Raw genomic sequence first — 131,109 nt, forward strand, 5'->3', positions numbered from 1 at the left:
GGCTGTATATGGTACAATAAACAAATTGTATGGCCCTGAACATTGTGCTTTCCATTTGTTTTCAGTACTGACTGCTCAATAGATTTCGACTGGTTACAGGTTCATGTCATCAAAGAACAAGAATTACAGTATCACAGAGATAAAGTTTTTGAGATGCAGGGTACAGCACTGTAAAAATAAGGGTACAAGAAGGAGGAAGAACAAAAAAAATGCAAAGAGCAAAACACAGTAATTTCTGATCAGTTTTGAGCTTTTTGTATAATGACAGAAACATATGAAATTTGTTTTGAGATTAAAAATGTACTTCTCCCTGAGAACTATATGTTTTGAACAATGTGTTTTCTATTTTTTGGTGTATTGTTTACTGACTGCTTGATAGTGTATGTAATTTTGAGCAATTTGTTTATTACTTGAGAGCAGTGTTTGATTTTGAGCACAGGTAAAACTGTTTTGAGGCGAAAGTTTGATTTTGCAAGAGGAGTCAGAGGTTTTGTAAATCATGCTTGAAGCTGAGGTTTTGTGTTTAAGGTTTTGAAAAAATGGAGCAAGGTTTCAGAAATTGTGTTTTAGCAATTGAGAAAAACTGTAATATCATTGGGTGCTAGCCTAGCGCCCACTGGTGGTATGTAGCTGTATAGCTACGGAGGCACAGACAAATCTCCACACGCATTTGCAAATCGCTGCGCGCATTTGCGGATCTGCCGCGGCAGAAGTGTAGCAAAAGTCACGTGTAAGAACACATCCAATGGAGAGGCCAGATATTTACAGATCACACATTTACAGGTTTATCTACGCATACAGATCGATGTACGCATTCGCAGATTTTTTTTACACTTTTGCAAATCTAGTTATAGACACAGATGTTTTTTACACATTTGCAAATCCAGTTACACACACACGGATTTTTTTCACACATTTGCAAATCCAGTTACACACACGGATTGAAATACACATTTGTAGATAGTTTTGCTACAATAATGGCCCCATACATGTTCCCCGTGTACCCCGCGTCCGCTACGACCATGGCCAGTGCATTCCAGAGGACAAAACTCATAACTAAGCAGTTGTGAAGACAAAAGCAGGTAACCGTCGAGTGTGTTTCACCTATGGAGCTCAGAAAAGAGCTCTTAGCTATTACTACGACAGACCATTTTCAAGTTTTAACTTCTACAATTGGAGGAATGGTGCAAACTTTTGCAAAGCAGTGCCTCCACCAGGCAGAGATTTGGTGAAACCAGCTACCAATATTTTTTTGGTCCCAACAGAACTGCTACGCTTGAGCACTACAAGGCAGCCATGGTCCTGAGTGGTGTTGGTGATGCTCTGGGCTACAGGTACGGCGTGTGGGAGTTTAATACATCTGGACCAGCTATTCACCAGGTCAGTGTTGGACCAACATCAAAAGAAAGAGTTCCTAAGAGATAAAAAGTAGCCTACTCACAATGAGTGTGTATCCACAACATTTCTGTCTTTGCAGGAGCTGCAGGCACTTGGAGGGCTGAAGAACATCAAGGTTGAACTCCCTGATTGGCCCGTGAGTGACGACACAGTTCTGCATCTGGCGACGGCTGAAGGGCTGGCCACAGGTGAACTCCAAACAACACTGAAGCCTTTTTTTGTTTCCCCTTTCCTCATTTTGTTTCTAAGGAGGAGTTGATTGGATTAATGTGATAGTTGGTGGTGTTCTGATGCAGCAGCGTCAGGACACACGTCACCCTCTCCTCCTCAAGAGCTGCAACTAAAGGTTAAATCTAATTTCCAGGCTGGCCTTGATTTGTTGCTCTATCACAGCTCTGCACAAGTGCAAGAAAAATGGCAGAAATTCAACTTGACCTTTGCTGTGATAAGGAAAACAACCAGCCTTGCTAATATACCGGGTACATCTTTAAAGTCTGCTGCTTGAACAAGTTGTTGTTTCCCCTGCAGGGAAGGGTGGGGAGGAGCTGCTGCATGAGGTGGCTGCTCGATATGTGGAGGGGATGAAAGACATGAATTGGAGGTCACCAGGAGGTGCCACTATTCGGGGTGATACAACGTTTTCATTTTAAAATCATATTACATCTGTTTGGTAGTAAAGGCTATGATATGACCCTCATTTGTTCTTGTAGGAGTTTCCCAACTGAAGCCTGGAGAGAAAGGGGGCTACAGAGTGCCCTATAACCCACGCGGTACAGGCTGTGGAGCGGCTATGCGGTCCATGTGCATTGGCCTTAGGTGAGTGAATATGTTTATCCATAATAACTCAATACCATATGTGTACTTTATTTTGCCTTAGCCCTTGAATGAAATGAATTATCAGTAATGCTGAACATTTAGTTTCAGGGAGGTCACACATTGATTTGTGGTGCCCTAAAGTTTCAGACACACCAAACACTTGGTGTGTCTTGACTTGGTGTGTCTTGACTGTAAGTCCTTAAGTATGGCATTTTGCTGTTGCCATCTTAACTTTTCCTGGAACTAGAAGTACCACATTTGAATGAGAAGGAGGATGTTGGGGCGGAGCGAGGGGTGGATATGACTGAGAATCAGTGGAGGTCTTCTCAGTCTCTCCCCAGGCACATGCCCAGACATGCCTCTCTCTGAGGCTTAATATATTTCAAAAGGAGCACCCTGAGCAGAATAGTGAAAGAAAGGAAAAATATATACTGACTGTTTTCCAGATGATTTTCCATTTTTTTCCCTCAGGTTTTGTTTTTGACACGATGGATTTCTGCAGTAAATTGAAAGACATTCATTCATTCATTTTCTGTAACCGCTTGTCCTCTGGAGGGTCGCGAGAGGACTGGAGCCTATCCCAGCTGTCATTGATTGAGAGGTGGGGTACCCTCTGGACAGGTCACCAGTCTATTGCAGGGCTAACGCAGAGAGACAGACAAAATTGAAAGACAAATCTACTTTATTTAAGTAAACTAAGTGTGCTAACCATTAGACTCCCAACCACCCAAAGAGGAAGGAATGAATGAAGACACACGTTTACAGAGATCGTTACAGTAGTCATTTTCATGACCTTTAATGATCATTAAAGCAACAGAGAGTTGCCCTTTATAAGTTACCAACATGACTTTGAAAGTTAAGGTTCCCTGTGGAGTTTTTGTCCTCTGTGGAGGTTTTTTCCCATGAGTGGTTCCTTGTTTTGTTTATTTTGAGCACAAACAAGAGGACACACAGGTGATATCGTACTATTCTACTGATCTACAGGTGTCATTAATACATCAGAACATCTACTACTAATACTTAACAAATACGTATTTAATCAGGTCAGCTCGATATATCTTTTTTTTTTTCTTTTTACCTGTCACCGTCATCTTCACTTAGTGATAAGGCACATCAAATAAAAACAATGTCTGGACAAGGTGGTCTGTCAGCCAGTGGGAAAACATGATTGTACATCTCACATTTAAATTTAGGGTTTAGAGATGCAGCTGCTGACACTGAAGAATCAAGAACAACTAACAGTTCCAGGGTTAAAACTTTAGCCAGTAAGAACATTATGTGAAGTCAATTAAAACTTGAAGTCATTACTGGATCTCATTAGGTTTGTGTAGAAAACATCAGATATTCCATAATAAAAGCTGACAAGGATGTCATATTTTGTCCAAACCAGGTATCCCAAGCCTGACCAGCTCTCATTATTAGTGGCAGTTGCTGTGGAGACAGGCAGGATGACCCACCCTCACCCTACTGGCTTCCTGGGAGGTGTAGCGACGGCCCTTTTCACCTCCTATGCCGTCCAGCGCAGGCCAATCATGAGTTGGGGTCTAGGCCTGATCAACGAGGCCTGTCCTGTAGCAAAGAAATTTGTTCAGGATCAAGGCTTCGCCGTGGAGGAGACGGAGAAAGACTGGGGCTTCTTCTGTGAGAATTGGAAGCGGTATGAACTGCTGAGATCAGGTTTCATGTTCATGTTGGATTCAGATTCAGCCACTTTTGACATTTTTTGTGTCAAGGTTAACAAATGATGACATAAAATTGGGTTCAGAGATTTTATCAATAGACTAACTGATTACTCATGTTTTTAATCTAATGTCACAAAGAATCACTTGTTCTAGTGGCATCTTAAAACATCAGCTTAATGAAGCGTGTTGTGAAAAATAAATATGTAATTGTTATTGGCTTAGTACTGCTGTCATGTCTGTATGGTAAAAATTAAGATGCTTAGCTTAGCTTAGCTTAGCTTAGCTTAGCTTAGCACATACACTGGAAACAGTGACATGTTGAATATCATCTCGCACTTTCCGAAGGTAAAAAATATAGAAACAATCCATATGTTGTTTGTTCCATCTGTGTAAAAAACAAAACAAAAAAAAACATTATGATCTTGGTGCCCTTGGATAGAACCTGGTTAAGCTAATTGGCTAATGCTTTCTCTTTAGCATTCACGTGAGAGTGGTATTGCTCCAATCATCTAACTTCCCTACACCATTTCTTTAAACCTTTTTCTTCCTCTTACATGTATGTCGATAAAATTTATATCAGGATGTTTTTCTTTCTGTTCTGTAGGATAGATTGGACGTCAGCTGAGTCACTTTATCTTTGTCCACAGGTACCTGGATCTGAGGGGCCTCTCAAATGGTGAGGGCCCTGTGATCTGGCCGTCCAACTTCGGCCCAGCTGAGAGGGACGAATTCTACAACATCTTCAGTCTGTCGGGCTGGGCTGGGGACAGCGGCCATGACGCTCCTATCATAGCACTGGACGCTTTGCTGGGGGCGGGTTCAGACTGGGAGGAGCTGATGAACAGAGCTGCCTTTCATGGAGGTCAGAGGTCTAATCCAGAAAATATCTCATTTTTATTTATGAGCTATGAGGGAGGGAAGTCTGAACCTAACTACAGCATAATACCACCGGACACTTACCTAAAACATAATAGGATATAGGATTTTATATATCATCATATATCTCCATCCCCAGCCTTCTGGTTTGGTCATTAATCGCAGCAGCTGATGAGCCTAATAATGCACGTCTTGTAGCATTTTTACAAATATATCTACTGTTTTGACATTTAAACTGATACCCAAATTAGATCAACTGCAGTGAGTGAGTCATACTTACCCCTTAGCTGGTGCTCGTCTGTCATCGTCTTGCAGACTGAAGCAGCTTTGTGGATGTAGCATAAATGAAGTGTAACAGAATAAACTGGACAGATACAAACTGACCTCCCTTTAGGCATTATATTAAACTAGGTGTGACTCAGTTGAGAGTCCTCATTTCATGTTGAAATAAATAATAATAATAAATAATGCATTAAGGTGGGTGTTTACTTGGAGAACAATGGTAGAAATCTTTTCTGTTAAATGATACTCTGGACAAGTTTGTTCTTAGGAAACACGGCCAGAGATGACTGGATCCAACAGAAAGAAAGCCTTTAATATTACATGGCTGACACCAACAAGTGTCTGGTGTGTTTTAGTTCAAGACCTTGATGAAGGTTTTGTTAAATATTAAAGGCTTTTTATCACTTTCACCCAAAGACTTTTAGGCAAAATTATGAAATAAAAACTTAATGACTTTCTTTTGTTCAAATATCGTCAAGTTTGTGAGATCCTAATCACCTGAGCCCGTGGTCATCTGCTCGTCTTTTCAGATTATACTTTTTTAATCTATAGTCATTATAATACAAAAAAACAAAAACATTAATTTAAAAGTGACACAAATCTGAATAGTTTCATCACACATGTATTGCTCATGCTGTTCTATTTCTTCTGTCCTGTCCAGGTGACAGTGACAGCAGCGGAGTGACAGCCGGCTGCCTTTGGGGCCTCCTCTACGGCACTCAGGGGGTCCCTGAAGGCAACTACTCCAACCTGGAGTACCGGGATCGACTGGAGCGCTGCGCTGAGAAGCTCTATGCCCTGTCACACTGAGACTGCTGACATGTTGCAGTGAGAGGAGACGAGGTCACAACGTCCCCTGGGAGATAATTACTTAGTTTTGTCAACCTGACATAATAGCAAACACTCATTGAGCCTCAAATTAAATGTGATCTTGCTTTGTCTCTCTAACTCTAACTTTAGGACTGTTCAGTTTTGGCCAGGGATATTTTCTTTCTTTTTCTACTGTTTGGAATTGAAATGCAATTAAATGCATTTTTTACAGACATTAAAAGAGCTTGACTGTACAATATTAATGCCTGAATAGCCATGTCTGTGTCTATTATATATTGTTATGCGATTAAAATGTGATTAATCGAGATTAAGTAATTACAAAGCCTCTAATTAATTAGATAAACTTTTTTAATCGTGTCCCACCACTAATATAGATAGATAAAATTGGACTTTTCCAAAATGGCTGCCTTAATGAATGTAAAGTGACTGTCTGCTTTGAGTCCGGGACACATATGTGCACTTTGTATTTGCACATTCCAATAGCACTTTCCAATATTAATATATTTACTTGTAATTACCAGGAACCTGTAGTTACTTCCCATTGTTGATCTTCTGTTGTCACCGTTTTGTATTTCATGATCAAATATATGTTACGCCTTCCACAATCCAACTTTTTTGCCTATTGTCTTGTCGTCCCCAGTTTTGAATAAAACAAATGACTCTCACAAACTCTGTGTTCAGAATAAACCAGGATAACATCATCATTAAAGGATGGTATGACTGACTTTCATTGTAATCGTATTGTAATATTGAAGCAGTTGGAAATATGAAAATCAAAAACACACATGTTGGTTCCCAGACCAGCCATTGTTGAAACATAGAAGTTCATGGGAGGTGAAGAGGCTAGGAGAAACCGTGGCCCCAGAGGAAACCCATGTCCTTGAGAAGATTTAAAGCTTATGCTGGCAGACCACTGTTCTTTAAAGAAATGGACGCACACTCACCGTAAAAAGGCCAAACTCCAGTGACCTTTTGGATGTGAGAAAGGATGACCATTTCCCAACATAGGGGAACCCAACATGGGAAACCCGACAACAGACGCAATCATTGCACTAGGAATCACTTACTGTAAGTCGAAGCATACAAGAAGAGAACAGAACTATATCTATCAAAAAATAGATTTATGTGGACATTTTATTCTGTTTTCCTAATCAGAAACCAACAAAGCCACTTGGATGTATCCAATCAAACTGAGAAGTACCGGAGAAGAAGAACATATAGCCTATATAATGTTGCACTTTTCCATCACACTCCTCCCATTTGTCATTTACAACAATCTAAAACTATGTACAGCTAGAGAAACACCAGTCCATGATGATATTAAGATACTGACTAATTCTCTATAAGAAAGGCATGTGATGTTTTTGCAGACATAGACATCTGGGTTACAGCAAGCAGAGAGATACTAAAAGCCTATTTACACCTGTGTGTCATTTTCATAATATGACAGACTGAGAGGTGAGGACAGTTCAGCTTTACTTCTGTACCAACCAAATCAGAGGAAATACAAACATTACAACTGCTAAAAGTAAAATCCCTAATACCTAGTCACCTGTTATCTCCAGAATCATCTTGCAGTGGCTGGCTGTGGCCCTTGGGTTCACACCAGCCACCACAAGACTTCACTGCCATGATGGTAGCTGGGAGGATTCAGAAAGAGACCACGTAGTGGCTCTGCTTCCTGAGTTCCTAAAGGCTTTGATGAGCATCCAGTCACCAGGTTTGAGACTGTACTGACAGTAGTCAACTTGGAAACACTGAAACTCTCAATTTATTAGACCTGAGTTTGAAGGTGATCACAATCTGAAACAGACTCAAACCATGTTTACTTCTTATGTGTGTGCACATGTGGAGGAGAACCAGGGTGACTGCTTTCAACAACATCAAGCCTGTTTCTTCACAGCCCCTGTATAAGACAGTTGGGACTTTTTCAGACTCCTTAACTTCAGCATTTTTTAGGACTGCTAAGAAATGCCTACCACTTCAACCTTCGATTAACACTAGTTGGGTTTTTTTAAGTTTTTGGTTAGGTACTTAAACCTTAAACCAGCAGAACATTGTATTGTCACAGGATGGTCAGTGTTATTTACTTCTCCTCTCTGTGGTCATAATGTTATGCCTGATCGGTGAATACCAACATCAAACAATATTTCTTTCCTTCACGTGGCTTCCTGGAATTGTGAGGCTGTGGAGAGGAAAACAAGATGTGAATCAGTTCCCTGGCTGCAGCTTCTGCTGCTGCATCTGCAGTGGTGTTTCCAACAAAAACAGGATCAGAACTGATAGTGTGAGCATCACATTTCATCACTGAAACATTAACAGATAACAGGATAGCTTTCAGGAGAGATGGAAGAATCTGTGATAGCTATATAGTTCACCAGAGCAGGTGCAGGTGTCTCCAGATGATACCAAGGGCAACGATCCACAGCAAATGCTAACTGAGAGTCTACGTAGATAATTAGCTACTGTTTTGAACTCAGCATATTTACAGGCTTCTGTGAGGGCCACAAACCCAGCAGCTTGTGCTGAAAAATGCCATGTCAATTCGCCAGATGTCACAATTGTGTGTGGAGTGACAGCAACAAATCTGTTTGTTGACTACCTTTCAGTCTCTAGATGGAGAACCATCCACAGACAGCTCTAAATCTGCATTTGGGAGAGGTACAGTATATCTGACAGATCAACCATTCAAACCCCAAATTATGCAAACAGTCAAGTGATTCTAAAAAGTGGCTTGTGCAGGTTTGGTAAATCAAGTGTAGGAAAATTAATAAGTACACTTTTCAGATCTATAAAAGCTTCCTTTGCTTCAGGAGTCCAGTTAATTAAGCTGATATGAGCTGTTAAAGTGATAGCTGAGGTAATGCCTACTACTCTGTGTAGGAGGATTGTATAGATTTAAGTAGCCGCTACAACACGTTGCACAAAGCTAAATGCGAGAAGTATACTGAAGCTGCAAGGGCTGCTATCGTAGCAGACCTCAAATCAAAAGTACGCAAACAACAGCGGCTTTTTACCAGTGCCCACTGCTGATAGTGGTGAGGTAGAAACTCTTTCTTAGTTTAGAAATGCACAAATTAATTAAATAATAATAATAATAAAAAAAAAAGGAAGCCACAGTAAGTGGTTATTTTTTGTTTGCCTCACTAAACATGTATATACACAAACATATTTGTGCCTGGTCTGGTCTAGGTGGGTGCTACATGTCTAAGTAACATCCACATGAATGCCAGGTCCAAATGTTTCCCAGCAGAACATGGAATTGTCTGGCTGTTAATACACAGGATTAGATGTTACAATCCCTTGTGCCAAAACTCAAAAGCTGTTTCATGCACAGATGGGACATTCCTTCATTCTAGCCCCTTCAGTTAAAAAAGCAAAAAGTCTGAAGCTGATTCCAAGCATCGTGTTTGCATTTGAACACTGTTGCTGTAAACCCACAACACGCTTTCAAGTAAGTTCTCAGTGCATGTGAAACAAACCATCCTTAGGCTTCAAAAAAACAAAACAAATCCAATTAAGAGAGATAGTGGGGATGTTAGGAGTGGCCAAAACAACAGTTTGATTCATTCATTCATCAACATCCTGATGAGCTCTGCAACATAAAAAGGCCGGGACGTCCAAAGCAGACATCTGCGTGAATGATCAAAGGCTCTGCCCAAGGTAAAGAAAAATCTTTCACAACATCCAGACAGGTGAAGGACACACTCCAAGAGGTAGGCATATTAGTATTCAAGCCTACCACTAAGACTTTACACATATAAAAAGCAAGTGAAAAAAACCTTTATGAGCAAAGCAGGGTTCCTCTATTCTCTGGTTGAGAACAAATTCCAGCTAGGCAATTGCTACAGCGTCAACCTGATCAGCTGGTGGCCTGCAAGAAGAATTAAGACAATTATGTTATCATTAACAGTCACATAATTAAACCGTAAATCTACATTATATGGCTTTTGGAAAGACTGGACATCAAAGAAGTCTTTGATCTCCTGTCTTCCATTTTTAAATAAAACTGCCAATCACTTAAACTGTCAAACCAATAATCACATTAATAAGAGTGCGACACTAGACATAAATTTGTCTCTGAAGATGTTTCCTAGCAAAGTGGAAGTGACGTAGCTCCTGTTCTGCCCAGATGCAGCCGCGCTGCTGATGATACAACTATACAACTTTTAACCAAAAATTATGATCGGTGTCCAAAGGACTTCCAACTTCCTTGGGTCCCTAGAGCCCTTGGGGACCAGACTGTCACTGTAAGAAAGCATTCTGAATACCTTTCCTGGTAGAATGAAGGTTATATAAATATGTGTGCAAGCTGGCAGTTTCATGCATGGATTGTATTTAAACGTGGACAAACCCTCAGAGAGGTCTTCCATAGGATTTCTGAGGAGCCGTTTTAAAGCTCAAGTGTGGTGGCTCCGGTTGCCAGCACCTTAGCATTTCCTGACTTCACCTAACTCCCGCCTAATGCACAAATGTCAAAGAGGTTGACCGTGTGTGGAGCTTAGACGGGTGGCTGACATCTAAGCTGACAGCTAGCAACCTGTGATGGCACCCACCTGCCATTCAAAGTGTTCGTGCCCTTAATAATGCTTAATGCAATTTGGTTTGTGCTGTTGGGAAATCATCAAATTATATTTAGATTTGTTTATCACTTCAATGTAATTGATATGATGATGATATTCTATGATATTCCATCATCTCAACACTGATGGGCCACTTATATTGGGGTTTTACACATCTTTTGCACAACTACAGTATTTTGATACATGTATGCAGTTTAGTACAAATTTGTTGCTCAATTTGAGTTTAATAAGCGATTATATACTAGCTTGTAATTAGTTTATAATGACCCTATGATGAGTGTGCTTGATCACACAAAGTAAAGATTCCAAATAAGAGAATTAAACTAGAAACTGAAAAAATCATCTAAAATATCCCTAGTGACCCAACACACAAAACATACAGTACATACCGTGGGGAAAATAAGTATTTGATACACTGCCAATTTTGCATGTTATATATTATAAAGAATGGAGAGGTCTGTAATTTTCATCATAGGTACACTTCAACTGTGAGCGACAGAATCTAAAACAGAAACCCATAAAATAACATTGTATGATTTTTAAATAATTAATTTGTATTTTATTGCATGAAATAAGTATTTGATCACCTACCAACCAGCAAGGATTCTGGCTCTCACAGACCTGTTAGTTTGTCTTTAAGAAGCCCTCCTATCCTCCACTCATTACCTGTATTAATTGCACCAGTTTGAACTCGTTATCTGTATAAAAGACACCTGTCCACACACACCATCAATCAGACTCCAACCTCTCCACCATGGACAAGACCAAAGAGCTGGTTAAGGACACCAGAGACAAAATTGTAGACCTGCACAAGGCTGGGATAGGCTACAGGACAATAGGCAAGCAGCTTGGTGAGAAGGCAAGAACTGATGGCGCAATTATTAGAAAATGGAAGAGACCCAATATGACTCCCTCGGACTTGGGCTCCATGCAAGATCTCGCCTCGTGGAGAGTCAAGGGATCTGCCCAGAACTACACGGGAGGACCTGGTCAATGACCTGAAGAGAGCTGGGACCACAGTCTCAAAGGTTACCATTAGCATGGGCGTGGTAGTGGGGAGAAAAGGGGACCTGACTACCCAGGGCCCGAGTAGGGAGAGGGCCCATGAAAATCCTGATTTTTTTATTATTTATTTTTTATTTTTTATTGAATGAATGAATGAATGAATGAATTGGGCCTCCAATTAATTGGTGTCATAATCTATTTCAAATATATTGATAACATCAACTGAAAGAATGAACTTTGTGTAACAGCCCTCCCGACATATTGGACATTCTGGGGCCCCCCTCTTGGAGACGCAAAATGATTTAGTCCGCCCATAGACAGCAACCAGCGACAAGTAAACCCAGGTTGAATGACCTGGAGGCTAGCTGTCATCATGCCGCCCAAAAAACACAAATCGGGGTACCAGAAAAAAAAAGAGCAGAAAGAAAAATAAATAGGGCAGAATGAGGGGAAGCAACTGTTAACTGCTTTCTGTCCGAAAGGTGAACCGAGATTACTTGTTGTGTAACTGCATCCAATTAACGTAAACGTTGTCGTACTCCAGAGTCAGTGGGCATTTACTGAGATGTAAATTACATCTTGCATCTCGTGTAAGCTTTAGCAAGGCTTTATTTCTTTTTCTGCAAGCTGAAGAACAATTTTATTGAAAAATTAGATAGTTTATTTGATTTGAATCTCTGTGTACAGTTGTTGGCTCCTGTTCAAGAATAAATGTTTTTAAATCAAAATGTGTCATGGATCAAAACGTTAGTACACAAACTAGATGTAGCTTAATGTTTATAGATGTTTGAGCACAAGCAGGCCAAATGCATCAATTCAGGTGGTGAATGAAAGAACCAGTCATCAATATAATCTGATCTGATTTTAGCTTAAAACCCGATTTATGCTTGTTTATTTATAAATAAATACTCGCGCGCTTCGTGCACTGGCAGGGATAGAGGCCCACTGTCATTAAGAGTGTACAGGGCCCAGAATTTGGTGCTACGCCCCTGACCATTAGTAACACACTACGCCGTCATGGATTAAAATCCATGAAATGGGGGTAGAAGCATAATGCTTTGAGGTTACTTTTCTGCAAAGGGGACAGGACGACTGCACCATATTGAGGAGAGGATGGATGGGGCCATGTATTGCGAGATTTTGGGCAACAACCTCCTTCCCTCAGTAAGAGCATTGAAGATGGGTCGTGGCTGGGTCTTCCAGCATGACAATGACCCAAAACACACAGCCAGAGCAACTAAGGAATGGCTCCGTAAGAAGCATTTCAAGGTCCTGGAGTGGCCTAGGCAGTCTCTAGACTTAAACCCAATAGAAAATCTTTTAAGGGAGCTGAAACTCCGTGTTGCCCAACTACAGCGACGAAACCTGAAAGATCTGGAGGAGATCTGTATGGAGGAGTGGGTCAAAATCCCTGCTGCAGTGTGTGCAAACCTGGAAACTATAGGAAACGTTTGATCTCTGTAACTGGTTTCTGTACTAAATATTAAGTTCTGTTTTTCTAGTGTATCAAATACTTATTTCATGCAATATAATGCAAATTTATTATTTAAAAATCATACAATGTGATTTTCTGTAGTTTTGTTTTAGATTCTGTCTCTCACAGTTGAAGTGTACCTATGATGAAAATTACAGACCTCTCCATTCTTTGTAAGGGGGGAACTTGCAAAATTGGTGGTGTATCAAATACTTATTTCCCCCACTGTAATGAACATAATTTGCTATTTCCTAGAGAAGAGAACTATCCCAAGTTTTAGGTTTTATTGAATAAATTGCCCGGCACAGGGAACTGTGGTTAGCACTGATGCCTCACAGCAAGAAGGTTCTGGGGTCAAGCCCGCCGGCAAGCTTGGTCATTTCTGGACAGAGTGTGTTCTCCCTGTGCCTTTGTGGAGGTTTCTCCAGGTGCTCCGGCTTCCTCCTACAGTCCAAAGACATGGGTTAATTTGTGATCCTAAATTGGTCCTATGTTTGCATATAACCCAGTTCTTGTCTGATGACAGCAGGGATGGCTCCAGCCCCCACACAACTCTAATGAATTAAAATGAATACACAACAACAGAACTACAGGGAGCTGCACTGTCCAGACGGGCAGGAGAAGCAATCGTTTGGGGTCCTGTGTATTTACCGGAAGGGTGTACGTCAGGATTTGACGTAGGACCGGGAACTACCGGTCACAGTTTACCACTGCGTCTACTTTCAGTCCGCGGACTCTCGGAGGATCTCCGGGTTTTGGTTTTGGTTTGATAAGCCGCATCGCGAAGTAACTTCGGTCAACAGACGCTGGTGTTTGGTGTCCTGTTTGTGAGCTGACTGCCCGGAACGACGCTCTGCAATGAATCGGTGAGGTGGTAGCTGCACAGAAAGGAGGATTTCCTGCAACAGTTTGCCTGAATCACGCTCAGATAAACCAGGAAGTGAATTTATTTTAGTTTTGAATCAATGATACTGACACACCAGAATACTAAGATAGATCTCAAATAAAACACCACAAGCACACCTCAAAAGTAATCACATCCCCTATGAAATATTTATTCTAATGATTGTAGTTGTCAGAGAGCACAGAGATACGTGATCCTCGTTGCTGTTGCCCTCAATCTCATCCACGTGTTTAATCTACTGACAGTACTGACCAAAAATGCCACACTTTACAGAGACGTGTGTTCAGGGGATCACATGTGGGGCGCTCATCGTGAAAATTAACAATGGTTAAAATAAAATAAATTGTAATATTTGACCATTAGGCTTTGTTATAAATGTAGTTTCTGCATTATTCCAATCATTTCGATCATTTCTATTTCATGTTCAAATACGGGAAAATCCCCAGATTGCGCAATCTCCCACAAGGTGGGTCAGGTTTCTATCACTCGAAAAAGTAGGCTACAAGATGAGGGAGCCACGGAAGAGGGCGCTAGAGGCACAGGCTCATGCTTGTGCTGCCGGTGCTCTTCTTCTACGCTGAGTCAAGTTTGAATGACTGAATGCCAAAAGTGGAAGATTGTACGGCTAAATTTTAAAGACATTCTCAAAACTGGACTTTCAGTCAAAACAGGAAGTAATGGAAAAAAATATTTGAACAGTCTGTATTAAAAATTTACCATATCATCAGAATAAAATCTTTGAGAACTGAATGTTTTGAGGAAGGTCAAGATTGGATTTTAAGTTTAGATATTATTTTTTATTTAGTCTCATTCCATTTCTGTCAAAACTGAATTACTACTACTTTTTTTGCACGCTGGGTACTCTAATTGCGTTGAATGAGTATGAAATGTGGAATTGCCATGGCAAATGCACGCTATTAATATCTACTTTACACCAACTGCACTGCTATTTTTATCCTTGCTTGAGAAACCTTTAAACCCTTAGCACTTGTGCAGTACTACATATCCCTTTCATAGTTGGAGACCAGCCTTCTGTGCGGTCCTTGCTAATTTATAAGGTTGGATCATACATTACGCATAAATAACAACAATGGCTGAACACATATTCTTAAGATAACTTGTCTGCCAGTGCATTCCAGAGGACAGAACTCATAACTAAGCAGTTGTGAAGACAAAAGCAGGTAACCGTCTCAGAAAAGAGCTTTAGCTAATACTGCGACAGACCATTTTCAAGTTTTAACGTCTACAATTGGAGGAATACTTTAGAAACGAATGTTGGTAAACTTTTGCAAAGCAGTGCCTTCACCGGGCAGAGATTTGGTGAAACCAGCTACCAATATTTTTTTGGTCCCAACAGAATTGCTACGCTTGAGCACTACAAGGCAGCCATGGTGCTGAGTGGTGTTGGTGATGCTCTGGGCTTCAGGAGCGGCTTGTGGGAGTTTAATACGTCTGGACCAGCTATTCACCAGGTCAGTGTTGGACCAACATGAAAAGGAAGAGTTCCTACGAGATAAAAAGTACTACTATGTGCTACTCTGGGTTGATTAGGGGTTTCTTTTATTGTCTATGTCTTTTTTATGTCTAAGCTGACTCACAATGAGTGTGTATCCACAACATTTCTGTCTTTGCAGGAGCTGCAGGAGCTTGGAGGGCTGAAGAACATCAAGGTTGAACTCCCTGATTGGCCCGTGAGTGACGACACAGTTCTGCATCTGGCGACGGCTGAAGGGCTGGCCACAGGTGAACTCCAAACAACACTGAAGCCTTTTTTTTGTTTCCCCTTTTCTCGTTTTGTTTCTAAGGAGGAGTTGATTGGATTAATGTGATAGTTGGTGTTGTTCTGATGCAGCAGCGTCAGGACACACGTCACCCTCTCCTCCTCAAGAGCTGCAACTAAAGGTTAAATCTAATTTCCAGGCTGGCCTTGATTTGCTGCTCTATCACAGCTCTGGAAAATGGCAGAAATTCAACTTTGCTGTGATAAGGAAAACAACCAGCCTTGCTAATAAACCGGGTACATCTTTAAAGTCTGCTGCTTGAACAAGTTGTTGTTTCCCCTGCAGGGAAGGGTGGGGAGGAGCTGCTGCATGAGGTGGCTGCTCAATATGTAAAGGGGATGGATGACATGGATAGGAGGTCACCAGGAGGTGCCACCATTCGGGGTGATACAACGTTTTCATTTTAAAATCATATTACATCTGTTGGTAGTAAAGACTATGATATGACACTCATTTGTTCTTGTAGGAGTTTCCCAACTGAAGCCTGGAGAGAAAGGGGGCTACAGAGTGCCCTATTACCCACGCACAACAGGCTGTGGAGCGGCTATGCGGTCCATGTGCATTGGCCTTAGGTGAGTGAGTGTGCTTATCCATAATAACTCAAAACCATATGCATACTTTATTTTGCCTTAGCCCTTGAATGAAATGAATTACCAGTAATGCTGAACATTTAGTTTCAGGGAGGTCACACATTGATTTGTGGTGCCCTAAAGTTTCAGACACACCGAACCAATGTCACTTGCAGTAGCCTACTTAGTAGTTTTGTTAACTTCCGTCATTTCAGTTTCTCTTCTCATGCATTCGTTCACTAAGCTGATTAGCCAATCAGATTGATCCCTCTGACAGTCTCATGCTCCACCTATTTAGCATGTTACTACTGCCAGTAGTAACATGCTAAATAGATGTTTCTATTAGAAGGCACGACATAAACTTCCATTGCTATGCAGATGGCACCCAGCTATATTTATCTATGAAACCAGATGAAACTAATCAGCTGGTTAAGCTCCAAGCATGCCTTAAAGACGTAGGGGCTTGGATGACCCGAAATTTTCTACCCTTAAACTCAGACAAAACAGAAGTCATTGTACTTGGCCCTAAACATCTCAGAGATTCATTATCTAATCATCTGGTTTCTTTGGATGGCATTACCTTGGCCTCCAGTACTACTGTGATAAACCTTGGTGTTATATTTATCGAGGATATGTCCTTTAATTCGCACATACAGCAAGCAACCAGGACTGCCTTCTTTCACCTGCGTAACATCGTCAAAAAGTCTCAGAGTGATGCTGAAAAACTAGTTCATGCATTTGTGTCTTCCAGGCTGGATTACTGTAATTCATTAGTGTCTGGCTGTCCAAATAGCTCTTTAAAAGCCTCCAAATGATTCAAAATGCCGCAGCAAGAGCATTGACAGGAATTAGCAAGAGAGATCATATCACTCCGGTTTTAGCTTCTCGTCACTGGCTCCCTTTAAAATCTAGAATAGAATTTAAAAGCCTCCTCCTTACATACAAGGCACGTTTCGATCTCAAAGTGCAGGCCTACTTGTGGTTCCTAGAATTTCAAAAAGTAAAATGGGAGGTGGAGCCTTCAGCTATGGGGTTTAGGAGGCAGACACCGTCTTTACATTTAAGGTCAGACTTAAGACTTTCCTTTTTGATCAAGCTCATAGTTAGGGCTGGACTGAACCATCGCTTAGTTATGCTAATAGGCCTAGGATGCTGGGGGACGATGCACTGACCACATGTCTTCTACTCTCTTCTCTCTCGCAACGAGCTCCTCCACTTTCTTTTCTCACTGAGCTCCTGTCCTCTAATTTCTTATCTAATTTCTTCTCTGTTGCTAGTTATGCAATTCTGTGCTACTACTGCTGTGTATTGTAAAGCATCTTGAGACAATTTGTATTGTTATTGACGCTATATAAATAAAATTGATTTGAATTGAATTGAGAAGTGTGGGACACACCTCAATTCAAGAAGTTTACTGACTGTTTGACACTGGCCGTTCTCCAGTGTCACCTTGGTGTGTCTTGACTGTAAGTCCTTAAGTATGGCATTTTGCTGTTGCCGTCTTAGCTTTTCCTGGAAATAGAAGTACATATTTGAATTTGACTGAGAATCAGCGGAGGCCTTGTCAGTCAACCCAGGCACATGCCCAGACATACCTCTCTCTGAGGCTTAATATATTTCAAAAGGAGCATACTGAGCAGAATAGTGAAATGAAGGAAAAATATATACTGACTGTTTTCCAGACGATTTTCCATTTTTTTCCCTCAGGTTTTGTTTTTGACACGATGGATTTCTGCAGTAAATTGAAAGACATTCATTCATTCATTTTCTGTAACCGCTTGTCCTCTGGAGGGTCGCGAGAGGACTGGAGCCTATCCCAGCTGTCATTGGTTGAGAGGTGGGGTACTCTCTGGACAGGTCACCAGTCTATTGCAGGACTAACGCAGAGAGACAGACAAAATTGAAAGACAAATCTAGTTTATTTAAGTAAACTGAGTGTGCTAACCATTAGACTCCCAACCACCCAAAGAGGAAGGAATGAACCCAGATCCTTATGAACACACAAGTTTACAGAGATCGTTACAGTAGTCCACACGGGCTGAGATTAATACATTTTTATGAACTTTAAAGATTCTTAAAGCAACAGAGAGTTGCCCTTGACTTTGTTACCAACATGACTTTGAAAGTTAAGGTTCCCTGTGGAGTTTTTGTCCTCTGTGGAGGTGCTTTCCCATGAGTGGTTCCTTGTTTTGTTTATTTTGAGCACAAACAAGAGGACACACAGGTGATATCGTACTATTCTACTGATCTACAGGTGTCATTAACACATCAGAACATAGACTACTAACACATAACAAATACGTATTTAATCAGGTCAGCTCGATATATCTTTCTTTTTTTCTTTTTACCTGTCTCCGTCATCTTCACTTAGTGATAAGGCACATAAAATAAAAACAATGTCTGGACAAGGTGGTCTGTCAGCCAGTGGGAAAACATGATTGAACATTTCACATTTAAATTTAGAGTTTAGAGACGCAGCTGCTGACACTGAAGAATCAAGAACAACTAACAGTTCCAGGGTTAAAACTTACTAGCCAGTAAGAACATTATGTGAAGTCAATTAAAACTTGAAGAAGAAGTCATTACTGGAACTCATTAGGTTGTGCAGAAAACATCAGTTTGGAGTATACTCCATAATAAAAGCTGACAAGGATGTCATATTTTGTCCAAACCAGGTATCCCAAGCCTGACCAGCTCTCATTATTGGTGGCAGTTGCTGTGGAGACGGGCAGGATGACCCACCCTCATCCTACTGGCTTCCTGGGAGGTGTAGCGACGGCCCTTTTCACCTCCTATGCCGTGCAGCACAGGCCAATCATGAGTTGGGGTCTAGGCCTGATCAACGAGGCCTGTCCTGTAGCAAAGAAATTTGTTCAGGATCAAGGCTTCGCCGTGGAGAAGACGGAGAAAGACTGGGGCTTCTTCTGTGAGAATTGGAAGCGGTATGAACTGCAGAGATCAAGTTTCATGTTCATGTTGGATTCAGATTCATCCACTTTTTCACATTTGTGTCAAGGTAAACAAATGATGACATAAAATTGGGTTCAGAGATTGAGTAACTGATTACTCATTTTTTTTAATCTAATGTCACAAAGAATCACTTGTTCTGTGATGTGATTGTTATTGGCTTAGTACTGCTGTCATGTCTGTATGGTAAAAATGAAGCTGCAGTCTGTTAGCTTAGCTTAGCTTAGCTTAGCTTAGCTTAGCTTAGCACATACACTGGAAACAGTGATATGTTGAATATCTCCTGGCACTTTCCGAAGGTAAAAAAATATAGAAACAATCCATATGTTGTTTGTTTCATCTGTGTAAAAAAAAAACATTATGACCTTGGTGCCCTTGGATAGAACCTGGTTAAGCTAATTGGCTAATGCTTTCTCTTTAGCATTCACGTGAGAGTGGTATTGCTCCAATCATCTAACTTCCCTACACCATTTCTTTAAACCTTTTTCTTCCTCTTACATGTATGTCGATAAAATTTATATCAGGATGTTTTTTTTCTTTCTGTTCTGTAGGATAGATTGGACGTCAGCTGAGCCACTTTGTCTTTGTTCACAGGTACCTGGATCTGAGGGGCCTCTCAAATGGTGAGGGCCCTGTGATCTGGCCGTCCAACTTCGGCCCAGCTGAGAGGGATGAATTCTACAACATCTTCAGTCTGTCGGGCTGGGCAGGGGACAGCGGCCACGACGCTCCTATCATAGCACTGGACGCTTTGCTGGGGGCGGGTTCAGACTGGGAGGAGCTGATGAACAGAGCTGCCTTTCATGGAGGTCAGAGGTCAAATCTAGAAAATATCTCATTTTTATTCATGAGCTATGAGGGAGGGAAGTCTGAACCTAACTACAGCATAATACCACCGGACACTTACCTAAAACATCATAGGATATAGGATTTTATATATCATCATATATCTCCATCCCCAGCCTTCTGGTTTGGTCGTTAATAGCGGCAGCTTATGAGCCTAATAATACACGTCTTTTAGCGTTTTTACAAATATACTTACTGTTTTAACATTTAAACCCAAATTAGATCAACTGCAGTGAGTGAGTCAGGCTTACCCCTTAGCTGGTGCTCGTCTGTCATCGTCTTGTAGACAGAAGGATGTAGCATAAATGAAGTGTAACAATGAAGTGGACAGATACAAACTGACCTCCCTTTAGGCATTGTATTAAACTAGGTATGACTCAGTTGAGAGTCCTCATTTCATGTTGAAATAAATAATAATAAATAATGCATTAAGGTGTGTGTTTACTTGGAGAACAATGGTAGAAATCTTTTCTGTTAAATGATACTCTGGACAAGTTTGTTCTTAGGAAACATGGCCAGAGATGACTGGATCCAACAGAAAGAAAGCCTTTAATATTACATGGCTGACACCAACAAGTGTGTGGTGTGTTTTAGTTCAAGACCTTGATGAAGGTTTCGTTAAATATTAAAGGCTTTTTATCACTTTCACCCGAAGACTTTTAGGCAAAATGATGAAATAAAAACTTAATGACTTTCTTTTGTTCAAATATCATCAGGTTTGTGAGTTCCTAATCACCTGAGCCCGTGGTCATCTGCTCGTCTTTTCAGATTATACTTTTTTAATCTACAGTCATTATAATAAAAAAAAACATTAATTTAAGAGTGCCACAAATCTGAATAGTTTCATCACACATGTATTGCTCATGCTGTTCTATTTCTTCTGTCCTGTCCAGGTGACAGTGACAGCAGCGGAGTGATAGCCGGCTGCCTTTGGGGCCTCCTCTACGGCACTCAGGGGGTCCCTGAAGGCAACTACTCCAACCTGGAGTACCGGGGTCGACTGGAGCGCTGCGCCGAGCAGCTCTACGCCCTGTCACACTGAGACTGCTGACATGTTGCAGTGAGAGGAGACGAGGTCACAACGTCCCCTAGGAGATAATTACTTAGTTTTGTCAACCTGACATAATAGCAAACGCTCATCGAGCCTCAAATTAAATGTGATCTTGCTTTGTCTAATGAACAATACATTTCTGTGGCTCATTATGTTTGTTAACCCTATAACACCAAATGTATCCTATTTACTGTATGGGTTTTTGAGACCTCTGCACCACCCATATCTCTCTCTCTCTAACTCTAACTTTAGGACTGTTCAGTTTTGGCCAGGGATATTTTCTTTTTCTACTGTTTGGAATTGAAATGCAATTAAATGCATTTTTTCCAGACGTTAAAAGAGCTTGACTTTACAATATTCATGTCTGAATAGCCATGTCTGTGTCTATTATATATTGTTATGCGATTAAAATGTGATTAATCGAGATTAAGTAATTACAAAGCCTCTAATTAATTATACAGTCCCTGACAAAAGTCTTGTCACTTATCCATTTTGTAGAAACAACAGTTTATAACCTGACTTTTAATTAATCCATTGGTTTTAGAAATGGCTCATATGAAAGCTAAAACCCTCCCAAATTATGTTTGATATACTAAAATAAATTTGCTTCACTGAAGAAAGATTGATCATTTAATGAACACAGAAAGGTCAGATTTTGGCAAGACAAAAGTTTTGTCGCCTACAGAAAGTAATGTGAAAATTGAACAAATCATTTACTTCAAATACAAAAATATAATGCATAACATCAGTGAATTAAGTACTGGTGCTGTGAGATCCATATTTAGTATCTTGTATGACTTCCATGAGCTTGAAGGACTGCATCCATGCGGTTCGACAATGATTCATACAATTTATTGATGAAGTCATCAGGAATAGCAAAAAAAGCAGTCTTACAAGAATAAGAAAAAGATTTGAAGAGACTGGAGATGTTTTTGACAAGCCCAGGTCCGGCAGACCCCGCAAGACAACTGCTCGGGAGGACCGTTTGTTGGCTCGAAAATCCAAGGCCAGCCCCTTTTCCACTGCAGCAGAGCTCCACCAGGCCTGGTCACCTCAAGTCCCCGTGTCAACCAGAACAGTTTGTAGAATCCTGTCTCGAAATGGCCTCCATGGTAGAATCAGTGCCCAGAAACCAGCACTAAACAAAAGGCAATTAAAAAAACGTGTGGCATTTGCCAAGGCCCACAGCCTGCTAAAAGGATGGACGCTGGAAAAGTGGCAGAAGGTGGATTTCTCAGATGAATCTTCGGTTGAATTACATCACAGCCGCCGCAAATATTGCAGGAGACCTACTGGAGCTCGCATGGATCCGAGATTCACCCAGAAAACAGTTAAATTTGGTGGCGGAAAAATCATGGTCTGGGGTTACATCCAGTATGGGGGTGTGCGAGAGATTTGCAGGGTGGAAGGCAATATCAATAGCGTAAAATATCAAGAAGTATTAGCTACCTCTTACATTCCCAACCATAAAAGGGGTCAAATTTTGCAGCAGGATGGTGCTCCATCGCATACTTCCATCTCTAAATCAAAGTTCCTCAAGGCGAAGAAGATCAAGGTGCTCCAGGACTGGCCAGCCCAGTCACCAGACATGAACATCATTGAGCATGTCTGGGGAAGAATGAAAGAGGAAGCATGGAAGATGAAACCAAAGCATCTTGATGAACTCTGGGAGGCATGTAAGACTGCTTTCTTTGCTATTCCTGATGACTTCATCAATAAATTGTATGAATCATTGTCGAACCGCATGGATGCAGTCCTTCAAGCTCATGGAAGTCATACAAGATATTAAATATGGATCTCACAGCACCAGTACTTCATTCACTGATGTTATGCATCATATTTTTGTATTTGAAGTAAATGATTTGTTCAATTTTCACATTACTTTCTGTAGGCGACAAAACTTTTGTCTTGCCAAAATCTGACCTTTCTGTGTTCATTAAATGATCAATCTTTCTTCAGTGAAGCAAATTTATTTTAGTATATCAATCATAATTTGGGAGGGTTTTAGCTTTCATATGAGCCATTTCTAAAACCAATGGATTAATTAAAAGTCAGGTTATAAACTGTTGTTTCTACAAAATGGATAAGTGACAAGACTTTTGTCAGGGACTGTATAAACTTTTTTAATCGTGTCCCAACACTAATATAGATAGATAAAATTGGACTTTTCCAAAATGGCTGCCTTAATGAATGTAAAGTGACTGTCTGCTTTGAGTCCGGGACACATATGTGCACTTTGTATTTGCACATTCCAATAGCACTTTCCAATATTAATATATTTGCTTGTAATTACCAGGAACCTGTAGTTACTTCCCATTGTTGATCTTCTGTTGTCACCGTTTCGTATTTCATGATCAAATATATGTTAAGCCTTCCACAATCCAACTTTTTTGCCTATTGTCTTGTCATCCCCAGTTTTGAATAAAACAAATGACTCTCACAAACTCTGTGTTCAGAATAAACCAGGATAACATAATCATTAAAGGATGGTATGACTGACTTTCATTGTAATCCTATTGTAATATTGAAGCAGTTGGAAATCAAAAACACACATGTTGGTTCCCAGACCAGCCATTGTTGAAACATAGAAGTTCATGGGAGGTGAAGAGGCTAGAAGAAACCGTGGCCCCAGAGGAAACCCATGTCCTTGAGAAGATTTCAAGTTTATGCTGGGAGACCACTGTTCTTTAAAGAAATGGACGCACACTCACCGTAAAAAGGCCAAACTCCAGTGTCCTTTTAGATATGAGAAAGGATGACATTGACCATTTCATAACATGGGGAACCCAACATGGGAAACCCAACAACAGATGCAATCACTGCACTAGGAATCACTTACTGTATTAAGTCGAAGCATGCAAGAATAGAACAGAACTATGTGTATCAAAAAAACAGATTTATGTGGACATTTTATTCTGTTTTCCTAATCAGAAACCAAGAAAGCCACTTGGATGCAACCAAACTAACTGAGAAGTAACAGAGAAAAAGAACAGAAGGAGCCTATAATGTTGCCCTGTTCCATCACACTCCTCCCATTTGTCATTCACAACAATCTAAAACCATGTACAGCTAGAGAAACACCAGTCCATGAGGATATTAAGATACCCTGTCACTAATTCTCTATGAGGAAGGCATGTGATGTTTTTGCAGAGTTAGTTTTTACAACTACAAAAAGTAAAATCCCTAATACCTAGTCACCTGTTATCTCCAGAATCACCTTGCAGTGGCTGGCTGTAGCCCTTGGGTTCACACCAGCCACCACAAGACTTCACTGCCATGATGGTAGCTGGAAGGATTCAGAAAGAGACCAAGTATTGGTTCTGCTTCCTGTGTTTCCTCCTAAAGTCTTTGATGAGCGGGCGGCACAGTGGAGAGGTGATTAGCACTGATGCCTCACAGCAAGAAGGTCCCAGGTTCGAATCCATGAGCTACGGGTACTCCAGCTTCCTCCCACCATCCAAAGACATGCTCATTAGGTTAACTGGTGATTCTAAATTGGCCGTAGGTGTGAATGTGAGTGTGAATGGTTGTCTGTCTCTCTGTGTTAGCCCTGCGATAGACTGGAGACCTGTCCAGGGTGTACCCCGACTCTCGCCCGATGACAGCTGGGATAGGCTCCAGCAGACCCCGCGACCCTTAACAGGAACAAGTGGTTACAGAAGATGAATGAATGAATGAAGTCTTTGATGATCATCCAGTCACCAGGTTTGAGACTGTACTGACAGCAGTCAACTTGGAAACACTGAAGCTCTCAGTTTATTAGAATATTTTAACATCTTTATATAAACTAAAGTTGAGCGTAGCAGTTCCTGGACTAAGACCTGCGTTTGAAGGTGATCATAATCTGAAACAGACATAGACCATGTTTACTTCTTATGTGTGTGCACATGTGGAGGAAAACCAGGGTGACTGCTTTCACCCATGTCAAGCATGGTTCTTCACAGCCCCTGTATAAGACAGTTGGGACATTTTCAGTCATAATGTTATGCCTGATCGGTGTATACCAACATCAAACAATATTTCTTTCCTTCACGTGGGTTCCTGGAATTGTGAGGCTGTGGAGAGGAAAACAAGATGTGAATCAGTTCCCTGGCTGCAGCTTCTGCTGCTGCATCTGATCAGAACTGATAGTGTGAGCATCACATTTCATCACTGAAACATTAACAGATAACAGGATAGCTTTCAGGAGAGATGGAAGAATCTGTGATAGCTTTATAGTTCACCAGAGCAGGTGCAGGTGTCTCCAGATGATACCAAAAGCAACGATCCACAGCAAATGCTAACTGAGAGTCTACGTAGATAATTAGCTACTGTTTTGCCCTCAGCATATTTACAGGCTTCTGTGAGGGCCACATGTGATTCTAAAAAGTGGTTTGTGCGGGTTTGGTAAATCAAGTGTAGGAAAATTAATAAGTACACTTTTCAGATTTATAGAAGCTTCTTCTGCTTCAGGAGTCCAGTTGATTAAGCTGATATGAACTGTTAAAGTGGTAGCTGAGGTAATGCCTACTACTCTGTGTAGTTTGGGATCCACTGCCTATAGTATGACTTGCAATGGATTGTATAGATTAAAGAAGAGAAATAAAAATAGTCTCACTTTTTTCCTGAACCAATAAAACAAAATAAATAATATTGATCCAACACGCAAAATCAACATAATATGTAAGTTCCCAGAGAAGATGTTGACCTGAAGTTCCTTGTTCCTGTTCAGATGAAAAACAGCCATTGTCATTGACTAAAATGTATTTAAATGTGTTCAACCAGCTGGGATAGGCTCCAGTCCCCCTGTGAGCCTCCAGAGGACACAGAAAATGAGTGAATGAATGTTATCATTAACAGTCATAGAATTAAACCATAAATCTACATTATATGGCTTTTGGAAAGACTGTTCATCGAAGAAGTCTTTGTGAAACTATGAAAAATATACTTAGAATCAATCAGTAAAACTATCAAACCCATAACTGCATTAATAATAGTGCCACACTAGACATACATTTGTCTTTGGAATATGTTTTCCAGTAACGGAAGTGACTTAGTTCCTGTTCTGCCCAGATGCTGCCAGCGCAAGGCTGAGGATACAGCTCAGTGTGGTGGCTCCGGTTGCCAGCCCCTTAGCATTTCCTAACTTCACCTGACTCCTGCCTAATGCACAAATGTCAAAGAGGTTGACCATGTGTGGAGCTTAGACGGGTGGCTGACATCTAAGCTGACAGCTAGCAACCTGTGATGGCACCCACCTGTCATTCAAAGTGTTCGTGCCCTTAATAATGCATAACTGGAAGCCTTAATGCAATTTGGTTTGAAGGCTGCGCCTTTTTCCTGTGAATATGACCAAGCGGTGTAGTTTTTCCGGCTAGTCATATCCAGTAGGTGCTGAACTACTTGTCAGGTCACCATATGTGCTGTTGGGAAATCATGAAGTTATATTTAGAATTGTTTATCACTTGAGTGTAATTGATATGATGATGCTGCGATGGACTGGCGACCTGTCCAGGGTGTACCCCCGCCTCTCGCCCAATGACTGCTGGGATAGGCTCCAGCAGACCCCCGCGACCCTTAACAGGACTAAGCGGGTATAGAAGATGAATGAATGAATGAATGAATGACATGATGATGATATTCTATGATATTCTATCATCTCAACACTGATGGGCCACTTATATTGGGGTTTTACACAGTATTTTATTTAATATTTACAGGATTTTGACACACATATGCAGTTCAGAACAAATTTGATGCTTACACTGGGTTCAATAATAATGTAATGACCCTATGATGGATGGTTTCTGCAAAGATAAAGATTCCAAATGACAGAATTTAACTTGAATCTGAATCATTAAAATAAAATAGACCTAGTGACACAACACACTATCTATCTATCTATCTATCTATCTATCTATCTACCTATCTATCTATCTATCGATCTATCGATCTATCTATCTATCTATCTACCGTCCATGGTTTGGACCGAAATGCATTTTGGACCACAGTTGTTGCCGTGTTCGGGGTATGTCAGGCTGCTGTTACGTACAACGTAGGAACTATGGTCAGATTGACGGGATTGACATAATGGATAGAAAATGTACAAACAAACATCTAAGGAAAGTATTACAGAGTCTTAATAAAATTTCACCCAGAGGAAAGTTTATTTGGGGCTCGCAGTTGGCTGGTATAAACTGGCGCAAGACCTGGTTGTGTCCCTTTCAGTTCTGTCTTTCAAATAAGATAAGAGAGGTTCATTTTAAAATTTTGCATAATATTTACCCTTGTAACAAATCAATTTCTAGGTTTGCAGATGTGGACGAAATGTGTACTTTCTGTGGAGAAGAGCCAGAAACAATTTTGCATTTATTCTGTATTTGCCCATCATCATCTGTATTTTGGAAGGACATGGAGAAAATTATCTACGATAAAATTAAACAATACATAACGATAAGACCCAAAGACATTATTTCAAAATTTGTGTGTAATGATGAATCTGTTTGTTTCATAGTAAATCTCATGATTCTGATCAGTAAATTTCACATCCACAAGATGAAGTTCTCTAAATCCCTCCCTAACTTTAATGTCTTTATGAAAGAATTTAATGTTTATATAGACACCTTGAAATTAATGACAAACAAGAAAAGTGAGCACACATTGCTTTGCTTAGAAAATTCATTTTCACTTACCCCAAGATAAGTGCCTGATTTAGTTATTTAGTTATTTTATTTATATTTCTGATTACATGTATTATTTATTTTATTTTGTTTTATTATTTTTGTATCGTCCCACTTGTCTGCTTCTATGTATGTTCTGATTTTCTGCACTTTTTAAAATTCTCAATAAAGGTTTTCATTCATAAAAAAAAAAAAAAAAAAAAAAAGGAACTTTGTGGTCGGCATAGAGAGCTGAAGTCCCGCCCCCTCTACTTCCGGGTTATGGGACCTATCTTTCGAAAAAATATGAACGGCAGTCTATGGCGAAAGATAAATTATTTTCTGGTCCCGATCGATTTGTGCCTTGGATTATACATATGTTGTTTTTCAGAATAAAAAATGATTTTAAATGTCAAGAATGTCACAGTTTGTCGCAAGATAGTTAAGTAAAACGCTATGGAAAATACGTAATTAAACGAACTACAAGTCCCGCATGCTGGCGCGTACAGAACCGACCAAAACTCCCTTCACTACAGCTCTCGACATGACCCGATTTATAATGATTTTCACCTCGTTTGATGCTTCTGCCTTCGTCCTGGAAGAAGACGGTAAAGCTCAACAAGGAGAGCTTTACCGTCTCTATAGAGAGCCGAAGTCCCGCCCCTCTACTTCCGGGTTATGGGACCTATCTTTCGACAAAAAATATGAACGGCAGTCTATGGCGAGATCATAATTATTTTCTGGTCCCGTTCGAATTGTGGCATGAATTTCACATATGATGTGTGTGAATTTAAAAGATAATTTTTCACGTCAAGAGATAAATTATTTGACGTAAATAAGCTGAACAACATTAGGTTTTGTATGAGATCGCTTAGTGAACTACATCTCTCGTCTGGAACAATGTCCGTAACTAGAGAACTATGGCTGTCTCCTTGTTGAGCTTTACCGTCTTCTTCCAGGACGAAGGCAGAAGCATCAAACGAGGTGAAAATCATTATAAATCGGGTCATGTCGAGAGCTGTAGTTACACCAAGGGAGTTTTGGTCGGTTTTGTACGCGCCAGCATGCGGGACTTGTAGTTCGTTTAATTACGTATTTTCCATAGCGTTTTACTTAACTATCTTGCGACAAACTGTGACATTCTTGACATATAAAAAAAAATTTTATTCTGAAAAACAACATATGTATAATCCAAGGCACAAGTCGATCGGGACCAGAAAATAATTTATCTTTCGCCATAGACTGCCGTTCATATTTTTTCGAAAGATAGGTCCCATAACCCGGAAGTAGAGGGGGCGGGACTTCGGCTCTCTATACATAGACGCCGCATCGACTGTGGAGGGACCAGTACAGTCAATGGGAGGGACGTGCCTAAAGGGCCGCCATCTTGGTACAGGGCTAGCAGAGGCAGCGGTGCATGAACCTACGAAGGAAAGAGGTAGCCTACTCCTCAATCTCAAAGTAGAATTATTCGCTGAATTTTGGACCGATTTCCAAACGTATTGATCTGTTAAAAACGTCACACATGTAGCTATGATAAAAATATGGTTTTACTACCCAAATACAAATTTTACTTAATGTTATCAGCAGACTAGCTTCTGACAGAAGATTGTAAAGAAAAGATGCCGGACTTCAACTGAGCGATTTATGATCACTTTTATTGTGTAGAAACCCCATTCCTCAATAGATGTAATGCACTGGCGCGAGTGGCCCTGTTCCAAGATGGCCGCCCTGTAGGCACGCCGCTCCAGTAGGCGGCAGTATAGACATACAATATATATATATGTATATATATATACAACGTATATGTCTATGGGCGGCAGCGCTCAATGAGGCGTCTATGTATACATGTCTATGGGTCGAAGCAGTCAATGGGTCGAAGTTCACCACAGCTACTTCCGCAAAAAATTCCGGAAGTTTCTCTGCATTATGGATTGCCACATTGTATTGTAACTTCGTGTAGCAACGCTGGTTTTTAGTGGTCTGTTTGTGAGCTGACCGAACGGAACGACACTCTGCAATGGATCGGTGAGGTGGTAGCAGTGAAGCAATAAAAGTGACGTACCAACATACTAAGTAAAATATTAAAGCACATCAGCATCTTACATATGGAGCTAGCCATATGGCTAGTGACGATAAAAGTGAAAAAATATAGTTTCGTTTAGTTCCATACAGTTTGTGCACTTATTAATACTCCAATTTGTACATTTTCACTTACAAGGAGTGGCTATGTATGTGTGCAACAGTCGTGCTGATCTGGCATCAGAATAAAAATGATTATGAGTATTATGAGGAAGGTCAAGATTTGATTTTAAATTCAGATATTATTAGCCTCGTTCCATTTTTGTCAAAACTGAATTACTACTACGCAAATGTACTCGAAGCAGTGCCTCCACCAGGCAGAGATTTGGTGAAACCAGCTCCCAATATTTTTATGGTCCCAACAGAACTGCTACGCTTGAGCACTACAAGGCAGCCATGGTGCTGAGTGGTGTTGGTGATGCTCTGGGCTTCAAGAAGGGCTTTTGGGAGTTTAATAAGTCTGGACCAGCTATTCACCAGGTCAGTGTTGGACCAACATCAAAAGAGTTCCTTAGAGATAAAGTACTACTGTGTACTACTCTGGGCTGATTAGGGGTTTCATTTATAATGTCTAAATGGTCTAATAATGGAACGTTTCTGTCTTTGCAGGAGCTGCAGGCGCTTGGAGGGCTGAAGAACATCAAGGTTGAACTCCCTGATTGGCCCGTGAGTGACGACACAGTTCTGCATCTGGCGACGGCTGAAGGGCTGGCCACAGGTGAACTCCAAACAACACTGAAGCCTTTTTTTGTTTCTCCTTTCCTCATTTTGTTTCTAAGGAGGAGTTGATTGGATTAATGTGATAGTTGGTGTTGTTCTGATGCAGCAGCGTCAGGACACACGTCACCCTCTCCTCCTCAAGAGCTGCAACTAAAGGTTAAATCTAATTTCCAGGCTGGCCTTGATTTGTTGCTCTATCACAGCTCTGCACAAGTGCAAGAAAAATGGCAGAATTTCAACTTGACCTTTGCTGTGATAAGGAAAACAACCAGCCTTGCTAATATACCGGGTACATCTTTAAAGTCTGCTGCTTGAACAAGTTGTTGTTTCCATTGCAGGGAAGGGTGGGGAGAAGCTGCTGCATAAGGTGGCTGCTCGATATGTGGAGGGGATGAAAGACATGGATGGGAGGTCACCAGGACGTTCCACCATTGGGGGTGCTAGAAAGTTTTCATTTTAAAATCATATTACATCTGTTGGTAGTAAAGACTATGATGTAACACTCTTTTATTCTTATAGGCGTTTCTCGACTGAAGCCTAAAAAGAAAGGGGGCTACAGAGTGCCCTATAACCCATGTTCAACAGGCTGCGGAGCGGCTATGCGGTCCATGTGCATTGGCCTGAGGTGAGTGAGTATGTGTATCCAAAAGAACTCGAAACCATATGCAATCTGTCTTATGCCTGAACCCTTGGTGGGGTTGGTTTTAATTTTTATGAATTATCAGTAACACTGAACATTTAGTTTTCTCAGCAGAAAATTATCTTGTGGTAAATTCTCTTCTAAAGAAGACTTTCTTTTTGTGAAAAATGGCACTAGCTGAGAAATGGAGCATGTTCTACGAGCTCAGGGTTGTCACACATTGATTTGTGGTGCCCTAAAGTTTCGGACCCGCCAAACCAATATCAAAGTACTTTGCTGTTTTGTTTACTTCCATCGCTTCCGATACTCTTCTCATGCGCTCATTTGCTAAGCTGATTAGCCAATCAGATTGATCCTTCTCACAGTCTCGTGCTTCACCTATTCAACATGTTACTATCGCCAATAGTGTGGGACACACCTCCAAAACTAGGGCCACAGAAGTTTACTGACTGTGTGACACTGGCCGTTCTCCAGTGTCACCTTGGTGTGTCTTGGTGTGTCTTGTCCTTAAGTATGGCATTGTTACCATCTTAGCTTTTCCTGGAACTAGAAGTACCACATTTGAATGAGAAGGAGGATGTTGGGGGGGAGCGAGGGGTGAATATGAATCAGCGGAGGCCTTGTCAGTCTCTCCAGACATGTCAATCAACCCAGGCACACGCCCAGACATACCTCTCTCTGAGACTTAATTTATTTCAAAAGGGAAATATATTACTAAGCAGAATAGTGAAACAAAGGAAAAATATATACTGACTGTTTTCCAGACATTTTTCCTTTTTTTTTTTTTCCTCAGGTTTTGTTTCTGACACGATGGATTTCTGCAGTAAATTGAAAGACATTCATTCATTCATTTTCCGTAACTGCTTGTCCTCTGGAGGATTGGATAGATCTTTTTTTTTTCTTTTTACCTGTCTCCGTCATCTTCACTTAGGGATAAGACACATAAAATAAAAACAATGTCTGGATAAGGTGGTCTGTCAGCCAGTGGGAAAACATGATTGAACATCTCACACTAAATTTAGAGTTTAGAGACGCAGCTGCTGACACAGAAGAATCAAGAACAACTAACAGTTCCAGGGTTAAAACTTACTAGCCAGTAAGAACATTATGTGAAGTCAGTTAAAACGTGAAGAAGAAGTCATTACTGGACCTCATTAGGGTGTGCAGAAAACATCAGTTTGGAGTATACTCCATAATAAAAGCTGACAAGGATGTCATATTTTGTCCAAACCAGGTATCCCAAGCCTGACCAGCTCTCATTATTGGTGGCAGTTGCTGTGGAGACGGGCAGGATGACCCACCCTCACCCTACTGGCTTCCTGGGAGGTGTAGCGACGGCCCTTTTCACCTCCTATGCCGTGCAGCGCAGGCCAATCATGACTTGGGGTCTAGGCCTGATCAACGAGGCCTGTCCTGTAGCAAAGAAATTTGTTCAGGATCAAGGCTTCGCAGTGGAGGAGACGGAGAAAGACTGGGGGGGCTTCTGTGACAATTGGAAGCGGTATGAACTACAACGACTACAAAACGATTGCAGATAGTCAGGGAGCAGTTTGACAGTTTAGGAAATGACCTTATTGGCTTCCTTGCCAACAGGATTAGTACTGCTGTCATGTCTGTATGGTAAAAATGAAGCTGCAGTCTGTCAGCTTAGCTTAGCTTAGCTTAGCTTACCTTAGCTTAGCACATACACTGGAAACAGTGACATGTTGAATATCTCCTGGCACTTTCCAAAGGTAAAAAAATATAGAAACAATCCATATGTTGTTTGTTTCATCTGTGTAAAAAACAAACAAAAAAAAAAAAACGTTATTAACTTGGTGCCCTTGGATAGAACCTGGTTAAGCTAATTGGCTAATGCTTTCTCTGTAGCGTTCACATGAGAGTGGTATTGCTTCAATCATCTAACTTCCCTACACCATTTCTTTAAACCTTTTTCTTCCTCTTACATGTATGTCGATAAAATTTACATCAGGATGTTTTTCTTTCTGTTCTGTAGGATAGATTGGACGTCAGCTGAGTCACTTTGTCTTTGTTCACAGGTACCTGGTTCTGAGGGGCCTCTCTAATGGTGAGGGCCCTGTGATCTGGCCGCCCAACTTCGGCCCAGCTGAGAGGGACGAATTCTACAAGACCTTCAGTCTGTCGGGCTGGGCGGGGGACAGCGGCCACGACGCTCCTATCATAGCACTGGACGCCTTGCTGGGGGCGGGTTCAGACTGGGAGGAGCTGATGAACAGAGCTGCCTTTCATGGAGGTCAGAGGTCTAATCCAGAAAATATCTCATTTTTATTTATGACACTTACCTAAAATATCATAGGATGATAATCATCTCTTTTATATATCATCATATATCTCCGTCCCCAGCCTTCTGGTTTGGTCGTTAATAGCGGCAGCTGATGAGCCTATTAATACATGTGTTTTAGCATTTTTACAAATATATCTATTGTTTTAACATTTAAACCAATTTAAACCCAAATTAGATCAACTGCAGTGAGTGAGTCAGGCTTACCCCTTAACTGGTGCTCGTCTGTCATTGTCTTGTAGACAGAAGGATGTAGCATACATGAGGTATAACGGAATAAACTGGACAGATGCAAACTGACCTTCCTTTAGGCATTATATTAAACTAGGTGTGACTCAGTTGAGAGTCCTCACGTCATTTCAAAATAAATAAAACAAGTTAATTGGATCTGAATCATAGATTTCCTGTTTGGCTCAGTAAGTGATAATCATGCATAAAGGTGTGTGTTTACTTGGAGAACAATGGTAGAAATCTTTTCTGATGATACTCTGGACAAGTTTGTTCTTAGGAAACATGGCCAGAGATGACTGGATCCAACAGAAAGAAAGCCTTTAATATTACGTGGCTGACACCAACAAGTGTGTGGTGTGTTTTAGTTCAAGACCTTGATGAAGGTTTCGTTTAAAAATTAAAGGCTTTTTATCACTTTCACCCGAAGACTTTTAGGCAAAATGATGAAATAAAAACTTAATGACTTTCTTTTGTTCAAATATCATCAGGTTTGTGAGTTCCTAATCACCTGAGCCCGTGGTCATCTGCTCGTCTTTTCAGATTATACTTTTTTAATCTATAGTCATTATAATAAAAAAAAAACAAAAACATTAATTTAAGAGTGCCACAAATCTGAATAGTTTCATCACACATGTATTGCTCATGCTGTTCTATTTCTTCTGTCCTGTCCAGGTGACAGTGACAGCAGCGGAGTGATAGCCGGCTGCCTTTGGGGCCTCCTCTACGGCACTCAGGGGGTCCCTGAAGGCAACTACTCCAACCTGGAGTACCGGGATCGACTGGAGCGCTGCGCTGAGAAGCTCTATGCCCTGTCACACTGAGACTGCTGACATGTTGCAGTGAGAGGAGACGAGGTCACACACTCTGACACGCTGACATAGAACTAGTTGGTGTGCTCAGTAGTACATTGATCTAGAGTGCTGCTGTCACATTTGCCTGAAGGGGAAGCCGAGCGCCCCACTAACCCAAAGAGTCATTCCTGCCACTACAAGGGCAGTGTGCTTCATAATGTTGCCACATGAAAAGAGGTCCCCCTACTGACCATTTTAAATTAACATGCAGTTGTTACTGTGAGCAGAACGAATCCAACCTAATGAGAATGTGAAGCGAATACAGAACGTCCCCTAGGAGATAATTACTTAGTTTTGTCAACCTGGTATAATAGCAAATGCTCATTGAGCTTCAAATTAAATGTGATCTTGCTTTGTCTAATGAACAGTACATTTCTGTGGCTCATTATGTTTGTTAACCCTATAACGCCACATGTATCCTATTTACTATATGGGTTTTTGAGACCTATGCACCACCCATATACACTATATTGCCAAAAGTATTCGTTCATCTGCCTTTATACGCATATGAGTTTAGGTGACACCCCATTCTTAATCCATAGGGTTTAGTATGACGTTGGCCCACCCTTTGCAGCTATAACAGCTTCAACTCTTCTGGGAAGGCTCCACAAGGTTTAGGAGTGTGTTTATGGGAATTCTTCACATAAACACACTTCTCGTTTGTGGGACGAGAAGGCTTGGCTTGCAGTCTTCACTCTAATTCATCCCAAAGGTGTTCGATCGGGTTAAGGTCAGGACTCTGTGCAGGCCAGTCACGTTCTTCCACACCAAACTCGCTCATCCATGTCTTTATGGACCTTGCTTTGTGCACTAGTGTGCAGTCATGTTGGAACAGGAAGGGGCCATCCTTAAACTGTTCCCACAAAGTTGGGAGCATGGAATTGTCCAAAATCTCTTGGTATACTGAAGCATTCAGAGTTCCTTTCACTGGAACTAAGGGGCCAAGCCCAGCTCCTGAAAAGCAACCCCACACCATAATCCCCCCTCCACCAAACTTCACACCTGGCACAATGCAGTCAGACAAGTACCATTCTCCTGGCAACTGCCAAACCCAGACTCATCCATCAGAGTCCAGTGGTGGAGTGCTTTACACCACTGCATCCGACGCTTTGCATTGTACCTGGTGATGTATGGCTTGGATGAAGCTGCTCGGTCATGGAAACCCATTCCATGAAGCTCTCTACGCACTGTTCTTGAGCTAATCTGAAGGCCACATGAAGTTTGGAGGTGTGGAGCGACTGACTCTGCAGAAAGTTTTACAAATGTTTGTAGAAGCAGTCTGCATGCCTAGGTGCTTGATTTTATACACCTGTGGCCATGGAAGTGATTGGAACACTTGAATTCAATTATTCGGATGGGTGAGTGAATACTTTTGCAATATAGTGTAAAGTGTATATCTATATATATATTTTTCGCTAAGAGCGGATGAGAGAGAAAACTTGATCGAGAAAATCGTGTCTTTCAGGTGAAAGAAGGTTATCTGTTCACAGAATGTAAAGGCAAACCTATGTGCTTAGTTTGCTTATAGTGGAGCGGCTAAGTGCTTATATTTGGCAGAATCGTTCAGTTGGTGATACAAGCATGAAAATTGCCATGAGCTGTCTCAAAGGGTCATTTGACAAGAAACCGCCCAAAGCCACTTGAAATTTCAAGATGGCGGCCTTTTTTTTCAAGATTACCACCACCTAAATGGAGCAGTTAAGCGATATAATTGTTTAGTTAGTGACATAAGCATGCAAATTGGTATGAGCAGTCTCTAAGGGTTGCTTGACAAGAAAACACTCTCAGACACTTGAAATTTCTATTTTCAAGATGGCCGACCCCTGCATCCTCAAAACATCAATTTTCCGATAGAAATGTATTGTTTTTTGTCATTAAGGACGATTTGGTGTCATTTTATTTTATATGTTTTAGATTATTCTAAAGAACAACTTTTAACGCATCAAAATACAGTTGTGTTGATTTGTTGATTATAGATAGATTAGACAAGAGTGAATATCTGCACTACCAGGGCACACTGGTGATATATCACTGCTGTTAAACTCAGAGTGGGGTTCAATGTCAGCTAATTGTAAAGTTAGTATCCCAAATGCTGTCTAATCTACCCCAAAACAGTTAGATAGCCGCACCTGAATTGACAGGTTGTGCCAGCGCGGGAGAGCCGAGCCAAGGTTAATGGGGTTTTAGTTAACCGGATGGTGTACAGATCGCACGGGATATAAATGGCATTGGATGAACGATCGGACTAAGTGTAGGGTTAAGGCATGAACTTAGTTGTATCCCATACATTAAAGTGCTTGGTAAAAGGTGGTAAAAGGATAAACCCTCGGCCTCTGCCTATACATTTGCTGCAGACATGGCAGAAGCCATCATAACAGTTGAGAAAACTAACTGGGACAGATGTTTCATTTGTCAGCAGGACACCAAGGAAAAACTCATTCATCCGAGTTTATTCAACAGAGCGCACGATCATACTGGTTATGATACCATTGTAAGAAATGTTCCATTATTTCATAAGATCAATGCTCTGCCTATCTTACTTAGTCCAACCCGACTAGATGAAGGTGATGGCATAGAAAACACATTGACAAGAAACAGAGCAAAATATCATTAAAGCTGTAAACTTATGTTCAATAACACAAAGCTGGAAAGGACCCAAAAGAGAGCATCTACTGCTGCGAAAGACACTGAAGATACCAAAGATATCCATGTCAAGAGGCCAAGAGGATCCCAGCCCTCGAAAGCTTTGTGCTTTATATTTGAAGATGAGAGTGCAATGTCCCCCTTACGAGAAGCAATGACGATGAAACTTAATGAAAGAGTCAATGAATGTGCCAGGAATCTAAGCGACATGAAGCTCCTTGCAAAGCTTATTGTTGGTGATGTTGTTGCACAGGAATTTAAATACCACCCTGCCTGTCTCGTTGGACTGTACAAGAGAGAGCGAGACCATCTCAATGCCATCAAGCAAGAGCAGAGCCTCAAAAGCTCAGCTTTTGACTGGTATCCTTTTATTTGTTCAGGCATTGAAGCGACATCCACAAATGCCGAGCCCATCCGACTGGGGATGGGTTAAGGTCAGGACTTATATTGCTTTTTGTTGATTAGTATACTAAGTTTTCTACTAACTCTGCTTATGTGTGTCAAAATATGTCCTTATTTTTATTATGTTTATTATTCTTTTAACACTTAACCTGCCTACATTGGACTACAGATGGAAATTAGCCCTTGGGCTATAATCTGGCACATTTACATGTACCTTGTATATGTTCATTAATGTGCATTGTCCTGAAATAATAAAATAAAATAAATAAATAAAATAAAAAGGACGAAGAGTGGAAAGTCTTCTGGACTCCACTTCCACCTATTGCAGAGAGTTGTTGGGAGTTGACCAAATGTGGGTGCAACAAGGCACGTACTGGAAGGTGTAAGTGCTTCAGATATGGACTCAGTTGCACATGCCTATGTAGTTGCCCCTGCTAGAACCTATTTGCATGTTTCTTTTGCCAGTGTTAGTCCTCTATGTTTTCCGGTGTAGGCCTATGGCTTGGCTTCCCCTCGCCACATCGGTGCATCATGTTTTATTTTGTCACCAGACTATCACTGTGACATTTTCAGTTTAGTTCCTTAGTATTGTTTGAGATACTTTCTGTTTGTCATGGTTCCATGGCTGTGTCAGCCAGAGCCGCTGTTGCCTCTGGATCTGTTCTTATTGACATTCAGTATTAGTCATTGCTCAGTTTTTTGTTTGGTGCACTGTCCGTTCAGCACCACAACTGTGCTAATTTTTAATCTTATTTTTGTTTCCCCACCTCTCAGCATTTATTTGACATGTTTAATAACTGTTAAACTACCTCTCTTGACAGAGTCTTTTGAGGAACCCAATACATTTCTATGAGAAAATGTATCATTTAAAGATCCACATGGCGGGTGGCAGTAATCCTGAAAAATTGCCGCCATCTTGAAATTTTATGTTGCTGTGGGCGGTTTCTTGTCAAATGACCCTTTGAGACAGCTCATGGCAATTTTCATGCTTGTATCACCAACTAAATGATTTCTTAAGCCTAATTGCTCCACTAAGGTGGTGGCCATCTTGAAAAATGGCCGCCATCTTGAAATTTCAAGTAGCTGTGGGTGGCTTATTGTCTAGTGACCATCAGAGACTGCTCATGCCAATTTTCATGCTTGTATCACCAAATAAACCTCTATATCACTTAACTGCTCCACTAAGGTGTCAGCCATCTTGAAAAATGGCCGCCATCTTGAAATTTCAAGTGGCTCGGACAATTTTCTTGTCAAGTGACCCATGGAGACTGCTCATGCCAATTTTCACGCTTGTATCATAAACTGAACGATTATATCACTTAGCCGCTCCACTATTAGAGACCTTATCTGCCATGAAACATTTCAATTTAAGTCGCTGCTACAACACTGACTTTATACTTCTTGTCAGGGACACATATGTGCACTTTGTTTTCCTCTGCTGGACTGAGGGCTTCACAAACTGTGTAGATCTGACTGAATATCCAGGACTGATCAGCATGTAAACACTCCAGTGTGGAGCCCTGTCAGTTAGATCCTGTATATTTGCGGTTGTAAAGATTCTCATGATAGATGATGTTGATGATGATGATGATGATGATGATGATGCTGAAATGAGGAAAGTTAAGCTTAGTATTAATACTTTTCCAATATGAATATATTTACTTTGAGGGAACCTATAATTACTTCACATTTTGTACATTTTATCCATTGTTGATCTGTTGTCACCATTTTGTATATCATAATCAAATCTATGTTACACCCTCCACAATGCAACTTTTCTGCCAATTGTCTTGTCGTCCCCAGTTCTGACTAAAACAAACAGACACATAGGAAATTTGGAGTACACTAGTATTCCATATGTGTTTTCAGATGTTAAAAGTGGTACTGCTGAAGATGTCATCTTGAAATTGGAGCAGAAAAGTAGGGATGTTGAAGACTTGCAAGATGTCAGTGTAGGCCAGGCCTTCTCAAATGAGGAGTGCCCATTGCTGCCTGATGAAAGAGTAAACCAGATGACCTCAGATGTAGAGGGCACAACAACACAGGACAAAATAACCAAAAAGACAGCAAGAGGCAAAGTGAAAGGGGAACAATATAGGTGAAGAAAAGCAGAATTTGAACCTCCCGTTGTTGAATTCAGTGAATGTATTGAGGAAGCCTCAGGAGACTGGTGAAAAGGCACAAAAGAAACCGTAGCCCCAGAGGAAACCCATGTCCTTGAGAAGATTTCAAGCTTATGCTGGCAGACCACTGTTCTTTAAAGAAATGGACGCACACTCAACGTCAAAAGGTCAAGCTCCAGTGTCCTTTTTGATGTGAGAAAGGATGACTTTGATCATTTCCCAACTTGGGAAACCTGACATGGACGCAATCACTGCACTTGGAATCACTTGTCTGCTGTGGGAAATTTAAAACAGATATATGTGGAGCTGTTATTCGGTTAATCCACTAATAAGAAACCCTACACCCTGGACAGGTCTCCAGTCTATCACAGAGAGACAGACAGTCACACATTCACCATTCACACTCGCATGCACACCTACAGCCAATTTAGAATCACCACTGAACCTAATGAGCATGTCTTTGGACGGTGGGAGGAAGCTGGAGTACCCGGAGAGCGAAGAAGAACAGAAGGAGCCTATGACAATCTAAAACTATGTACAGCTAGAGAAATACCAGTCCACGAGGATATTAAGATACCCTGTCACTAATTCTCTATGAGAAAGGCATGTGATGTTTTTGCAGACATAGACATCTGGGTTACAGCAAGCAGAGAGATACTAAAAGCCTATTTACACCTGTGTGTCATTTTCATAATATGACAGATTGAGAGGTGAGGACAGTTCAGCTTTGGTTCTGTACCGACCAAATCAGAGGAAACACAAACATAACAACTACTAAAAGTAAAACCCCTAATACCTTGTCGCCTGTTATCTCCAGAATCATCTTGCAGTGGCTGGTGTGAACCCAGGACCTTTGGGTCCAGTGGGTCCTGTGGGTTGAGGGGAGGGGCCTCTGTGGATGTTCCAGTGCATCCCACAGATACTTGATCAGTTTGGGATCAAGTAACATCCACATGAATGCCAGGTCCAAAGGTTTCCCAGCAGAACACTGTATTGTCACAGGATGGTCAGTGTTATTTACTTCTCCTCTCTGTGGTCATAATGTTATGCCTGATCGGTGTATACCAACATCAAACAACATTTCTTTCCTTCACATGGGTTCCTGGAATTGTGAGGCTGTGGAGAAGAAAACAAAATGTGAATCGGTTAACTGGCTGCTGCATCTGCTGCTGTATCTGCAGAGGCGTTGCCAACAAAAACAGGATCAGAATTGTTAGTGTGAGCATCACATTTCATCACTGAAACGTTAACAGATAACAGGATAGCTTTCAGGAGAGATGGAAGAATCTGTGATAGCTTTATAGTTCACCAGAGCAGGTGCAGGTGTCTCCAGATGATACCAAGGGCAACGATCCACAGCAAATGCTAACTGAGAGTCTACATAGATAATTAGCTACTGTTTTGAACTCAGCATATTTACAGGCTTCTGTGACGGCCACAAACCCAGCAGCTTGTGCTGAAAAATGCCATGTAAAATCGCCAGATGTCACAATTGTGTGTGGAGTGACAGCAACAAATCTGTTTGTTGACTCCCTTTCAGTCTCTAGATGGAGAACCATCCACAGACAGCACTAAATCTGCATTTGGGAGAGGTACAGCATGTCTGACAGATCAACCATTGATGAGCACTCAGACCCCAAATCCTGCCAACAGTCATGTGATTCTAAAAAGTGGTTTGTGCGGGTTTGGTAAATCAAGTGTAGGAAAATTAATAAGTGCACTTTTCAGATCTATAAAAGCTTCTTCTGCTTCAGGAGTCCAGTTATTGTTAAAGTGGTAGCTGAGGTAATGCCTCTCACTCACTGTATGACTTCATTGCAATGGATTGTATCGATTAAAGAAGCGAAAAAACAGAACAGAAACCGTCTCACTTTTTTTCCTGAACCAACGAAAGAAAATAAACAATATTGATCCGACACGCAAAATCAACATGATATTTAAGTTCCCAGAGAAGACGTTGACCCCAAGTTCCTTGTTCCTGTAGAGATGAAAAACTGCCATTTTCATTGACTAAAATGTATTTAAATGTGTACAACCAGAAAAATGTACGATGCAGTGGTACAAATGATGAGAGCCTCTGAACTAGTCAATTATTATCCCGGAGTTAACAGAAAACTTGTTGCCTTTAGTTATGTCCCCATCGTGCCAGCTGGGGAACCGGAGGTCTAAACATAGTTTGCCGCTGCGTCTGTTTTTAGCCTTAGCATTTTCGGAGGACTCCGGTCTGTTCTTCTGGCTCTGCTTTGGGAAAGAGCCCCGTGCCTTGACTTCGGGGAATGGACGCTGGTGTTTGCAGGTTTGACTGAGTAGCTCCACAGCAGCAGTGAGCTGTTTTCGTTCCTTCAGTTTGCAGCCCCGGTGTCAACTGGTTCGTGTGGCCGCCTCGTGAAGCGTGACTTCCGGGAACGACGCTCTGCAATGGACCGGTGAGATTAGGCTGCACGGAGGAAGGGTCTCCTGCAACATATTACACGAATCACTCTCGAATAAATCAGGAAATTACTTTATTTATCGTTGATTCCTTCACATGTTTAATCCGTTTTGAATGAATGACACTGACATACCGGAATACTAAGTAATATAGTGTGTTGTACAAGAATTTTGGGCAGGTGTGGAAAAAAATATAAAAACTAAGAATGCTTTCAAAAAGATAAAAAAGAACTATCAATTTTCAAAATGCAAAGTGAGCGAACAAAAACAGAAAAGTCTAACTAAAGTCAATATTGTTGTGTTCACCCTTTTCCTTCAAACTAGCATCAGTTCTTATGGCTTATTGCACAAAGTCTGGGATTCTGTGGGATTGTCTACACAGTGGTTGGCTAAGGAAATTTAGTGCAAGCTTACTTCCCTTTGAAAACGAAGACGTCCACCAGTGCCATCAGCTCAGAACTGGCTGAAACTTGTGGGACCCAGATACACCCATTCCACAATCCGAGGAGTCTGGCCAGAAGTGGTCTTCGTACCTCTGACATAGAAACAAGGCCAATTGATGACTCAACCATGCACAAAAACATAGGGTGCAGAAAAATGTCAGCAGGTGCTCTGCACTGACGGGTCAAAATTTAAAATATTTGGCTGTAGCAGAAGGGAGTTTGTTCACCAAAGGGCTGCAGAGCGGTACAATAATGAGTCTCTGCAGCCAACAATGAAGTATGGTGGGGGTTCCTTGCAAGATAATTACTGGATTAATGGTGCCTCAGTGCTGAGAAATACAGGTGGATACTTAACCTCTGCACGGTGCACATTCGTTTCAAAATATTCCTCAGACTGTAGAGGTTAAAACTTGAAATTGCTCCGGTGTGGTAGTAGCTAATAGTTATTTTCTGAAGTTATAGGTAAAATATATTGTTGCGCGTCACTTTCAGGTTGTTTGAAACATCTTGGAGAACTAACCACAGATTTTCTGCAGATGTAGGCTACCTCAAATCCTTCTGTCTCCTGTCTCTTCATGTAATCCCAGACAGATTTGCCACACCATCCTCAATACAATTAAGACATTGGCTGTATGTTGGGGGTCATTATCCTGCTGCAGAGTGAATGTGGTGCCAATCATACGCCTCCCTGATGGTATTTCATGATGGATTGGTGAAGCCAGCTACCAGTATTTTTTTGGTCCCAACAGAACTGCTACAGTTGAGCACTACAAGGCAGCCATGGTTCTGAGTGGTGCTGGTGATGCTCTGGGCTACAGGAACCAGCTATGGGAGTACAATGAGTCTGGACCAGCTATTCACCAGGTCAGTGTTGGGCTAAGTGATGAAGAGTACTACTATGCACTACTCTTGACTGATTAGAGGTTTCATTTACAATGTTGCATGTACTTTATCTAAACTGACTCATAATGGAACATTTCTGTCTTTGCAGGAGCTGCAGGCGCTTGGAGGGCTGAAGAACATCAAGGTTGAGCTCCCTGATTGGCCCGTGAGCGACGACACAGTTCTGCATCTGGCGACGGCTGAAGGGCTGGCCACAGGTGAACTCCAAACAACACTGAAGCCTTTTCTTGTTTCCCCTTTCCTCATTTTGTTTCTAAGGAGGAGTTGATTGGATTAATGTGATAGTTGGTGTTGTTCTGATGCAGCAGCGTCAGGACACATGTCACCCTCTCCTCCTCAAGAGCTGCAACTAAAGGTTAAATCTAATTTCCAGGCTGGCCTTGATTTGTTGCTCTATCACAGCTCTACAGAAGTACAAGAAAAATGGCAGAAATTCATCTTGACCTTTGCTGTGATAAGGAAAACAACCAGCCTTGTTAATATAGCGGGTAGATCTTTAGTCTGCTGCTTGAACAAGTTGTTGTTTCCCCTGCAGGGAAGCGTGGGGAGGAGCTGCTGCATGAGGTGGCCGCTCGATATGTGGAGGGGATGAAAGACATGGATGGGAGGAAGCCGGGGCCCTCCAGCATTCTGGGTAAAAATACAAAACCATTTTACAATCATAACACATGTTGGTAGAAACAGCTTTGACATAATGCACATATGCTCTTTTAGGAGTTTCCCAGCTGAAGCCTGGAGAGGAAGGGGGCTTCAGAGTGCCCTATAACCCAGAGGGGACAGGCTGTGGAGCAGCCATGAGGTCCATGTGCATTGGCCTGAGGTGAGACACTGATGCGTAATGACTCAATACCATATGAGTCCCAGTACTGATGGTCTTTCTTTTTGGTTTGGTCATCCACCAGTGTTTCATTAGTAACACTGAATGTTTTGTTTAATCATTTCCTCCTTAGGAAATGACTTGTGTGGTGAGTGTTTGCATGTGTTATCAAACTGTTGAAGAAGTTTTCTTAAACTGCTTTAAAAACAGCCTCTGGTTTCAGGGCCTACTAAACAGAAGCAGCTAGAAAATCCTCAATGAGGAAAATTCTAGCAGAGATTGTCAGATGTTATGCCTCTCAGTAATGACTGAAAAACAACTGATAAAAAACAGTTCCAGGGTTAAAACTTTAGCCAGTAAGAACATTACATGAAGTCAATTAAAACTTGAAGAAGTCGTCATTACTGGACCTCATTAGGTTTGTGTAGAAAACATCAGATATTCCATAATAAAAGCTGATAAGGATGTCATATTTTGTCCAAACCAGGTATCCCAAGCCTGACCAGCTGTTGTCATTGGTGGCAGTTGCTGTGGAGACGGGCAGGATGACCCACCCTCACCCTACTGGCTTCCTAGGGGCCGTAGCGTCAGCCCTTTTCACTTCCTACGCTGTGCAGCGCCGGCCAGTCACGACCTGGGGTCTAGGCCTGATCAACGAGGCCTGTCCTGTAGCAAAGAACTTCGTCCAGGGTCGAGGCTTCGCCGTGGAGGAGACGGAGAGAGACTGGGGCTTCTTCTGCGACAAGTGGCAGTGGTATGAACTGCTGAGATCAGGCTTTCATGTTCATGCTGGATTTAAAGTCAGTTTTAACAACTTGTCAGTAAGTTGTCAGCTAAACCTCTTTATCTTTGTCCACAGGTACCTGGATCTGAGGGGCATCTCAAATGGGGTGGGCCCTGTGATCTGGCCGTCTGCCTACGGCCCAGCTGAGAGGGACGAAGCCTACAAGAGCTTCAGTCTGTCGGGCTGGGCGGGACGCAGCGGCCATGACGCTCCGATGATAGCGCTGGACGCCTTGCTGGGGGCGGGTCCAGACTGGGAGGAGCTGATGAGCCGAGCCGGCTTCCACGGAGGTCAGAGGTCCAATCCAGAAAATACCTCATTTTATCATATTAGCTGTGACCTGTGAGTCTTACAGTACTGACACACCAAAACGACATCAAACAACTACAAACACATCTCCTGTGTTTGTAGTAAGAAGTTGCACCTGAGCACATGAGAATACATTCTGCACCATGAAGGGAAATAACTGGAAGAACTACTATTAGCTGGGAGGCTAGAAGGGACTGTTTCAGAGCTGACCTCTCCTGAATGAGGCTGAACAGATGGTCTGTGGTTTATTCATGTCAGATAATCATAAAACAAAAGTGTATTTCCTCTTGGTTTTGCTCAATAATCACAGCAGCTGGCCCTCATAATACACATCTTTTAGATAGAGAACTATTTCTTGTTTTAAACATGTAAACAAATCTCTTAGCTCATTTGCTGTGACTCAGGCTAAACTCTTAACTCATCTGTCACCATCTTGAATAGTTTCATCACACATGTATTGCTCTATTTCTTCCATCCCTTCTAGGTGACAGTGACAGCACCGCTGTGATTGCTTGCTGCTGTTGGGGCCTCCTGTACGGCACTCAGGGGGTCCCTGAAGGCAACTACTCCAACCTGGAGTACCGGGATCGACTGGAGCGCTGCGCCGAGCAGCTCTACGCCCTGTCACACTGAGACTGCTGACATGTTGCAGTGAGAGGAGACGAGGTCACACACTCTGGCACGCTGACATAGAACTAGTTGGTGTGCTCAGTAGTACATTGATCTAGAGTGCTGCTGTCACAGTTGCCTGAAGGGGAAGCCGAGCGCCCCACTAACCCAAAGAGTCATTCCTGCCACTACAAGGGCAGTGTGCTTCATAATGTTGCCACATGAAAAGAGGTCCCCCTACTGACCATTTTAAATTATTAACATGCAGAGTTGTTACTGTGAGCAGAACGAATCCAACCTAATGAGAATGTGAAGCGAATACAGAACGTCCCCTAGGAGATAATTACTTAGTTTTGTCAACCTGACATAATAGCAAACGCTCATTGAGCTTCAAATTAAATGTGATCTTGCTTTGTCTAATGAACAATACATTTCTGTGGCTCATTATGTTTGTTAACTGTTACTCCATGCAGTGAAAAACTGTAACAGTAGACAAACACAATTAATGTTCCAATAAATTAAACAAACAAAGCTCCGTGTAGTTGAGTTGAAAACTTTATTTTTTGGTCATTGTTTTTTTTATTTTTTTTTGTCTTGTCCATTTTTTATTAATTATATTTTCCTACAGGAGAGAAGAAGGGCAAAGGGGTGGCTTTAACTACTGGATCGAGTTAAAAAAATGATTTGCTAAAAATCCTCTCTCGGCTTCAAATCCTTTCGTGCTGTATTCATGAGAATCTTGTGACAGTCTGTGTTTCTCATTTGTGTCACGGTACTTACAAAACTCCACAAGGCTAAAAACACATTGCTGGAAGAGAAAAGGGTCTGCTGCTGTTTTTCCATCTGTTTTTCTGTCTCGTCCGCCCAGCAAGGTGCCTCTCGGGAAGAAGTCAGAGAGGAGCTGGATAGCAGCGGGGGTCTGACACTGTTGCTGCGGTCCTCCGTCACCTTCATCATTAGCATTAAAAAGGTCCTCCTCGTCTGGGGCTGACACCAAGGTTTTGTACTGATGGAGAACATTACAGCAGGAGAATAAGGTGCTGCGTGACTTTTTGTCCTCTGTCAGTTTTTTAATGAGTCGCATTCATTCTGGGCCTCAAATCCAGCAGGCAGGGGGAAAGGTGGGGTGGGGTGGAGGGCCAGAGGGGTTTAGTTTCCAGACGGATGGAAGGAAGCAGGATGTGTCTGTACCTGCATCGCTGTGGGAAGTAAATAAAAAAACAACAATTGTAAGCAGCAAGATTCACCTTTACTTGACCGAGGACGGGTTTCTTTGCGTTATGACTCTGACTTACCTTGTGGGTGACTTATGTAAAAGTGTTGGTGTGCTCCTTGCTGAGGTCCATGCTGGGGGTGCTGGGGCACTGAGCCGGGGCCCTGCTGAGGAGGCTGCAACATCACTAACTGAGGCTGACCGTGGCTTCCAGAGTGGTGGGGACCTGACATGGCTCCTTGTACGTGGGCCTGGAGGTTGAAGAATTCAATAAAAAAAATAAAAAAACAAGGTTTAGATCCGAACAAAAGATCTCAAGTCAAAACAACACTTAAACAGAACGATGGAGCCATACCTGAGCTATCTGTCCCAGGGGGTAAGTGGGTGGGATGCCCTGGTGGCTGTGGATGCTGTAGCCCTGAATTGGGTAAGAGCCCTGCGGAGACGTGTGGCCTGGTGGCATGTTGGGTGGGGTTGGTGCTGACAACGGACCTGAGTGGTACAACTGCTGGGGCTGTGGGCCAGACTGGGCATTCTGAAAAAACACATCAGGCTATTAAAATTTATAGAAGGTCATAAATAAATCACAACAGCTGTGTCCCAGAAATTGGATCCTGACGGATAGGTTTAACTTGTGCTTCCTCCCAAAAGTGAAATCAAACCTAGTAGTGTCTTGTATGCAATCTAGCTAACGCCAGAATTTACAGGAATACAACACATAAATGTGAAATCGGATGCAACTTCCTGGTGAGTCTACGTTCATCAAATAGCAGAGAAATGATTAAAACATGAAAGTAATCTGTACAAATGTTTGAATGAGTAAATAAGTGATCATTTAACTGATCTGAATCAGAAAACAAATTTATCACGTCATTTCTGTGGTGCTCTGACCAACATGCGACTTAAGTAACACTGATAAGTTGCCAAAATAAAATGCAACATTGAGAATCTTTCCTGTAGGGCTCTCTTACCTGTCCAGGGCTAGGAGCCGCATGCTGTGGTGGGGGCTGGTTTCCTGTCGGGGTACTCGATGGCTGAGGTTGATGAACTGCACCCGAGTGATGGGAGAACGTCTGCTGAGCTACAAAGAAAATAGACGTTTTAAGGCATGGTATATGGGAGCAGTATGATCTTAATATTGGAGCATGCATAAAATTCTTTTAAATCTATCAAAACCTACCATAAATGCCCTGTTGTGGTCCTTGAGATCCATCTCCCTGTGCAGGGAACTGGGGGCCTCCTGGTGGTCCAAGAGCCTGTGGATGGGGACCCCCACCTTGGCCTATCATCCTGGCTCCACCCTGTAGCATGGAATACATCGGCTGTAGAGGAGGAGAGAAGACAAAGACTGCAGTTAATACTTTTGTTGAATTAAATAATCCTCTAATCACTTCTGTTTATGTTTCTACTGTCAACATTCTGCAAATAATTTAAAACCAGACTAGACTTACTACCTGTCCGGGGTAGGGTGACATGGCCTGGATGACCTGCTGCTGGCCGTACTGCTGTGGGTTGTACTGAAGGTAGGACTGAGGGTAAGGGGATGCTACCAGAGGGGCTCCAGCTGCTGATGCTGCAGCTTGAAGCATGGGTGGTGCTGAAGTACCGTGGTCAGAGCGCTGACCCACAACTGAGCCTGGTGAAATGAAAGAATTATCAGGAAAAGAAATAGAGTTAGAGAGAAACATGAGTCAAAACATTTACAGCTTTGTTTTGTGTGTGTGTTGGTGAGTTTTGGTGTAAAGCACAGTGGGGACGGTGCACAGATGAGAGGAGATGCACAGATAGCTAGTGAGTTCATTCAAGTGAGGCAGCATTAAGTGAGCCAATACATACAAGTTGAAATCTGGTTTTAGAATTTGAGGTCACATGACAATGTCTCTTTTGGAAAAATTTGCCAATCATCAACAGCAGCAAATGATTCCCATAGCTGCTTTAAACAGTATCAAAGGTCACATAATGCTAAATATATCTGCAGCACCCAGCCAGAGCACACTGCCGTTATACTCAACATGTTTACCTTCATTAAATCTCATGTAAATGGAACACTGCATTTGCATGGGTACAAGTAAAAGTCAACGGGTATTTTATCAATAAGGTACCTCACATGGCATTATGTGTCAAGAATACACAATATTTTAGAAGCTATTTGAAAATGTAAAAATTGAAATTGAAAAGCACATACCTTTGGTCCTGGGAAATTTTCCCTGGCTGACTGTAGACATGGTGTACTGGTACATTGGTGGGGGCTGAAAAGACACAAAGGATCAACAGGTTAAAACAAAAAAAAAACTCTTGCTGCATTGGGAGGATTAAAATAAGTAGTATTAAGTAGCTGAGTGAAAGAAAAAATGAATTGCCATAATTATGATAAGAAATTAAAAGTGCAAAGTACCAAAACAAGCATAAAGGCTTAGCAAATGTTAATACTCAATGAACTTGTAGACATTTATAAATGTAAGATTTGGACGTTACTTGGGCTTTGGTAAACTATGTATAATCAGAATAATCAGCTATGACAACAACAGTTAGTAGCTGTCCTAGACATAATAAATATAAAAAAAAAGATTCTCATGAGGGATTATAATCACCTGCACAGAGTGGATCTGTGAGACGTAGGAGAGGTATTGAGGGTTGAAGAGTGTCCCCTGTCCACCTGGGTGCTGTAGGACCACTGGGCTTGGAGGTGTTGGTCGAGGTGGGGTGGGGGCAGTGTTGGACTTTGTCTGTACGATAACACAACCACAAGTAAATAAATCTGCATGTCACTAAGCTAAACACAAGAACATACACTTTTGTGATATCATTTTTATTGCTATTTATGTTTTCTAAACTGTTCTCTACACTGGCTTCAAACTAAACAAACTTGCTTACCATACTCATTTGAGGTTTGATGGGGTTGAACTCTTTTGCGTTGGGGTTTAAGGTGGATTTCTTTACTTGGCTAGAAAACAGGAAAGAATTGTTACAAATAATAATAATGACAAGTAGTAAGTAAAATTAAATGAGAAATCTCTAATGCTTAACATACTCTGCCACGCCCTCTGTCCGCTCAGTTGCCTCAGACCTGACATCCTCACTTCCTGGGGTCCTGGCTGGCTGAGGGGCAGCTGGTGATTGCCTGTCTGAAAGGGGTGCTGTGGCGACAGCTGTTGTAGCACCCGGTGTAGCTCCAGTGTCCTTGGTGGCATCCTCAGTGGGAGCTGGTGAAGGCTGAGATTGGGGCTGTGAGGGACTGGGTGCTGGAGGCTGGGATTTGGACTCTGAAGCAGGGTGGGCGTCTGATGGCATGGGCTTGGCTGAGCTGGGCTGGGTGACCTCAGCAGGAGGGGTTGCTGCTGCTGGAGAACTGGGAGAGCTAGAGTTGCCTCCACTTGGGGGGAGCTGGAAGGAAAAAGCAAGTCAATGATGATAGTGCTTATCAGAAAGATTAATGATTATTCAGACAGTTTGAACTGATTATTGTCAATTACTTGTATATCTATTAATGTCCAAAAATGGTGAAAAGTCTAAGCCGTTTTCCTAAATCTTAACAAAATTTCAAAATCTTTTTGTTTATCAATTTAACAGTCCAAACAGCCCCTGGTAAAGACTAAGAAATTCAATGTGTATTCAGTGTCATGTGATAAATGTTAACAATCATAACCACACTAGCGACAGGAGTGATGTTTTAGAAGGAACTCTCGACATCTCTTGGTTGGTCACAGACTTCCTCATTTCACAAAAACACAACTCTTACCCTGAAATCCTTGCCAAATTTCCGCAGCTCCTCAATGTGCGACATTTGCTGAACTGAGGGAGCTGGTGGACGAGGCAGAAAACAATGGTTAATTAAAAATGTAAAATGCTGAATACTTCAAACTCTGTGTACACTGTAATGAACATACTGTAAAGGATGTCCAGCAAGGAAAAGGGTTTATTGCGCATTCCTTTAATTTGGGTGTCTAGTTTAGATCTACTTACAGCATTTAACATTGAAGTATATATACCTTTGCTACTCTTGCTTTCCTCTGTGCTGCTCGGACTCTGAGCAGAGCGTTCTTCTGCAGTTGCACCAAGAATCTCATTCACTGTAAAAATGAATGACAAAGTAGTTAGTTGTAGCACTTCATTAAATTCCATCCTGAACATACCTGTGGCTTACAGCTGTAAGATACAAATGGTTTTAACTAGATCTCTATAATATACTGTAGCCATAAAACAAAAAAAAGGAGGCAAGTACCATCTACAGGGAAGATTGGAGCAGGGCCAGATGTCTTCTGGACAGGCATGGAGACAGACGAAGTGTCCAAATAAGGCGTGTCCTGGGAAGAACCTGATTTAGGGGAACGCATAGCTGCAAAGAGAAGAAAAAAAATTATGTTACGTTTTTGGCAAAATACATCAACAATTTAGGAGATAATTTAATAACATCAGCTGAATGAAAGCAGCTGCGACGGTACCTGAGGTGTGTGAGTTTGGAGTGCGGCCTGTCCGGCTCGACTGTGGAGGTCTTTGGGCTTTAGGAGATGTTCTGGTAGAGACTGAAAGGCACAAAATCTGCCTTAGCAACTTGAGGTGTTACATCTATGAAAACATTTTTTACAGTTCACACACTTACCTCCATTAATAGGTCTGCCAGCATCAGACAGCGAGTGTGGCAGTGAGTGTGAGTGAGGAACTGTGTGTCCGTGTGGGGCAGGTGGACTCGCTGGGGATGGGGCAGTTAAAGCAGAGGCTGGTGTGGGTGCTGGTCCAGCAGGAGAGGCAGGTGTGTAGGGGCTCGCAGGGCCAGAGCCTGGACCTGGACTGGGGCTTCCCTGTGGGTGGTGGGGAGCATAGGCGCCACCTCGACCTGATAGAGGGCTGCTTCTCTCTGAGGGGGATACACCAGGCTGGGGCCCAGCAGCAGAGGGTAGTGGGGGTCTGGGAGAAGAAGATGAAGGGGTGGAGCGGTAAGGTCCACTTAGACGATTGTGAGGTGGAGGGCCACCAGGACCTCTCTCGGCTCGCTCCCGGTTCATCTCTCTGTGGCGTTGAGGTAATGGAATGTATTTGCCATCCCTGACAGAGAAAGACAGTGGATCAAACACATGCGGACGACATAAAGAAATACTATCAACACCAGCTCGTGTACAGGAAACTCTGGTGCTTTTTGGTAAGGAGGCAACAGGATTATAAATTCAACAAGAGCTACTTAATAAACCCTAAAAGTGAAATGTTTTGTTAACTGCTGCTGCTGCCCTCTAAAGTCAAACAGAGTACATTTAATGCCAACTTTTAAGCTAACATAGGCAAGAAATCTATGAAGTGACAGGAGTGATGTCCTGAAATGTGAGACATTGAGGAAGATCGTATGATAAAACTAAATAATAAAAATGCTCTGAGGTTTCTCACCACTGAAACTACCACCTATACAAGAGAGTAAGATCAACACTACAGTCTACCCGTCTGATAAATATTTTACAAGCATGCTTTCTCACCTGTTGCTGGCTCCAGGACTGTCTCTGCCCCTTTCACGCTCTCTGTCTCGGGGGCTCTCACGTCCCCTCTCCCGATCGTTGCCATCCCGCGCAACAGCGCTGTACTTGTCCTCTTCACTTTTGCCTTCATCATTTTCCAGGCTGGATCGATGGCGATACTGGGGGCTTGATTCAATCTCACTTGCCAGACGAGCGGCACGTGCCTCCCTCTGCCGATAGACCTCAGAGTTGCCCTTCTCTAATGGTACGCTAGTGACAAGACAGAAGTTCAGAAGTTTACTTTAGACAGCCTACAAAAAGGGTTTTTGGTTTATTCTGACAGTAACAATTCCCAATTTATTCCTGAAGACAGTGATCAATATGTTAACTTACGTATACATGGAGAGGCTGGAATCATACGTTGACGTGATTCCATATTTTACTTCATTGTAACGGAACATCTCATTGGCATCCCAGCCATTGGACTAAGGAGACAAACACAAAGAACAATGAGGTAGTAAAGTAATAAGTTACTTAATGTACATAGAGGGCATTATTGAGGTACGCCATTATATTATCTGCAAAATACTTTTCTATAGTGTTTGGTGGATGATGTTTTTGTTTAAGGGAGAGATCAACTCACTGCATCATTTTCCAAATCATAACTCTCTCCATTGCTGTCTCCTCCATCCCATCTCTGGAAAACCTTCTCCTTATGTTCTCCATTGATGCGGGTGGAGGTGATGGCTGTGTCTGTGAAAGTGTCTAAAATCAACACAGAAGTAGTCAGGACATGATAAAAAGGGTTTAAATTGTTACATTAGGCAAAAGTTGTCTGCATTTCTGCACCTCTGGTGGCAAAGTTAAGATCAACGTCTCTGCAGATCATTGTAACCAAGTCTGAGGGACTGAAAATCATGGTGTCGGTGATTTCCTCCCTTCGTGGCGGAGCTGATGTTGAGCCCTCCTCTTCAGTGCGTTTGTGTACAGCATCCACAGCCAACTCACACTAAGAACGACACATTAGGAAGGCAGGGTTAGGGTCATTTAACTTGTGTAAACAAGAACAATCGACATCAAAAAAATAGAGAAAATGACACTTTTTTTCTACACAGCAGTTTACCTCTGGATAGAATTATTTTGAGTGCTTCTGTTATGTGGCAGAAGGAGGTGCATTACTGTGTGATCATCATGAGCTTCTTACCCGAGAACTGAGAGTCTTGAATATGCCTTCAAACATACTGCCATTCTTCACTCTTACGTCACAGGTGGACCCCTGGAAAAAACAATAATGCAGAAGAGTTCATATGTACTATTTAAATGGGTGATAAATCAGAAACTGGGACACACATTTGGGCAATAATTATTCAAATGTTGCAAGCATTATCCAGTATACTGAATATTTCTTCTAATTGAATTGAATTGAATTAAAACTAGCTATGGCACAGAATATACAATCTGCTACTTTTTGCAGTTAAGGAAAGGGCCACTTTACTATATATCCTTTCACTGCCTTGGACATACAAAGACAGATGGTGACAGAGAGGGTAGCTTTACCATAGGTTACATTTTACATCTAATACTATAGTAAAAGTCAAAGAGAGAGATCGAAACCATTTTCCAGAATTGCCGACAGGCCAAATGACTCACCACAACAGCTGTGAGGAAATGAAGCATTCTAGCATTGTTGTACACACCCTCGAACACCTACACACAGTAAAACACATGGATGTCTATCAAGACAGTTTCATAAGACATGATGTAAAAACAGCATCATATTTAAGAATATGTTTTTATGCTAAATTATGAAGCCTTTAAATGTAAGATAAGAATAACTCACTCCACTTTTGAATACACCTGATATACAGCTGATCCAATTATAATGGACTAGCCCAAAGATAAGGTTAACGGTTCATTTGGGCTGTTGTCACAGGCTTTTTCTTGGTTGTCATATTCAAAAAGATTTGAATCAACTGTAGTTACATGTGCACTGTATTTTTTCAAAAACAGAGGTTTTACATGAGTGATTACAAATATCATCCACATATTTCAAAGTGCTCTGTCTTGAAAAATACAAAGTGATGCTTTACCATCTATAGTTTGAAGTGTAATGTTTGCATACTCTAAGCCAAATATTTTTTAATAACATACAAGTGAATTCAGATTTAAAGTATGACATCTGTCCATTGATCTTATGGAAAATATGATGAGTGTGTGTGTGTTGACCGACATTTGTGAGTCATGATACTCACAGGAGATGACTGGAATGATGGCTTTGCAGAACTTCGATTCCTGCAAGAAACAAGACAGTTTCACAGCTGAAGAGGAGTATAACTTGTTTTCAAATCCTGTTTAGGTAGGGTTGCATTCCACATACACAACAGTTAGCTATTTGAGAAGTTGTCTGGTTTTCCTAAGTGGCCTGGCAAGTTCCCATATCATAAACCATTAAGAATATCTACAGTGCATAATGAGGTCTCCCTTGTGAATTTGGATTTTACAGTGCTAGTCTTCAATCTGCCACTTTAGAGCCAAAAGACTGGTTTGTTTTCAAGGAGGTAATGTGTAGTAATATTGTTGTCAGTTGTGTTGGTGTTGGTACAACATCCTGATGTACTTTCCTTTACAATGCACCACGCATATTATTTAAAATTTAGGAATTAGGAAAGTTACATCCATTACTACTTTATGATTTACTACTTTATGAATAGAGAAAAGCAACTCTATTTACTTTCATTTTCGTACAGCAATAATGTGATTGAGGCCCGGCTAGTTAGTAAAACACAATCTCCATTATATAAATGCCCACATGGGATCGTATCACCGCTAGTTACATACATGGTTACAAAACAAAGACGAAGGTGACAATACTTCAGTAAACTGAGAAATTACACAGAAATGATGACCAAATGCAACCTCGTGTATGCCCTAAAATCTCTGTACTCCTAATAAAGATGTTTCTATGTCAGGATTATTTTAGAAACAAAGATATGCTGATGTAAATTTCAACATTTTTCGATCAACAACGTCCTTTCTCCAGCACTGACAGGCCAGATAAACTTTGCTTCGCCTCTACGCTGATTTGCCACTCAATGCTCTCACCAACATAGTCCCACCTCCCTGGCTCGATGAAGTTCAGTTTGAGCAATCTGATCGGTCCACGACTCCTGTCAATCTAACATAAGCTTATCACATTGGCTTGGAAAGAAGCTCCATTTCAGAGCCACGCCCACACGGCACACAGCGCTTTAACCGGTAGGCCTTGAGTCACAGGACAATCCCCGGACTGTCCTAACAGAAGATCCCCAGCCCGCTTACCTCCCGGCTGGTGTTCTGCTGCCGCTGTTGATGCCACTGACTGGGGAAGACATACCGGCGGGGCCCGATGTTCCGTTAGACGCCTTTCTCCCGCCTGAGCCGGGTTGCTGCTGTTGTTTCAGCATTGCGAAGCACAAGTGTAAACTAACTTATAAACACTAAAACCTCCGATGTGAAGTTCCTTTGAAAGCGAACTATCTTTAGCAATATCACCTGTCCTAAGGAGAGCAGAGCCGGTGTAACCTCAATAAGACCGGCTATTGTAGCTAATCTTGCTAAGAGAATACGAGTCGCTTGTGGCCTAAAATGTAAAGGCAAAACAACCTCGATAATTAAATTAAATGTAACATATAACTTAACAAATTCCCTCGGACTATCTACTTTGTAACCTCGGTGGTTATGACAAAGCAAGCGACGAATAAATTTACACTAGTTTCCGTGTAATTATTTAGCAATAGCTGGCTAAGTTAGCATTAGCTTTGATCCTCAAGCTCACTTCGGGCGCTTTCTCCGGGATTTAGTTTCTTCCCTCTGTCACGTCGCCTTAACTCCGGCACCGCTGACCCTTCCGTTAAAAGGTAGGACTTGGCGTTACTGTCAGTTGCCTTAGTAAGTTTAAATTTCCAGGTTTCTTACTGAAAACCTGCTGCGGTCGGTCAACACCACCTCTCGGTAGGCTCACTTGACTCAATCCGCGCGCGGCTGACTGGAAACCGGCTGGAAGGGGGAGGGGGCGTTGACGTGCGCGTGCGCTTTTGACCTACTAGTGAGCGCGCGTACGCAGAATAATGTGTGCACTGAATCGATACGTGATCGATACTGACGTACTTCTGATCCAAACCAGAATGGATGCGTTCTGCTGTACACGTGGCAGGCATTACACAAAACATCAGTCTTGTTTATTTACAAAGTATCACCCTTATTTATCCCACTTTCTACCTCCATCTTTTAATTGTCTATGCAGCTGTTACTTGCTTTATTTATTTTTTTCATTTCATTAACGAATTTATCAGTAACTCACAAGGACAGGCTAAAAGTAAACCCGAGTTGACCTAGTGAAACAACTTTGTCACTGCGCCTGTACTCCAGTTATTACGGCTCTTAGCTACATACAGCATGGCGGCCCCCGTAAAGAGCATTTAGGCGTTTTGTAATTTCGCCGGTCAACTTCACGTGTCTGTAAATCGACGCTTCTTTCGCCAGCAATCTGGAAATTTGACAGGAAATATCATTCGTCTTCTGCCAATGAAATGGTGAGTACCAGTAATTCGTATGGGGGTTAGTTGGAGTGGATTTAGATGTGTGCGGAAATACACTTAGGTGAATTTAAACGTCACTGTTCTGATGAATGCACTTCGCCCTAACTACAATAACAGGAAGAATGACAGTGTGAGCCAGAGCTGTCCAGGTGAAATGTAACCATATTCTCCATATCTCTCAGAACTGTGGCTGTCATCATCTCAAATTCCTGACCACTGCAGTGAATTACCATATATACATGTTTTCCTTAAAAACGTTAACAATGGGAAATTAGATTAGAATTTGCAGGCTATCATACAACTGTACATAGACTGTTTAGTAGTGCACTAAACAGTAGTAGTGCGAGTTATCACAGTTTCACCACAATTCTACATTTCCCATAATGCATCACAAATTGTAAACCAAGATAATCCACACAATGTGTTATTCATATTTAATAAAATACAAAAGAAATAAAAACAAATACTGACCGTGTGAAAACATTACTTGAATATTCACTGATGCTGCACTACTCTGTACAATACTAGTAAATATTATCACGAATATATATGACATGGAGGACCATTCCATTGTGGTATCAATTCTTAATATATTGGACACATTTCTGAACACAGACTTTTTCTCTGACAGGTGTGTGTCCCACATGTTGACAAAGAAGTTGCCGAGTTTCCTGTTGCTAGTTTCCAGACGCTCCAGTCATCTTGCCAGACAGCAGTACGATGTCATTGTGGTCGGCGGCGGTCATGCAGGGACCGAGGCGGCGGCGGCAGCGGCCAGGGTCGGGTCCGAAACGCTCCTGATCACGCAGAAAATACACACAATCGGTGGGAAAGGGCCCTTTTAAAGAGACTGTTCATTTAAACAATCTATTTGCCGGTGTTTTGTGACGGACACTTGACGCTTTCCTCCTCCTTATCCCATAACATCTCCTCAGGTGCCCTGTCATGCAACCCATCTCTGGGTGGAGTAGGGAAAGGCCAGCTTGTGAAGGAAGTAGATGCCCTAGATGGGCTGTGTGGTCGAGCAGGAGACTGGGCTGGGATTCACTTCTCCATCCTGAATCGTAGAAAAGGGCCCGCTGTGTGGGGTCCAAGAGCCCAGCTGGACCGCCAGCGCTACCGGGAATTCATTCAGGTATCACCTACACAGATGTAAGCAAGGTTTAGCATTCTGTGTTGAGTGTGACACCTGACGCCTGCTGTTTTTCATTCAGTCTGAGCTGCTGTCCACTCCCAGGCTGACGGTGCTGGAGGGCTCGGTGGAGGAGCTGTTGGTGACTGAACCAAACCCAGAGGAGCCTGGACGCCACAGAGTTACTGGGATACGTTTGGGTAGGCGGTGATTGCAAGCTATCTACAAAAGTTCATGGCTAGTATGTTTTTACATACTGTTTTTAGTAGTCAACTTTGTAGCCCTTTGACCTGAGAGACATAAACAACAAATAACACAGCAGTTTGTTAATGAGTTTCTGGTGCTTTTCCGCTTCTTTCAACACCAGCAAATAGCGACCACACTATCTCAGCCAGCTCAGTGGTTCTTACCACTGGCACGTTCTTGTCTGGCTCCCTGTTTGTCGGACAAAGCACGTCCCCTGGGGGTCGGATTGGAGATGCTCCATCAAGTTCTGGGCTGTCCTATACACTGAGGGAGAGGCTTGGGCTAAGGATTGGTCGGCTGAGGACGGGTACCCCACCCAGGATCGTAAAGGAGTCAGTAGACCTTTCCTTGGCTCAACTTCACCCTCCTGACAGCCATCCGACTCCGTTTAGCTTCCTGAATACGCGCACACGCTGCAAGGTAAAGTTTGTGAGATGTCTCAAACCATTCACTGTCTAGCAATTGTTGTTTCTAATCAGTGCTTAATCACTTTGCAGCCAGAAGAGCAGCTGCCTTGTTACCTGACCTTTACTACTGCTGGTGTGGAGAGAGTTGTGAGGGAGAGTCTTCATCTCAATTGTCACATACAGCAGGACACCAAAGGTCCCAGGTATACACGCCTACACGCGCAAATTAGAAGTTAGACATTTGTACTCAGTGTTCAGGAGTAACCCCGGTCTTGGTATCTCCCAGGTATTGCCCCTCCATCGAGTCGCGAGTGTTACGATTCCCAGGCCGCAGCCACCAGGTGTGGCTGGAGCCTGAAGGGGTGACCTCCGACCTTCTGTACCCACAGGGTTTATCCATGACCATGCCACCAGACGTGCAGCTCCGCCTCATCAGAGAAATCCCGCCCATGCACAAAGCAGAGATCCACACACCCGGTACACTGTCTGAATCCTCTCTGATCTACATAATAACAATTACGGTTCACCTAAAAGCAGTTACATGCTTCAGTTTAATCAAGCAGATCTGATAGATAAATTGATCGATTTATGGGGTTTCCAGGTTACGGTGTCCAGTACGACTTTGTGTGTCCAACCCAGCTGAGCCCGGCACTACAGGTGAAGAACACTCAAGGTCTGTTTCTGGCCGGTCAGATCAATGGAACAACGGGGTACGAGGAGGCTGCTGCACAGGTAGCTGCTCTGTTTTTCCTAGTGATTGTGGGTCACTAAACATTCATCCATCTGGAAATCTCTTGCCCACGCAATCACACTTATAGATACACACAAAGGAAGCATAGACCAGCTTGCTGTACCGCCAAACAAACCTGAAGTTAAATTGGGGACATTTTTAGCCCAGTTATGGAGCTCTAATTCACTAATTTGTTGAGCAGTTCAGCAACGTGAGATGCTGTGATCAGTGATTAGGTAAGATTAGATCAAATTAGATTAGATTCAACTTTATTGTCATTTCATATAGGATAGGTACATACATAACAAAATGCAGTTTGGCATCTAACCAGCATTAACCCAATAAAAGGGAACAAGCTACAACTATTGTATTAGTACATCAATACTATATAAAATGTAATAATAACTAATATATAGATTGGTGTATGCAGTATGGGCAGTCATTATATCTGCATTTATGGCTATCACTGCAGGCTTGTGAAACTATTTGCCAATCAGAGCTTAGCAGGATTAACAGTACTCACTCAGCAGGTCAAATGCAGTCGCTGTGTATTTTCTTGGAATAACAGAATAAGCAGCCTAGTTATACACTGATCAACCATAACCACATAATGCCAGGAGAAGTAAATAACATTGACCATCTTGTGACAATTCAATGTTCTGCTGGGAAACTTTTGGACCTGGCATTCGTGTGGATGTTACTTAGACATGTAGCACCCACCTAGACCAGACCAGGCACCCCCACGCCATAGCAATGACACTCCTTGATGGCACCAACTGATCAAGTATCTGTGGGATGATCCACGGAGGCCCCTCCTCCCCTCAACCCATAGGACCCCAAGGCCCCCACAAACAACATTCTGTTGCCAGACACCACAGGACACCCTCAGAAGGACCATGTCCATTCTCTGATGAGTCACAGCTGTTTTTGGAGGCACAAGGGAGACCTACGCAATATTAGGTCATAATGTTATGCCTGATCGGTGTATGTTATCCCTATAGGTATAACTCTTAGCTAGAAATGTTTGGGATCCAGTTTGAGTTCTAATTAGGAAAAACTGGTACACTAATAACACTTGGTCTAATTGTATCTTTTGTCATGTATGAATTATACTGAAACAGATATATATCTTCCCTCAAATTAATGAAACTCTGAGGGAAAATCTTTTCTGTGTGTGTAGGGTTTGTGGGCTGGTGTGAACGCTGCCCGCTGGGCGCTCGCCATGCCTCCGCTGGCATTGTCTCGAACCGAGAGCTACATCGGAGTCCTCATTGATGATCTGGTGAGTCGAGGCGTCACAGAGCCGTACCGCATGTTCACCAGCCGGGCCGAGTTTCGAACCTCCTTGAGGCCGGACAACGCAGACCTCCGTCTTACTCTGAAAGGTCTGTATAGTTCCTGTAATTTTTAGAACTTTTTAACAAATGATCTCTGCTGTTGATCCCACTGACACATATGAGGATATAAGGCAATCTCATGAGTCATTAAGGTTCTCTCAGGCTCAGTAATTGTCCTCTCAATCTTTTCCTCCGGAAGGGTTTAAGGAAGCGGGGTGTGTGTCTTCCTTGCGCTACCAGGAGGCTGTACGAGTGAGGGACAGTCTCCAGGATGCGTTGGCAGCCCTTGAGGCTCTCGCTCAGTCCACACACACTTGGAGAAAAAAGCTGCCCAACATTCGTATGAGTGAGGCCAAGAGCAGCATTCTCACGTGAGTCACAAATATTTAGAATTAAGAGTACCACGTCTGGCACAACATATGGTTAATGTGGTGTCTTTTTCAGTGGTATGGACGTGCTGCATTACAACGATGTGTCCTTCGAAATGTTGGCTTCTGTCTACCCAGAATGCCTTTCTTCTTACATGGAATTCTCCCAAAGGCTCAAGATAGAGGGTAAAAAAACTACTTTTGGCATTTTGAGGCAATAGGAAAGATGAACTGTGTCTCCATGAGCTGTAGGAAATTCATAGTCATAAGATTTTTCCCCATTATTCTCTTGCACGGGTCTTTTAAGTAATCATTCAACTGTTTTAATTCTTTCCCAATCAAAACCTTTCTCCCATCTGTCATGTAGCTTTGTACAAACCTCACTGTGACTTGCAAAAGAAAGAGATCGAGAGAATTCAGAAGGAGGAGAACATGTCTCTGCCACAGGACATAGACTACATGTCTCTGCCGGTGTCCATGTCTCAGGAGGTCAGAGAGATTCTGGAGAGAGTTCGGCCAAGCACAGTGAGTCCAAAGTGTAGAGTCCACGCAGACCAGTTCTGTCCTTTTCCTTGGTAAATGAACATCATTTTGTCCACATGAAACAAATGAATCCTCTGCTCTCTCCTCCAGCTGGGCGCTGCTACACGTCTGGAAGGTATGACTCCTGCTGCAATAGTTAGTCTCCTCAACTACGTGAGGTTCACAGGGAAAAAGGAGAAAAGAAGAATCCAGCCAGACCAACAGGACGAAAGAGAAGAGGAGTTGTGCGCAAGAAATGCATCAGTACCTCAGTGATATAATGACGTCTAATGTCTTGTAAATATATATGTATGTATTCTTGTGAAGTGAAGAAAACAATAGGGTTTTTTAGGATGACACATACCCGTGTCACTGTTTATTTTGTAAAAAACATTCAACAAAATAAAATCTTAATACATTAGTTTCAAATCATATAAACCTTTTTCTCTTATTAACAAGCCCTTCAAAAGTTACAAAGAACTGCTATCAGCTACCTAGTGAAGAATTCTAATCCTGTTAGCAACATGACTGCGAGCAGCATTAACCTCCATGTGACCTTCTCAGAGTCACTGCCGTTAATAACGTGTCCGTCCAGCTCAGCGGTGCCTCTAGTGAAGAAACCAAATGGGAACTTCCAGTAAGGCTGAGGCAGGCCTCTGGGGGGTTCTGGGTAAACTGTAGTGTCGGCAAATGTAACTTTGGTGGTCAGAGCAAGAGGGAAAGATAGAGGACACTGGAAATAAAACACAGAAGGAGAGTGTTTGGACATTTTCATAGAAGTAAAACAAGAAGGACTGTTTGAAGTTGTCTTCAGATTAGAGAGTATGTGTATAGTTGTACCTTAACATTTTGACACTGGAAAAGGTATCTGGCCCCCAGGATGAAGTTCTGGGGAAGGTCAATTAGCCCTTGACGAGCCCACAGTACTTGGACAGAGAGAGAGTTGGGGAGGACGCAGCCTGACTCACATGTTTCCTGAGAGAACGAGCAAAATAATTCACACAAGTGTAAAGATTCAAATCACCTCTTTTACTAACAACCAAATTAGTTTTTCTTGCATAACCAAAAACTGCTGTAAGGGAAATTCTTTATTAAAGTTTAATGGCCTTCGAGTTGCTATTAAACTTTCTGTATTAAAATACTGTACTTTCTTCGATCAGCTAGTGTTGAAATTCAATATCCCTCGCTCTCTTTTCTTCAGATTTTTGCAACTTTGGAGCTTTGTTTCAGCCTTCTTTAATTCCTTTCCATCTCAACCACGGAGCGCTCTCTTAGACTCCATTTTGATACTCAATCCATGCTCAAAAGGGTGTATTGAAGTGACTTATTCATTGCTAAATATTAATAAGTTGGAGTCCTTATTAAAGAGTCAGTGGGGATGGGGATGACGCTCCCTGATGATGTTTGGAAGGAAAGCATAGATAGGATACATTCTTCATCAATATGTCTGAGACAGTCACTTCAAGGTCGTGCATCGTCGTCACTGGTCTAAAATAAGACTAAACAAATTTATCCCTAACGCAGACCCATTGTGTGATCGATGTAGGCAAGCACCAGCCACGCATTCGCGCATGTTCTGGTTTTGTTCAAAGCTAGGTCCCTTCTGGAAGTCAATATTTAAAACCTTATCAGGTGTCCTGAATGTACCTATACAGCCTTCTGCTTTACCAGCAATATTTGGAGTAGCCCCACGAGATACATGCTTGAGCCATCAGGCAAAAAATATGATAGCCTTTGCATCTCTTTTAACTGGAAACAAAAACCTCCAACCTTTAAGCTGCGGATCCAAGACCTTACACATCATTTGACACTGGAGAAAAAAAGCTGTACCTTCAGACTGACGGGACACTCCTGAGTGATGACTCTCGTCCAGTCCGGTCCGGATCCTGAGTTCATGGCGACCACATCAGGAGTGGCGAATCCCTGCAAGATCCCGTAGATCTGTGAACGCAGCTCTGAACAGTTCCTAGCCAGGGAACTAGATAGCACATAGAGAGAGAAAGAAATGGAGAAGCACGTGTAAGACAATATAACTCACAGTTGGGCCAAAAGAAAATAGCGCTGCCTCACCTGAACATGCAGCCAGTGATGGTGTTGTGCGTGAAGAGGATGGGTGCTCGTCTGGTGGGGTCAGAGGAACACTCCCCGCCTTGTGACAGCCCCATTGATGTCAACTGTCTTTCTGTCAAGGAACTATCCTGCATAATTGACTTAAAGCTCCTCAGATAAGTTTGAATCTTGAGGAGAACATCATAAATATGTTGAGGATACAGGCAGTACTTCTCCACCAAAGCGGCCAAAGACAGGAAGTCCCACTGTAAGTCCGACTGCAGGCATTAATCCTCCTGGAGCTGGGCTGGGCGTGGCCAGCTGCAGGAGACAAACATATTAATCATAGTGTTTGAATACATAGTTTATTTAGTGTTTGAGAGGTAGAAACAGTCTACCTGGAAAACTACAGAGTGCGTCTGCAACAACAGTTGATTTGGATCCACATCAGCCAGAATGACATTGATTGTTGCATATGTCAGTTCACCTCTGCCTGTGTAACCTATAATGAACTCCACCTGCAGGAAAAAAGACAAGTTTGATGGGTTTATTTTTGGTGTTTATATACATGCGATATCAGACCCGTTTGTTTGGTTACTCACCTTTTTTACTACATTAATACAGGTGTTGTTTTGTTGGCTTGGTGCAGGCCACTCAGACAGCAGGGTAACTGGGATCTGAAACCAGGGTCAGTAATGAATTCTGCTTAGGTAAATCTACAACCAGCAGAAATACTTATTTTTTTATTCTGCAAAATACTGACTTTATTCCAAAGATACAACGTAAGAAGTGTTTACTAAGCACTGTATGATATACTATAGAAACCCCCAAATGCTACTAGTGACAGTGGATTTGCAGGCTGACTGTTAAAATACAATTTAAACTTGTTTGTGCCAATGTCATGTATGTCTTTAAGTTGCATTAATAAATGGTTACTTACCAGAAAATCTGACACAGGTTCCATTTCAGGTACTGGAATCTGTAACGAAGAACACAGATGTTAGCTTGTCTGCTTAGAGAGTCTCGTCACTAATTACGTGCTTTTAGTGGGAGTGGGCTTGCTGACCTTGATGAGACTCAGGTCAGAGAAGTAGGAGCGAGCATTGAGATTTGGATCCGTGGTGCACGACTGCGGAGTCACCATGCGGGAACAAGACTGAGACACAGACCTCAAGAACTCTAAAGAGTGTAATAAAGGAAAGAGTTGTGACACACAGAACTTACTAACTGTAATTTATACAAATACAGCACGAGACAGAGAAATAATTGTCAACTGAAAGGTGATTCAGTCCCTGACACAGAACTGTAATCAGATGGACTGAACTTTAAATGTTTTGAAAGATTTCACTACACTGCGATACTCAGCAGTTTAACATTTAACTTTTGATGTGATTTAAACTCACTTGCAGGGTTGCGGTTGACACAGAGCGCAGTAGCAGCCCCAGGAGATGGCTGACGTAGGAGACCACGCACAGCGAAGTTGGAGAAATATGTCTGGATTACATCATCCACCTACATAAATGTATTACCTTTATTAAAAAAACACACTGCCCGATTTCACATCTCAAAACGTCACAGTTTTTAATAATGTACATACAATACTGTGAGCAGAAATCTGTGAGAACTGTGTCTGTTTACCATGTAAAAGGCTCTGCTGTGGCTGATACTTATCCTCTCTGGTGGCGAGAAGTGGTATGAGTTCCCTAAAGCTGGAAACTGAAGCAGAGCTGGAAGAGACTGGGGGGCATCATCTGTGAGGAGGATTTTTTTTTTTTTTTTACAGTATTAGTGGAGGGCATTTATATATTCCCAAGTACTTGTGACTGTTAAACAGTATAGGGCTGATATCTATTATTATATCCATTTACCTTGAGCTTGGACACAAAACAGGGAGTCTGTCACAGTGACAAGAGATGAATCCAAGTTGGCTCTGAACATAAGCCATTTCTCAATGCAAACTCCTGATCTGTGAAATAAAAACGGTTCCTTTAAAAGATCTTTTAAATCAGAAATGTGAACTTTATGTGCTACGGTCTCCAGGATGTGCAGAAGACTTACATGGCTTTTTGCGGACATCCAGTGAAGACAGTGCTCAAGTTGGCAACACCGCAGTCGACTGTGTCACAACAGCAGCCGATGTCACAAAAATCAGGGGTTAAATCACAGAGGCAACCTGGAAAAGATGGCAGATAGCCAAAGCATTTTAAATATGGGACTTTGCATGTTACTGGCTTACACAACACACAATTTTAACGATCTCTGACTCTTCTCCAGCTCACACACAGCCATAGTACAGTCAACCTCCCCTTGCCCCACACCCCCATACTCACATACCAGCGACTCTTGGTTGTTTTTGGTTGTTTTTATTTATTACCCATTCTACCTCGGCTATAACTTGTAAATACATAGTCCCTGTAACTACTGTTTACATTTGCACTTCAGTCACTTTACTTATACAGTCTGTTTACATTCTCCATGGACATTTTGGATAGTCATAACATTTATGGCATGGTAACTTGTATACACTTTGTATTTTGTATCTTGTTCTGTTTCTGTTTTTTTGCACCTTAAAATGTCTGTACTTGCACGTTAAGCTGCTCACTTGTGCCTTAAATCCCCCCCCGGGGAACAAATAAAGTTTTCTGATCTGAATCTGAACAGTGCCCTCTTGTGTCCAGCATATAATAAGCATCAGATCTGCAGGTACTACCTACACCGACCAGGCATAACATTATGACCACCTTCCTAATATTGTGTAGGTCTCCCTTGTGCCTCCAAAACAGTTGTGACTCATCAGAGAATGGACATGGGTCTTCTGGGGGTGTCCTATGGGTTGAGGGAAGGGTCCTCTGTGGATCATCCCACAGATACTTGATCAGTTTGGAATCTAGTGAATTTGGAGGCCAGGTCAACACCTTGTGCTGTTCTTCATGTTTTTAAATTGTTCCTAAACCGTTTTTGTGTGTTTATCAAATCTGTGTCAGGCTGCATCCTGCTGGGGATGGCTGCTGCCATCAAGGAGTGTCATTGCTATGGGGTGGGGGTGTCTGGTCTGGTCTAGGTGGGTGCTACATGTCTAAGTAACATCCACATGAATAACAGGTCTAAAAGTTTCCCAGCAGAACATTGTATTGTCACAAGATGGTCAATGTTATTTACCTTTCCTGTCAGTGGTCCCTTTGTTGTGGCTGATGGGTGCATTATTAATATTATTATTAGATTTTTCACCATTGTGTTTAAAATCAAAATTTGGAAAATAGGTCTAGCTTGCATAAAAACGTGGAGGTAGTTTTAAGGGTGATGTAGTTGCTCTGAAACCTTGATTAACTCAACAAACCTGGTAAAATGCCAACTTAGCCCAATAAAAACAAGAAAGTTGTAGAATGGCTGAAGGTGTAATTTACCCTGTGGAGTCACCACCGGCTGGACGGTGGTCACAGAAGGAGCCTCAGTGACCACAGTGGGAGCCTCGGAAACAGCCAGGTCCGTGGTTACCATGGAGTCCAGAGTAGGGCTGACCTCCTCAGTGGTGTTGATACCTGTGGGTTCCCCGGTACCCGCACCACCAGGAGCAGGGGTGGGTGAGCTGAAAGGCTGAACATTATCTAAGGTGGAATTAACCCCTGATTCTGTGGCAGCATGAGCTACACTTCCACACAAGACGATAAACACCTGAACCGAACAACACCACAGGCGGGAATTCATTTTGTCAACAGAGCCATGACGCGGTGAAAGAGTTTAAAGTGGGTAAACTAGCTAGATAAATAATGCTAATATCACATTTGACTTCGAGTACTTCCTTTACGTTGCTCGCTAAATTTTCAAACGCTTGGACACATACAGCGAAATAAAATTATGTTTAAATAACATCAGCAATGAAGAAAACCTTTTCCATGAAAGCATTTAGCTACATGCTAACTACACATCAACAGTACGACCGGAGGCCAAGCTTCTTGTTACCAAGGAAGTTGTCATGGAGACTTCCGTTTCCAGGATAATACTACCGTAAAGTATGTAAAGGAGACGAAAACAGATGTTCATGTTTTTCTTCTTCTTTTTTTTTTTTTTTTTAACTTTAACTTTTAACTATTGAAGTGAATTCATTAAAATGACAAGTAACGACGGTAATATATACTTTTCATAGGCATTTCAAAACGACATAAGGTAATTACATTAAATGAGCTGAAATAGAATAAGCCAAATTAAGACAAATAATAAGTTTATAATTTATTTGTAATTATCATATTTAAGTCTTAGTTTTAGGATTTCTTTATAGTGTATATTCATTTAAACAAATATGGAGGATAATTTCTAGACCTAGAATAATATTGAAACAGTGTGTCACTTTTTGTTTTTCATCATGTAAGCATTTGTTAATTTAAATTACCAATACCAATTCATATCAGTGAAGGTGTAGCTAAATATCAGAAGAAATACAGTTTAACAGCACCATGGAAAAGCAGTAGCCCTGTATACAGTATAAAGCTCTGTGTACAACCTCAAGGGTCTCAGACTTGAAGAATTTGATGCCTATTTCCAACTTTCTAATGTGTACATATTAATTTCTCCTGATGTACTGCATGTCTTGGGTCTTAACCTTATTTTTAACAATGGCTGCCCCGGAAATGATTAGGTTTCACAATATAATGCCAACAACAATTACCTCGCATCACATTACCTGTTTGCATTAGTCCTGCTTTTAATTCCTCTCTCCTGATTACGCGTGAAGCCTATCTTTGTACACAAAGCCAAAGGCAACCTGTTGAGATGCTGATACTCAGACTGTATAATTTTCACCGAAACTGAGCCAGTACTCTGGTTTGGGAGACTTCATTCAAGTACATGTGAGGTAGCATTAAATTACATGTCACCTCAAATCAAACAAAACATTAGTCTTTGTACAAGACATCCAACAAGCTCAGAAATGTTCACCAAACAAACATCATGTGGTACTTGCAGGTGGATTTGGAAAGCCATGACAGGAAATGGATCCAATATGAGCAGTACAGAAACTCCAAGTACTCAATAATTGCTGCAGCCAGAATCAAGGACCGCACTGGCAGGAAGTAGAGTTCTTCCAGTGAGCTGCAGGTGGCAGAGTCATCGCTGAGACAGAGGGCTCTTGTTGGAACCGATGACAACAGGACGAGCAGGCCTGGGCCACAGTCCAGGCCCCCACATCAGCAAAGCCAAGGGGAAGGAGGGGGAACATCTCCTTCAGTAAGAGGTGTGTACAGATGCAGAGGAAGCATTCATCAGGATGGTGGGCCTCAGTCAGCAAGGAGCCTGGACAAGGTGGGAGAACTTTGTGCACGTTAAAATCACCTGGTCAAACTGTTGCCAGTCTGACTTCTGACTTCCTGGTCTGAGCATTTTATGACACCTTGCCATTTCCCATTAGCCTTCACACATGTGAGGCCCTGGCTGACAGGCCCTACAGCCGTACGACTGCTTAAGCTCCACCACGTGCTCAAGGCAGTTACAGAAGTGGTCAGCAAAGCCATCAGATCCAGCAAATCCCACCACCGTGGGAAGAATTCCATCTACTTCCTCAAAGCTGTGGCGAGTCCCCCACCACTACATACAAGACGTGGCTGCTCTCTGCAGCCCAGACTGTCAGCTGAGAGTAGATCTGGCAGACAGCTTAAGTTGCCGGAGCACATCACCCGCACCTCATCTACTCAGACTCCACCAAACATGTGATCATGTGGGAACTCAAACCAACTGCAGTATTGGTTTGCAGTGGGGTCGACACAAAGATACTGTGTATCTACATTGAAGGACTATCTCTGTTAACTGAACCATACATTAAATATAAATATTAGTAATGGTCGGCCACTACAATGGGTTTAGGCCTGTAACCCTCCAGATCCCTCCAGTGGATCTGATTACGATTCACTTTTAATTTGACATATTTGACTTTGAAATTCTTCCCATATAGTGGAGGACAATGTAATCAAATTTATTGTACAATTAAAAAATATTTAATTCTGTGCAAAAAATATATGCATATATACATTTAATTCTTGTTACAGAAGAAATGGCCTCTGCAGACGGCACAAGCAACCGACCGTGCAGCCTGGTTGGCTCATGAGGAGGGCAGTAGTGCAAGCTCACTAAATTTCTTCAAAAAATATGACCTTTTCTAGTTCCTTATTACTCTCTGTTTGAATCTTTAATGGTCCCATGCTGTTGTTTTATTAATGTGTCTCATTTAACTGCTGTTTCTTTTCCAGAAATAGGCTTACATACCTGCCTGCTCTGGCAGAGCTGCAAGAGTACAAGCCATTTATTCAACCTACATCTGGATGAAATAAGTTAAGCGCACATGAAATGAACAATTTGTTAAAATCTTTACTTTGAAGGATTTGTGGTACCTCATACTGACATTTTAATGATAGACGTGTGTGAAACATTAACACCAAGAACATACAGTATGTCACATAGATTAAATAAACATGCATAAAAGTAAAAGTAATAAAATGTGTCCAAGTACAAGGAAAATAAATCTACCTCCCATTATATTTGATTATTATAGTCAAAGCTCAGTATTTGTGTGTATTTATTGTCTTTTTGCCTTTGCCTTTTGTCTTTGCATACAAACCTCCATAGAGTTGGAACATAAATGACTATGAATATAGATAGGCTACCGCATGAAACAGAGACAAATCTAGTGACCGCGGAAAAATGTGTCTTTCTGACCTTCAGAAAATATGAGTCTTTCATTGAAAATTATTGTTAAATTCAAAAATACTGCTCTGGAAGAACAAAATATTCTCCCTATTTCCTCATTTTAGATTACTCACTTAAATGTCATACTATTCAACCCATTACTACCTCCACCAATATGGAAACAGTTGCTTTAACATTGTGCTTTTGTTTAACTCAACTACCAAACGTGGTAAATGTTTAAGGTTTAAACATTTTTGCTCAAACAACAGTTCATTAAATAAAATTCTTGAACTCTAGAGCGGTAATGATCCGTTGTTAAATGTCCCAGGAAACTGTCGAGCTCAGCTTATTTTCAATGAAAATATTGTTTCTGCTCCTGGCAGGATATTGAGAGTGGAAATCCTGGAATGTAAAGTGTAAACAGAGGTGTCTGTCTGAAAAGACTGAGCGGACTCAGCTGAGCTCCAAACACAGATAAACACGTTTACCTCTACACACAATTTTTATTTTTTTTTGCAACCCTATTCAATCCCTGCTTTGAAGTTTCTGCGTTTAGGTCAGGATGTTAAAGGTCAAAGGTCCAAATGTGTTTCAGCTGGATAGTGCCCATAGATTTTATGCCTCTCCTAAAAAGTGATCAGACTTGTTTTTATTTGCATTGACGCAAAAGTCAAGCCTCTCACTGCTCACACCCATCATTTGCTTTGGAAAAGGAGCAAGAGGCAGTCAGAGTGAAGTTAACATTGTCAAGGGATAAAGTTTTGAGCCGTCCGATTAAATGCCCAAACCATTTCTTTTGTACTCTTTGTGCGTGACTACACTGCAGGGTTCTCTTAAGACCCTCCCTTGTCCCTTCCTCAAATTACAGAGCAAGCTGTTAAGATAGTATTGTGAGGAAAAGTGGAATTCATACGGAGCTGAAAATGTTATGTAACGTCACTTTAGTACAGGTCTGCCTGAGCAAGTTCCAGGGATCGCAGACAGATAAGAACCCGGTACAAGCACTCAGAGAGCCAGGTTACAAAGATAGAAAGGAAAAATCTGAGAGTGATTGAAGCACTTAGACTTCAGCGGGGAGTTCAGGGCAGATTGTTTTTGAGATTCTGCTGAGAGATTCTTGCTTTTGGTTTTAAAATTACAAGAAATCAAGAAGAAGAAAAAACAGGATTACAACACAAGGAAGAGATGACAAGTATGTATACGCTGAGACTGTGGGACTGACAGTCAAGCGGGAAGAAATCTGCAGACAGTTGGGATTTATAGCATACAAAGGCAAAGCTGTAGTAAATGTTTGACAAAGAGAGCTCAGACACGAGCTGCTGAAGACGGGACCTCAGGCAGAAGCACTGCTGGCTTTGCTCAAGCTGTTTCATACAGTGATAATCGTGGCGTCTGGTTTACATTTCGTCGGGTAAACTTTCGCCGGTGCCAGACATGTCAGGTGAAAGAGAGTTGTCCTTCAGCGAGGCCATCCAGGAGGCTAGCGCGTCCATCGGTCGCTTCCCTCTCATCCCAGTCAGAGGAGTTCCTCTCATGTGCCACATCGCCAACAACTGGGACGCCATCTGGGCTTTTCGTCCTGACCCATCTGACCTTCTCATCGCCACCTACCCCAAAGCAGGTACTCAGACAGGTGCTTCCAGGTGCAGCTTTGCTCATCTACAGTAAATTTCTGAGTGTCTGTTTAGTTAAAGGAAGGAATTTTCTTATGTCATATGTGTTTTTTATTGAAACTCCTTTATGCAGCTACAAATCTGAAGTAGTTGTATTTGACTTGAATATTAGCATTTTCTGCTACTTTACACAATTGCTTATTAGTGATTAGCTATTTTATTCCAATGTGTTTGTTTGTTAAGTTTGGTTTCTTTCAGATTTTGCTTACATATAAAACACAGTTTTCTCAAAAGATAGCCAAAAGAGACAGAGTTGAAATGTAAATGACATACTATTCAACAGTACAGTAATATAACAGAGGATTAACATTCAGTTTGTTGAGATTCTGTGCACAGAATAAATCATATTCATCTAGTTCAGAGTCTGTGTCTTTTGGGGACATTAGGGACCACATGGACCCAGGAGATAATCGACCTGCTTATTCACAATGGAGACGCCGAGGCCTGCAAACGAGCCCCCACACCAGTCCGCAGTCCGTTCCTAGAGATCAACTCTCCACCCCCAATACCCTCAGGTGTGTCATTCTATCGCTGCAAGTATTTCATTTACACAATACATTTTCTAGTGTTCTAGTAACACCCACAGAATAAATTTTAACACTTAATCAGTGCACAAATGATCCTAATCTACAGAGTATAAAAATTACACTGACTGTAGTGTTGAATTTGTCCTAACAGTGTATTCACTCCCTGCGAGTGTTATTCCTATTCCTATTCAGTAAAATGTACTGTAAAAATTAGTGAATGAAACCATCAGCCCTTTGTTTCAAAAACAAGGTTTTATTTTTTTGACAGCTCCCCCTTCACAAGTCACAATATTACAGACAGTTTAAAAGATTAAAAACACATTCCTCTTAAAAGACATAGTACATTTAAAATCTTAATGTTTCTTAACAGCTAGCAGAATGCGCAAGACTCACTCACAATACCACAGAAATCTGATCTTCTAGATAAGCAGCAATTATGTTGCCTAGCTTGTTCCACTCTGAGGAAAAACAGAGGCAAAGTTAAACCTTAAAAATCTAAGATTTAAATTAATTAACCTTAAAAAAGGTTTATAAGCAAAAAGGTTCCGGGTTCGAATCCAGGCCAACAGGGGCCTTTCTGTGTGGAGTTTGTATGTTCTCGCTGTGTCTGCGTGGGTTCTCTCCGGGTTTTCCTGTTACTGTCCAAAGACATGCTTTTTTACATTGGGAAATTTACTGTTTCCTTTTTCAATTTGAAAAAATGAAGTGCACTTTGTGTCCACAAGATTAAATTCCTAAAACTTTTCTGCCACTCAAACCAAATGCATTCAGCTACAAGTTACTACATTTGACTAAAGCCAGCCCAGAAATCCAATTCCTGGAGGAATGATTTCATAACAGGTTGTTTTTTCCACTACAATCAAGGTCAATAAGCTATTAACCCATAAACATTTCCCTCAGCACCAAAATGCACAAATTGTGGCATATTTGTGTATGTTGAGGCCAAAGAAATGATCTATTTAGTGAAAACTGAATTTCTGGCAGTGGCTCTAATTTCTGTGTAATTTAATTTTTCTCCGTTGTATTTATTTGTTCTATCAAATATCAAAAAATAAACACTTAAAATAAATGACTTGTTAGATACGAATAGCCGTGCAGAGACAAGTTGGTTAGCGTCGCTAACTTTGTCTTTCTGCAATCTGCAAAAGTTACTACAGTCAATTTTACAAGGCATATCTTCCAAGTTATAGTATAATATTCTAGGATTACTGACTTATTCGTGTTGAATTAGGTGAGACGATTGATTCATTTATCTCTAATGTATGCAGGCTAGTTATGTTGGCGCAGCTAGAAATCAGTTAGCTTATCATGACTTAGCTTAGCTAGCTAAATGAGGCTAAAACGCTCTCTTATATCTGCAGAGCTGGGTGGACATTGACTGTGGTATTGCCAAAGTTGTTTAAAATTACAAAGTTACTTTGCATATACCATGACGTTAAATTACAGTTAGGTTTTTGGGACATTGTCGTCACATACTATTCTTAATTATCCTGGTTTCCTCTGCTTTATACCAGACGTTTGATGTTCACCTTATCTTGTTAGACAAAAACTGATTTAGAGCTAGCTGAAGGTGATAAGGTGGCTGTAGTGTATTGTGGGACACGGAATCTGAGCTAGCATTGTGTGTTTTAACTCTTTCACCCATCTGTTTCTTTGATCTATGTCTCAGGTCTTGATCTTCTGAAGAAAATGGATCCTCCTCGTGTTATCAAGACACATCTTCCTTTTCAGCTGGTGCCTCCTGGATTTTGGGAAAACAAATGCAAGGTAACAGAGTACAAATTGCACTGTTTATTTTATTGCTTCGTGCAGGCCAGTAAATGTGGCCTGACAGGGTAAACGGCCTATGATGGAATGCATGTAAATGGGGTAAGAGGTTAACAGTACAGTACTAGTGACACTACTGCCTCATTTGTTGTTACGATCATTTCATTTCCTGTTTGTGTGTGAAGGCAATTTACGTGGCACGCAATGCCAAAGACAACCTGGTGAGCTACTACTACTTTGATCGTATGAATCAGACCCAGCCCGAACCAGGGCCTTTTGAGGGCTACATCCACAAGTTCATGAGGGGAGAGTGTAAGTAGATTGATTATATTACGTTCTTCTGTGTCATCTTTCATTGAATGGAACTGGTTATTTGTGTTTGAACAACAGTTCACGAGAACATGTTTCAATTAGTATATTTGGAAGTCATTGTGTACAATAAAGTAAGGATGGACCTCTGGAATCCACCTAGTAGTGTATATTAAACAGTTCTCTCATGAGAAACATCATATGCCTCAGTGGCTGTGATGAGATTAGCAGCACCCTGCATGGCTATAGAGTGCAGTAAATGGTGATCAGAAGAAAAAAAAAAAGCTCCTCCAGGCCTAGAAAAGAATTTTTGCTGGTTTATATTTCTTCACTGGTGTCCAGCTGACATCAGCAAACCAGTTTCTATGCTACTGAATAAGATGAACTGTTTTGAGTTTTGAAGTTTGTGAAACACCATACATTTTACATCGAATCACCTTTATTTTTAAGTTGAAACTAATGGATTTAATAAAAGTCATCTTCTAATAGATCAGTTATAAGAGATGAATGAACAATTTTTGGATTGACTAACTGTGAAAAATCATTTCTATATAACCCTTCATAAACCCCTTGTTTGTTTTTTTAGTTCTTTTTAGAAATCCTCCAATCCACAACACAATGTATGAACCACAATTGACATCTACAACTGTATAATTTATGGATTATTGGAAGCACTAATACACTGTCTGACCAAAAAAAAAAGTTGCCACCAAAGAAAAAGGTCCCACACTCTAATATTTCATTGGACCGCCTTTAGCTTTGATTACAGGACACATTTGCTGTGGCATAGTTTCAATAAGCTTCTGCAATGACACAAGATTTATTTCCATCCACTGTTGCATTCATTTTTCACCAAGATCTTGTATTGATGATGGGAGAGTCTGACCACTGACCAAAGCCTTCTCCGGCACATCCCAAAGATTCTCAGTGGGGTTAAGGTCTGGACTCTGTGGTGGCCAATCCAGGTGTGAAAATGATGTCTCATGCTCCCTGAAGCATAGATGGTTCCCCTCTATCCTTCTGGTTTTAAATAATGTGTTGGACAGTTCTTAACCCAGTTTTAGTAGTTTCTACAATCTCCTTAGATGTTTTCTCTGCTTGATGCATGCCAATGATTTGACCCTTCTCAAACACACTTACATCTTTTCCACGACCACAGGATGTGTCTTTCAACATGGTTGTTTAAGAAAATGAGAAGCTATTCATTACATCAGTTGGGGCTAAATAACTTGTTACCAGCTGAAAGATAATCTCCCATGCAGTAATTATCCAATAGGAGGCTCATACCTATTTGCTTAGTTAAATCCAGGTGGCCAGGCAGTGTACATTAATATTTACCTCTTAATCACTGTTGTGTGTGTGAGTGTATCTGAGCAGCTATGAGGTTTAATTGTATAATTTGTGTCTCATAATGAAAGCCGTAGGACCCATGGGACTCAAAGGCCCCCACTCACAACTTTCTGTTGCCAGACACCACAGGACACCCTCAGAAGGCCCATGTCCATTCTCTGATGAGTCACAACTGTTTTGGAGGCGCAAGGGAGACCTACACAATATTAGGTCATAATGTTTTGCCTGATCAGCCTGATAAACTCCATGACTCCAGATCAGTGCTACTTGTTCAGTGTTGTTCTGGGCCCACATACATGTCCAAATACACAACAGCCTTGGAACAACAACTTGAAAGACCCCAATGTCTTAAAAAAAAAATAGAAATAGGAAAGCAGTTATTCACCTTTTTATAACATATCAGATAAACACATATTTTCATTTACATTTGCTTTAATATTTGTCCACTCCCTTTGCAGAAATCTGTCCTCAAGTCTACTGTTACGTGTGGTAATAAAGTCAAGGGTGAATATGTTTCTCAATCTCTGTCTAGGCAATATCACATGTCACTGAGACATCTGCAGTTGTAAATGTTGAGGGTCAGGGCCAGTAAACATTTTTGCAAGAATCAATAAAGTCAGCAGTTGTAATATTTACAGGCTGTTAATGAATTCTAGATTCTCTGCAGGCCTGTCCTCAAAGGTAAGTGGTCAAATACAAATGCTCACTAAAAACAAAGCATGAACATGAGCATTAACCAAAGGGATTTTTTATAAAGCCTCCAAACGCAGTGACTTATAACTGATCTATAAACAGATGGCTCTTAAAACATAACTTTAACTAACTTTAACACATGCGAATTCATGGTCAGTTTGTGCTCCCCAGTTAGCATAAAGCTAAACTTGAATGAGTGGATCCTGCTGTGTCTCTTCAGTGTCCTGGGGCTCCTGGTATGACCATGTGAAAGGTTACTGGCTGGAGAGGGAGGAGAAGAATATCCTTTACCTCTTCTACGAGGACATGAAAGAGGTGAGAACATGTGTGAAATGTGGACCTGCATTTAACAGAGGAAGTGCATATTAAAACAATAATACATTTAATAAAAAATGTAATAGATTCCTGTAATATTTGAACATATGGTATGGCTGACATTGAATTTTTAGAGTATGTGTTTCATTTAGCATTTCACCGACTTGCTTAATAATTTAAATATTAGTATTTGCTGTAGTGGTGTTCTCAACTACACCAATCAGCCACAACATTAGGACCACTGGAGAAGTAAATAACATTGACCATCTTGTGACAGTTCAATGTTCTGCTGGGAAACTTTTAGACCTGGCATTCATGTGGATGTTACTTAGACATGTAGCACCCACCTAGACCAGACCAGGCACCCCCACCCCATAGCAATGACACTCCTTGATGGCAGCAGCCATCCCCAGCAGGATGCAGCCTGACACAGACACACACACAAAAAGGAACAACTAAAAAAAACATGAAGAACAGCACAAGGTGTTGACCTGGCCTTCAAATTCACTAGATCCCAAATTGATCAAGTATCTGTGGGATAATCCACAGAGACCCCTCCCCTCAACCCATATGACCCAAAGGCCCCCACTAACAACATTCTGATGCCAGACACCACAGGACACCCTCAGAAGGCCCATGTCGATTCTCTGATGAGTCACAACTGTTGTGGAGGCACAAGGGAGACCTATACAATATTAGGAAGGTGGTCATAATGTTATGCTTGATTGGTGTATAATCTAATGATATAATGTCTTGTTTTGGATGCTTTGTGTTCAGAGAGCCCTACAGTTTTACTCCATCTCCACCATCACATTTATTCCCCCAGAATCCTCGGCGAGAAGTGGTGCGCATCATGAAGTACCTGGACTTGTCGGTCTCTGAAGAGGTCATCGACAAAATTGTGGAGCTCACGTCCTTCAAGAACATGAAGGAGAACCCCATGGCCAACTACTCCTGCATCCCATCGCCTGTTTTTGATCAGTCCGTCTCTCCCTTCATGAGAAAAGGTACATCAATCAGCTCTCATCTGAAATTAAAATGCTGAACCAGTCCTAACCCCAAACACCCAGGTTTCAGAATGAGAGTGGGTGGGTGGTCTCACTATTTACTTGTTGTATAATGACGTTAGTGTACACCCCTGTACGGTACATTGGTGCCCCCTAGAGGTTCCTGGATGTCTTGTCTTCTTGTTTTTTAAAATGCTGTGGAGCTTACAGCTTTTTACATGAGAAGATTTGCTATATTTCTTGAAGCATAATGGTTTACTTATTCAAATGTTGGATCATTTTAAATGTAAATGAACAAATTTGAAGAAGTAGTCTGAGCTTTTTCAACTAGTGATGGACATTTTCTTACATTTTATAAACAAAATAATGATTAATTTCACTGAGAAAATAAGGGAAAACTATCGTAAGTTGAACTCTTTACCTAACTGCAGTATTGTCCTCTGCTTTTTCTTCATGTACAGGCGAAGTAGGTGACTGGACAAACCATTTCACACCCGAGCAATCAAAGATGTTTGATGAAGATTATGAAAAGCAAATGAAGGATGTCAGCATACCATTCAGGACCTTCATATGATGCGTTTTCCACATTTTTCTCTGTAAGCCGAAGGCAGATGAACTGACACTGCACGGCATTCAAAGAGCAGAAATTCTGTCAGAAAATTAGGCAACGAACAATAAATAAAGGTTAAATTGTGTGACCCGCTTTTCTTGGTGGTGAACACAGTGCTCACTAAGCCTCATGATGTGTCTTATATGGACGAAATGATCCAAATGTATGTGTAAAGGATCAATAAAAATGTTCTCCACAATGCAAGTGCATGAGTTTTTAATCATCACTTTATTGCAGTTTATCACGTAAACAATATATAAGACCAAAAGTGTTGTGACTGAGTGCCCATTTTGTGTCATGAGGCCTCCAGCGGACACCGCGGACCTCATGGTGCCTATAGAGAGCGCCGGCAGCTGGAGGCATGTGGCTTTTCTGCCCATATGAAGTCATTTTGCAACCCTACACCACACTGTACAGAGCCCAGCTAAAGCAGGGAGACTGCACGAGACACGAGCAACAAAGACTAGAATAAAAGTAATGCGCTGGAAAGTCAATCATATGAAAATGGACAGAGGACACAAAAACACAACAGCTGACAATGTCCAAGGTTAACAAAAAAATCACCTTTAATACATACTTTACGTCTTAGAATAAAATCTTAAATATTTGAATACTTTATCAGCAGGGATACCTTCCTTCATTTGAATTCAATCTCTTATATAGAGGCTATTTTTATGTGATTTTTTGAAAGGTTTTATTGTGTTTTTTTTTTTTTTGTACATTTTCCTGTATTTTCTCCTCTCTCTACAATTGGTTGGCTCACTATGGCTCCCCTCTTTGGTTGTGATCTTTCTCTCCTCCTCTTCCTCTTCAACCCTTAAGTTCTTCTTCTTCTACATCTCTATTTAGCTAGTGAACCTGGTAAAGAGAAAACAGGTGAATTAGAGAGGGAAAGGATTTTTGGATTTGACAAACATATATTGTTTTCTTAGCCAGTCTTAGTAAGAAAGCTTAGTAATACTAAATCTAGCGAAAACAGGAAGCAAACTAATTCTGTGTCGGTGACACTGACACTGGCACGGACATATGCCAAAAAAATGGAAGTCATATAAAGTAAATCTATTTTTTCAGTGACAAAGTGAAATCAGGCCAAACTCATCTGACCCTTAAAAAAATAAATAAAAAATCAGTGCAGGAAAAGCAGAAAAACTGCAAACAGCTGTAGCGTGACTAGGCGTGAAATCTAAACACAGAAGAAACATATGTGTAAGAGTTTTAAAATCTCGGACACAAAGAGCACGGCTTTGAAAAAAACAGTACTTTATAGAAACACTGGTAACAACTGACTTTTACCCACTCATTATTATAATTTATAAGAGTATATAAACATGCAATGCATTGTTTATAACTCATTATAATGGAGTATGGATATATTAATAACTTTATCTGTTATGATATGTGATCAATTATTTCCACTGTTATACATTCGAAATCCACTTTACAGGTTAATGGTTAAATCTTTTGACAAATACATTGTTAAACATTTGAAAAGAGATTCAAGTGGCTTGATTGCAAATGACAAAAGATATTTTACAAATAATGAATTAAATGTTTATGTACTGCTTGTAAATCCCAACTGAGAGGAAAGGTTTGTGGGACGATTTTACAAAAGTGGTACCAAGACAGGCATCGATATAAACAATAAGACAGACACACTAACAGCAACTTACCTGCATCATATCAAAAACCACAATAAACCGAGTTCACATACAGCTAACAGCGCTCAGGGATCTCCCTGTGCAAAGCTGATAATGCCACCTTGTTAATTTAAAGTTTCTAATAATATCATTCAGTAGTAGGGAGACCCCAGAGGTGCACATCAGCATGAATCTGATGATAGGTAGACGCCAGCAAGGACAAATATGCGCAAGAGCTGTGATGTACAACTAAAACTAGCAGAGCGAGCTGCGGAATACCTTGCTTTAGTTACAGGCTAATGGTGCTGGGTTGACAGACTTTAGCCTTTGGAAATCAACAAAAGGGGTAAGTGAGTTAATGATGAATGGAGAGAAGTGAGAGTGAAAAACACAAGATCAGACAGAGATGAAAATGAAACGACAGAACAAGATTAAGATGAACTTTTTTTAAAATATTAATAAATATATATTAAAAAGTTAACTGTATTAATCAGTGAATAATTATTGAATATAATTACAGTGATTATCTGTTATCTCTTAGGAAACTCTCTTTTTCTGTTAGAGGGGATTTGTATGAAGAGAAGGCTACTTACACTCAACGTAGTTGCGGGCGAAGAACTTCAGCACCTCATCAATGAGGATGACGGGGAAGGAGAGCTTCAGGACCATAAGCCATTGTTCAACTGACAGATGGGTCAACTTGAAGATCATCTGGGGGCAAAAGAGTGAAAGTCAGTATTTGTGGAGACCCACAGTAAAGCAGCTTTAACAGAAACTACAGATCATACACAGCACATTCAAGTTAAACTTACGGGCAGTGGGTCAACATAGATGATCATGAAGTGCAGGGACATAGACAGGGTCATGGCAGAGAGCAGCCAGAAGTTGCTCCATGGTGGCATACGCACCAGAGACTGATTCTCTGACAAGCTTGAGAGAGAAAAAGGAATCATGGGGAATAAATGTGTTGCAAGAAAACAATACCTGCTTCGCCAAAAGCAGAACTGTAAGGCAGTTCAAACATATTTGAAGTAGTACCTGTTGAGAGCGTTGCACATCTCAATGGTGACCAGCACAGACAGGGCCATGGTCATGGGAGGAGCAGCCTCAAAGATCTCGCATTCAATGCCGGCGAAGTCCTCGTTCTCGTCACAGCACTGCATGAAGTGGGACTGCACAGAGGAGAGGCGAAGTTATCAAGTGTCTGCATCAGAGTGTTTGTGGAAGGCAACATGAAATAATACAATCACTTACCAGCTGGTAGTAGGTGACACCGGGGCCAGTGGTATCGTAGAGGAACCACCAGGCAGCACCACCAACAGTGGCAGCACCGACGTATCCTGTTAGGGAATGATAACAGTGTTGGTGTAGGAAAAGATTTTTTTCTGAATTTAATGAAAATCCAAACTAAATCTTCACGGTCATACTTACCACCAATAGCCATGTATCTGAAGAACAGCCAGCCAGAGATCAGAGGCTCCTTGGGGGAACGTGGGGGCTTGCCCATGATGTCCAGATCAGGGGGATTGAAGCCAAGAGCGGTGGCGGGCAGACCATCAGTCACCAGGTTGACCCACAGCAGCTGGACGGGGATCAGAGCCTCAGGCAGACCCAGAGCAGCGGTCAGGAAAATACTACGAGAGTGAGACAGAGAGGAAACAACAGGGCAAAAGGACAGTGGAGGTTAGCCGGACACGGAGAAAGATGGTGTGAATCAGAGTGTTTGTTAAAAAGTCACTCACCAGACGACCTCACCAACGTTGGAGGAGATGAGGTAGCGGATGAACTGCTTCATGTTGTTGTAGATAGCTCTGCCCTCCTCAACAGCAGCCACAATGGAAGAGAAGTTGTCGTCAGCCAGGACCATCTCAGAGGCAGACTTGGCAACGGCAGTGCCAGAGCCCATGGCGATGCCGATCTCGGCCTTCTTCAGGGCAGGGGCATCGTTCACACCATCACCAGTCTGGGGTAGGAGGAGATGAAACGAATGTCAAACTACATACAGCACATATATGAACACATTACCTGCTAGAAGTGCGTATCATGTTCGCTGAGATCTTACCATAGCAGTAATGTCATCAAAGCCCTGCAGGAACTCAACAATCTTGGACTTGTGGGCTGGCTCCACACGGGCAAAGCAGCATGCTCTGCGGACAGCAGCGGGCTGTTCATGGGAAGGCAGATCGTCAAACTCACGTCCGGTATAAGCCTTGCCTTCAACATCCTCATCCTCTTTGAAGATGCCAATGCGACGGCAGATAGCGATAGCAGTTCCCTTGTTGTCACCTGAAAATCAGAGATGAAGAAATTTGGCGGAAAAGTTTCTGAGGCATAAAACAAATCTTTAGCACCACATGAAAATAAAAACAATCAGAGACCAATTAAAAAAATAAAAATACTATGCACAGTGTTAACAAATGAATGAGAATGGTAGAAGGCAAAAGAATGCTTGCAATAAAATGGCAAATATAACCAAATGCTACAGCAGACAATCATTCTAAATAAAAGAACCACGCACTGCTGTGCCCTTAATACTAACCAGTGATCATAATGACACGGATTCCAGCATCTCTGCACAGCTCAATGGAGCTAGTGACCTCCTTACGAGGGGGATCCAGCATACCCACGCAGCCAACAAAGGTCAGGTCAGTCTGGGGACAAAGGTATGAATGGAGTTGTTCAATTAAACTTTTTAGACACAGTCACAAACTAATCCGAATATTTTCATATAAAGTCCATCAGGGTGTTATGCTCTCACCTCGTAATCGATAAACTTGGTTGCGTCCTCGAGGACCATCTCCTCGGGTTTCAGTGGGGTGTCACGGGTGGCGAGGGCCAGGCAACGCAGGGTGTCACGGCCGGTACCCCAGTCCCTGATGACAGCCAAGATCTTCTCCTTGATGGCATTGGTCAGGGGCACGCGGGTGGTACCAACACGCACATATGTGCACCTGTCAATCACACCCTCAGGGGCACCCTATGGTAGAAGCAGCATGATTATCTTGTGTCTACGTTGTACCATGATCTTGAGAGAGAGCAGGTCTTGCCAAAGGCAATGAAGAAAGAAGAAACTGACCTTAACAAACATCTTGGCGCCACCATCACCCTTAACGGGGCTGCAGTACACAGACATGGACTTCCTGTCACGGGAGAACTCCAGGGTGAAGTTCTTCTTCATGAGCTGCTTGATCACCTGTTGGAGGGTACAGAGAAATGCCCAGTAAGATACTTGGTCACCCATAACCACATTTTGGTCTCCTCTGTGCTGGTTTTCAGTGGTTCACAATTATTAGAATTGTCAGCACATAGGAAGAGGAAACTTACGGCGCAGCAGGCGTTGGCTCTCTCAATTTTGGACAGGTTCTTCACGTTGGAGTTGAACACATTCATCTTCTCAACCAGGCAGCACAGGGCAGTCTCAGTAGCCTCACCAACCTTCTCATAGATCTTCTTGGACTGCAGAAAGAGAAGGTGAGGGGGATAATTGGGCACATTGTGTGAAGGTCATAAGGTTTCAATGTGTGAAATAGACTGCAGGATTTCTACCTCATTGTAATCCAGAGAGGAGTCGTTGCACAGGGCGCAGATGGTGGACAGCTCAACAAGGCCATCGTATGCGCTGCAGTTGACCCTGGCGCCTCCCTGGGAACTGCAACACAAGGAGGGGATTACAAACAAATTGGAGGTGTACTCTTTCATGTACCCTTAAGTGAGGACGGTTATTGTCTACACTTAAAAAATTCAACTTACACCTCGCCCTCTGGGGTGTACTTGGAGCCGGAAATGTCAAAGGCATCAAGGTCAACATGGTCCCCATCAACGCCCTTCACAACGAACATCTGTGGAGAAGGTAATGACAATTTTATGATGTAGGCCAGCTTTGTAGAAAACTGTCCACAGCACACTGTTTTGGGTAAATACTCACCTTGGTCACACACATCTGGTTGGTGGTGAGGGTGCCAGTCTTGTCGGAGCAGATGACAGAGGTGCAGCCCAGGGTCTCCACAGAGGGCAGGCTTCTGACAATGGCATTCTTCTTGGCCATACGGCGGGTACCAAGAGCCAGGCAGGTGGTGATGACAGCGGGCAGACCTGAGGGATATTGGTGAAAAGTGTTAAATGGAGGAGAAACTAAGTGTAGTGTCACGTTGTTCCTTCGCTGTCTTTTACTCCCTCACCCTCTGGGATGGCAGCCACAGCCAGAGCAACGGCAATCTTGAAGTAGTAGACAGCACCACGGATCCATGAGCCTCCGTGGACGGGGTCGTTGAAGTGGCCAATGTTGATGGCCCAGACAGCAACACAGATCAGGGAAATAACCTTGGACAGCTGCTCGCCAAACTCGTCCAGCTTGGCCTGCAGAGGAGTCTTCTCCTGCTCGGTGGCGACCATCTGATCACGGATCTTGCCGATCTCAGTGCCGACGCCGGTGGCCACAGCCACACCGATGGCCTTGCCAGCAGCGATGTTGGTGCCCTGCGGAGGAGGAAAGAAAGAAAAGAAAACGGTTGATGCTGAGGAAAACAGAAAAAACACAGAAAATGAATTATTGATAGCGGCAGGGTACTTACAGAGAAAAGCATGTTCTTCTTGTCCTGGTTGACAGCTCTGGGGTCGGGAACACTCTCGGTGTGCTTGATCACACTGACGGACTCACCTTAGAGAGAAAACACAAGTTTAACTCAAACCTATTAATGGAGACTGGACACATTTCTGTTGGGGGATCTTGAAAACTCACCAGTAAGGATGGACTGGTCAACACGCAGGGTGGTGGACTTGATGGAAACAATCCTGATGTCAGCGGGGACTTTGTCACCAACTGAGGGAATCACAGAGAAACCACTGATATTCATTGAAATGTCACAGTAAGCACACATAATGTACAAGTAGTTAAATACAGTCTTGTTAACAGGGTTTGTTTGTGGATAACGTCTCACAGTAGATTATTTTTGCACCCATCTAAGTAACATCCAAGTAACTGTATTAGTGTAAAATAGCACAGTTCTTGTTTTGTCCATATCTAAAAACTGAACTGAATTGAAAAATTGGACTTTCCCGAAATAAGCGCCAGATGCTCAGACAAATTGCTAAATTTCTATAATTAATTTCATAATGATACTTGATTTAAACTGACACATGCTTTGACCAATGAGGGTGAAGCACACATGGTGTTGGGGCGGGGGGTGGTTGGGGGGGGGGCAACCAGTTAGAGGGACAACAGGTGTACACTGACAAATGAACAGGAGTGGGCAATAGCTGGGAGAGTAGAAGAAGTGCGGCAGGTGCTGGCAAGGGGTATTTATACTCCTGATTTTGTTTTCCTACAGTCAGCATGTTTTCACAGCAGAGTTACTCGCCTCAGCCACGCTGCCTTAAAAAGACACAAGGCTTTGACTTCAGATTTACCAGAGACCTTCAGTTTGTCTTTATTTCTAGATGTCTGTTGTATCTTTCCACAAACACTATTGACTGCAGCTGGAACATTATTCCCCTGACATGGAGGTAATACAGACACAGAGGCGTCTCTTACCGGACACCTCCACAATGTCTCCGGGGACGATTTCTCTGGCCTTGATCATCTGCACACTCTTTCTGTCAGAACGGTAAACCTTGCCCATCTCAGGCTCGTACTCCTTGAGAGCCTCGATGGCATCTTCAGCGTTACGCTCCTGTGGCAAGCGCAGACAAAAAAAAAAAAGTCGTTAAAAGTCAGAACGAGTTTACAGAGATCTTTGCAAAAATGGAGACGCGCGAATGCCAGAGGGATATCAACATGCCTCAGTCACCCCTCAGCATCGCTTGATTGTAAGCTATACTCATTTTGTCCTTGGCCTGGCACTTACAATGTCCTTTAAGAGGCAATTACACAGTGCTACACAGTGTCAGTGATGATACATGAGTAGGTCACATCTGTTATCTGATGTGCACTGCTCCATCTCAGGCCAGCATGGACTATTATAATAACTTTTTTCTTTCAGTGCATGTATATCATCTAATTTAAGGAGTGTAACGAGAGTGTTTAGAGATAATATTTAGAGGGATCAAATTTGATCTGGGGTGCTGACAGACAGTTACTTATTGTGTAGATTAGCATGACTCAACACCTGATGATAACACATTTCAGATTTGCTCAACACACAAACTATTTTGAGTGTGAACGTGATTCAGATTGGGCAACCTCGCCTGGGCTGTAACCGGAACCTGTGCGCTTTCTGTCATCGCTGCAACGGATACGTCTTATTGCTCAACGCGACGAGTGTCGCCACTGACCTGCCACACTCCAACAACGGCGTTAGCGATGAGGATAAGAAGGATGACGAAGGGCTCCACGAAGGCGGTGACTGTCTCCTCGCCTTCCTCGAACCAGGCCAGCACCTGTGGTCAGGTGGGAAGATTGGGTCAGTGGCGGTCGGACATGAGAATCAGCATCTCTAGAACGTCTGCACTGAATTCAATATGAAGATGAGGTTCAAATATTTTCATTGTGCCTGAATGAAAATACTCCAGAGTAGACCAAGTATAATCTTGAGTGAAGGATAATGGGCTACATTTTTTTAGGGACTGTAAAAAGGGGTGATGAGTGTTAGCATATAAACATTTAAAGATGAGGTTCTTTATTTTCCGATGTGAATATGATTACAGCTCCTTGCTTAATTTTAATGTGGTGTAGCTCCTTCTAACTTCCTCCGTCTTTCTGAGGAGGCCCTTTCGTTCCTTCCTTCACGCCTGACCTTTCCCAAAGGATTCAGTTTCTCTCCTCAGCTTGGGGCTTTCTTAAAATAAACCTCTTACCCCTCTGCCCCCCTATACTTCCCTGACCCCCGTCTGGCTCCTCAATATTCGCCTTCTAAGGCCATCGTGACAGCTGCCCGAAGGGGTGAAAACTGGCCATAGGAATTAATACACCTCCTGCAAGCCTTCGCAATCTGTCTCCCTCCTCTCAAGTTGTTGTCCTCAAAAATACACAGATGGGTTGATGCATTTAAGGGGGGACAAGATGTTGTCTTGACAAAGTGACCATTATCAACTGTAGCGTGCTTGTATCAAACTGCACCAGTTTGTGCGAAGGGCTTTACAGTCAGTAAATCAACAGTTCCAAGATGGAGACCAGAGACTTTGTCAAGATAATGATAAATTATAGCTATAGATCTTAGATTCTTGTTTTTTTTAAAAAAATACACAAAAAGTATATGTCACTAAATGCGTATCAGATGGATTTTGTTGCTACTTTTATCTCTACTACAAATCCTGCCACCATTACTAGAGTTTAAAAGGAACAAGGACGGGAATAACTAGTGATTGACTGGCATGGTTAAAAAGTAATGCATCGGTTTACTTACAAAAGAGATGCAGGCAGCCAGCAGCAGGATCCTGACAAGCAGGTCCTCGAACTGCTCAATGATCAGCTCCCAGATGCTCTTACCTGAGAGACAAGTAAACATTTGTATAAATCAATGGGCAATAATCATGTGTGAATGAGCACTGAGAGTGCACTTGTGTAAAGTGTTCTGTCGCTAAACGCCATTGGAGAAAATCGAATATTTTGTTTGATGTCTTTGTGATTGACAAGTGGTGTCCACTTGGAAATGTGATGCCATTAGCTTAAGGGGATTACACAATCAAAATGTTTTAAGGTTTTTCTGCGGAGGCCTGTTCAGAGCAACGATGGAAACTACAAGTGGGTCGGATCGGGTGTCTGGCGGTTCACATTTACTCAATTTACAAATGTGTTGGATGAACACTTACCCTCCTCAGCGGGCAGCTCTGGAGGTGGTTGGAAAAGGGGGAAAGTGGAAGAGAAAAGGAAAAGAAAAGGAGATGGTCAATTAAAATGTTCACCAATAGACATTCTCAACAGAACCTTAAGAGAAATACAAGCATTTCTCAGACATTTCCCTGTGTACTTCTTAACGGCTTAAACACTGTAGCTGAATGGCTGAATTTGAAAGGCCAATCGTATTGTGTTATAGTTTGACACTGCTTTCTTTGATTCACATCCTAGGCCTGAAAACCTCCATGAATCGATAATCGAATCTAGTGGTCGCTCACTAAAATGTTCCAAGGCTACATCACTATTAAAGCAACAATCTTCATACTATAATGACTATATTACCATATTACAAAGCCATTGGTGTCTAATTTGCCATTCCCATGGTTATTGATTAGCAATTACATTATAGATCCTTTAAGCATAAGCCGTATAAAGACCTCCCCCGTTTTCCCCAGCCTAAAATTATCCACCTCTCCTGTTAACGCCCACCCCATATATCACCCAGGAAGCTTCTTGAGCCATCACCTGTCTCTCTCGCTCTCCAGCCATCTTCTTTGGCTATCTTTAAATAGCTCTTCAAAGCCCTCAAAGTCTCTGCTTCTCAATGTCTCTGCATTTCTACCAGCTGTTGCAGCTCCTCTCTAAAAAAGCATCACATGCAAAATCTCAACCCCGGCCCAGCTCAACAGTGGTAAAAATCCACCCAGGGAAATACTTCTGAGAAGTTGTCTGAGCTTTGAGATGTTTCTTTGACGAGAAAAAACTGGCCGAACAGTTATTAATCTATCCTCTTACAGTAAGCCTCCCCACCCCACCCCATCCCCGATGCTGATGCTCACCATTGTAGCCAAACTTGTCCAGGTTCTTCTTGAACTGGTCTGGAGAAAGACCAGTGTTCTCGTTCACCCCGAAGTAAGCCAGGCATTCTGCCGGGGACTTAGTGTGTGCGTTCTCCATCCTTTCTGGACAGACAAGGGATTGGCCGCGCCTATCCTCGCTCTTTTACCTCTTTGTTGTTATCTGCAGTTTTAACACTTGGTCCACCACCCTCACCTAGAAGTGTGGAGCCCTCCGATTCAGGAGTGCTGGACTGACAGAAAGAGCGAATAGGCACATGCATGCTCAGGATTTTATACCACCAAAGTGCCCAGGATTGGTGGACACCCCGCTGACCCACGCCTCCAAATTCCAGCATGGGGGACATGCCGGTGGGGTGTGAGGGTGGGGCTTGAGGTGGGGCAAAGGGGAGGTGAGATGGTGGACAGGAGCTGAGGGCATGGGGATTTCGAAAGGAGGCAATGCAGGAGAGAGGAGGTGCAGGGGGACGGAGGAGGGGGGTTTGTACCATGGATGAAAATGAGATCTGTTTTTGGAACATGCATGGTCAGTGGAATAAGACGAAGGGAGAAGGTGAGAGAGTGAGACAGGAGATCATCCAGAGGGGTGCAGGAGGAGGAGGAAGGGGGGGGGGCGCATTGAGTGACGGCTCAACTGGTTTCTGCTGAGGAAGGTGGCCAAGCTGATCCACACACACACTAGGGAAGGGAGGTGGCAGACAAATAATTTAGTACAAGCATTAGCTGGCATTTTTACGTGCAGACTGTGAGTTAGACATGTCTGCACTTTGACACACAAAGTTCCCAAACACCAGGAACAAAACTCCAACTAGACGCAGGAACCTGAATCATCCGCTGCCTCCGGACACAGTAACCACTCGGTTTAACAGGGACCCCACACCTGATAACAAACCTGGTCAAATAAGAGGAAATGATAAAGAGGGAAAAAAGAAAGTGAGCGTGCAATGGAGGAATGATCGCACGAGGGCAGGAATGCCAAGAGCGTGTCACACTATCGCAGCACAGAGGAGAAGCCCCAGCTTCAGATAGGAGGATCAAGTTTTATTTCTCTTTTTTTATATGAAGGGAGATATGGCACAGCTTAAGTAGACGCGTGACAGATGATCCCGCCACATATTCAGCGAGGCACAATGGCCTCTTGTGGCGGAGTCAGAGCATTGAATTTAGTATTGGCAAATAAGAAAAACACAGGATTTAACCGATGAAGCAATGTCTGCTCAACTTTCATGAATCAGTCTGTGCTGTGACTCTGAATTCAGCCCCTTGTTTCTCAGTGAGTAAAGCAAGCTGAGATTCAGGATAAAAGTGGCACAAAGCTGAGCGCAGATCTGCTGATTTACAATTTGTTTTAACAGCAGTAAACGGGCCGCTGGGCGGTGGGTGCTCTGTAGACAGGAATTCAAGTTGCTGTGGCTAATCAATAAACTGACAGGTGTTCCCGTTCCGGCAGCAGGGGACGCCGCTCACCTCGTGTGACAGCTAGCGCAAGACACATTTTTGCCGCGGTCTATTTATTACCGCGTACTCTTGTCGTACGGTGTCTCATCTGCCACTTGTCATCTATTTGCTTTCCGTGTTAAATGATGAAAAATGCACTCCGAACGTACACCCATTGACACGGTCAACCAAATTAGGCCTTGAAACAGAAAACAGCTGCTGTTGTCCTCACATGGAGAAATAGTTAAGCAGTAACTCTCATATTCATTTAGGTTTTGAATTAGGTTGATTCATTAATTAAGTTGCCTGTTAAGTCCTATGAATGCAGATCATTTGCAGTTTTTCTTGGTTTTACAGCACTGAGCATGCATTATTTCCACACTATGAATCACTTTGGACTCTGGTCATCATTATTTTCTATCATTATTTTACATTTTACACCCCGAATGACTCAACTACTGCAGACACTATGCTGACCTCTACAGGGGTCAGTAAGTAACAATTAAAATATGTCGGTGTATCTCTACTGCAGCTTCTGTAATGATCCGGTTTTTCCGCTTCAGGCTGTTGCCATGACTACATGACTGTTTGGACATCACATTTTAAGATAAACTCAATTAACTTTGCACAATTTTCAATAAAAAATTAATGATTTCTTTAAATTTAAAGTGATCATTTTAATGACTGACCACAACAGCTTACATTAAAAATTAGATTTTATTTCAGTGATTATTATTAATGAAATGGGATTTATTTTCAGTTAAAATGTTTTGCATTTTAACTTTTTTTTTTTTTTTTTTAATTTAGGGACATTTTTGTTTTGTATTTCTAAAGGAATCCAGGCTTTTAAAGGTTTTAAAGGAGGACGAACACACTGCAGAAGTCATGAAACAAACTGACTTGCCCAAGGACACGCCAAAAGCTTCCAGCAATGGAGGCTTAAACTGAGGTCTCTGAATCCCAAGATTTAAAAGAAAGAAAAAAAAAACAGCTGTAGAAAACAGCAAAAAACCCTGCTTTTACATTAATATGGGAAGAGTTTAGCTGTCTTTGCGCGTCTCTATAAATATGTACACTGCGGATTCCTACATGCCTTTAATTCATTAAAACCTCAGATATGTGCTACTGTGACCGGGAGGCCATATTTACACTGCATACTGTATTAACCTCTTCTTGACGCATAGCTGAGCTTCTGCTGCTCCTCCACAGAGGATTTCTAAAATAGGAAGCAGTTTTTTTGTGGCAGCTTTCAAGTTTCCAATCAGCTGCTGGCGACCACCTGCCGCGGAACAAATACAGTTTAATGTATATTTTTGGAGGTAGCGGAATTGTGCTCTGTGAGTATAGTTTAGATGTTAGAATCGAGTAAATGTTAGATTCAGTTTGGTACTTACAATAATTTAGTTTATAAGATAATTCTTTAATTTATCCCACAGCGGGGAAATTATAATTGTTATTTTTTTATTTAATTTCTAAATTAAAACGATTACTATGATGATGATGATGATGACGATGATGATGGGTTAATTAGAATCCACTGTACAACCTCTTTTCAATTTGCAACAGTTATGAGTTAAAGGCACTAGCATTTGGCACTAGCTTTATGTTACATGAACTTTTTTTGTTCCGGGACATGCTCAAAGATTTTATATTTGTTCTGTTCCCGTCTCTGTTTCAGTCGTTCTCTGGTCCTCAGCTGTCATACAGCCGTTCTGACCTCTGAGATTTGGGGGCTGTGATAGGGGTCGGCCTGTCAGTGTCTCCCTCAGGGCAGAGCAGTGACATTTAACTCAATATCCCAGAAGGATAAGGTTTCTCCCTCGCTCCCCTCCATCTTCCGCCTCAGTCTATCCCTGAAGTGTCAGTGGTCCCGCGTGTGCAGGGGCTAGCCTACTACAGCGTAACACCCAGCGGGCCGGGACACCCATCGCCTGGAGCTCACGATGTGGTGCTAACACGCCACGCCCGTGTGCCAGGCTGAGGGATCACCATGTGCCACCTTAACCCGGTCGAGCCCCCCCCCCCTCCCCCCCACAGACATGTTCCCAGTTCTGCACAAGTGTTAAGTGCTGTGGCGGTGCAGCTGCACACACGGCTACCTTACGCAACTAAGTCCGTCTCTGCTGACTTGCACGCCACGAGTAAGAGGGACAAGACGGCATTTAAGCGACGGCGTCACTTAAAGACGTGGAGCCAGGAAAGGCGGACAAATTTCTCAAAGGAGGTTGAGGCAGTAAACGCCACGTATTGTGGGCTGCACGTGGCAAACGTGCAGGGACACAAGGAGTTTATCATGAGCAGATTTCATTAATCTCTTTGATTTTTAAAGAAATATAAGGAAACAAATCATGAATAACACTGCAGCTAAACCCAATTAATGAGTTAGGCCTGCAGCAGCCTCATCTTAACTGCTTGCATCCATGGATAAATGGCAATTGTCAACCTTTCCGCTCATGTGAAACAAATGAGCAAACCAGAAAGTGCTTCAGGCAACTGCATAAACTTTAATCACACAAGTGGTATTGACAGTGAGGACATAATTAGTAGCAGGCAATAAGGATGTGGATAAAGGAGCGAGTGAGTTGGTGTTAGCGGGGTACTTGTTACAGCATTAGCTAATAGTAATAATAGAAGTGGCAGCTGAGTCTCTGAATCCAGAATTCCTGGCAGGATATAAATAGAGCAGGTGACACTGTGCCGCAGGGTATGGCACCACGACGGCTTTGCTACTTTTTTCATTTCACAGTGCTTTTACTCTCCGAGCCTAACTTTCATCGATCCAGAGGTAAAACAGCAAAGGGATGTTGGAGGGCGAATCCGACTGTCATCAGTACCCGCGTGGAACATTGGGCCGAAGAGTTCCTGGTTGTTCACACCATTCCACACACTTAGGGCCGTACTATATCAGCCACGGGGGAGCATGCAGGAGAGGGAACCTGTTGATCAAAAGGTAGCGTTCGTTTTATTGGCGTGTCATCTGCTCGGCTGGCTCTGCATTTTTAAAGGCCGGCGATGTTAATTCACTGGCAGGACGTTTTATTGGGAAACTCAAGGCCCGTGGAATGCAGCAATGACACCAGTAAATTCAGATTTAAGTTAGCTGATCTACAGTGGGTTTAAGGGGGGTTAAAAAAAAAAGATGTTCTGATAAAATGACAAAAAATAAGAACATACCGGTTAAGATTAAATTCTTAATGAGTTAAGAGTACAGAAACTAGATCTGCTGTAGCCTCCTGACTGCCAGAAGTTCAAATTTGTCCTCTGTAGAGGACACTTGTAAACCTGAATATCTCCCAACCACTGCATACCACTGAGTTAACTCCTTTTGCTGTCTACAGAGGACATTTAGGGCTTTTCAATGATACCAAATGTGAACGGGTGGGGTGTTGGTACCTTTCTATTTCTCATTAAGGAACATGTCATCCATCAGTTATATGATATATGAAAAATATAAAAACTATGAAAATGTTTTCAGTATTGTAATTAACTTAAAAAGATTGAGGAAATAAAAAATAAAAAAACGTGATTGGACATATTTTAACTGAAATCACGTGATCAGGCTCAGAGATGATGACTGATGATGAATTCCATACATTTATTCCATTTTCTATTCAGGTTATGATGAACAGGAAATTGATAAATATATTTATTGACCTTTTTTGTTTTTTTTCTCTTTAATATAATAATTAAGTAACTATTTTTAAAGAATTCTTATTGAAGAAGTGATAATATGAAGTGTTTTTCTTTTTTAACCACACTGTCAGCCTCACAGTACATCTTCTGGCGCAGGTCCACCTATTTATTGGATCACATTTCACAGATGACCTACTTTCACGAAATAATAAAAAATGAATGAGTTTTAAATTCGTACTGTTGTGTTTCTTACAAGCTTTTATTGATGACTCATAAATAAAAACCTCCTGGAGCTTTATAACAGCGGTCGTAAATTGAACAGCTTAGTGTTTCAGGCCAGCATAGCTGAATGAACGAGTATGTACAGTATTTGGTATCATCTGAAAGATGAACTCTTGAAAATACACAACATCTTCAGTGTCTATTTTGAGTAGGCTACTCTTACCTAACCTAAGACACTATTTTGGGGGGTTCATTGCTGTAACTGATATGAATGGACTGGATGTTTTAATATGTGAGGTTGGGATGTTAGATTGTTTTTTGTTTTTACACTTTTTTCTTTTACTGAACTCGGAAAACCTACACGCACCAGGAACAAGGTCACATTTAAGTCCTCAAGACTCACTGACCAACACAGAATTTAGAAACGTAATCCTACAGAAGAGCCGAGGTCAAGAATCTGAGACTGCACGGCCACTGAGAGATTGTGACGACCAAGGGTGACCTTAAGTCTTGGTAGAAATGTGCAGAGGATTGTAGTCCTCAGCATTAATGAATAAAGATGGAAGGCTGTTAGAGATTTGGAGTGAAATGCAAGAAGCAGTGCAGTTAGAGCCGACATATTTCAGCCCCATAAACATATTTTAGTCTAAACCACCTTATCCTCTGTACACACTGCTTTGGAATCACTTTGGTATGAAACAAATCAATCAGATTGGCACCGAATTAGACACTGAAGCACAGAAAATCAACCTATCCAACCGCATCAGCTTTGCCCTTGATCTCTATCCTCACCGGTCCTGTAAAAGGAAGGCTGAATGATGGACAGAGCGTCTTGAAGAAGGGTGTTGGTGACAGGAAAATGAATGAGTGCAAAAAGAGCTTGAGAAATGCCAAAGAAAGAAACAAGATCCTTGTTTGATAAATATAGAATGAGGACACACAGAGGGCATCAACACAGTCTCCGCACTGCAACAGAAGGCAAATACTATTCTTAATAAAAAACATTTTTAAAAGTTTAATACCTAATAAAGAAAATCCAGTTTTTAATTCAAAATATTGCAACAAAAGCAACAATAACTCCATCATAGTTAATCTCTGCACAGATTACACATGGATGTTAACCTTCCCCTGGGGAAATGTAGAGCATTTTCTTTACTACTCTTCTGTTTTTGTCTCATCTAAATCTGGCGGAGGTCAAAGGAGCTCAACACTGCCTCCTTGTGGATATCAGGCCTCACTGTACGCGGAAATGAGTGACAGCAGCTGAGTGTCATTTTACATTGTTTAGGGAAACACACTGACTGATTGTGTAGGTATGGAAAGTAAAGAGGAAGTTACAGTATCTCTGTATTACTCGATTCGTTTAAACTAAATATATGCATGCAATCATAAAAATAATCTAGAGTTGAATGAATGAATGAACGGTCAAGCAGAGCAACATAAGAATAAACGCCAATTGATCCGATCATCGGTTATTTTACTGGTTTTAGCTTTGCAGGTTTCATTTCTTTCCATGTCTTTTGTGACAGTAAATGTAATATTAGAGTTTGGTCTGTGGAGATCCTCAGTCAGGCAGGCCATGGTATAAGCAAAGCAAATGTTACGAAACAAAGCAAAGGCAGCTGGACTTCAGTTTACATGACTAATGTTTTTTTTTTTTTTTTTTTTTTTTAAATAACATCTGTGGGTGGTGGCCACCTGAAATTCACATGACTGCGGTCTGTTAACAAGATTTTCACCTGCAATTAGAGGTGGTCAGACTGACCTGGGTGGTGTCCCGTTTCTTTCTTTCCCCTAGGTCATGGTCATAGAGCCTAGAAACACCAGACTCACGGCGTGGAAACCTTTCAGAGTAGTAAGTGGATAATTAGTGGTGTCTCACTGTGGTGTTTTATATATATATATATATATATATATATATTCCAAAAGTAGTGTACTGAAATAAAGGAAACCTTCAACAGACATTTTTACAGGTGTATTGATAATAGTTGTATTCCAGTTAGGGGAGGTCCTACTTTTGGTTTTTGCTGGTTCAGCCACACCAGAGACACTAAGTGGAACAGAGGCCACACATCCTAAAATACACAATTTATTCCGTAGTCTCATTGGAATGTAACATTTAATCACTACCGTAAAGCAACAAGGAATTCTATAATTGGTAGAAGCTTAAATGTGTTTTTATGATTGCATGTGGCCAAATGCCATTAATCTTTTTAATAAGGCGTCACAGACAGAGGGCGTGGACAGAAAAGAGTGCCACCCCCTTTTAGGACGGCATATTTTACTGTGAAGTAAAATCAAGATTGATTGAAGGTGTGTTGACTTTTTATGTCAACATAAAAAAGGGAACATGTAGTAACACGTGCCAACAGCTATTTATCTAGGAGTCACTGAATTACCTGGTAGCAGATACAGGAGTCAGACAATAAAACAACTAGAAGACAATGCAGCTCAGATTCTCGCTTTATTGGTCAACTTGATGAAAGACTACAAAACGAATTCACAAAAAATCTCTTTCAAGTAATCAAATCTGTACAAACCTAAACTGTATGGGGTTTTTACAGCTCTGGCTCATATGAATCTGAAGAGTCATATGCATGTGTGTGTGTGAGAACAAGCGTGTGCTTGCTATAAAATGACGCTCCTCCTTATTCAAGGATGGTGCGACGCCGCACTCAGATAGGAAAGACACTGCTCCCTCACCCACACACATGCACACACCTGTGTTGGAGATTTTACAGTACACAGGACAGGGAAAACAAAATACTCCCCCCTCCACAAGTACACACACACACCACGTGCTGGCAGGGATTTGCTGCTTAATTCATCATATCAGCGATCTCCCACTGTCTCCCAAGCTCGGCTTTTTCAGTCAAATTACTGTACAGACAGACACTGTGGTTTCAACCTTTCCACGGGAAGAGTGGTAAGAGAAAGGGGAAAGTATAAACCTCTAATACTCTCACACAAAATGTACACGTGCACACATGATTATAATGCTCACCTGCAGACGGCACGCGTCGGTAGTCTGCGCACGCACGCACTCACTCAGACAATTCGGAACATTAAATGTTTTAAGAAGTACAGATAAAAAAGGAAAAAAGCCCTGGGTATAGGTTTGATTTCTGGCTGTTTGGTGAAAGAAAGGAGAAGAGAGGTAGAGAGGGCAGGAGGGATGGGTCAGAGGTCGAGGGCAAACTACTGTTGTCATTTCTTAGCTTTCCGGGGAGGAGTGACTGGGCGTCCAGAGCCCATGCCTCCTCCGCCACCGTAGAACAGCTTCTTGTCTGCGGGTTTGAGAATCTGTCAAAGACGAAAGAAAAATGAGCAAAAGCAGCAACAAACATTATGTAACTTTTCAAGGCTGGTCAGACTGGTCTTTTGTTTACCTGGAATGAGCACATGAGGGTCTCGTCTACGCTCATCATGGCTCCGGCGTTGTCGAACTCCCCGCAGTAGTTAGGGGCCGAGAACAGCGTCACCAGCTGCCTCTTCGCAAAGAACTCGTATCCGTCCTCAACCACCTGAACACACAGACACGAAAGCTTAGTAAGATGTCTTGGAGGGATTTCAAACATTTGTTTCTCAAACCAAAATGATAAGCTTGCACTGACATATAAATGGATTTTCTTATTTTAGCTAAACACATCAGAAACACACTTATCACTTACACAACAATCCCCCTATCCTATCAGTGAAACTGACTACAACATTAATCTCGTCTACCATAACTAGTATGAAAAAAGCGTAGATTACAATTAAATAAAACTTTAATTACAAGAACATAACACACGTGCACAACTGCAAGTGCACCTGCACAAGAGTTCGAATTATCCAATGATGCTGTGTTTGTTTGATACGTGTGTCAACCTTCCAGTGACTTCAATAGTGGGCTTACAAGAAAATTAATGATAATCCACCCTCTTTACCGTAACTAAAAGTAAAACTGCTCATCGTCATCATCATCACGATCCAGGGACTTAAGACAAGGTTGGTCCGCATTCCATCACAATTACCAATGACGTCCACACCCATTCACTTGTTTTACCACCTTACATTCTCACTGCAAAAACCATCTTAACCCTTTGAATGAAGCTCTTGCACTGACCTGATGGGCTCGACAAATGAGGTCCATGTCATGTTTGTGGAGGAACTTCGTGACCACGTCGGCGCCGAAAGTAAAGGAGACTCCGCGGTCGTTCTCACCCCAGCCCAGCACATCCTTATCCGGGTCGGCCCACAGCAGGTCGCAGAGGAGGCCCTGGTCAGGCACATCAGTGGGGCGCATGACCCTTCTCACCTGCTCCATAGACTGGAGGTCTGGGGACAGGCCTGGAGAGAGAAAGTTAACAAAGATAAAGTATGTTTCTTGTTCTTCAGTCTGTGTTTGGTCACTGTCACTACATGTGAAAATAAATAACTCTAGCATCTCTAGCAAACATACAATAGCCTTTCTGTGTGTGTGTGGTGTTATGTAACCTTGTATAGAAAGCAGCAGATGGAATTTACCCTCATGATCATCAGCGCATGTTTACATATTCTCTGTCCCAGACATGAGACTACTGGTGCCACAAATGGCTCTGGGTTAATGTTGTTATGACGTTTTCTATATTAAAGAGACTAGATGTGAAACATCGGTGTGAAATCTATTTAGATATTTATATATTATTATTTTAATGTAGGTTTATTTTCAAATCAGCCTCAACTTCACTTCTGCACTTTTTAGTGACTGAATAAAATCTTTTCATTTTCCCCATTATCTAACACCACATCCACCTCACAGACAGCATATTAATTCATGAGACATGTGGGACGTGTTAAACATTCTATATTTACAAATCACTAAACAGACTAGATAAAGGATTGTAGAAACTTATCTATCTATAGACACACGTGAGCTTTTAGGAATAAAGAGTATATAAACATAGTTAAAGTAATTAAGCTCCCACACAGTCCCAAAGGTCTTTGACCATTATGTTGACAGAAACAACAGAGCACTGTGGAAAGAAGCCAAATGAACTGTTTGATGAAGATACCTCCATGGCAACAGAAGATCTTCTCATCAACAATGGCCGCGACAGGCAAACAGTTGAAGCAGTCGGTGAAGGTCTTCCACAGCTTTATGTTGTATCGCCTCTTACCTGTGGGAGGAGACCACAAGTACTGGGTCATCTAATCTTGAAACCAATAAAATCAGCTGCTAACTATTGCATCACATAAAAAACACCTTTTACATAACCCTGTCTCTGTGAACAAGAGGAAAGGCGTGTGGTTAAGCACTGCACGTACTGCAGATCACACTCCTTAGCCTGCAGCCTACTGTATTGAGATGTTATCTGTGGGCTTTTGTTCCATATAAAGCAGTTTCACCACCAGAAATGTTTGTTTTTTTCTGAGAAAACTGAAAAAGTTAATCATTTGTAGATTCATTTCTAAGTGAAGGGAACATTTTGCTTTTGCATTTTAAAATAATTTGACTGTCTTCAGACGTAGCTGACAGAATGGTTGCTTGGTAAATATAATTAGGCTATTCTGGTGTCCACTGAGTAAATATTCCCAATAACATCTGGTGAAATGTGCACATCAAGATGATTACAACAGATCTAACAACTAGAATCCTAAACAGTAAAGGCATCACCTGTACAATTCTATGAAGCAGAGTGGATAAATTATGGTCTTAATCAAATTGTGTATGTTAAGTATCTACCTCTTGATGCTTGTAAACTAATAAACATTTATCTACTCGCTGTAAGCTATTGGTGACTGCGACACTATCTGACTACACTTAGATCTTTTGGGTCTGGCTTATAAAGCTAGCAGTGGTAAGATTATTAAGAGTAAAGTCTGTGTACACAACTTACACTCATCATAGAAGCCATATATTCTGTTAATGGAGGCGCACTCGTGGTTTCCTCTCAGCAGAAAGAAGTTTTCTGGGTATTTGATCTTGTAAGCCAGCAACAGGCAGATCGTCTCCAGGGACTGCTTGCCTCTGTCTACATAGTCCCCCAGGAACAGGTAGTTGCTCTCTGGTGGAAAGCCTCCATATTCAAACAGTCGCAGTAGATCATAGTACTGCCCGTGAACATCACCTGAAAGGACAAGAAGCGGTATTAGAGTGGAAGTTGCGATGTTGCATCAAAGGGGTGATTATTATACGGTGTGTATGTGCACAACAAGGGTAGGAGACTGGGATAGAGGTACAATAACACCTTGCAAATTTACCACAACACTTAATACCACGATTGGATAGAACATTTTAAAACTCAACACTGTTATTCCAGTGTTGCTTGACTTATTTTATTTTTTTTAACAATTTTCGGGATAATGTTCGTGATTTTTTTATTGCACTGCCAATTTCTTCACTTCTCAAGTGGCATCTGCAGTATAACACAGGAGGGCAAATTCAGGGAGACTCGAAGTACAAAACCACACTGCAAAGCTAATTTCAGTTTATCCCTTCAGTTCTTTATGTGGCAAGGTCAGAGCAATGCTCTATATTCAGTCCTGAAACATTTAAATCTCTTGACAGTCTGTTTACAATTAACTATAATTTGAAAATCCATTTGAATCAGGCCATGTGAAAGCACTGTACAATGTGAACACAGGATTCCTCATGGTGGTACAACAGCCATCGAGACTGTTTGCAAATGCAGTGTAACCACACTTGGGAATTCTCTCGACCTTAAAGAACACAACTAAGCCTCACCACAAATCTTGAGGGGCGCCTCAAGTTCGAGCAGGATTGGCTGGCTGAGGAATATCTCCCGGGATTTGAGGCAGAGACCACGGATTTCATTCTCTGTCAGCTGCACATTTTTGCCAGGTCTGGAGCCTTTCACTGCGAGGACAGATAAATAAAACAAACGTTATAAATGGTGCAGTTAAAACAGCCTAGTAAGAAAAGTCAAGTATGACATTCATTCTCATTTTTGTACTAAGTTTAACAACGCTGTACAATATTGGGTTATTTCCAGGGCTTTTAAAATAACATTCAAAAAGGGATTTCTTAATGTGTACATTCTTAGTGTTCAATCTCAGCTCCACCAACAGAACATCTGCACTTAGGAACAATGAGGAAGAACTGGGTAAATTTTATGGGCTGTTTTACAACCTTGCTGTAAAGGTCATTTATAAAAGTGAAAATCCCGTAATACCTTCATGACAATTACAAAATACAAGACCAGTGGTAAAGAGTAATCCTGAAACTAGCCTATAAATAGTGAATGTCTTGTGACTTTCTGATAACACAAATGGTGATTTTTATGGGGACATTAAGCATTTTGTAAATCACATCTCTGTGCCCGCTCTAAACATACGATTTAGCGCAAATATTAGGAAGGAAAAAAACAACGGAAATATGAGCTAACTAACAGAAATGCCATCAGTAGCAGTAAAATTCAAGAGAATATGTTAATTTTCTAAACATCAACAGTTCAGTGTACTTGTAGCTCGACCATACGTACTGTGCAAAGGCATTGAGCTCCCAAGAAAAGTAAATTTGGGCAAACTATGTATTAACGTTTTGAAAAAACAAAACTGAACTGCTTTATTAGTTTAAGTAAAAATGCAAGGTTAACGAGGCAAATGCTCATAGTGCCAAATGTGTGCATACTTTTTCGGGCCCAGTCCGATAGCGTTTACGTTGGATCTTATGTGGACAAATGCTAATTTACTACGATATGGATGCTAGTGACCAAAAGCAACCGAGAGTCAACACCTTACACAATTAAAATCGTTTGCTTCGTTAGCAAGCAGCTACAGATAAACTCGATTTCGCCAACATAGCTCTGGCGGCTATCGTTGTCTAGCCTCTGTTGGCTAAAATGGCTACCTCGGTGAATAAATATGGAGCGGAATAATGAGACTTACCTTCCAGCAGACGCTGTATAATGGAGTCGATGTTCAACTTATCAGCTTCTGCCATGCTATTCCTCTATTTCGATTTGTTTCTAATAACCCCGACAAACTCACGGTGTATTGACTGTTAAATGGGTACTGAGTTACCGTTAGCCCAACTAGTTTAGCTTTAATCGGCTATCGTTAGCCCGCTAGGTAGCTAACCTTGGGGCAGAATAGACAACCTCAAAATAAGAGGTTGGGTGATAAACTTTTAAAGATGGGATGGTTGACATGTACTTCAGAAATTCGCATTAGTCAGCTATTTTCATTAGATATCCGAATTCACTCAAAAGTATTCAAATTTTCTCGTGACAACGATATTTCTGCCGTAGCTACTAGCACCATGCCATCGACAAAAAAAAGGCTAGTCGAGCGTTAGCTCAAAGAGAGCTTGAACGGAAGTGGGCTGACTGTTGTCGTGTCCTCATTGGTTGATTAGTACAGTAGGCGGTGCTTGGGGCGTCCAATCCTCCCTGGGATTGGCTATTTTGAACATCTGTCAGCATTTACTTATCTCAAACTACAATGTTAAAAGGACAATCATACTCGATTATATCTCACATTTTAGTCGTTGTGAATACAAGATTTTACCAAACAATGAAACTTAACGCATATTTATCCACATTTACTCATTAAATTCGTGTTTTTATCGCTTTGTATTTGTTGCGCAGTAAAGCGACACCCACGGAAGTGACCAAGATGGGAAGAATTGACGACGTATTTTGGAATGACGCAATGTCCTAGCGCCTGGCAACCCGCACCGAGTGATTCATTCACTCAAGCTGAAAGATGGCTTAGCTAGCTTGGTGTTTAACTTAAATATAATCATGTATCTTACTCGGATAAACGCGAACCTGCCTATTTTACATTAATACTCTTGTTTATATCATACAATCATCCAACCATGAAGTTGCTCCACAAAGATATTGAGAAAGATAATGCCGGGTGAGTGCTAGCTAATGTTAGCAAGCTAACCAGCATGCTAGTTTGTTGCTGACTGTACATGTGTCAACGTAAGCGTTGTGTCTGTGTCTGTATAGATGTGGGGAGTATTTTAATTAGTAGGATAATATACAGTGTTGTTTTCGTTAAAATGTATCAACCCATAACACAAACATTACTAACATTACTTGTTTCAGTTTATTGTACCGCTTAGACTCATGACTAAGCGTATTCAACACCTGAGTCAACAAAACAACCCCAACTTGTTACTATTTGTGGATGGCCATGCATATTTGCCCTATACTGCCTTTGCCCTGTCTGTAAAATGGCTTGGCATCTTAAAGAGTAACATATCCACAGTTTCATGTTGTGATGACCAAAACCACAAATGGCAGCAATGCAGAGGCTGACTTATTGATGGTAAACACTTCTTCAGTCAGGTGACTCTGATGCCAGAGGAGGCCGAGGATATGTGGCACACATACAACCTGCTGCAAGTGGGGGACAGCTTGAGAGCCTCCACTATCAGGTAACCAATGGCATGGATCACAATAAGGTAACAATTGAAGCCCTGCAGTTCAGATTGCAAAAATCTGACAGTTTTCCAGCTCAGTGGCGAAAGATATTAGGCTTGTGATCTTGTAGCACTTGGAACTGGCAATGCAGCATCTTTATCTATCCCTTTCATTTAACAGTGTGTAGTTGTGTTTCATTACCTGTCCACTCGCACTTTGTTTATTAAAGTGAGTCTGTTAAATGTTTGCGATGGTTTCTTTCACTCTTTCTGTGTGTTTTGTTCTAAAATATACACACAAAATAATGCCATCATAGTCACAACTAAAGCCCTTGTCTCCTGTTTCCACAGAAAGGTGCAGACGGAGTCTCCTACCGGGAGTGTGGGCAGCTCGAGAGTTCGGACTACTCTGACTTTATGTGTGGAGACTATCGACTTTGACTCCCAGGCCTGCCAGCTGAGAGTAAAAGGCACCAACTTACAGGAGAATCAATATGTGAAGGTTTGAGATTTTTCATCAGTCTTTTAGTTATTACCCAACCCAAATTATGAGCCCCCTTTTGGAGCTGGGGCCAGGTCGCTTCTGATTGTTTTCATCATTCTTGTAAAGCCATGTTTGTCGGCGCAACCACCTCTGTCTTTTGCTACTGTCTCGGATAACTTATATATGAAATTAAAAGTGTTATGACTATGTTGTGATTTCTCCTCTTCAGATGGGGGCTTACCACACTATTGAGCTTGAGCTCAACAGGAAGTTCACTCTCGCTAAAAAGTGCTGGGACAGCGTTGTGCTGGACAGAATTGGTGAGCAGGCGCTACGCCGATACTACAATTTATATTGTTCGTTATGAGCAGTCTCTTCTTTGGATTGTTCAAACATGCACTTCCCATGTATACGTCAACCAAGGCTCGTCAACAGTAATCACACAGACCCACAAGTATCTAGTTTACCTGAAAGAACTTTATGGAGTTTCACAGCTGCTCACTCAGTCTGTCAAAATCTCAGCATCTGTCTTTTAGAAGTATAAAGCTGCATGTCAGGGTTCATTTGTTTACATTCAACCGACTGCTTGCTAATTGTCTTTAAAGAGGGCAGAGATATGCTTGCCATCACATCAGTTCTGCAGACTTGTCATATTTCTGTCACGACAATTAGTTTTAAGGATAAAATGTGTTCAACTGTTTAATATTTATTAATTTTTTACAGAAAAATACAATGATATATTGTAAAAGTCTGACAACTGGCTGTTGGTACCTTCAGTAAGCACTACCACCCATGTTCCACTTATTGTGCCTTTGTCTGCCCTTTAGAGCAGGCATGTGATGCAACCCAAAAGGCAGATGTTGCAGCTGTGGTAATGCAGGAGGGTCTGGCCAACCTGGTCCTGGTGACCCCGGCCATGACGCTGCTTCGTGCAAAAGTGGAAGTCACCATTCCTCGGAAGAGAAGGGGAAGCTGCACTCAGCACGAGAAGGCAAGTCCATTGTAACTGTGCGTCTATCTGAAACGAATTAACTTTCACGGCAAAAAAATGGAAACAGAAGGCCATGTTGTTATAGAATACTGAAATATGAAGAAAGGCAGTGTGTTAACCCAATGACACCCCTCATTATGAAAACACCTATCCAGCTATACATATTCACATATATTTAATTGTGTGTTTGTCGCGCATTCTATCTGATGAACTGTCTCACTGCTTGCAGGCTCTGGAGAGGTTCTATGAGGCTGTGATGCAAGGGATTCTTCGCCACATCAATTTCGATGGTAGGGCTGCTGTGTAGAAACCAACACATGCACAGTTACACATGAATACACATGCAGTATGTTCCTGTTTTGTCACATGCTTCTTCTTTTTAATTTGTTGTTACGGTCACATTGTTATCTTATCTCCACTGCTGCCCCGCGTACTATTTTTATGGTCCAATAATTTCCGATAAACACTGTGAAAGTCTACCTTTGATTCCCCTTCCTTGTCTTCTGCTAGTGGTGAAGTGCATCCTGGTGGCCAGTCCCGGCTTTGTAAAGGACCAGTTTATCACCTATCTCTTCAAAGAGGCAGTGCGACAGGACAACAAGGTCCTTCTAGAGAATAGACCCAAGTTCATGCTGGTCCACTCATCATCAGGTCATAAGTACTCACTAAAAGGTAGGAGCTGTTGGTCCCTGAGAAGAAAACATCAAATTTCATTATAAGATGAAGACTTAAATGCTTGTTGTTTTTCAGAAATCCTTTCTGACCCCGCTGTCACAAGTAGACTTTCTGATACCAAGGTGACTATGCGTCCTGTGACTTGTCAGTCCTACAAATCATCCTGTAAACAAATTCTCCCCAGTAAAAAAAAAAAAAAAAAAGGGGCATGGAATCAGTATACTCAGTTTAATCCCTTTGCATGAATTTTCACATAAATTTTCACCCCTCTGTCCTCTGGATATAAATGTGTGAATATGTGTATTTATGTCTAACCCCCAGGCAGCTGGAGAGGTGAAAGCCTTGGAAGACTTCTATAAGATGCTCCAGCATGATCCTGACAAAGCCTTCTACGGGTGAGTGATGACAGACCAGAGCTAATCACAACAATGACTCACAGTTGTTCTCACTTGTAATCAACAACCTTTGTATCATCCTCACAGACTAGCGCACGTGGAGAAAGCTGCTGACGCCCTGGCCGTCGATACCTTGTTAATAAGTGATAAGTTGTTCAGGTACAGTACAAACAGTTGGGAGTTGTTGGGTAAACTGGTTGCAGCTGGAATTTAAGTTTAGCTCCAACGGACCGACATTTTCACCAGCTTTAACCAAAAGCCATCAGACTAAATAAAAAGATCACACATAAAGATCACATTCCTTTAACTGATCATGCACTATCGTTGGAATTAACTTTATCAGACTAAAGACTGCTTGTGATGGAAATATTTTAATGCTTATTTTGGTTTGTGTGTACGTCCAGGCATCAGGATGTAGCCACGAGGAGTCGCTATGTTCGGTTGGTAGACAACGTGAGAGACAATGGTGGCAATGTCAGGTAACTTCGAACACAATGTGTTTATAGGCACCAAGAACTGGCAGATGGGCAAACCATGTGTGAGTCACTGAATGAATGATTACGTGAGCATGCTAGTCTTGTCTTTCAATGAGTTTTAATCTTTATTTGGATACACCTCGGTGACCATATTGAGCAGATAGTCTTCGTAATGTGATTCACTGATGGCTCGTTTAGAAAGGGCAGGGTGGCCAAGTATCTGCCAGTTTCTTAACCTGTGATGATACGGCAATCAGAGAATAAGTTGTCATCTTTTGACAAACATCCAGCTGATCCAGCTATTTTCTCTCTTTTGTTTATGCAGAATATTCTCCAGCCTTCACGTGTCTGGTGAACGTAAGTTATGATCCATTCTGACTTGAGTTTTTCGTAGTACTTGGGTATGATTAATATTTTCCAGCCTGTTAGCTTTATGAAGTATTTCAACTTCTTGTTCTGGTTTTGTACAATTTTACAGTTTTGGACTGGAAAAACAAAGTAAAAATGGGGAATGACTATAGGACTTACATTGGCCAGAAATATAACTATTGAGAATTGTAATGTTCCTCTGTATTTGCCAGATTAGTAATCATTACTAAGTGGCCAAAGGTTGTTATTGCTGGTCTGAAAGTAATCCATTAGAATATCTTCAGTTCTCCCTAGAGTTTCGTTGCATCTACTTAAAATGTTATGATCAGTATGAGCATAATCAAACCATTAGATCTTCACTATAAATGTTTCATTACTCTATAGTACTAAATTAATTTCACTTCATCTCAATGGCACCCTCTGATTTATCCTCCATTGCCCCCTCAGAGCTGACTCAGCTGAGTGGAGTGGCTGCCATTTTGCGGTTCCCCATCGCCGACCTCTCGGATGCTGAGGAGGACAGCAGCTCAGATGAAGACTGATCCACACGAATGGACCAGAGAGATCTTACCAGGAGTAGGAGGTTTTCCACCGTCGCAGATAAAACAAGACTGTGTGCATTCAGTGTGTTCAAAACAATAAAGCTCCCGTCTTGTGATCGAGGTATTTGGGACGCTGCAACATCCACACTGGATTTTTCTAAAGTGTCCATAACTTCACATAATTGGATGCAGTTTTAATTGCTTTGATGCTTTTGATTTGAAGGTGGCAGTGTCTTTGACAAATGCAGGTTAAGCTCAATAACAATGCAGATGAAACGAATGTAACATTTGTTGCCAAATCCTAATGAAAACGGATAAGACTAGTAAAATCGTTGATTTCTTTTTCCGAATGTATATACAACTTATCTTTCTTGCAATTAAACAACAGAAGCATGCAACTACTCCTTTTATTCCACTTTGTCACATGAACAAGGCTCAAGCATGAATACAAGTAAGACCAAGATATAAAAAATATAGATAATTTATTACATAAAATTATTTAATTTTCAGTTTAAAACCTATTTTGGTAGTATGACCCAAAATTACTGCATATCAACAAGCTATAAATCAAGTATGCTCAGGATTTGTATTTTAATATAGCGATGTGAGTTCCACAGTTACAACACTGTAGCTTTATTTGATTCTTCAATTGTAAGCTTCCCTTTTGAAGAATTTCAGCAGATAGGACTAAAGTGCATTTTGTAACCCCCTCCTATCTTAACCCCATGTCTTACTTTTATTGCTTCACTGAATCCTAAATCTCTCTTCTATCAGCCTTGTGTGAACGTGATGCACTTGGCATCACTCAGTAGGACACTGGTAGCTCTTAATCCAGGCCAAATCTTCCAGTGTGCCCCAGTGCAGGTAGATAATTGAGCAAATGACCATGACATGCATTATCTGGTGGCTATTGCCCCAGTTGTCAAACAGGCCTGGGACGAAGCGCTCGGGGACCTGGATGATGTTCACCACCCCACCCAGTACAGCTAGAGAGTCCATGATCACAAAGAGACGCAGGGAGTTTGGACTGCCCACGCCGCTGCCGTAGACCCGGAACAGGAAGAGGCTGAAGCGGAACAAAGCCTGCCCGACGAAGGCTTGCAAGCGCCGGACATTGGTGCGGGCCGTGGTGGCACAGTAGATCCCGTAGACTGACAGGAGGGTGTAGGCCAGCAAGGCAGCCTGTTGTATTGTCGGGTAGCATAGCAGGGTAATGTAAATGATGGGAAGTGCCCCTGGAGAAAAAAGGGAGGGTACTCTTGTCAGTGGAGCTGTTGTCAGGGTTATTTTTAGAATTAAAACAAAATTGTACAGACTTGGACTCAAACCAGTTACAAAGCAATGAGATCATACTTGATTGACTAAAGACAGCTCTTGGAGTTAAAGGTAGAAATGTTTTAGTCAACAGGAGCCATGCTTTGAGGATGTACAGGAACAGTAGTAGACCACAAGATAAAGTAATATGGTTTACTGTTCAACATCTTAGCTTAGCATAGCGAGCTAATATTTGGCAACAGGCCTTCAGCAAAGTACAAGTGGTGGGTTTATTATCCAATCATATCAAATGGTGAAAGCCAAAGATTGTCCACAGGTGAGTGTTAAAGAAAAAGTCAAGGGTTCACCAAAGTCAATAAACTTCATTCTCCAAGCAACACAAATGGCTGGCCCAAATTTCACGACATTCTGTTTGCTATTTACTGAGATATTTCAGTCTGAACTTAAGTGCTGGTCCATCCCTAGAGGTTGTCACATGTAGCTAAAAAGGAGGACTTGGGTTTGACTGTGGTAAGATGAGATACTGACTCTGGGAAGACTTAATTTGAGACTTTGGGCCATGTGTAACATCTGTGACTCACAAGGGAGTTTTCTAAGTTTAATATCTCATGTCTGGCTCAGAAATATTGGTTCAGTTTTACAGGAAACAAGAAACATCTAATGAAGGACACTATTGAGCTGCATCATGGATACTAGAATCCACCATTGCAGAAGCTTTACACATACCAAATACTTAAACTAAGGACATGTGGCTCTATTTCTCTATTTCAGTCCATTTTGTAATCTGAACTGCATATCATTTGTTAATGTGCGTTCACTATTCCCTGAAGCGCCTCTTTAACGGAAGGCATTCCAGAAAACCTTTACTATGATGTAAGCGGCCCCCAGAAGACTTAAAAACAGCTGTAGTAGTTGTGATAAGTTTGCAGATCCCTACCAAGGGTGTTAACTAGGCAGACCCCGAACATGTCAAGGGAGAGCAGGGTGTCGTACACATGTTCTCCTCCCACATGGTTCATAAACACATGGTAGACCACTGAGCCAATGGTGGGACTGAGGCAGGCCAGGTAGTGGGCTACGCATATCCAAACGCTGTCCACCTCCATCCAGGGGATACTAAAAGGCATTAGCACCAAGAAAAGGAAGAAAGGAATGCCTGAGGAAGATAGAGAGGTAAAATGGGAAAAGGCAGAAGAAGGAAGAAAGGGATCAAATGCATTGTTATAGAAGGCGGATGCATTAAATAAGCCAAAAAAATTGAACTGAGATGTGGAAGTGCTTCAGGCCGACTTCCTTCTGTATAGTGATATATGACGAGTGCCATTCAAGCACAATAGTTGCCAGGAAACATCACCTTTTTAAATGAGAGAAAGGGGTTCCTGTGTTTGTTTGTTTTACCAGGAACAATGTTAATGCTAGCTGGCTACATGCACGTAGAAATCCTAAGCAACACTTTGATTCTAATACCCTTCACTTCCTCTTAGTAAGAGTGTTAAGTCTTAATGAACTTATGGGATGGCTAAAGTGGAAATGGAGCAGGGAAAGAGGCCTGCAGAAGTTCAAGGTTGTGTAGTTTTTTATGTCATGCACCGTTAAAGTTACATCTTCTTTTGTACAACTTAAGACTTGAATTTGCAGAAGCATACAGACAAGACGGACATTGTAAGCGTACTCTGAAATTCTGCTGAAAATGGAATCAAACTCGTTTGTCCAGGATGCTTTTCTAAAGATGCATATGGGCATTTACAGCTGAAAACTATCAGTCACCTTTAAAGACCTAGTTAACCGTTGGATATTTCCAGCACTGGGATTCCCAGGCCAGATTAGAGCTAATACCCCATATCCTCATTACACGCTGTTTCCAAGTATGCCTGTAACTGACCATAAGTGAGAGTAGTTGACATGTGTGACCCGATTTGTTTTAGCATATGCGTTACTCACAGAAGGTGAGAATAACTTGCTTTGCATTCAAGTGCTATATTTTATTGGAAATTCAGATGTGGTTGGAAGACTGACATTTTTTAAATATATTTTAGTTTAGAATGACCCTTGTTAGAGTGCATACATAAAAAAAGGACTTACCATGTGTATAAATGTTCCCCAGCTCATTGTGCATGTAGAAGAGACTCCTGAGGCACTCTTGAGCTGTGGACACTGGCCGGTAACCCGTCAGGACATATTTGTTGAACTGAAGGTGAGGAGGGGTCTTTGCTAATTCCAAGAGCCGTGGCCTTTTGTACTGTACCATCATGACTTCCTGCAGCCAGTGCCCTTACATTTAGTCAACAGTACAAGTTCCTCACCATTTACATCCTAAAACAGGCCACACGCCGAGGCACGGACGTGATGACAATCAGCGGAAACTCTGGTCCCTGAAACCCATCATCGGACAGGTGTAATTCTAAGCAAGCAACCTGTTGAGCTGGCCAAGTGGCATGCTCTCAGTAGGACCAATCAGAAGACGGCTTTTCCTCCTAAGCTGGGGTAATCCTGATAAAACAAGAAACATGCGCACTGCTGCAGCTGCTCCTTGCGGTGGATTATAGCCAACTCAACACCTCAACTTCATACAATACAATACAGAATTATAAAACAGAAGTTGTAGCCTGCACACAACTGTGCTGCATTCAGGGTAATCTGGGGATTACACAATTTCCCTTGTGAATGAATGAAGTTTATCTATGAATAAAGTTATTATCTAACCTTACTTAAGCTTTCATTAATAATTCCTTATCACATACTTTTAAATATAGTCAATCACCTCTTCTGTAAAATATATAAAACAGGCATACACGAAAAAAAGAAAAAGCGTTTTCCACAGTTGGGATACTTTTATTCAATCAAATACTGTACAATAATAAACAGAAGGTTGACAAAATTAGTTTAAAAAAAGCTTCTTGTGGAAAATAAATTAAACTGAGTTATTATCTTGTAGAAATGATGTGATATCCCAACAAAACTGACTGCTTTAATAAAAATATCAACCATATGCAGCAGACAAACAACATTTGTCCAACATCAGTTTCATTAAGTGCAGGATAAGAAGGTGAGGACAAGATGCATGAAAACATACAGCGAAAACCTTAACTTTAAATGTTGAAATGTCTCATCTATATACGTACAAACACAAATATATGACTACCACTATTATTTGACAGAAGAACTTAAAATATACAATTAGGAAACAACATCAAAAATAATATAACGGTTAAAACAAGGAGTATAGCTGATATGTAGTCAGCAGAGTTAACCTGTTGGGGGGGGCAAGGAAGAAAAGAATATATATGAATGACAGCACAATAACATTTTAATTTATTTTCTGTCTATCAGTATTTACCTTGATAGCCACTGTTCCCAAAGAAGCCATTCAAATCGTGTTTGCCATTCTTTTCTCCTGAAGATGTAGAAACATTCAGTGTTACGGAAATTATTGTAACTGATTCCATATCATTGCAATGGTCATGCAATCTGGAACCAGACGTTAGCTCAATAGATTTCCAGAGACTTTATTTTTAATGTTTCCCTTTTTTCATCATTGTTTTTATCTGGGTTGAGGTTAGAGAGAAAGACTGATTTCTGTAGCTATGCTAAGAAATAACCTGAAGTTAAGAGACAGTTGGACTAGCATAAAACAGGAAAACAGCTAGCCTGGCTCTGCAACAACTTGTTATTTATACATTAAGGTTTTTATCTAGAGTAAACACTCATTAAATCATTTTTGTTAAATGGGTGAATCTTGCTACTTTGAGAGAGGCTAGCTCTCCCTTTGAGTCTCTATTTCCAGTCTTTACGCTAAGCTAAGCTGATTGCTGCTCATGCTAGCTTTGTATTAAATGTACAAACATGAGACTGGCATTGTTTTTCTCATACAATTCTTGGAAATAAAATGAATAGGGGCATTTACAAAAATGTTATAAACACAAATCTCAGACACAGAACTTTTTATGCTATGTCTTGGATGTGCAGTTGTGTGTTCCTTTGTCATCAGAAAATCTGGAAAGATTTATGTCAATGCCTCAGCAAGTCGTTGTGCAACTACTTTGTTAGGGATTCATTTAACTCTACTTGCGGCCTCTCCAGGACTTACCTTGTGGGTGAAAATGCAGTTTGAGGTGCTGCTGAATGTGTATCTGACGTGGCAGGTCATCAGGTTGCTCGGGCCCCTGAGCCACGCCCTGCGTTTCTGTAGCAGATGCAGACTCGAGGATGAGGCCGGCTGTGCCAGCCGGGTCGGGCAAGTCCTGAACACCTGCTCCAAGCACCTCATCAGGCGTGAAGGAGGACTCTACAGGGAGATACGATGGGACAGATGAGTAGGCCAGGATGGGGCTGGGAGTGGGAGCAGCAAGTAATACAGCAACTAGAGAAAAGAGAAGCAAGGAAAGCAAAAAAAAGAAAGGCAAGAGGAAAACATGTGAGTAAACGTAAGCTTGGATTTTACGTTTTTCATGATGTTTTCTTTATTGCCTTTTACCTTCTGGCTGCACTTGTCCATTTATGTAGCCCACATTTTCTGAAATAAAGGTTTTAGTATTTAGCTTAATGCTGCAGAGCCAGAAGAGATTAGCACACAGAAATAGACATTATACTTACCGTATCTATTAATAGGCATCCCTTCTCCTCTAACTGCAAGTTCTGGAGTCGGCACTTCTTCCTTCACTAAGAGATCAGAAGAAAAAAAAAATCTTATGAAATAAGCAGGAGTTAGTTAGGGCATATTTGTGTTTAGGATCTGTTTCCCTTATGTACCGTAAGATTTTCCAGCTGATTCTGGAAGAGGCAGTCGGTCATAATTTAAACCAGCTGTACCTGTTGAGACAAAAAAAGAGATAAATGTACAATTTATTTTTGCACATCTAACCCTGCAAAATATATTTTTTTCGACCAATTCTACCTTCAGCTGCAGACTCAAGAGGCTGCGACTGGAAAGCTCCCTGGTTACCTGTTCAGAGATGAACATGAAACCATTGTTAAAAGATGCCAATACATTTCAATGGAATGATCAAAAAGAACAAAAAACACATAACAGTCTGCTCTGTACCGTATTTCCCAGAAGATTTGGCTTCACCACCAAAGCCAACAGTTTGTGGTGCATAAGGAACCTCACTGCCACCTTAGCAGTGCACAGAGATGACAGGTTGAACAGGTTTAAAGAAATAAACAAAATACATCTAAAAGACAGCCGTCCTGTTTGCTCAGTCTCACCATATTTTCCTGATAATTTTCCATTTTGTCCCAGTCCAGCAGGTTCAGGCTGATACTGTGACCCAGCCAGGGCTTTAAGAAAAACACAAAAGTCAATCGATAAGATAAAAGCATGTTCCTTTACAAAACTCACCAACTTGTAGTTTCAAGGCTCACACTTTTTTTCTGATTCATATTTTTGTGGATACTGACTTGATTCTAAGTTGCTCATTATTTAGATCGGATCAATATCAATGTGTATGCTCAATAAAGATGAAGCTACAGTTAGCGTCACTTAGCTTAGCTTAGTTTAGATAAAAAGAGGAAAACTGCTTTTTCTAGTTGAAAAAACAGCACATGAGGAGTTCAATAATTAACATATTCTGCACGCATAAACTAAGATGGAAAGCTAATCAATGTATTTCTCCCAAATGTCTATCATTTAAGTATTTTTTACCATATTGGCCAGTAGATATTGCTTCAGGGCTGAGTCCAGCTGGTTGAGCTTCATGAGGCAACCTTCCATAACCTACAGAGGAGGAAAAGAAATACTGACAGGTTAGTGGGGAACAGGATTTGAGAGTTTAAGTACATGGTAAGCAAATCACAGCTACGCACCGTATTTGCCGGCTGCATTACCGTTACTTCCAAGACCAAGAAGCTGCCCACCGTTGGGTAACCCACCATATCCTGAGCACACATGCAGGGAAACTGGTCAAAATGAACCCTCTTAAGAAGACTTTATCACAATCAAGTGTAGATTCTGAATTAACCTGGACAGACTAAACCATATGCAACAACAGCCTCGCTTTTGTTGCATCACACTCACCATATTTCCCAGACGCAGGATCCCTTCCCATTCCAGCACCAAGACCACCTGTAAGCATGATGAGTACATTATGGAACATTAATTTGCAGTACAATACACTATTTGCTGTTGTGACTGCTCAAGATAAATATGTTCTCACCATGTTTTCCAGATGATTTACCATCACCCACAGGCCCATAGGGGCTACCTCCATAACCTGGAGAAAAATGAGAAAATGTTGTATCATCAATTCTTATTGAGCTAGAATGACACTCAGATTATACAAACACGTAACAATAACAGACTTACCATACGATCCTGCCCCATTAATGACGGGTTGTCCACCAAACTGACGCCCACCAATGCCTGAATCAGAGTGAACAGAGCCTGAGTTTGGATAGGAGAAAAACAATGACTAAAGAACTTACTCTATAGATAGATAGGTTTTATTTGTCACATGCACAGTTATACATAGTACAATGCACAGTGAAATGCATTGTTATTTATCTATTTTGGGTGTTTAAGATTAATATGAGAGTTTTGTGCATCATGGAGATCCAGAATATCAGTAACTATGAAGCTATAAAAGCCATAAAAATAATTCCCTTTTCTTTTTAAAGCACTCACCATATTTGGAGTTTGATTTCTGTGCACCGGTTCCAAGTGCCTGACCACCCAAAGGCAAACCACCCATTCCTTTAACAGTGGACAAGAGATCTGTGTGTTATTTGACTTTGTCTCATCAAGTTGTAGAGTGTTAGTAAAGATTTTAACGTGTAAAGTTGTACATACCACCATACATGCTGCCTAATTTTCCATTTGGAGCAAAGCCAGCAGACTGAGGCTGGAACTGACCCATTCCTACACGGACAGGACATATGCAGTAAATGTATCATATCTACATCTACACCTTTACCGTTGAAAACAGTGTATCATCAGATGAATAAAGAGCAAGCAAACACACTGGTGGACCAAAAAACTGGATCTAAGAGGGCATGACAACAAATTGATACACAATGCAATCAGTAAAACACTACCAATCAAAGACTGTGTTTTTAGTTATTTTACAGTAAATTACGTGTTATTCGACTAATTGTTAAATTCCTTCTAATCTAGTCCAGAAAGAACCAATGGGGCTCTGTTGTAAAACAAAAGTTGTCTCGTTCAGCTGATTATTATTTCCCTATTTCACTATCCATGTCAAGTTGATAACCGACTTCTGATAAGTGGTGTTATATTCAACTTTAACTGTATCCTCTTTTATTGCTCATATCATACCTGATTTGCCATCAGCAGTGGGCATACCTTGGCCAAGACCTGAAAAAAGAGAAATGTCAACTTTTGCTGGAATTCCCACAAAATAACAAGTTAATTTCATGTAAGTATCATATATCGCCCTTACTCGCATAGTTGGGCTGTACCCCAACCCCATAGCCATTTCCATATCCTGAAAAATAACAAACTAAGTCAGTGCACAGAACTTGGATGCACTGGCTTAGCTAATGAATGTCCTACAACAACAACCGCAATACAGCACATAAAAAAAGAATCATAGACTTGTTCTATCATTTATGGATTCAGAGATTAAATTAAACACCTTTGTTTACCTGATTTAGACTTTCCTGCTTCACCCATACCGACATTTCCTGAGAAAAATGGAAGAATTTCAGTTTAACCTTGGAGACAGGTTTTTGTGGATCCATCTATCAAGGCCGAACTGATAAACAACTTTAGTTGTGCTTTTTCATACAAGCTTTTATTTAGAAAATTGACCTCCGTGTGAATTTCCATTTCCATGTCCAGCTCCTAAGTAGGCCCCTTGTCCATAACCTGAAAGGACACAAAGAGTACACAATTATGAAAGTGCATTCAGCACTTTAATTATGAATGTATCTCACTGTGGGATAAATTAAATTATTATCTCGTCTTATGTTACATTTTTCTCATGCCTTATCTGGCAACTTTCATTTCAGGAAAAAAGAAAAGGACTTACCAGCTTGCTTAGTTTGTCCTCCATAAGGATACCCAAGGCCTGCATAACAACACATCACTTCAGCAACAATCCAAATCGCATCTTAATTTTCTTTAAAGTGAAAAAGGCAAATGACAGAATACCAAAACACATTCTTCACAGTGCCAACACTGAAGAGAACATGTAGGGTTATAAAAAAAAAATCTTAAAACCAAGACCTGGTTAGGACCTGACATTTATGTGGTTGTATCTGTCCCTACTGTACCTTTTGTTTTTGTTCCACCTAATGCTCCAGCACCAGCATTAGAATCTAAAACGACAACAACAACAGTCTTACGTTAACATTAGTCTTTAATAATGTTCATAAGAAGTTTTATCACTGAACAACTTGTAATATTTTACAATTTGTGAAGTCTTCCTTTGGGATTACATGTGGAGGAAAAGTGAAAGATTTGTATGTTTGCATGCTGAAATAAGACCATTGAATCTACAATATGGTAACACTTTTTGGATATAATGTATGCCCAAACACTTTCACTTTACCAGGTCTAGGTAGTTTCATCCATTGACCGTTTGGTATCCCCGATGGTCCACAGTCTGTAACACCAATGCATAAACATGTATTAGAAGAACAAATCATTCAAGAACAAGTGACAAAATATAAATGTTACTGCTTTATCTTTGTTAAATTGTAAAATCTTGCATAATGTTTAGATTGTAAGTATAATAGATGCCATTTTTGTTGATGTTATAAATGCTAATTAACACTAAACACGAATCAGGACTGCATGGACTATTTATTGTTCAAAGAGATAAGGCTAATAATTACCAGGTTTGGCTCCCTGTCCCTTGGAGACCGAAGCTCCTCCATTCCCTGAAAGGCAAAAACAGAAATGTCAGAGCCTGTTCAGAAATTATCCATCCAAAATCTCTCCTTTACGTGTCTTTACACGTGCAGCATTATTAATTATCAATCTGAAATCAATGGGTTAATCCAACTCATGCACAGAATGCACCAAAATTAAACTTGGAAGGATTAGAATTAACAAAATAAAACGAATGTCACAAAAAAAAAAAAAAAAAAAAAAAAAAAAAAAAAAGGCCACACAATGAAGAAACACATTTCACACTTTTATATTAGCATGTAATGCGGTTAATTTCGTTCATCGTGAAATTCCTAATATGTTAACAAAAGTTTGACACAAATATGCTTATTCACTTCCATAGCTGTATGCTATATAAGCTGGATCCAGTAACCTGTTAGCTTAGTTTAGCTTCGCATAAAGACTGGGAACAGCTGTCAAAAGGTAAATCACACAAGCATCTCTAAAGCTTATCCACACATTATATCTCTATTGTGTACAAGAGCAGAAGTCTAACAAAACTGGGGAAAATTGAATGGATTTCATTAGGTCTAAAATTAATACATGACCCCAAGTGCAGGATGAGTCATCAAACTCTAAACACATTAGGACATGTAGTGAGAGAAGTAATATATAAAAACACCTATTTAAAATGATCAAGACTTTAACAGAAAGCTTTGTGAGTGGTATCAATCTCCTGATCCAACTCTCAGCAGTAACAGCAAATAAGCATATTTATCAAAACTTTAGTTTAAAGGGCACACAAAACAAAAACGAACACGTCAAGACAACACGGAATAAAACATTCACAGAACTTTAAAATAAAAAAATCTTCAGAACAATTATAAGCAAGACCTCTGAATCTTAAATAAATATCTGGCATTTCATGTATTTGTATCTATTCCCTAAGTAAGCCTGGTTGGTCTTTAAATATATATTAAGCCTGCTAAGATTATCATTTAAACCACCAAAGTATTACAGGTATTACCGGCATTAGACTGAATCCTACCCATTAATACAATTGAAATCGTGCAATGTAATGCCAACAATTCAAGAGACTAAGAGTTAGGAATAACACACAGTTCAGTCAACATTTACACATGCAGTCCAACTCTAGTAAACACCCAAATCAAGATTAAGTTTACCAGTTGCCCCAGTCTCCCCTGCGGGGAGACCTTTGACCCTGAGCTTGTCGGGTTCTGCCACAGTCTGACTCTGGATGTTTGCTTCTTCAGGCACACTGACAGTCAGTGTTTCCTCAGGAGCCATACTCCCTGTGCTTTTAGTTGCCACCGTTTCTGGAGCACCTTTGGCTTTCAGGGGTGTGGAGCTTTCAGGGGCAGCTTCCCCCTCACCGATGCTGTCTACCCCAATAACAATGTCTGCCTCTGCAGCTTTTTGCTCAGGCACAGCACTTCCAGTCACATAACCTAGAGGCCATACATTTCATTAACATATATGTAGATTGATTTATCAAATCTGTCTGAATGACCCCATCACGTACATTAACAGACAATACACAAACACAATATATTCAGTACAAATATTTGGAAAAACCTCTCAGAGTCTGTATTTTACTGGACTCAGATATGAATCATAATGATAACTTATAAATTATGCTAAATACATTTCCAAAACAGTGTCTTTATTTTAGTTCATGGCTGTAAGAATGATGCTTATGAGCGAATTATTTTATCATACATTTTTGGAGCTTCTCTCTTCCCTTTTAAATTGATAAAACTGACAATTTAGGTTTTGTTCCACTGATCATAACCACTGTAGCAGAGTCAGACAGAGTCATCCGCATGCTATCCTCGATGTATTTCATTAGCTGTTAATAAATGAAAATAGTGCAGTAATTCTGTATAATTCCACTGTAGATGGTTGTAACTGTGTGCTGGCAAACACCACAGCAGAATTTGCAACAAATCGGGTCACAAGGCATTTGCAAAATGTACAGTAGACAAGTCATTTACACACTTCACCAGTTTAGTGCAGCAATATTCTGCTTATTACAACACTGGAGAAATTCAGTGCAAGAATAGTGCAGTTACAATAGACGGATAAATACATGGATTTAAAAAACAAGTGCTACATTCCCTGCAGTATAAACCTATATTTTTAAGTTCCCTTATCCTTATAAAACAAACAGTAGGAAAATGAAACTAAAATGTAAAAGTCAGTAAAAATCCAACTCCTAATTGCAAATAAAACAAGAGGAAAGGCAGAGGAGTTTTGTAATAAACAGTAAAGTACAGTGAATCCTTCCTTCCTTGCAAAGCAAACACTTTCACTTTGTGCAAGCTTTTCCTAAAAAGTAAATTATTATGAGGGATGGTTTTTTTTACTCTTTTTTGCAAAAATAACATACCATATGGAACACATCAAGGAAAGGTTAACTGAGGAGGTTACAATAAAAATATTAGTATGACTTGTCTAAAGAACAATTTCATTTTCAGTTGCCATTGTTGAAAGTGAAGCAGGAAATAGAACAAAATTAACCCGACTGACAAAAAAAAAAAAAACACAGTGCCGAATAGCATTTGGGTGGTGTTGTTACAGAGCGAGCCAAGCTGACAAGTGCACAAGTATAAATGGCTCACACTGGTGTAGGCTAGGTGCATAGGTTACACCATCTATGTCCTGCAGAGGTATAAACCGCACTTAAGATGGCAACCATCTAGAGCTAATGTCATTCCAAAGATTTTAAAATGAGAGAATTAGGTCAAACAACACTTTTTATACACCAATACTAATGTTGAAACTGGAACCAGTCATGACGCTAACTGTGTAAGGGTTTTCCTGTTGTATAGACAACAAGCAGTTTTAGGTTGAGGTACTTGCCTTGAGGAAGCGCTGCTGGCTCTGGTGCCGGGTGACTCTGGGGAACCAAAAACCCGGATGTGGCTAACCTCCGACCCTCCATGGCTTCAGGTAGTCCTGGTGCCGGTGTGGCCTGAGGGATTAGTGCTTTGTAGCTTTTTCCTTGAGGTTTTTGGAATTTCTGTTGTGTGACCATGGAGAGGATATCACTCGTCGGTTCAGGGGCAACGGGCACTGCACCTTGAGTTAAGGCTTGTTGACCACCAAAGGACAGAGCTGCACTTGGCTGCTGAGGAGGGAGAACCCCACCTTTGAGGACCTTCCCATTGAAGTCACCGGCACCCATTGCAGCTTGGCCTTTTCCATTTGGCAACATACCATAACCTGAGGACCAAGTAGAGATGGATGAAAACCAAACCAAATTTTACTAAATGTTTCCATTTCCAAAAGGCATGCATCAACATTAGCATCTACCTGCATTGGCTGCTTTAGCCAACTGTCCATTAGGTACACCAGCAGGACCAAGAAAGCCTGTGAAGAGAAAATTAAGCTTGATTTGCTTGCTGATAACATCATTCCCTTCCTTAGTGCCACTGGTGTGACTACACTGCTCAGGGTGACCACAAACTGGATATGTACCATAAATTATGCAGAATATTACCCGTGCCGAGCGTCTTAACACCTTCACTGGGTGACACTGCTCCGACTCCTTTGGTAGCTTTTTGAGGTACTGGGCCTCTGCTCTGTCCTCCGTATCCTGCAAACGATGTTTTAAACAGGTGACAAATTAATTACAGTGATACTCTTTTATAATACATAAAATAATACATTAAAAATGAATTTGTCATTTGGTGGCTAAAACTTGCCATTAGGTTGACCTCCATATCCACCCAGAGCAGCACCATTTCTGACTCCATAACCTTAAGAGAGAATTTAACAAGTAGTAAGCAGGACTGGAGTTTATGCAAGATTAAAAAGGCTTCAATTAAAGCAAAATTGTAAATGGAAATGCACAGTTTTGAAGCCTTTTCCTTTTCATATGTGCATTCCCTGTATAATAGTTGAATGAGAACATACAGTGTATCAAAAAGACAATTATTTGGAGTTATTCAGGCTCAAATCACTAAAATCAGACCATAACACAGAAAAAGGTTTAGAGATTTTGTCCAGCGGACAACAGTTGACATGCCACTAAATGAAAAGCACTATGCTTGATGAGAAGGTGCTGGGCAATCTGTCTTTTTTGAAATGGAAAGACATCATACAAGCCAAAATAAAAAACTAGTACCTACCCTACACAGCTTAAGATCTACATAAATGTCCTTTTAATGAACAGTACATTAAAAATTGTAAAAAAGATGAAAGCAAAAGCATTTATACAAGAGAAATCCAACTGCATAAAAGTGCAATAAAGTGCATAGCTTATAATGCTCTCTATTACATTTATTAACTCTTCCATATTTAATGGTGGAAACCTATGTGTTACTATGGATACAGTTGTAAAAGTGTATATTTTAACAGGCTGTCACCATTGGCTTTAGCTCCATATCCTTTGGGGACATTAGCTCCAGCTCCGGCTCCAGCTCCATAACCTTTGTCAAACAAAATATTGTATAAATATAGCATCACACTGAACAAGGGAGATTCATAACACACAATATGATGCGTTACCATTGGGCTTAGTTCCATATCCATTCAGAACGGCTCCATTTCCATAACCTGCATGACCTGGTTGGGGTCTCATTGCACCTCCTCTGTGGCCTCCGTATCCTGCAAAACAACAGCGCTAGCAAATTAAAATTTAGTTGTAGTTAAAGGAGGACAAATTTTGATTTGAACCTTAAATAGATCTAAAAGATAAATGACAATCTTACCGTTGGGTTTGGCACCATAGCCATTTGGAATATTGCCAAAACCTGACAAAAAAAAAAATGAAAAAAAAGATTGTGAGTGAGTTTTTCTGAAACTATGCAATTAGGACACACTAGATTCTAGAATATAAAATAACATTTGCTGAAAATTCAGTTATTTTTCCTTTTTGCAAGCTTTGCACTGTAACTAAATAGAAATACCACCTTGTCCATTTGTTGCACCAGCCACTGCTCCATATCCTTAAAATAAAAGATGTTAAAATTAACCAAAGCATTTGGCAAAGTCATTATTAGACTCACTGAACTGATTTTACACAGGAAACACAGGAACAAGGCGAACTTACCTTTTGTCCCCACTCCTTTAGTCATCCCAGTGGCTGCACCATAGCCTTAAAAGAGTAAATATGTATTAAGACAAAGGTTACATGTAATGAGATTTTGGTTCATTTTAACAGTGGTGGAGTGAAAACAGATTTACCATTAGGATTTGCTCCATTTGCACCTGAAACGCCAGCTGCTGCCCCATAACCTGAGTGTGACATGATTAAAATAACATTCTCAAAAGGCAATACTGTTCGCTACAAAAATAATATATAAGTTACCTGGCTTCGCAGGCTTGGTTGCTCCACCACCCAAGAATCCATAACCTTCATAGTTAGTAAAAATCAATAATTATTATTTATATTCTTGGACTGTAAATGTAATTATTATAATAACACATTATGTGGCAGCTCACCATTTGGCACAGCTCCGTTGCCTTTAGATGCTCTGGCTCCACCATAACCTTTACATTTTACATCACAGATATTTTGGATTAGTTTAGGCTTGTCATTTAATATCACGTCATATGATATATGCTATTATATGGAATGTTTACCATTGGGTTTTCCACTTTGTCCATTGGACACACCAGCTGCAGCACCGTAGCCTAAAATGTCAACATAATCAAATGAGTTCAGGGAATTATGCATGTAGAAACACTATAGTTAAAGCTGGCAGATGCACGTATTTCACTTGGTGGTACGGATCGTCCTACCTTGCTGAGGTCCCTTCGTTCCTCCATTTCCATAACGAGGACCCAAACCGGCATTGCCATAACCACCATTATACCCTATAAACACACCAATACATTAACGACAGCACTCATGTTTTATTCTCCCTGAAATCTCCCCGAAATCTCCCACTGACTGGTCTATGACTCACCTCCCATGGGCTGACCTCCATAACCATTATATCCATTACTGCCATATGCTGGAAGAACAAATACAGACATTGTAAGTGGTGTATTAGATGGTGGTCTCAGTTCTAAGCCATGGTTTTCACTCACCCTGTCCTTGGTTCCTGGCAAGTTGAGGTACTCCCAGAACTCTGGCGGCTCCCCTCCCCACACCTGGGCCTTAAACCACAGAGTTATAGATATATAAATATTGTTTCAAAGTCAAGAGTGTTTACTTCCTGTTCTACAAGATAAATGTAGATGAGTTACCTGCCCCAAAAGTTGGTCGGCCGTACCCCTTCATGGGTTTATTTCCAGCTGCCCCCTGGCCTGTTAAATACACAACCATGTTTGAGCTACAGAACAGAAGTATCTTATCTCCCATTCCCACTTGACTCCTCAACATCTCTTACCATTTGGTCTCACACCGTTGCTGCCTGAAGGGCCAGATGCAGCACCATAACCTAGCAGAAAGATGAGAGTGCAGCAGGTGTAGGAACTCGTTAAACAACTTGCTATGCTTTCATATCATTTTACTCATATCCAGTTATCAACAGATATATCACAACTAAATCATTTGAGAACCGTCATACCGTTGCCTTTTGTTCCAAGTCCACTATGTGCACCGGCTGCAGCTCCATTACCTACAGACACAACAGTTACTCAAATGACAATGACAGGTTTCAACTAGAATATTATTTGCAGCCATTGGGCATATCTTTAAGTTTAGGTAAAGTTTCAAAGATCATGGATTGAACCCAAAATGGCTCATAGGGCATTTGTATTTTTTGAAACTGATCACATACAATGTCAAACTAAACCCTAAATCGGATCTTAATATATCATGTATAAAATTACCTTTAGTGCCTTGCCCACCGTATCTTCCAGCTTGAGCACCATAGCCTGCAACAAGAAACAACATTTAAACTGAACCAGTGGACATGTGTGTAAGCTATCTATATCCCCAGTGATAAGACACCATATCGTACCACCTTTTATTTGTCGTCTACTGGCTGGACCAGCTGCAAGACCATATCCTACCACAAAAACAACAGAATGAATATAGGGGCAGATCATTACGCTGCTTTATGATTATTTGTACCTTGGTAGAGAGATATATTCAATGACCTGTCTTTACCATTAGATGTAGCTCCATTTCCATTGGGTAAAACTGCTGGATTTCCTCCTAGAGGAGAGTTCAAACAGGGACCAAATGTTACTGGAAGCTGGCAGTTCTGATATGCAACACAATCAGCCATCCAAGAAACATTTATAGTAAGAAGTACACTGTTGCCTTTATTTGTTTTCTTTGTGCATCATATTCCACTATTTCACACCCTACCTACCATGTGGATTACCACCTTGTCCATTTGTTGCACCAGCTACTGCTCCATATCCTTAAAATACAAGATGTTAAAATTAACCAAAGCATTTGGCAAACTCATTATTACACTGACTGAATTGATTTTACACGGGAAACACAGGTACACGGCGAACTTACCTTTTGTCCCCACTCCTTTAGTCATCCCAGTAGCTGCACCATAGCCTTAAAAGAGTAAATATGTATTGAGACAAAGGTTATATGTATTGAGATTTTGGTTCATTTTAACAGTGGTGGAGTGAAAACAGATCTACCATTAGGATTTGCTCCATTTGCACCCGAAACGCCAGCTGCTGCCCCATAACCTGAGTGAAAGTAACATGATTAAAATAACATTCTCAAACCAATTTAATCCGCAGAGTTGTTTAACGTGCTTTCTGCGATTACTGACCTACTCCTTTGGTAGGATAGCCGGCATATCCATTTTGTGGCCCCATTGCCTGACCCACACCTTTCAAAAAAGAATATGAACATAAATCTCACATCTTTGGTGACAAATGAGTTAATTGTTGGAGAGATTTGCTGTTAATTTACCCTTTGAGGGCATCAGTATCGATCCCAGACCTCCACCAATCTTTCCTGGAAATAAAAAGCCATGACAACTGAACAAAAGCTGCAGCTTGTGTGGAGCAAACCAACCAGTGCGCCGATTACTTATTGATAGACAGAAAGTGTACAGAATGTGATGGATTTACCATTAGGCTGTGGCCCTTGTCCATTGGATACTCCAGATACAGCGCCATAACCTACAAATGAAAGAAAATGATGAACGAATGAAGAACAAAAGACATCAGGCTTGGTAACAAACCTTCTGTATGGATAACAATCTGGCATTTTTAAAAATGTCAGAGGCAACTTCGCAATTTGCTTATGGCTTAAATTTAATAAGGAGTGTATTTACACTTGGAGAAACAGAGTAGTCATTGTCTCAGACCAGTTGCATGCAGCCCTTTATTTTCCATTACAATATATTGTAGCTGAAGTGCTAATGATAAATGTTATGTCTAGTTCAATACCAAACTATAATTTCATCGAGTTGTTCTAACATGCAGGACAGTGGATCTCTCTGTATCACTAACGTGAGCAGTTAATCCAATCTAAACAAAGTAACAATCATTTACTTTGGGAAATTCTTGTTCATTTAGTTTGTTTGTTTAAATTTTATAATTTTTTGCCTAATAATTTTCATACAGTCCCTAATGAGAAAGGAAATTCTAGTCTTTCTAGAAACCTTAAAAAGCATTTCAATTACATTTATTGTTCTACTGCATTTGTTGTGGTCACTACACTGATAATTTTCACCAATAAATAAATAATGTGATTAAAATCAGACATAGCTCCTTACATTTGCATGAAGGTGACTTGTGATGAGAAGCTAAACATAAAACATTTATGGCTATTTTATTTATCGATTTTTTATTTTATTTATTTTTTTTAAAAAGTATTAATATATTAAATAATAAAATCATCCTGGAGTCCAGGAACTTCTTTAGAAACTGAGTTTTTAAGGGGCTGTACAAAAATCAGGGAAGCTGTGATTTTTGGAGGGCAGAGAGCAGGGGAGGATCATTTTCAAATTTATTATTATTATTTTATCATTTTACATTGCAAACGCACTCTGGTCCATCCGCAATCACAGAGCTGCAACCTGCACAGTTAAGGAAAGCTGTTGAGCTCTTGAAGCTATTTATTCCATTCAGTGAGTTCTAGTTTTATTCGGCATATTTGCAATTCCACTTCTGCCGTTTCTTTTAGTTGAAAGTTATGATTCTATTCCATATTTGGATTTAAGTATAAACGTTATAATGCTTTCTGAATCGCCTACTTTTTATTTTATACGATGTCCAAGAAAAAAGAAAAGACAACAATCGATAAACAGATTATCAAAAAAAGGGGGGGAAAAGTTTAACCAATCCATAAATTAGAATCACATTTTATTTTTCATTAAATAAAGCCCTCTCTGGTCTGATGAACATTTTTAGGAAGACTCTGCAGAAGTCAATGGAGCGACTGTGCAAAAAGCACTAAAACCATTCCTTCTCCTCCTCACAGAGGGATGTCAAATTTAGACGGCTGCTGCCACCGAAGCCGAGCGGCCTTTGATTTCCCAAACGGAGGCCGCAGGGCAAAGAGAAGACAGAGTGCCTAGCTGCTTCACATCCTCGCAAGAATACCTGGTAGAGGGCCGACCACATGCGAGAGCTGCAAAGCCCGTGTCGCTAGGATTTTAGTTTAACATGATCGTTTGAAATTTGACAGGCAAACCCGAGCATCTGAATGACATGTCTCATTTATCCCTCATGTCATCAGGACTCTCAGGGGGAGGATGTTCTGTTTCATTGGCAGCAGGCAGCACAGTTTAGGTGTCTTTGATGAATGAAACCAACGATGTGCAGAATATAAAAAGTTTGTGTTCCGTGTAAATCTTTATTCAGTGAGAAGTTGAATCATTTCTTTTAGTGATCTCTGTTTAAATCATATAACTGAACTGGGAATTCTCAATATGTTCTTCTTTATTAACATCTGCCATGTCTTTTTTGATTGAGATCCCAATGAGTATGAGTTTAACAAGCATCCAGCCTTGCAGAAGAACCCACCAACATGACATTAAAACATGCAAAGGGATCTAGTGCAGGTGTGGTGCAGATGTGACCAGGATGAAAATGTTGTCCGTGGTTCAGCGATGATGATCTTCATGTCATACATATTCTGATTATTTAGTTTATTTTCTGATATAATGCCATTCTAGGGTACTGGAAAAGATTTACACCAAGCGCAGCAGGAGGGGAGACTCTCACATACAGTGTGTTGCTCACAGGAGCTGACCACAAAACTTTAAATCACGTCTGAGGTTGAGCAGCTCTTCGGCGCCAACTGTCATCCTTATCATCATCACCCTCGACCATATGTCAACTCATAACTCAGGCCGGGTATTGCACCTTCCCGCCACAGCAGACCGCAGACACATAATTTAAACTGTACAGCTGAAGGTATTCCAATAACTGGAAGGTATAAATTTGACTTTGCATCCTTATATGTTTGCATTTATTCCAGCGATCATGCAACCTTCTCATTGCATGTTAAATTGATAATCCTGATTCAGATTTTAGTCATAAAAGCACTCATTTAGTTCAGTTACACAACCCACCCCACACAAATGAATGTGAACTGTCAATTTACATATGGCCTCTGCACTTTAGACACTCACCCCCCGCGTGTGCCGTCTGCACCAGCCAAAGGATCAGCGGGCCCTGAAGAAGTAGCCGTCCCACCATAGTGGACCCTAAAAAGAGAGTGAGCTTAGAGCCAGCAGGAGAATGAGGATGTTGAAGTAGATGTTCCTAAGTGGGCAACTCACCCCGATTATGAGGGTCTAATATACACTCTGGTCTGAGGCGCCCCTCCTCTCACCACCGCCGCTCGTAGGTGTTTCTGTCCTCCAGATCCTCCCCTCGCTTGTTGGGTGTACACAAACCAAAGCGTACACACACACTAACTGAATAATTGGCCACTTAAAGTACATTAACACTTAAGAGAGACATATGGAGGCAAAGAGAGGGAGCTGAGATTGGACACTGACTGATGAAATGGGGACGGTGCATCATAGAGACCGCATTAAAAGGACAACGCACTTGTTCTTGACTGATCCGTGTCACGGTCAAAATAAAAAATGTATGTACATATGACTGCTAAACCATTTTCTGGCAATGTATTTATGTATCATTTATTTAATACTGCTAAGAAACCACTGATGTTATAAAAGAAGAAGGTGGAATTTGAAGAAAACAAGATGGCAAAGGAGAATTTTGCCTAAGAAATGTCATTTATAAGATATTTGTTGTAGTATAGGATCATGTTTGACTAATTCAATGGACTTGGACATTTCTATTTATGCATCTTATCAGAAAATTCAACCTCCACAAAGATAAATTTGTTAAAAAAAAAAATTCACTTTTAGTGATAAATAGCATGACAACTTGTACCAGCTCAGCAGTGTTAATGTATTTGTATGAAGTGCATATTTTTCAAGCTTTTTCCCCACTGTCCACTGAAAACAGGGCGCACTTTAAATACTTTAAGTGGTCTGTAGTAGAGTCAACAAAGCATGTGGAGGATGACAGAAGTCACTCTCACAAAAAAAAAAAAAAAATTGCACTGTAAAGCATATAAACAACCCCAAACAGGAACCGAGCCTAATCTGAGCAGCACCACCGTGGAAAAGCTGGTCAGTGAGCTAAACACCAGGCTAATAAATCATCCAAATTACTGCTCCACATCAAAAGAACATCACGAAAACTAAAACTACACGTTCAACGGTATGAATAAGCGGTCCAGTATTTGGTTTAAAGAACACCTTTTACAGGCAGGTTGGTAAATATTTCCATAGACTGAAAGTAATAGAAAAAAAAAATAAACATTTTAAAGCCAGCTCAACATGCAACCTGTCTGGACTTTACAGAGCAATTTGGTGGAAACTATTCACACCTCTTCACGTTCATTATGTCTCCATGGTAGCCAGCCTAGACACACACACATATATTGTTGCTAGGCGAGAGCGGCCCCGTGTACATTTAAAGAAAAAAGAGAAAGATATCTCACCATTTATATAGATTCCTCACCTAAAGGCCAAATCCTCTTCTTATGGGGTCAAGGAGAGGTTAACGTCTCACTTCCCAACCCACCCAGACCTCTCACATACTTGGCTCCTCAACAAACTCGCTCACCACTGACGAACCATCTGTCCGGCCCTTCGCCAGATGGAAATGAATGTGTGTGTGTGTCGTGTTTTCTAGGAAATCACCTGAGAAATCTTATAAGAAGAAGAAAATACAGTCATACACACGATTGTCCCATACACTATATCAATTTGCAGTCGGTTGGAAAAGTGATGCTCCATAGTCTTAAATACATACAGCATTCACATCTGTTTTTGCCATGATTCATCTTTAAACATTGGGTCAGAAGATATGAGCAGAGTGGAGATAAACAATGACCTGAAGTTAACCGTGGACCTTCTTGCTACCTATTGTGGTCCGGACTGAAATAGCCCCAACCTAAAAGACTTTGGATTGATTAAGTTGACATTTTGTTGACTTCCAGTACCACTGGCTGTGATGACATGTCCACTCGTGTACAGCTAATAATCAGAACAACAGGCCAATGAGAACAGACTGGACCAATAAGAAGAAAAGTTCAGTTTGTAAGAGGTGGTTTAAACCATTAATAGATTTAGACAATAGTTTTATCCTATGTTATATTCTCCTTTTTACATTTTCAGCGTTTCCAAAAAGAGCACACACAAAAACCGATACACTTCCAAATCGTGCCAGTTAATAATTTATCGCCTAGACTGACTTTACTGCACTCCTGTGGCGGGCTTTAGTGGTCAGGACGTTTTTTTTTTGTTTTTTTTTTGTTTTTTTAAATTTTCCTCGGTGTGTGTACTGTGTAAAAAAAAAAAAAAAAAAGAAAAAAAAGAAAAAGAAAATGTGGGCTCAGGACCACAGTGCAACCACTGTTTGAAGGGGACTTTCTGCCTCCACCAGCCCCGCCTGCAGTGTGTATTCCTGCCCAGATGTGTTCAACCATCAGAGGCAGGCGGGCCAAAGAGAATCTGAGTCAGTGTTTGGTTAAAGGCCAGTGGAATCTGCCAACTGTCGAGTGTCCGACACTAGCTGGCATTGGAAATGCACCCTAAGTCGACAACGCTGCTGACAGCTGTGTGACCACGGTGAGATGTCTGAGCAGCAGAGATGGAAAAAAATAAATAAAAGTTCATACATTTACTGGTGAAGAGATTAAATGTTAAATATGAACACTATAAGAACATTAATGTAACTTGGTGACTTTTCAGGGTAGATCTTAATACTTGGATTAAACAATGTTTGCTCACCACATGAACATTGATATTCTTTGACCTAGACACTTAGTA

The 131,109-nt window shown here is 41.3% G+C and overlaps 13 protein-coding genes across 16 annotated transcripts; 7 read left to right on the forward strand and 6 right to left on the reverse strand.

Moving 5' to 3' along the window:
• The first annotated feature begins 1,146 nt into the window (after positions 1-1,146).
• Positions 1,147-6,115, forward strand: LOC311504678 (ADP-ribosylhydrolase ARH1-like). The gene is made up of 7 exons (XM_084567913.1): positions 1,147-1,380; positions 1,478-1,586; positions 1,927-2,025; positions 2,109-2,214; positions 3,605-3,871; positions 4,544-4,758; positions 5,716-6,115. Exons 1-7 carry the CDS (start codon positions 1,297-1,299, stop codon positions 5,862-5,864), a joined length of 1,029 nt encoding a protein of 342 aa, XP_084424039.1. The 5' UTR covers positions 1,147-1,296; the 3' UTR covers positions 5,865-6,115.
• Positions 6,116-12,771: 6,656 nt separating this feature from the next.
• Positions 12,772-23,572, forward strand: LOC311504629 (ADP-ribosylhydrolase ARH1-like). Its single transcript, XM_084567834.1, has 8 exons — positions 12,772-13,813; positions 15,209-15,323; positions 15,486-15,594; positions 15,918-16,016; positions 16,099-16,204; positions 18,877-19,143; positions 19,763-19,977; positions 20,908-23,572. Exons 1-8 carry the CDS (start codon positions 13,806-13,808, stop codon positions 21,054-21,056), a joined length of 1,068 nt encoding a protein of 355 aa, XP_084423960.1. The 5' UTR covers positions 12,772-13,805; the 3' UTR covers positions 21,057-23,572.
• A 4,380-nt stretch (positions 23,573-27,952) lies between these two features.
• On the forward strand, positions 27,953-34,500 carry LOC311504631 (ADP-ribosylhydrolase ARH1-like). The gene is made up of 8 exons (XM_084567836.1): positions 27,953-29,731; positions 30,151-30,265; positions 30,395-30,503; positions 30,844-30,942; positions 31,025-31,130; positions 32,380-32,646; positions 33,185-33,399; positions 34,351-34,500. The coding sequence occupies exons 1-8, from the start codon at positions 29,724-29,726 to the stop codon at positions 34,497-34,499; spliced, it is 1,068 nt and encodes a 355-aa protein (XP_084423962.1). The 5' UTR covers positions 27,953-29,723; the 3' UTR covers position 34,500.
• A 7,507-nt stretch (positions 34,501-42,007) lies between these two features.
• LOC311504630 (ADP-ribosylhydrolase ARH1-like) lies at positions 42,008-46,536 on the forward strand. The gene is made up of 8 exons (XM_084567835.1): positions 42,008-42,123; positions 43,320-43,434; positions 43,562-43,670; positions 44,009-44,107; positions 44,188-44,293; positions 44,778-45,044; positions 45,150-45,364; positions 45,868-46,536. Exons 1-8 carry the CDS (start codon positions 42,116-42,118, stop codon positions 46,014-46,016), a joined length of 1,068 nt encoding a protein of 355 aa, XP_084423961.1. The 5' UTR covers positions 42,008-42,115; the 3' UTR covers positions 46,017-46,536.
• Positions 46,537-46,545: 9 nt separating this feature from the next.
• On the reverse strand, positions 46,546-56,645 carry LOC311504624 (ataxin-2-like protein). 3 transcript variants are annotated; one of them, XM_084567829.1, is made up of 24 exons: positions 56,461-56,645; positions 55,965-56,074; positions 54,899-54,938; positions 54,297-54,353; positions 53,851-53,922; positions 53,496-53,655; positions 53,290-53,411; positions 53,040-53,131; positions 52,668-52,916; positions 51,806-52,248; positions 51,648-51,728; positions 51,428-51,541; positions 51,195-51,275; positions 50,945-51,006; positions 50,237-50,589; positions 50,080-50,149; positions 49,797-49,931; positions 49,391-49,454; positions 48,657-48,841; positions 48,386-48,527; positions 48,177-48,286; positions 47,561-47,740; positions 47,288-47,456; positions 46,546-47,191 (listed from the first exon to the last, which is right to left on the reverse strand). In XM_084567829.1, the coding sequence occupies exons 2-24, from the start codon at positions 56,015-56,017 to the stop codon at positions 47,142-47,144; spliced, it is 3,084 nt and encodes a 1,027-aa protein (XP_084423955.1). In that variant the 5' UTR covers positions 56,018-56,074; positions 56,461-56,645; the 3' UTR covers positions 46,546-47,141. The 3 variants fall into 3 exon arrangements, with proteins under 3 accessions (XP_084423955.1, XP_084423954.1, XP_084423953.1); XM_084567828.1 differs by having other exon boundaries at positions 48,660-48,841; positions 55,965-56,645; XM_084567827.1 differs by having other exon boundaries at positions 55,965-56,645.
• Positions 56,646-57,658: 1,013 nt separating this feature from the next.
• On the forward strand, positions 57,659-62,241 carry mto1 (mitochondrial tRNA translation optimization 1; the record flags this gene model as incomplete). The annotated part of the gene is made up of 12 exons (XM_084567830.1): positions 57,659-58,048; positions 58,159-58,358; positions 58,438-58,555; positions 58,723-59,021; positions 59,099-59,211; positions 59,295-59,485; positions 59,610-59,740; positions 60,919-61,123; positions 61,275-61,446; positions 61,520-61,629; positions 61,811-61,968; positions 62,077-62,241. The coding sequence occupies exons 1-12, from the start codon at positions 57,778-57,780 to the stop codon at positions 62,239-62,241; spliced, it is 2,133 nt and encodes a 710-aa protein (XP_084423956.1). The 5' UTR covers positions 57,659-57,777.
• A 178-nt stretch (positions 62,242-62,419) lies between these two features.
• On the reverse strand, positions 62,420-67,960 carry LOC311504628 (tectonic-3-like). The gene is made up of 14 exons (XM_084567833.1): positions 67,419-67,960; positions 66,073-66,187; positions 65,883-65,980; positions 65,653-65,765; positions 65,418-65,526; positions 65,081-65,193; positions 64,955-64,993; positions 64,617-64,691; positions 64,413-64,532; positions 64,237-64,335; positions 64,036-64,139; positions 63,796-63,943; positions 62,806-62,940; positions 62,420-62,698 (listed from the first exon to the last, which is right to left on the reverse strand). Exons 1-14 carry the CDS (start codon positions 67,717-67,719, stop codon positions 62,456-62,458), a joined length of 1,812 nt encoding a protein of 603 aa, XP_084423959.1. The 5' UTR covers positions 67,720-67,960; the 3' UTR covers positions 62,420-62,455.
• A 3,454-nt stretch (positions 67,961-71,414) lies between these two features.
• On the forward strand, positions 71,415-79,145 carry sult1st6 (sulfotransferase family 1, cytosolic sulfotransferase 6). The gene is made up of 7 exons (XM_084568321.1): positions 71,415-72,307; positions 72,746-72,874; positions 74,556-74,653; positions 74,839-74,965; positions 77,226-77,320; positions 78,147-78,327; positions 78,789-79,145. Exons 1-7 carry the CDS (start codon positions 72,121-72,123, stop codon positions 78,899-78,901), a joined length of 930 nt encoding a protein of 309 aa, XP_084424447.1. The 5' UTR covers positions 71,415-72,120; the 3' UTR covers positions 78,902-79,145.
• A 335-nt stretch (positions 79,146-79,480) lies between these two features.
• On the reverse strand, positions 79,481-89,302 carry atp2a1l (ATPase sarcoplasmic/endoplasmic reticulum Ca2+ transporting 1, like; the record flags this gene model as incomplete). Of its 2 annotated transcripts, XM_084568320.1 has the most annotated exons (24): positions 79,481-79,795; positions 80,854-80,899; positions 81,168-81,285; positions 81,387-81,504; positions 81,613-81,746; positions 81,829-81,914; positions 82,006-82,208; positions 82,317-82,537; positions 82,637-82,860; positions 83,114-83,225; positions 83,333-83,551; positions 83,651-83,767; positions 83,899-84,030; positions 84,121-84,223; positions 84,325-84,413; positions 84,500-84,666; positions 84,753-85,050; positions 85,146-85,231; positions 85,313-85,393; positions 86,105-86,243; positions 86,845-86,949; positions 87,915-87,997; positions 88,321-88,338; positions 89,185-89,302. In XM_084568320.1, 23 exons carry the CDS (start codon positions 89,300-89,302, stop codon positions 80,895-80,897), a joined length of 2,976 nt encoding a protein of 991 aa, XP_084424446.1. The 2 variants fall into 2 exon arrangements, with proteins under 2 accessions (XP_084424446.1, XP_084424445.1); XM_084568319.1 differs by lacking the exons at positions 79,481-79,795; positions 80,854-80,899 and having other exon boundaries at positions 81,160-81,285.
• A 7,639-nt stretch (positions 89,303-96,941) lies between these two features.
• ppp1cab (protein phosphatase 1, catalytic subunit, alpha isozyme b) lies at positions 96,942-102,776 on the reverse strand. Its single transcript, XM_084567914.1, has 7 exons — positions 102,367-102,776; positions 101,204-101,335; positions 100,356-100,586; positions 99,531-99,635; positions 98,603-98,826; positions 97,884-98,018; positions 96,942-97,797 (listed from the first exon to the last, which is right to left on the reverse strand). The coding sequence occupies exons 1-7, from the start codon at positions 102,419-102,421 to the stop codon at positions 97,702-97,704; spliced, it is 978 nt and encodes a 325-aa protein (XP_084424040.1). The 5' UTR covers positions 102,422-102,776; the 3' UTR covers positions 96,942-97,701.
• A 451-nt stretch (positions 102,777-103,227) lies between these two features.
• pelo (pelota mRNA surveillance and ribosome rescue factor) lies at positions 103,228-108,152 on the forward strand. The gene is made up of 13 exons (XM_084567916.1): positions 103,228-103,341; positions 103,775-103,867; positions 104,204-104,354; positions 104,566-104,656; positions 105,164-105,327; positions 105,557-105,617; positions 105,838-105,999; positions 106,078-106,124; positions 106,324-106,397; positions 106,485-106,556; positions 106,802-106,876; positions 107,199-107,230; positions 107,690-108,152. Exons 1-13 carry the CDS (start codon positions 103,301-103,303, stop codon positions 107,782-107,784), a joined length of 1,158 nt encoding a protein of 385 aa, XP_084424042.1. The 5' UTR covers positions 103,228-103,300; the 3' UTR covers positions 107,785-108,152.
• Positions 108,153-108,563: 411 nt separating this feature from the next.
• Positions 108,564-111,515, reverse strand: paqr4b (progestin and adipoQ receptor family member IVb). The gene is made up of 3 exons (XM_084567915.1): positions 111,142-111,515; positions 109,997-110,215; positions 108,564-109,019 (listed from the first exon to the last, which is right to left on the reverse strand). The coding sequence occupies exons 1-3, from the start codon at positions 111,308-111,310 to the stop codon at positions 108,586-108,588; spliced, it is 822 nt and encodes a 273-aa protein (XP_084424041.1). The 5' UTR covers positions 111,311-111,515; the 3' UTR covers positions 108,564-108,585.
• A 399-nt stretch (positions 111,516-111,914) lies between these two features.
• Positions 111,915-125,920, reverse strand: cmn (calymmin; the record flags this gene model as incomplete). Its single annotated transcript, XM_084567329.1, has 32 exons — positions 111,915-112,453; positions 113,147-113,419; positions 113,534-113,572; positions 113,653-113,718; positions 113,809-113,868; positions 113,954-114,001; positions 114,101-114,172; positions 114,265-114,336; positions 114,701-114,772; positions 114,862-114,933; positions 115,073-115,120; positions 115,212-115,268; positions 115,361-115,438; positions 115,844-115,912; positions 116,330-116,368; positions 116,454-116,498; positions 116,659-116,697; positions 116,825-116,881; positions 117,045-117,083; positions 117,289-117,333; positions 117,567-117,620; positions 117,853-117,897; positions 119,032-119,316; positions 120,731-121,107; positions 122,205-122,400; positions 122,584-122,625; positions 123,458-123,508; positions 123,617-123,691; positions 123,784-123,976; positions 124,390-124,440; positions 124,655-124,699; positions 125,873-125,920. The coding sequence occupies 32 exons, from the start codon at positions 125,918-125,920 to the stop codon at positions 112,386-112,388; spliced, it is 2,820 nt and encodes a 939-aa protein (XP_084423455.1). The 3' UTR covers positions 111,915-112,385.
• Positions 125,921-131,109: the final 5,189 nt, after the last annotated feature.

This window comes from Chelon labrosus (genome assembly GCF_963514085.1).
Source record: "Chelon labrosus genome assembly, chromosome: 19".
Taxonomy (NCBI): domain Eukaryota; kingdom Metazoa; phylum Chordata; class Actinopteri; order Mugiliformes; family Mugilidae; genus Chelon; species Chelon labrosus.

What these genes read in the sequence shown, in the direction of transcription:
- LOC311504678 (XM_084567913.1), top strand. Translation starts at nt 1,297, where the DNA reads ATGGTCCTGAGTGGTGTTGGTGATGCTCTGGGCTACAGGTACGGCGTG. An exon ending in AGGAGGTGCCACTATTCGGG is followed by an intron (nt 2,026 to 2,108) that starts GTGATACAACGT and finishes TTGTTCTTGTAG; the next exon opens with GAGTTTCCCAACTGAAGCCT. An exon ending in TCCATGTGCATTGGCCTTAG is followed by an intron (nt 2,215 to 3,604) that starts GTGAGTGAATAT and finishes TGTCCAAACCAG; the next exon opens with GTATCCCAAGCCTGACCAGC.
- LOC311504629 (XM_084567834.1), top strand. An exon ending in GGCTGAAGGGCTGGCCACAG is followed by an intron (nt 15,595 to 15,917) that starts GTGAACTCCAAA and finishes TTTCCCCTGCAG; the next exon opens with GGAAGGGTGGGGAGGAGCTG. An exon ending in AGGAGGTGCCACCATTCGGG is followed by an intron (nt 16,017 to 16,098) that starts GTGATACAACGT and finishes TTGTTCTTGTAG; the next exon opens with GAGTTTCCCAACTGAAGCCT.
- LOC311504631 (XM_084567836.1), top strand. An exon ending in GGCTGAAGGGCTGGCCACAG is followed by an intron (nt 30,504 to 30,843) that starts GTGAACTCCAAA and finishes TTTCCATTGCAG; the next exon opens with GGAAGGGTGGGGAGAAGCTG. An exon ending in TCCATGTGCATTGGCCTGAG is followed by an intron (nt 31,131 to 32,379) that starts GTGAGTGAGTAT and finishes TGTCCAAACCAG; the next exon opens with GTATCCCAAGCCTGACCAGC.
- LOC311504630 (XM_084567835.1), top strand. An exon ending in GGGGCCCTCCAGCATTCTGG is followed by an intron (nt 44,108 to 44,187) that starts GTAAAAATACAA and finishes ATGCTCTTTTAG; the next exon opens with GAGTTTCCCAGCTGAAGCCT. An exon ending in TTCTGCGACAAGTGGCAGTG is followed by an intron (nt 45,045 to 45,149) that starts GTATGAACTGCT and finishes CTTTGTCCACAG; the next exon opens with GTACCTGGATCTGAGGGGCA.
- LOC311504624 (XM_084567827.1), bottom strand. Translation starts at nt 56,089, where the DNA reads ATGCTGAAACAACAGCAGCAACCCGGCTCAGGCGGGAGAAAGGCGTCT. An exon ending in ATTTCCTCACAGCTGTTGTG is followed by an intron (nt 53,923 to 54,296) that starts GTGAGTCATTTG and finishes TGTTTTTTCCAG; the next exon opens with GGGTCCACCTGTGACGTAAG. An exon ending in TCCAAACTCACACACCTCAG is followed by an intron (nt 51,542 to 51,647) that starts GTACCGTCGCAG and finishes TTCTCTTTGCAG; the next exon opens with CTATGCGTTCCCCTAAATCA.
- LOC311504628 (XM_084567833.1), bottom strand. Translation starts at nt 67,719, where the DNA reads ATGAATTCCCGCCTGTGGTGTTGTTCGGTTCAGGTGTTTATCGTCTTG. An exon ending in ACAGCAGAGCCTTTTACATG is followed by an intron (nt 65,527 to 65,652) that starts GTAAACAGACAC and finishes ACATTTATGTAG; the next exon opens with GTGGATGATGTAATCCAGAC. An exon ending in AGTGTCCCGTCAGTCTGAAG is followed by an intron (nt 62,941 to 63,795) that starts GTACAGCTTTTT and finishes TCGTTCTCTCAG; the next exon opens with GAAACATGTGAGTCAGGCTG.
- sult1st6 (XM_084568321.1), top strand. Translation starts at nt 72,121, where the DNA reads ATGTCAGGTGAAAGAGAGTTGTCCTTCAGCGAGGCCATCCAGGAGGCT. An exon ending in TCCACCCCCAATACCCTCAG is followed by an intron (nt 72,875 to 74,555) that starts GTGTGTCATTCT and finishes TCTATGTCTCAG; the next exon opens with GTCTTGATCTTCTGAAGAAA. An exon ending in CAAGTTCATGAGGGGAGAGT is followed by an intron (nt 74,966 to 77,225) that starts GTAAGTAGATTG and finishes GTGTCTCTTCAG; the next exon opens with TGTCCTGGGGCTCCTGGTAT.
- ppp1cab (XM_084567914.1), bottom strand. Translation starts at nt 102,421, where the DNA reads ATGGCAGAAGCTGATAAGTTGAACATCGACTCCATTATACAGCGTCTG. An exon ending in ATATGGCTTCTATGATGAGT is followed by an intron (nt 99,636 to 100,355) that starts GTAAGTTGTGTA and finishes CTCCTCCCACAG; the next exon opens with GTAAGAGGCGATACAACATA. An exon ending in GATCTTCTGTTGCCATGGAG is followed by an intron (nt 98,827 to 99,530) that starts GTATCTTCATCA and finishes TTCTCTCTCCAG; the next exon opens with GCCTGTCCCCAGACCTCCAG.
- pelo (XM_084567916.1), top strand. Translation starts at nt 103,301, where the DNA reads ATGAAGTTGCTCCACAAAGATATTGAGAAAGATAATGCCGG. An exon ending in AGGAGAATCAATATGTGAAG is followed by an intron (nt 104,355 to 104,565) that starts GTTTGAGATTTT and finishes TCTCCTCTTCAG; the next exon opens with ATGGGGGCTTACCACACTAT. An exon ending in CCTTCACGTGTCTGGTGAAC is followed by an intron (nt 107,231 to 107,689) that starts GTAAGTTATGAT and finishes TTGCCCCCTCAG; the next exon opens with AGCTGACTCAGCTGAGTGGA.
- paqr4b (XM_084567915.1), bottom strand. Translation starts at nt 111,310, where the DNA reads ATGATGGTACAGTACAAAAGGCCACGGCTCTTGGAATTAGCAAAGACC. An exon ending in GGGGAACATTTATACACATG is followed by an intron (nt 110,216 to 111,141) that starts GTAAGTCCTTTT and finishes TATCTTCCTCAG; the next exon opens with GCATTCCTTTCTTCCTTTTC. An exon ending in CTGCCTAGTTAACACCCTTG is followed by an intron (nt 109,020 to 109,996) that starts GTAGGGATCTGC and finishes TTTTTTCTCCAG; the next exon opens with GGGCACTTCCCATCATTTAC.